Source organism: Podarcis liolepis (assembly GCF_965112155.1).
Source record: "Podarcis liolepis genome assembly, chromosome: 6".
Classification (NCBI taxonomy): domain Eukaryota; kingdom Metazoa; phylum Chordata; class Lepidosauria; order Squamata; family Lacertidae; genus Podarcis; species Podarcis liolepis.
The window spans coordinates 58,039,443-58,183,621 of record NC_139559.1 but is presented as its reverse complement, the minus strand read 5'-3'; the positions used below and the strand labels follow the sequence as shown (position 1 = coordinate 58,183,621).

The 144,179-nt window shown below is 42.7% G+C and overlaps 2 protein-coding genes across 3 annotated transcripts; one reads left to right on the top strand and one right to left on the bottom strand.

Annotated features, from left to right (window-relative positions):
- The first annotated feature begins 37,346 nt into the window (after window positions 1-37,346).
- Window positions 37,347-109,391, top strand: USP24 (ubiquitin specific peptidase 24). 2 transcript variants are annotated; one of them, XM_083510199.1, is made up of 67 exons: window positions 37,347-37,899; window positions 48,797-48,962; window positions 54,546-54,613; window positions 55,268-55,411; window positions 56,513-56,635; window positions 57,435-57,470; window positions 58,470-58,535; window positions 58,910-58,975; window positions 60,158-60,232; window positions 61,157-61,315; window positions 62,011-62,125; window positions 62,893-62,996; window positions 65,551-65,658; window positions 65,806-65,901; window positions 65,995-66,156; window positions 66,608-66,715; window positions 68,107-68,256; window positions 68,431-68,562; window positions 68,908-69,019; window positions 69,233-69,309; window positions 69,967-70,107; window positions 71,044-71,097; window positions 71,709-71,824; window positions 73,757-73,823; window positions 74,033-74,143; window positions 74,573-74,671; window positions 74,747-74,917; window positions 75,681-75,766; window positions 75,902-75,995; window positions 77,041-77,196; window positions 78,454-78,551; window positions 79,706-79,801; window positions 79,921-80,149; window positions 80,368-80,527; window positions 80,685-80,840; window positions 81,106-81,176; window positions 81,694-81,854; window positions 82,636-82,697; window positions 83,518-83,709; window positions 84,494-84,611; window positions 85,573-85,717; window positions 85,959-86,078; window positions 87,128-87,253; window positions 87,712-87,810; window positions 87,914-87,996; window positions 89,242-89,383; window positions 89,855-89,974; window positions 90,408-90,628; window positions 91,482-91,606; window positions 92,282-92,423; window positions 93,364-93,514; window positions 94,301-94,396; window positions 95,638-95,741; window positions 95,840-95,953; window positions 96,554-96,650; window positions 97,679-97,795; window positions 98,301-98,393; window positions 99,186-99,288; window positions 100,705-100,826; window positions 100,987-101,100; window positions 102,035-102,100; window positions 102,460-102,526; window positions 103,603-103,684; window positions 104,305-104,380; window positions 104,473-104,559; window positions 105,474-105,584; window positions 106,989-109,391. In XM_083510199.1, the coding sequence occupies exons 1-67, from the start codon at window positions 37,549-37,551 to the stop codon at window positions 107,049-107,051; spliced, it is 7,842 nt and encodes a 2,613-aa protein (XP_083366325.1). In that variant the 5' UTR covers window positions 37,347-37,548; the 3' UTR covers window positions 107,052-109,391. The 2 variants fall into 2 exon arrangements, with proteins under 2 accessions (XP_083366325.1, XP_083366326.1); XM_083510200.1 differs by lacking the exon at window positions 37,347-37,899 and adding an exon at window positions 45,129-45,346.
- Window positions 109,392-109,708: 317 nt separating this feature from the next.
- PCSK9 (proprotein convertase subtilisin/kexin type 9) lies at window positions 109,709-136,132 on the bottom strand. The gene is made up of 12 exons (XM_083510294.1): window positions 134,537-136,132; window positions 130,692-130,883; window positions 125,120-125,243; window positions 123,641-123,774; window positions 120,918-121,059; window positions 120,001-120,197; window positions 118,384-118,567; window positions 114,800-114,970; window positions 114,388-114,536; window positions 114,077-114,257; window positions 112,713-112,894; window positions 109,709-112,250 (listed from the first exon to the last, which is right to left on the bottom strand). Exons 1-12 carry the CDS (start codon window positions 134,717-134,719, stop codon window positions 112,053-112,055), a joined length of 2,037 nt encoding a protein of 678 aa, XP_083366420.1. The 5' UTR covers window positions 134,720-136,132; the 3' UTR covers window positions 109,709-112,052.
- Between the last annotated feature and the right edge of the window lie 8,047 nt (window positions 136,133-144,179).

The following is a 144,179-nucleotide window of genomic DNA, read 5'->3' as shown; positions in this document are numbered from 1 at the left end:
TTTCCTGGGCAACTAAAGTATTCCATCTGAGTGCGTTGTGTTTATGTCCTAGCAATGTTTATATGGGGAACGAACAAAGAAGGGGTATTGTCCTCCTCTCTGCTAGGAGCTTGGAAAGGTGAGAGTTGAAGCTGAGAGAAAATAGCCACTATTTGTGAGGCAAAATAACCTGGCTAAGTTCATGTGAAAAGAGGCATAATGGCTGCTAGCCACAATGGTTGTGTCCTATTTTCCTGCCTCCGAATGCCCGTTGCTGGGAACCTCAGATGGCGAGAATGCTGTTGCACTCAGATCCTGCTTGGGGGCTGCCCTGGGTCATCTGGCTGGTCCCTGAGAGATCAGGATTCTGGACTGGATGGGCCATTGGCATGATCCAGCAGGAAGAAGGGGGAAATGAACAAACAGCACACTTCAGTACACCTCAGCACTTTGTGGGGGTGGGTACGCATTCCAACAGCACTGTGTCAATGTGGAATACAGTGGTACCTCAGGTTACAGACGCTTCAGGTTACAGACTCCGCTAACCCAGAAATAGTACCTCGGGTTAAGAATTTTGCTTCAGGATGAGAACAGAAATCGCACAGCGGCAGCGGGAGGCCCCATTAGCTAAAGTGGTACCTCAGGTTAAGAACAGTTTCAGGTTAAGAACGGACCTCCAGAAAGAATTAAGTTCTTAACCTGAAGTACCACTGTATACTTTTACGGGAAAACAGTCAGTGTAGCTTTAAGATAAAGCTAAATGCTAAATGCTGCTTTTGCTCTTGGAAAACTGCTCTGTGTTCTCCGCCTCCATCCTTCTGTGAAGAAACTGCTTTACCGGGCAGCTCCTGTGCTCTATTTTTCTTCTTCTCAGGCGTCATTCCACTTTCTCTGGCTGGCCCCTTTCCGCCCATTTGACCAACCTACACCTGGGACCACAATGATGCATTGCAATAAGCTTCAAAGAGCACTGTGGTTAACTGCTACTGTAACACGATCACCTTCCTATTAAATACAAAGGTCAGCCACATACAAGTTCGTTCTGGTTTGAGGCTCATAGTGATTCTGAAAGATGATTAGCTGGACCAGGCAGCTGTGGCAGCAGAGACTCATAGAGTCGCCAACAATACTGTATGATGAGTATCCCCGGAAGAAAGCCTTGCCATCTATCCAAACTTATTAGCTGCATTCTTCTTTGTTAACTATACAGTACTGATTTGAATGTGGAGGTTGTATTTTCACACTTGGTTGTACGCTGCCTTGAGACTCATGCAGTAGGTGGTATAGTTTTGATAAATAAATAAATATAAATGTGTCCCTCCATCAGAATTAGGAGACCGATACAGGTGATTTAAAAATGTTTATATGTTAGACTGGAATGTTTTTAGTTAAAGAGAGACAGAGAGATACTAAATCAGGAGTGGAGAACGTTGTTGGCCTAGTGGGCCAGATTGCTATTGGTCCCCATCCAACTTTGACAAACTGGCATTTTGCTGAGGGTGCCACTGCTACTTGCTAGCCAGAATCAGATGCCTCCTTTGCCCTATTCTGGGGATTATTAAAAAATAATAATAACTGGGGAAGGAAAGAAGACACATCAGGTTTATCCTTGCGAACTCAGGCTGCTGCATACCTGCCTGCCAGCAGTGGGCACCCCTTTTGCCCCATGCTGGACCTAGTGGAGGGAGGAAATGTGTGGGGAGAAGTACCGTATTTTTCGCTCTATAACACACACATTTTCCCCTCCAAAAATTAAGGGGAAATGTGTGTGCGTCCTATGGAGCGAATGCAGGCTCCTTGGCTTCAGCGATAGCAACGCAAAGCCTCAGAAGCGCAGTGGGAACGCTCCCGCCGTGCTCTGGAGGCTTTGGGTTGCCTTCACTGAAGCCTGGAGAGCGAGAGGGGTCAGTGCGCACTGACCACCTGAAGCCTCCGGAGCATGGTGGGAGCTCCCGCTGCGCTCCAGAGGCTCCAGAGGGTCAGTGCGCACTGACCACCTGAAGCCTCCGGAGCATGGTGGGAGCTCCCGCTGCGCTCCAGAGGCTTTGGGTTGCCATCTCTTAAGGCGAAGGCAATGTGGGAGAGGGAGAGCTGCGCAACACCCCTTCAGCGAAGCGGGAGGAGAAATGGAAGGGGCTCCATTTCTCCTACCGCTTCGCTGAAGGGGTGCTGCGCAGAGAGGGGGAGATTTTTTTTTTCTTGTTCTCCCCCTCTAAAACAAGGTGCGTCCTATGGCCGGGTGCGTCCTATAGAGCAGAAAATACGGTGACAGGAATATCCCCAGAAGCTCAAGCTGCTGTTACCCTCCAGTCTGCAGCAGGCAGCTCTTTTGTTGCATACTGGAGCTGGTTTTTTTAAGGTTGGAGGGAGGAAAAAGTAGTGGGGGTATCCCTGTAAACTCAGTCTTGATGGCGCCTCATTTGCCCCATACTGGGGCTTGCTTTTTTAAAAAATAAAATGGTTGGGGAGGGAAGGGAGGAGTGGCAAGGATCAAATTCAAATTGTAATACAATAAATAGAATATAAGAAATAAAAATACAATTAATGATCCATGTGCATGTTTAATGTGAAGGATGTGCAATGCCTCATCTTCAACCACAAATCCACAGATGTGCCACAGATTAGCTGAACGACTGCAGTTTGGGAACTGTGCCATTGCAACTCACCCCTCCCTTTGGACTTATTAGAGCAAAGGTGATGTGGCCACACCCACTTTGTCTTGGCCACACCCACCACTGGCATGCACCCTTGGGGGATTGGCCCAAAAAAGATAAGCTACCACCATCCAAATAGGTTGAGTGCCAAAACAGGATGTATCTTAAATGCAGGGAGAGATGTTCTTGCTATGTGATACCCAGCTTTATAGCCTGCTATCAATATGTGTGGACATCGCTTTTCATTACTTCCTCCATTTCACTTTATGGTTACTCAGAAGCCCATTTCCAAATATATGATTTTATGCTGCACGAGAACACCATGGCAGAAAAGCTGGATTCAGGGAGAGCGGAAGCACATAGGAACATTATAGCTTGGTTGTCCACAGATGGGAAGTTGAAGCAAAACGGATTCTGAAGTGGCGACAGCGGTGCCTCTGCAGGTCCACAGCTTGGCTGAACACCTAGAAACCTGAGCTTCTGCAATTATATGAGAGGTCTCATGGCGATAGCTTTACTCTGGAGGATTCCACTGCTTCCTGCTTTCTGATTCTTGTTGGAATTGCTTTGGAAACAGATGTCCTTACAGCACTTGGAATTCAGGCTTATAACCTTGGCTAAAAGCAGGAAGTGTAAAAGGTGCGTTCACCAAAAAAAAAGGGGGGGTTTAAAAATAAATAAATAAATAAATGCATCTGCACCTGAGCTTTTCTAAATCTCAAAGACTAGGGACTGAGTTTTGGGCAATTGTTCAAATTGGCACTTCATCCTTAAAATCACTTCACACATCCTTGCACACAATATGCTGAGTTTAAGAAGGCTAGTATTTCAGTTTCAGCTCTCAATTCCCTGTTCTGAGTTTGCAAGCCAAACGCTTAACTGTTTTATAGCTGGGACAATTTATATGAAAGAGCTGCAGACTGAAGTGCCATCTGTTTAGCATCTCCTTTCTACTAAGCCATTTGAAATGCCCAGAAAGACCCAGAAGGAACTGGTTCCCAATTAATTTCGAGCGCTGAAAAACAACAGCCAGCGGTCATTCTCAGTGGATGTGGAATTAAAGTGAAGCCAAACAGGCCAAATGAGTGCCCCGCTGGAACTGAGTGTGCTGTAGAATATGACCCAGGATGTTCTGCAATGAGCAAGAGTTTTGCCATATAAATGCAGGGGTTCCTCAACAGATAACTCGACATCCAAATGGAACTTTGGGATCTGCCTCACATGGAACCTGACCATTGATCCAAGTATCATTGTTTGGTTGGGTGGGCTGTAAAATCATGAATAAACCAATACAGGCCTTCATATTTTCTCCCGAAGAAAAGGCAGCGGAAGTTTATTACATATTGCAAAATGAAATATAAACATTTTTTTAAAAATAAATAAATCCACTTCTGATTTTGCACAAGATTCAACAGGGTATGATTCTTCATCAAAATTACCTTAATTCAGAACACTCTATAAAACGTCTGTTTCAATGATCATTATAACCCAACTGATAATATCCTCTTCCAACTCCTTTTTACTAACAAACAAATGGTTATGCACAGATCAGACCCTGAGCAAGCCACCTCTTTTCAACTGTAGCTGAGATCTAATAAAAGTGTTATTAATAATCTTATTACACAAAGTTAGAGATTTTGCCTAGAATGAAGAACATGAGCTCACTACAGGACAGTCAGTTTAATGCCGTTTTACATATTTTGAAGCAATTGATAGTAGAAGTACTGGGAGAATCCCCCAAGGCAGCTGAAGGTCATTCGTAGGCTTTGGCAAGGAAAGGAAATTATCTCTGAAAGCTAATCTAATGAAAATCCTTGGAAATTAATCTCCAGAAACAGCTTTCTTCCTTTCAGAGGGGGGAAGAAAAGGTTCTTAATCTCCAGCCATTCCATGTGAAAGGTTTCAAGTCTCATCTGTCCTGAGTTAATTAAACTGTGGAAAGCCAGGGTTCCTTCGAATGCAGCTGGTTTAGAGTTAAACTGCTAGCATCAGATCAGAATAAGAAAAACAAGAGGACATGCAGTTTTTGATGACTCAGCAAGGAAGGTTTCTCAGCCTATTGTGGTTTTTGTAAATATATTAGCCCCCCTATATTGCAGATCTCTCCAAACAGGTAGATTAAAGGGCTAAAAGAGACTTGACATTTCAATACATTATCATCTCTTTTTTGTGTTTTCTTTCTTTTAAAATAGCAGCCACTGTGGAAGCAGATGCTATGAATTAGGACACGGGGGAAAGAGGTTATCCTTATTATTATTTCTTTAATTTGTAGTGCACGCTTCATTGGTTAATAATTGCAGTGCAGATTATCTATAATTTTAGAAAACAATGTACTATTACGGTCAAAATTCATAAGAATAAAAAGATGAGTATTAAAACGAAATAGCACTTTAAAGTAAAAACCATCACAGTAAGACTAAAAATGCCTTACCCTGTACATCTGAAGTCAATCACTGAGCTCATCTGGGGGAGCACTATAATTGGCCCCCTATGGATCAGAAGCATGATCCATGTCAATGAGAAATCACGCCTTCCAGTTGTGGGCCCGACTCTGTGGAACTCCCACTAGAAGTCAGAGTCTACAGAGTTCCAGACACCTGATTAAAATGATTTTATTTCAGGAGACTTTTGCATCATGAATGGATTTCTGATTTATTTTTTTAATGGATTGTTTACATTTTCCAGATTTTCCATTTCTGAGGTTTAATTTATGTTTTAGATTCTGCATATTGTCTTTTTTATTGTTGTAAACCACTTTGAGACCTAGATGTTAAAAAGCAGACTGCACACAAACATATACATATAAATAGTACAGGCAGTTTCATCATTTACGAATTAAGTCAATTCCATTAAACTTCCACAAAAGCCTGGAGAAAGTGCTGAAGCCCCTCCAACTACTATTTGATTCCCAAAGGTGCCATTGCAGTCAATAACAAATTGGGTGGTGGAAGTTTTCAGCAGGAAAGTGATGGGAGGAGAGTCCCAATCCAAATGGTACGTGAAGTGTAGGTGGCTTCCCACAAGGGAAGACACAGTGATAACAGCAAGAACCTTTATTGAACAAACAGAACTGGACAACAGGCGCAAAGTAACTGCTTATATACATTCTGGAAGCCTGGGCCACTCCCACCCCCAAAGTGACTGGCTGTCTAAACTTCCAAGCTGTGAATCATAAGTCAGAGTTTAAGGGCCAAAGGCAGAGGCCCAAATCCTGAAATGTTCTGTGATTGGATATCGTGTATCGAATCAGAACACAGGGGCTCAGAATCCGCAGTTTGGTCAGGCTCATGTTTGTAGCTTCGAGAACACTGTCCAACCATCTCGTCCTCTGTCGTCCCCTTGTCCTTGTGCCCTCCATCTTTCCCAACATCAGGGTCTTTTCCAGGGAGTCTTCTCTTCTCATGAGGTGGCCAAAGTATTGGAGCCTCAGCTTCACGATCTGTCCTTCCAGTGAGCACTCAGGGCTGATTTCCCTAAGAATGCATACGTTTGATCTTATTGCAGTCCATGGGACTCTCAAGAGTCTCCTCCAGCACCATAATTCAAAAGCATCAATTCTTCGGCGATCAGCCTTCTTTATGGTCCATCTCTCACTTCCATACATCACTACTGGAAAAACCATGGCTTTAACTATACGGACCTTTGTTGGCAAGGTGATGTCTCTGCTTTTTAAGATGCTGAATACCAACCTACTTTCCCCCAAAAGTCTGATAGATACAAGTCTTATACACTGCTGTATACCTACTTGAACTATAAATCCTTGGCTATTCAAACGGAAAGCTTCAGCAATAAAGTTCCACTTCCACAAGGGGGAATTACGTGGTCAGAAGTTCAGCAGTCTACTGTGGTTTCCTGCCGGAAAGAGCAGGTCACGTGTCAGTTTTGGCAAACATTCATAGTACAAATGTAAGCTTGGTTTCCCCTTTTCTAAAATACCGTGTGCGTGCCCTGCTATGATTCTGTGAATTCCAAAAATACAGTTGCAATGTGAGAACTAAACCACTGGCAGTGTCAAACTAAGGGCCAAGCAGGGTTTCGGTAAAGAAAAAACGGAGGCAGGCTTGCTGTGGTTGAATAATTGCTCAACTAAGTTCAAGGCCCCAGTCAAGCTGCATAATAGCCATGGCTGGCCAATTTGTTTTGGCATCAAAGGTAGAAAACCCCACAAGCATATCTCCCTCAGAATAAGAATGCAACCATAATAAATTAAATAACTAAGCATTTGCTGCCTATGACACCCAAACTCAGCTGCCTGGGACACCCGCTTCACTCTGCCTCATGGTAGGACTAGCCCTGCTGTTATTATTATTATTACATTATTAAAGCCTGGAGCATCCAGTCATTTAACATTCTGCATGGTGATCTTCCAAGTTAACTGATGACACTTGTTATGTCATAAATGCTGAAATCCGATCTTTAAACAGTTGGCCGTATTTTGCTTTTAGCACATGCCTGGAAATGAATTTTCTGAATAGCAGTCTTCAAAATATCTGTGAAGCATTTTTATTTTTTTAAATAAAAAAGGCAAAGGAGACGTTGTGTGTCTTCTGTTTCCAGTTAGACTAAGCCAGCTTTCTTAATGAGGTAATGTTCTTCTGCTCTAAGTTTATCTGCTGGCAGATGGGTCAGCAGGTGATCTAAAGGGGATAGAGGCGTGAAAAACATCACCTACAAAGCTGTTTAAAGTTAACACTATCATTCATCTTACAGAACCTTTGGGTAAATTGACAGGCACAGTAGTGCTTTCTCCTTCTGGGGGCCTCACCAAACCCTTGACCCTACTGTCTATCACACGCTCTCTCTCTCTCTCTCTACAAAGGAAGTTTATAGCAGTCTGTTTAAAGCCATAGGAAATGTCCAGTGAAATACTTTCCATGCCCCCCAACATTTCTCCCATGAAAATAAGGACATCCCATTCCATAATGATCATTTTACTATTTATACCCCACACATCTTACTGGGTTGCCCCAGCCACTCTGGACAACTTGCAACATATATAAAAACATACTAAAACATTTAATATTTTTAAAAACTTTGCTAAACAGGATTGCGTTCAGACGGCTCGGGGGTCGGATAATGTCATACCCTCCCAACATTTATCCAATGAAAATAGGGGCATCCTAAGGAAAAGTGGGACATTCTAGGATCAAATCAGAAACCGGGACATCTTCTCTAAATCAGGGATGCCCCTGGAAAATAGGGACACTTGGAGGGTCTGACTTTCATGCATCTGACTATGAAAGCCAGAGGCTTGTGGCTTTCAGAATCACAGAACCGTCAGACTCCAAGGCATCTTAAGAGCCCATCTAGTCCATAGCCACACAAAGGCAGAGGTTAATTAGTCTAACAGATGTTTATCTGTTATGTTTCCAAGCAAAATTCAAAGTGTTGGGGCTGACCTTTAAAGCCCCAAACAAGCTCCACCCTGTATACCTGAAAGAGTGTCTCCATCCTCATCGTTCAGCCCAGACACTGAGGTCCAGCTCCAAGGGCCTTCAGGAGGTTCCCTCACTGCAAGAAGTGGGGTTACAGGGAACCAGGCAGAGGGCCTTCTCAGTAGTGGTGCCTGCCCTGTGGAACGCCCTCCCATCAGATGTCAAGGAAATAAACAATTTTTTTGACTTTTAGAAGACATCTGAAGGCAGCTCTATATAGGGAATTTTGTTAATGTTTGATGTTTTATTATGTTTTTATATTTGTTGGAAGCCACCCAGAGTGGCTGGGGCACCCCAGTCACATGACTGCACATGATTGCAAAGCCTTTGCACAGGTACATCCAGTTTGCATCCAGTTATCAATTTCTTGCTCAGCGTACATCAGCCTGAACAACCTGGTACCCTTCAGGTGCGGTGGACACCAGCTCCCATAAGCCCCAGCTGGCATGGACAATGGGCAAGCAAGGTGTGGCTTGAAACCCAAAACATCTGGAGGGCCTTCCTAATCTGGGGAAATAGTAATCCATTCCTAGTAGTGTGTTTGGTTGTGCTTCAGCCCAGTGTACCTGAAGGAGTGTCTCCGCCCTTGTTGTTTAGCCCAGACACTGAGGTTCAGCTCCAAGGACCCCTCATTGAGAAAAGTGAGGTTATAGGGAACCAGGCAGAGGGCCTTCTCAATAGTGGCACCTGCAAAACGTCCCTGTAGAACGCCAGCCCGTCAGGTATCATGGAAATAAAAAACTATCTAACTTTTAGAAGACATCTGAAGGCAGCCATGTTTAGGGAAGTTTTAAAGGTTTGATGTTTTACTGTGTTTGATGTTTTAATTGGTTGGAAGCCACCCAGAGTGGCTGAGGCAACCCAGTGAGATGGACAGCAATATATATTATTATTATTATTCCTTTTCCTGTTGCCCACTGTGAGACCTTACCTGTACCTGTGGGTTTGTTGGTCCTTTCTGTAAAGGGCATATTTATCACGTGCAAGAGGCACTCCTAGCCGTGTTGAGTAATGGAAAGTTGCTCAGGCATTAGACAGCTTCCACATATTTTGACGAGAGAGAGACACTATCCAGACATAGATGTTAACATTGCTGTGCATGCTCAGCTCTTTTCTTGGGAAGGCAGAGATGAAAGATGTGTAGGAATGCTGTTTTGAGGTATGGCATCTCACTCCTTGCTGAGGTCCACTCCCCTCCCTGCTTTACTTATGGGGAGTTTTTCCAGCTCCAACTGCAGCAGTGGAATTCAGATCCCTGTTACAAGTTTGCTTCTGGAGACAGTGTACCTGTTAGAGTTTTGCCAACACTTACGCCCCTTGCTGGTTGTTGGGTATTTGTAGCTAGTGCACAGTGCCTGTTCCACAACTCCACATCTGTGTACATAACTCTAAAGACCTGGCAACAGTGTGATGTGACTCCACTTTTATGGCTTGAAAGCTGAGGTGTGTGTTCTCTGGCCAAGGATATATAGTAGTGTGCCATGATAGATTGCCTTTTTTAGACATACCAACACAGAAGCAGAAAAAAACAGGGGCGAACAGAGTGAGATTTGCGCTCCATCCCTGTCACCTCCAAACTGGAGACTGAATATCTGAAGCAGGGAGCCTCCTCCTGGCCTCTTGAAGGCTTGCCATTCTATTGGTTCTAGATCACGTGGGGAGCATCCACAAGTAAAGGAGACTCCCTGCATCAGAAGTTTATCCTCCTATTCATAGAGGGTGATAGGAACAGTGATGGGGTGGAGCTCAGAATGCCCATTCCCACTTGCATGAATTTGCGCATGAATAAAATGCCTGCAGGTGTCTTTAGGGATGCATATGTCCATTTTGGTTCTCTCTATTTCTCCCTTTTCCAATCCTAAATTCCATTTCCCAATTTGCATTTTTTTAAAAAAATAGAATTTCATCAGCATTTATTCTAATAATCACATTTTTTTCTATCTAGATTTGACTAACATACATGTTTTTGCTAGCAATTACCCCTAACATAATGCATTTCTGTATGTCATTTTCACCAATATATTAATTTTTATAAGTGTCCATTTTTTGTGTAAACATTGTTTGGAGAACTGCAGTGCAAAATTCAGATCAGTGTGAATTTCAAGGTGTGGCTGTTTTTCGGTTGTCATGCTGTTTCCAAAAGTGTGACTTGGATAGATTCACCTTTACAAGCGAGCAGGATTTATTTTCTCCCCCACCCCTTGGCAAAATCCCACCCTCCCTTTGCAAAAGAGTGGGGCAAGTGGGAGGACCTCTTCATTTACTCCCGAGATTATGTTTCAGCACGACACTGCCTGTTTTGTCATCATAACATTATGCCATCAAAGGGCACAGGAACAAGCCTGGGGGAAGCATAGGATTCCTCCTAAGCTCCGGTCCTCCCTCTGCCACACTTCCGTTCCACCCCTTGTCCCTTGTACTAATAATGTCCTTCTGGCAGTAGTGCTGCTGCACTGGCCTAGGGTCACATCAGCTTCCACTTCCACAAGGGAGGCGGACTCCCCAAGCACAGAAGGCTCTAGGAGTGCTGTCAGCACCACTGGTTGTAATTCAGGATCAACGTTGTGGATTTCTTTTGAATTTCTTTTGAAAATGTTCTCAGAGTAACACCAGTTCCAGAGTAGCTGAGTACTATATCTGCAAGCAGTTGCTGATTAGCTTGGCTTATACTGTCTTGTGAGCGGGAAGATTTAAATTATCTATGGGTTTAAGCTCATAATGCATATATACATACCCCACAATTCTTTTCCAAAGTTCCCAGTCTTCTGGGGGAGCGCTAAGAACTTCCTAGCCTGATTTCCATATGGATGAGCACTTTGAAGGGTGTCTCTTCCAAAGATTACTGGATGAGGTCCTAATTGTATGCAGCTCTGGTTGTGTGGAAGCAGCCAGTCGGTTCATGTTTCAAAAACAAGCACAGCACAATACACCAGTGCGGACATCGATGGGAAGACGATATTCAGGCCAGAACACTAAGCACCACCTGCTTGTGAAAGAGCTGTTGGGAAGTTGCCATGGGAAACTCGCAAGGCGGCTGCTCAGTCAGGCCTGAGAAGGGACCAGAAGCTTGTTCCTTTCCATGTTTTCCCCCATCTGAACATGGGGACTTAATTACTCAGAGCTTCTCACAGCCTACCAGTTGGACGCTGTGCAGAAAAACTGCAGCTCAATTCTACCGAGAGCACAATTTCCACCTGAGCAAATTGATTCTGTCCAGACAGCTGTATTTTCAGTGTCATGACAAAAAAAAGAAATTATAGAAGTATCTGAGGCTTTGCAGTGTGTTAAAGAAAGGAAGAAATCAGTCCGGCATCTGTAATCTAATGGAGGCTCTCTGTAAAACTACATTTCATGTTTTAAAATGGCAGAGCAGCTACAGTGGCTACAGAAGTTCTAGTTTTGGTTCTTGGGGTCTCCAGGTAAGCATCAGGTGAAAATGGCCACTCAGCCCTTTCTCAGGTGGGTGGTGGTTGCAGCTCCTCACCCTCAGCTGCGGTTCCCAACAGCCAGATTACACGTGGTGGGCCAGCCACTTGGGAATTCCAGCAGGGTCACGGGGTGGGATTTCCTGCCCAAAACTTAAGTTCAAATTGGACCAAACAGAGCCCCGCTACTGGGCAGTGCCTCGCTGGCCATGCCCAGTCAGGCAGCAAAGCATAAAAGCCGGCTGTGTGTTTCTTCCGCAGTGCAGTCAGCAGAATATGGGAACAGGAAAAGGGCTCCTGAGAGGGTCATCATATTCCCCAGGCAGGTTCATATGGGAGAAGAAGGTCCTTGATCCCAAGGCCTTTGAGGAACCTGTGGCCCTCCAGATGTTATCCAACTCCCATCAGCTGTAGCCATTATGGTGAATGGATAGCGATGATGGGAGCTGAGAGTCCAACAACATCTGGAGGGCCACAGTTTCCCTATCCCCTGATTTAGGGTTTAAAATGTTTATAAAGTTTCCTTACATTTTATATAGTTGCATGTGCATTTAAAATATTTTCTATGCTTCTACACTCTTATGTACTTTATATAATTGTGTCTCTGATGTACTATTCTGGCCATTTTGGCCGATATATACTTGAAGATCCCTGCAGCAGAAAATGTAAAAGTTCAGGGCTTGAACGTATGCATTAAGTCATGGCCTGTTGTCTCTTAAAACAGGAGATTTCAAAATGGTTTGTCGTATAATCTTAGTATGACTGAAGTCTCCTGCTACCCATACCAGTAAAGTGTATCTTGCAGTAATGCTTCAAATTGAGCTCTTTTGCAAGTGAAAAATTCCAAACAGAATACATAGAAAATTCCAGTCCTTCGCCCCACCCCATCTCACCCCTTGCTGGTGTGGATTACTGCAGACCCATTGGAACCAATTGATTTTATGTCAGCTGATGATTTATTCTTAGGAGTGGTACACGAAAGAGGGAAATTAGCTCCATACTTTCCTTTTGGTACCCAAGGAAAATACACCGCCCCAGAGCCATGAATTGACTCAGAATGGAGAAGGACATTGTGATTGAGCTAATTACCCCTCTTCTAAATTATGCAGCATAGTTTCAGAGGGGAGGGGAGGATCATGTGTTGCATTGACAATGTGTTTCAACTAAACAAATGTTTTCCCTTTTAACGGTGCCTGTGGGCAAGGGAGGGAAGGGGAGGGAGGGAGGGAGGGAGGGAGGGAGGGAGGGAGGAAGGAAGGAAGGAAGGAAGGAAGGAAGGAAGGAAGGAAGGAAGATTTTATTGTGTTTGTGAAGAGCACAATGTTTTGATGGGGATACAATATAGTTAGTATATGTAACTGAATCCTCTTGTCTAGGGGCTTGCCTATACTACTGGTTTAACACGGGTCAGTGCTGAGCTGAAAATGATTTAGTTAGCAGCTGACCAGCATATTTGTTATTGAAAACATCTGGGAACCAGTATAATTGCCACTGGAAGTTGTATTTGTGCAGGTCATATAGTATACTTTGATGTAGCAGAGGCAGAACAGTAGGATTCTGTGATTGGTTAACCATGTCTAAGGTCTGGCGTATGTTTTGATATCTTAGAAGGGTAATTTGGCCAAGATTGAGCCTAACCAGAATTTGTGGGAAATGTGCTGGGTGAAAAATCCAAGGTGGTCAGCACCAAACAATAATTTTACATATTTCCCTTAGAGAAGTAACAGCAAAGGTGTATTTGGTGTCTAAACAGAGATATTTTGGGTCAAGGAATTCATTTCTGCCAATGTAAAGCAGCTATTGAAACATGTTTGCCTCCCAAATGGTTTATGTTGATGGAAAATCTTTCATCTTAAATCTTTTTAAAGTGTGGGGGCAGAAACCACCATTGACCTTATACAACCAGGCATCATAGTTGTAATATGAAATGTCCGGAAAATTAGCCCTCGCCAGCTTCAGCCACTGGCGTCCAAATATTCTGTCTATGGTAATGAGGAACTCTAGTCTGACCATTTGTAACCTTCCCTAAAGGTTAAAGGATAAAGGTAAAGGGACCCCTGACCATTAGGTCCAGTCGTGGCCGACTCTGGGGTTGCGGCGCTCATCTGGCTTTATTGGCCGAGGGAGCCGGCGTACAGCTTCCGGGTCATGTGGCCAGCATGACTAAGCCACTTCTGGCAAACCAGAGCAGCACACAGAAATGCCGTTTACCTTCCCGCTGGAGCGGTACCTATTTATCTACTTGCACTTTTGACGTGCTTTCGAACTGCTAGGTTGGCAGGAGCAGGGACCAAGCAACGGGAGCTCAACCCGTCACGGGGATTCAAACTGCCGACCTTCTGATCCGCAAATCCTAGGCTCTGTGGTTTAACCCACAGCACCATCTGTGTCCCTCTTCCTTAAAGGTTACTGCCCATCTAACATGGAATCACTGATTACCATGCCCAAGCTGACGGTTTAAAAAATAGCTATTTCACCATATGTTTTCATCAGTAGTAGAAGTCAATATTATATGCAATTTAATGTGGGTCTCCTGCTGCATCACTTCCCTTGAGCCTTTCACTGCACATTCCAAAAGAAGAGGCTGGAGAATGCTTGCAATCACTTTTTATGCCAAGAGATTCTGTTTTTTATTTGGTGGTAATCTCGATCAATAACAGTCAGATCATTTGCGTGAGGAAAAATGAATGTGAGCAGCACTGCAAGTTTATATTCCAGCTGTGCAGTGGAATCTTGGTTGACTTTCCATGTCCTTGCCCACAACCCCCCCCCCCCATTCCCAGTTTGTCAGCAGGAGAAATTTAGGCTAATAAATGCCACATTGGGTTCCAGTGCAGGTGTGATAGTCATTTCTCTCTGATTACCTCCATCTGCAATACATCTTATAATTACAAGTCAGGTAATTGTCCTAAATAGACACTGGGGGGAGGGAGAGACTGGGGGAGAGGGGGAGGGGTAATTCACAAGAGTGAGTACATTTTTAAAAAATTCTGCATTTGCAGTTTTGTGATAATATTCAGGCAGGCCTCCTTAGAAGACCTGACACTTCACAGATTAAAACAGGAGACTCTTGTCACCCACTAAAGAACACTTGCTCGTTCAACACAACTACAAACCCCTGACGTGTTTTTTTGCCTGCTCTGCATAGTGATGCCAGCTTTCTAACCAGCCCTTGAAGTTGTGCTTGTAAATGTGGCCAGTTCGTGGCATGAAGCTAAATGCTATTGCTTGCTGATTGCTGCAGATCACTGTTAAAAGCACAGCTATGGGACCTTCTTGAAAGGTTGGCAACCATACCTGTAGGCATTCATTTCTTGTGCAATAGCCTCCTGTCATACATTGGGTCATGAAACTCGGTGTGCTCATAAGAGTGTGCATGCACATGAAAGCTCATACCAATAACAAACTTAGCTGGTCTCTAAGGTGCTAATGGAAGGATTTTTTAAAATGTTGTCCTTATGGTCAGTTTGCATACACAATGGAAGGAAAACTAGGGCATCCAGAACTTTTTAAGGTGGTGGGGGGAGTATTTCCTATAAGCAAAATAGGGGCAATGATTTAGCAAAGAATGGTACCAGAACATGAGGGGAAAATAGGGTACAATTGGAAGTATGAAGACAGCTTTGGAGATATTGTGTTTGTCAGTAAGATCTCATAAAGCTTGACAGGGAGAAAGAATGTGGATGCAATTACAGAGTGTTGAAATGCTGTTTGCAATGTCTAGATTGCATGACTGAATTATCATTTAGACCTTAGTCAAAGACTTACCATGGGACAGGCTTCCCTTTGATTCAGTCAGTCATCTGCCTCATTAACCAAATTTCTAAAGAAATGTAAAAAAATATGCAATCATGTAAAAAATATTCTTTATTTCCCTTAAAGACAGCATAAAGTATTTTTAAATCATCATCATCATCACCACTTATTAGTGTTCTTATTGCATAAAACCCATGCATTCTGTATTGCTGGTCTTTTAGGGGAAAGGAAGTACAGAGCTGGAAGGTGGGAAGGTGACATCCAGACCACAGAGCTGAGGGCTCCTCCAGATGATCTATCCACTGTGCATTCATCCTGATTTGCTTGCACTAGGTTTACATGGTGTATAGATCATATTTGGTCTTTATTGAGCATTCAGTCGATTTGTTTGCAGGGAGATTGAACTACAATGAGTATTAGACCTGCATTCATCCTGATTTGTATTCCCCTGAGTTATTTCTTCATTCTACACATTTCAGCCCATTTTCCCATCACTTTCTGAACCTGTGTGTGTTTTAAATGGATCTGTTTCACTAGGATAACAGTGTGTTATGATTCACTTTAATTGTGCAATCTTAAATTCCCTGTTAAGCACTTGAATCCCTCCCAGTACATTCTGGAGATGCACTGTCAACATTCAATAGCACAAAGATAAGAATATGGACAGTATAGTTGTAGTAGTAGTAGTAGTATTTATATGCCACCCATCTGAACTGATAAAGGTCAGCGAAAAGAGGCATGTATTTAGTATACGGCAAAAAGCAATATGGCGAAGATGGTGGTCACACTGCTGTGGCAGGGGAGTTCCATAATTTAAAAGAGTCCTTCCCCCAGGCCACCATTCCCTGCTCTTCTGGGGGTTAATCTCTTTGGGCATGTGCATGGCCTTACAACATAGTGTTTGTAATATTGTTGTTGTAAAACTCTCATTGTGGGTTCTGTCAAAGGAAAGGTAGGCTAGAAACCCACTGAATATATGAAATAATCTGTTTCATGTGGACTTGCGATAGGAGAAAGGGAAGCTCACTGGCTTGTCATCTGAAATTCTGATGTCAGGAAGGAAATGGCAATGTGGAGCCAAAGAGTGTTAGATAATACCAGGCGAACCCATTTTGATGATGTCAGCTAGGTTTGTACAAGCAAGACTTGCCAACAGAGCATCCTAAGCTAAGCAAACATTATTACTTACTACAGTGAGCCTGCAAAGGTTACGTTCCGGGGGCAGTGCATAAAGCCTAAATCACGTCTTGTCAAAACACGTTGGGTGCAATGGCTGGTGGGTTTGCCATAGTCCCCCCCCCCCCCGATGCCAGCCCTCTTTTTATTCAATTTTTTAAGTTGCCAAACATGTAAAGCTGAATATGCACAAGTCAGATGTGCGTAAGTTGTGAGTGTACACTTTTGAGGCATTGTCTAGCCCTGGAAGATGGTGAAGGAGGAGGACAGGGAGAAATCTGCACCTTGATTGCTGAAGGTACTAGAGTATCTTATTGACAGCAGAATCCTCAGGCCTGGATTGTAGCCTGAATTTTTGATCCAAGAAGACCCTCCATTGTTTGAAATTGTATAGTGAGCAGACTAAAACTAAACCAGGTGTTGTTCCAGTTTTGCCAAGAACAGGCTTGACACACGCTAGCATGTAAATTGATGGCTTTGCAAGATCAAACAATGCTATATTATGTTGGCCGTTCCAGCCGTCCTAGAGAAAAGCAATTTTCCTGTAGTAGTTTTTTTAAAAAATGGTTTTTATTTCTCTATGGGTATAATTGGATATCATCAGGCTGGCTGGTACTGTTGTGAACCAATGTAAAACAGAAATGCTTGAGAAGAAAAGCTGATGAGATTTAAAAAAATCTGTGATAGCTCTATAAGACTAAACTTTCTTTCAATTGTCCATTTGAGGGCATCATTAAAAAGTCAATTAAATACAGTAAATGTCAATTGCCTTCACCATTTGAAACCAAATTATGGTCCACGATCAAGACTGGGTCATCTTACATCCCCAAATATCCAAATTCCATGCCAAAGAAGTCCAAATGAGCAACTCAAAATTTGGGATGCTTGGAGAATTTGATTTTTTGCAAATTCTGGTACAAACTCACCAGATCTGTACCTCCCACTCTTTAGCGCTCCATCAGAGCAAACAGCAAACAGGTTTTCGTGGTTTGTCGTTTGTTCCTATTGAAAGCTAAGGAGCAGGTTTTCCCTGGGGAAAGAAGCAGGGCAAGAGGAAAACTGCTTGGACCTGTGTTTTCTAGGCACAGGACAAGCAGAAGGATCTATGAACCCTAAAAGCAAAATCCCTTGGGGAAAACAGGATTTTCTCTTTTTTGTGAAAAGCGGGGGTGGGGGGGAGAGAAGATCAGCTGGATATTCAATGGCAAACCAGAGTCTGGGTGACCTAACTGAGAAAGCGCTCCCACCATTACCCACAAAGCTCACTTCAGCTTGGGGTGGGTACAGAGGAGGCCCTCTATCCATTTCAGCAGCATAAAAGAAGTTCATATGGAAGGCTGTGTTCCTAAACCACGTAAGGCTTTCAAGACTAGTACCTGCGCTTTGAACCGGGCCCATAAACTCCCAGAAGCCAATGAATGTGATGCAGCCCACTAGCAGCCTAGCTGTCATATTCTGCGCAAACTGGTGTCCAGACACTATTCAAAAGTAGTGCTGTGTGAAGCATGCTATGGTAGTCCAATCTACATGTAAACAAGGAACATGTATGGATAGTGTCAATATATAGTTAGGTGCCCACAGGATTTATCAATACTTCCATGAAGCTTGACACAAAATAAAAGCTTCAGATCAGGCTGACAATTCAAAACAATCTGAATTTCTCTGGCTTTTGAGATAAACAGGAAACAAAAGTGCTTTTCAACCCCTGTGCTTCATTGAAGTTTTCTCTCTTTCTCTCTCTCTTTTTTTTACAGCGGCAAGTGCGCTTGCCCATAACCCCCTTAAAACTGCAAATGGTTCTTTCTGGAATTCCTCTTTCGCTTATTAAACAAGGATCTGGCATCATCTTCCCCCTTAAAATAGCTGGCTATTCTTCCTCTCCCCTATTTTTAAATGTCTTCCAGCCATAAAAATGTCAACTGCTCGACTGAAAAATGTTGTGTAACATTATGGCTCGCATGTTGCCTGTCTCCGCTTGCCACGTTTTGGTGTGTTGGGGGTGGGTGGGGAGCACAGCAGTGAAAACCAGAAAGAGAGAGACATGGAAATGAAGCCTCACTTTGCTGCACAATGTGTGTGGGCTTCTAGCCAAACAATTCTGTATAACAAGCTAGTCACAAAGCCACCTCTCAGGTCGGAACATATGGGGAAAGTGGATTAAAACATATATTTTAAATAAAATAATAATTCTTGGCCATTTCATTTTTATTTCATTTATTTTTTGCTCTTTTTAATTTTAATTAAAAACACTCCCCACCCCATCCCAAGCTCGCCTGGACTGAGTTAGCTGGATCAAAGAGAAGCTATTCTGTACAAGAATAATTCATGTTAAGTTGCTAGATCTTTCATGAACCATCCTCCTTCATTCAGAAAGCCACACTATACATGCATGTGTTTAACAAACACTTGCTTGCCTGTTTGGCTATGGAGCAGGAATTGGGAGGGAGGTCATTTTCATATAAAATAGAGCATATTGGGGTGGGGTGGGGGAGAGATCTGTTGTTGTTTTTTTTGTTTGGGGGTTGTTTTTTTGCATTTTAATAAGGAACTTCCCAGTGCACACTTTTGGAACCAATGTGCAAATCCAAATCCTTTTTTTTTGGGGGGGGGGGAATTTACACTTCTTCAATTTTTGTGGGAGAGCTCTCCAACCAAACAATCTATAGGAGGAAAAAGGCATATATTGTGGGGAAATTCACACTTCCCCCAATTTTGTGGTGCAGTTTAATAATAATAATAATAATAATAATAATAATAATAATAATAATAATAATAATAATATGGTTGGGTTTCCCCAGCCACTCTGGGTGGCTGCCACAATAAAGCATCAAACATTAAAAACTTCCCTAAACAGGGCTGCCTTCAGATGTCTTCTAAAAGTCAGATAGTTGTTTATTTCCTTGACATTTGATGGGAGGGCATTCCATGGGGCAGTCACCACTACTGAGAAGACCTTCTGCCAGTACAGAAATGAATACACTAAGGTAAAGTGTGTGTTAAAATGCATATATTCATGAAAACAGCATACAAAAATGTGTTATGTTCGCTCTACATCAGAACTGACTTCCAATGCAGCCCACCATTTCCATATACAACCAATGAGGGGACGTAGGTGAGACTAGCTAACCACCATGACACTCCACATTTAACCTCTCTCTTGTCTCTTACCCCATCTTCCCACTTTGGTAATAGGCTTTCCATCAATGTTCTCTAGCTTCCGCCAAAGAGAAGCAGCAGCTTATGAAGGAAACAAGACTCTTTATTTTTGGATGTATCTTAACTGTAACACAAGTAGCCTCTAACCCAACTGTCATCTGAGCAGCCAACGCCAGTTCAATTCCTGTAAATATTAACACTCAGCTCACCAACATTGCTGTTTGCATATTCTCTACCACGTTCCCATGATCCCTCACTTTGGTTACTTGTTGTGCTAGATACCATTTTTCTCCCAGTAGGTTTCTTCCACGCCTAGCATTTGACAGTTCAGCTTCTCCACTTCATACTAGCTCGGTGCCTTGGTCAAACATGTACCCTCTTGACGGCTGGGGAGGCAGACCAATGGTTTATTTCTTACCATAGGCCGTAACATAGTACCAAAATATAGTGACATTTGCAATTAAACAATAATCAATTATTAAAGCCCATGGCTCAAAAACAACCTTTCAGCATACAGATTCATTTGTCAAAGCAGTAATCTGTCACGTGGCTCTCAAAATGCACCATGCGCCCTTTTTCTTTTTCGCTACTGCCTTTACAAAAGCAAGTATTTGTTGCACCACTATCAGCTTGTAAAGGACCACAGTCAGAAATCTAGTAGTGTGCTAAAAATTTGTAGAGACTTTTCTAAGTGCCCCAGGGAGGAAATATGATGAAGACCATTAACGCAATTTCTCTTTTTACCTAAGGCAGCTCGTGAACTCTGACTTTCAAAGGTTGGAAATCTCCCTTTCCCTTTTAACCGTGCAACGAAGTCCAAGCAACATTCAGAGTTTCCACTCCAAAGTTGAAACGTGACTGTGATTAATGTGTAGCTTTGAGTTTCATGTATTTCTGAACTGTGTACATTGCTCAGGGCTTGAAAGGTTTCCCTTTTTAATGTGCAGTACAAATGTAGGTTTAAACGGGAGGGGCTTGAGAAGGGAATGCAAAGTCAAAAGTATTTCCATATGTATTTTGAGAATGTTGAGCCTGAAGTAGAAGAGTACCTGGGGATTTATACTGTGTTCCACCAAACTCTGAGAAGTGTGCTAATGAAGACGCTCTGAATTCAATTGCTGCAGTGCTTTGGGTTACTCCACAGCAGCCAAGAATGCCAAGAATCCAGCATTCTGAAAGTTGCCAACGTTCATTCAAACAACATCTGCAATGTGCTTTTTGCTGCTGTGCTTCAAAACAAGGCAACTCATCCTTATGCTGATTAGGTCGAAACCTTCTGAGTTTAGGAGTCCCTGAATCTTGGATGGGATTTCATCACCAAAGCTTCACCAGTGCTGGTGCAAAAGCTGTTTTTGATACCTGAATGGAACACTAATTGTTTCTTCTATTAGTTTAACACCGTATAAGGCTCTATCTGCACTATACGTTTAAAGAAGAATCATACCAAATCGTGGCTTTCCACATAGAATCTTGGGAACTGTTTTAAGGCTTTTGGTACCATATCTAATACCGTATGCTGATACTAATAGTTGTGAGGAGACCTCTATTCTCCTCACAGAGCTACCATTTCCAGAGTGGTTTAACAATCCCACTTCCCAGGGAACTCTGGGAATTGTAGCTCCATGAAGGGAATAAAGGCCTCCTCACAACCGGAGGACTATGTTTCGCGCAACACACCAGCGATTCCTTCAGCCCTGGGTTGGAGATTCAAAGGATAAAGCCCGTTTTGTTCAACAAACATGACTTGCTGGCTCTCACATTTTCTCTGTTCAAAAGCTCAGAAAAGGGCAAACAAAATGATGAAGGGGATAGAGCAGCTCCCCTATGGGGAAAGGTTGAAGCATTTGGGCCTTTTGAGTTTATAGAAAAAGCAAATAGGAGGTGACATGATAGAAATGTGTAAAATTACACATGGCATGGGAAAAGTGGATAAAGAAATGTTTTTCTCCCTCTCTAGAGCTTCGAAAGAGGATTATACATATTGCAGGTCTGAATGTACAGCAGCAGAATGCAGACTTGACTTGTCTGGTAAGATGGCTGGTTGAAAGAATAAAAAAAAAAATTAAGGTTTATTACCCTTGAGAAACAAATCTATTCTGAGTACCGACATACATGTAGCCTAACTGAACAAGAAGGAGGAAGGAAGGAAAACCTGGGATAAACATTCTACATACCAACATATAGTTAACTTAGGAAAGTACAGTGGTACCTCGGGTTACAGACGCTTCGGGTTACAGACGCTTCAGGTTACAGACTCCGATAACCCAGAAATAGTACCTCTGGTTAAGAACTTTGCTTCAGGATGAGAACAGAAATCGTGCAGCGGCACAGCGGGAGCCCCCATTAGCTAAAGTGGTACCTCAGGTTAAGAACAGTTTCAGGTTAAGAATGGACCTCCAGAACAAATCAAGTTCTTAACCTGAGGTACCACTGTATTGGGAAAGGAAAAATAGATTGTCTTTCTGTATATCACCCCTCCCCCTCCAAGTGATTGAGGGAACTTGTAACAAGCAGTGATGCTTTACTCTCAACAGCAAAATTCGTGGAGGAGAAGACTATCAGTGGCTTCTAATCCCAGCGGATATCTTCCATCTCCACTGTTGGGGTCAGTATGCTTTTGAAGACAAGTTGCTGGAAACCACAGGAGGGAAGAGTGTGTTTGTGCACTTCCCAAAGGCATCTGACTGGCCACTGTGAGGAGAGGATTATGGACTAGATGGGCCACTGGCGTGATCCAGCACAGCTCTTTTTATATTCTTAGGTTCTCTTTGCTGAGATGTAAAGCAACTTTGCAGAATATGAATGCCAACTTTCCTTGTTTAGTTCTCTTGCATCATTAGAAAATCTCACCACTACCCCCGCTACCCTTGCTTTCTTTTGTGATATTTCAGATTCCCATACTTTGCACCTAGAGATAGGAAGCAGAAGGGCACTCCTCAGTCTAGTGACAATTCTACTCTCCCAACTTCTATGACACTTTAATTAAAAGAAGTGCCAAAGTCCAAAAGGAGTGCTGACTAATCCTAAACTAACCTGTTCTTTATAACACACCAACGTCCTGAATTATTGGGGTGGCATTCTGTCTAAGCTGGGTCTAAAAGACCATCCTATAAAGATGTGATTTGACATCTCCCATATTCTTCCGTTTAGCTTGACTAAATTAAAACAGAAAGCACACATGCACTAGAAATGCTGTTCATTTCTGAAATGTATAGTATTTGGATGGGTTACTGATGCATGAGCTCATCACATTTGGCGTGTTAATCAGTTCTGAGCACCCAGCAAATCCAGAAGCCCGCTTTTACAATGCCAACCTTGTCCTGTTTGAAGTGACCTCCTCCCCCAAATTTTAATTTCACATGGCAGACCTCCTCTCGTTTCTTAATTAAGCCTAAGGGAAAGGAGAGGGAGTCTTGCAAGCCCCGCAGAGTGGCCCCCCTCCACTAATTGACATGTCTGTAGGCTCACTCATGTGGTTACATTTTCATAGCCTGACCCTGAGCAGCCATTCCTCTCTACCTAGGCTCCCCCCCCTTTCCTCTCTTTCTCTCTCTTGAAGCAATTTTGCATACGTTGATTTGGGTCGAAAAATTCAAATTATCAAAACTGTCATGGGTGATTTGCTGGATATAGAGATACCCAGGGTCGGATCAGCTTGGGTGTCAGAAACAATTATGTATCCCAAAGTGATTCCAGTTAGCAAGCCCTCCACTAATGGGCCACCGCCCTAAGGATGCTGATTGCTTCTGACGTTGTTTTTCATACTGTTTGCTAGGAATCGACAACCCAGGCATTTGTGGCTTAGCATTTTAGAAAATGCTCTCAAAAATGAAATCTGCACATATACAAAAACATACTGTAAATTCTTCAGCTTCGCCACTCCTTCGGTTCCCTCCTCCCTCTACCTCCACCTTAAAACTTGTTTCTTGAAAAAGCTGTACTGAGAGGACTGAGCCTTTCTGTCTTCACATACCCTAATGAGAAGTGTGCACTTGGTATCTGCTGTTTGCGCCCTCTTTTGAATAAGTCATGGTTTGTCGCAGAAAGTGGGATTTGATACACCAAATCATTCTGCTTAACCCTGCCTTAACCTGCATAAATATTTTCTCTGTTGTTCACTGTGTGGCCCTACAAGGATTCTGGCTGCAGTGCAATTGGTTGCAAAGCATCATGATACGTCCAGATACAGGTGCATATCTGGAAATGCCTCAGCTGGTAGACAACTCAATCCTTGGCACTGATGTGGCCACATAAAGGTACAATGTGCTGTGGCATTCTAGATCTGGGAAATTATAAAGGTTTCCAGGAAGAACTTGCTTTCTCAGACTACCGGCAACCTCAAATGTTTTACTACTGTGACCATATAGATACACACACACACACACACACACGAGATACAACTGGCTGGAATGATGTCATTTCCTGGCTCAAAGCCAACAAGAGCTTCCTGACTTGGACATGTTTTGGGACTCATGTACAGTGAGAAGCATGTGAGAAGCAACCAGTTCATTTATCTATTCACACACTTGAGCTTTTTCCTTACCGCACAAAGTACAATAAATACAGAAATGCTACCAAGCACTTCTTAAATCAGATTTCAGAAGCTGTAAGCTAAATCCACAAGCACCCCTGGGGCATTCCAACAGAGCCTGTCTTATCCAGTGCACTGACATGGGATTTGCCCTAGGTACTCTAAAACAAAAGACCAAGATTACGAGGCTCTCTTGAAGCTAGGCTTCTAAAGGATTTGTGCTTATCTGCTCCCCCATCGACAAAAATCACTAAACTTTTAACACAATTGATAGTTCTGTGTTTTCTTGGTAATTTAATGGTGAAATTCTGCATATTTCCCAAGACATTGCTCAGAGATTCTTTGCAACTGAAAACACAGTTATATTTTTTTAATCTGGAGGAAGGTATATGGCATTTGATGAACTTCATAGGAATTTCTGTGAACCGTGAAAAATAAAATAAAGCCTAAAAAAACCCCCAAAGACTGGTGCCAGAGTTTCAGGATTTAAAGGGGGGGAATACTAGCCTGTGATTTGCAAATTCAGGGATATTTTTTCTAAAGTTCTCTACATCTTAACACCTCAATCCTCAATACTTTGTCCTGTCAAAATTGGCCACCCCCTCACCTCTCAAACTGCATTCTAAATAATAGTTGCCACTTCCCCTGTGGCACCCTCAAGGCTCTGCACCCAGTGTGACTGAATGTGCTCCCCTAAATCCCCCTCTGCCTAACCTGTTGGGTTCCAAAAGTTTGAGACTTTTGATGCCTGAAACACCAGTCATCTACAGCCACCTCCTTGTTTCTTAAATACATTGAAGTCAATTCAGGAAAGGAAGAAGAAGAGGAGGAGGAGGAGGAGTTTGGATTTGATATCCCGCTTTATCGCTACCCTAAGGAGTCTCAAAGTGGCTAACATTCTCCGTTCCCTTCCTCCCCCACAACAAACACTCTGTGAGGTGAGTGAGGCTGAGAGACTTCAGAGAAGTGTGACTGGCCCAAGGTCACCCAGCAGCTGCATGTGGAGGAGAAGAAGAAGAAGAGTTTGGATTTGATATCCCGCCTTTCACTCCCTTTAAGGAGTCTCAAAGCAGCTAACATTCTCCTTTCCCTTCCTCCCCCACAACAAACACTCTGTGAGGTGAGTGGGGCTGAGAGACTTCAGAGAAGTGTGACTGGCCCAAGGTCACCCAGCAGCTGCATATGGAGGAGTGGAGACGCGAACCCGGTTCCCCAGATTACGAGACTACCGCTCTTAACCACTACACCACACTGGTGTAGTAACCTAAACACATGCTCACAAGATGTAAGATTTGCTGCTACAAATATTGTAAAATGTTACCACAGAGACTATGTGTGTGTGAAGCTTTACTATGAAATTCTCGCTACAGCTGATTTCAAAAATGATGCTGCATTGGGTTCATTTTCTGCTGGTGCTCTCCACAACCTCTCCCCTCCGAGTAACTTTTCACAGAATGTTTTGGTTCCTTTTATCAGTTCACAAGAGTTAAGGAGAATGGACAAATGCTCAAGTCCTGCTTGATCCATTCCAAGTCAAAATGAAATGCCTGCTGGTAGAGAATATGCCAAATAGGATTATACAATATTCTACCCCAGCTGTGGCACTTTTCAGAATATAGGTCATGGTGGCTTCTTGTTATCAAAAGCATGGCCTAGGGTTCAGCTGTTTACTATGCCATCAAACCCTTTATACGGAAAAGAGACACCAGCAGGCTCAAATGTGATTTCCATGTGATAGGCAGTCAGCTTCATTGACTGATTTACTCTTGCCCACATAAGAAGGATGCTTTAGAATTATCTAGGTTACATATGAAGTGTGGAAGATAGGGCTGGAATTGCTGTAGTCAGTTGCTTTGAGGACCAAAAACTTATAGCAATAACAACTCTCACATGCCTGTAATAGAATAGAATAGAATAGAATAGAATAGAATAGAATAGAATAGAATAGAATAGAATAGAATTAACTTAATGTATATATCTATTATGACAGGCCCAAATTCTCAATACCTCTAAATGTGCAGTAAATGGACACCTGGCTCATGGGGCACAATGCTATGTATATTCATTCAGAAGTTCCACTGTGCTCAAAAGGTAATCTTCAATGGTGCATGTAGTATTGCATCCTTAGTCATAGAATCAGGAACCTTAGCTAAAGCATCCATGACAGGTGGCCATCCAACTTCTGCTTTAAAACCTGCAAGGAAGGAGAGTCCACCATCTCTCCTGGGAGTCTGTTCCGCTGCCGAACAGCTCTTATTGTCAGAAAGCTCTTCCTGCCTGCTGTTTACTTAGAATCTCCCTTCCTTTAACCATTGGTTCGAGTCTTGCCCTCCAGAGCAGGAGAAAACAAGTTTGCTCCCTCTTCCACGTGACAGCCCTTAAGATATTTGAAGATGGTTTTCATATCTCCTCTCAGTCTCTACTTTCCCAGGCTAAACATACCCATCCCCTTCAAGCGCTCCTCATAAGGCTTAGTTTCCAGCCATTAAGTCTCAGCCATTGCAGTGGTACCTCGGGTTACATACGCTTCAGGTTACAGACTCTGCTAACCCAGAAATATTACCTCGGGTTAAGAACTTTGCTTCGGGATGAGAACAGAAATCGTGCTCCGGCGGTGCGGCAGCAGCGGGAGGCCCCATTAGCTCAAGTGGTGCTTCAGGTTCAGAACAGTTTCAGGACCTACGGAACGAATTAAGTACTTAACCCGAGGTACCACTGTTATTTAGATGCAAACCCACTTCTATCGCATGTTGAAATATAACACAGAGATCTTTCATGTGCCCAAGGTGGATGTGCTACATATAGAGTATGTTCCCTCCTGCAAAAGAGGAGAACAGAGTAAGCTTTAAGCATGTTGCCTTCGGTGATACATGACCTACAAAATAGAATGGTCAGCAATTCAGGGGATAGCTTCAGATTTGAAAAAAATGGTATCACAATAAAAAGTATCAAGGACATCAAATCTGTTTAAGCCAAGAAGGTAAAGGATAAATAGTATGTGGCAGAACAAAAGAAAGATTTGACTTGTTCTAATTTGGGGTTAAATCTGTTTGTATGTTATCCATTAGTGCCATCTGGTGGAACTCAGCAAGAATTAAGAAGGCAAAGCATTTGTTCCTTGAAGGCCAGCAAATGACCTCGCATTTTAGAATTAATAAATAACCTTGATTCAGATTAAGTGGATGATCATAGCTAGGCATCCGAGTTAATGACATCTTTAAATTTGTTTCCAAAGTTGAAAGTTGGACGCCGGCAATTGCATCAGTTTAACAGTGTAAAGTTAAGTACATGCACTTTGGACAGAGCAATCTTATACTCACTTTATGCCAGAACTGGAGATATGCCAGCACTAGGCAACTGTATCCAACATGTGCTCAGGCCAGGAGGGGAGGGGGAGATAATGCACAAACAGAAAATACAAAAATAGAGTGAAAACGATCGACAGCATGCCTGAACTTTCACTTACACCAGCCAATCAAGGATTGTGCTGGCAATTACGCCCACATGTGGATGGAGCCAATGAACTCATTCCAAGAGGGACACCCCTCCAGCACTGAGCAGGCTGCCTACAGAGAGCACACAGAGCTGCCTTGGGACATGGATTCAAGACATGCCCAGTGAAGGGAGTATGCTTTTGCCAAGCTGGTAAGAGGAAGGGTCAAGATATAATACTTATTTATGTATGTATTTATCTAAGTTGCATACCGTCCTTCATCCGTAGATCTCAGGGCAGTTAACAGCATGAAATAAGGGGAGCCACACAGACACACACACACACACACACACACACACACTGACAATAACAGTCCTCAGTGGCCCGCTGCATAGGGCAGAGGGTTGGGAAGACTGAAGGAGTTCACTTTGCCCTGCATGCATGAGGAGATGAGAATAATCTACCTTTAGACCACCCAAATTTTGCAGCTGTACCTTGCTTTGGTGTTTGTTTGTTTTTAAAGCATAAAAAGACCTGGCACAAGAAATTACACCGCCTGAGGTGGGCAGAGGACACCGTCTCCTGCTGCCTTCTCCTCCCCACTCACATTCTCCTCCTCCCCTCCTCCCTCACTGGCCTGACTGCTAACAGAATGGGGTGGGAAGATGGGCCTGATCCGCTGGCTTCCCAGTTTGAGAGTCATGGGAATTGTCTTCAAGTCATTTTCAGATTGGTAGCCATGTTAATTTCAGCAAAAAGGACAGAGAGACTTGCAGCACCTTGAAGACTAAACAGACATATTATGGCAAAAGCTTTTGTGAACAAGAGCCTATTTCATCCAATGCATAGTGTTGTCCTAATTTGGCAGAGAAATAAAATGGGAGGCGATGGAGAAGGGTGAGGTCATAATAGTGTGACCTGGTGAAAAAGAGGGCAGGCCTTGTGTACCTTTACCCCACCTTGGACAGAGAGAAAGAATAGTGTGGGGATTTTATTTTTATTTTTTGTGAACTATTTTTTCATGTGGTCCCAACCTTCCCTAGCAGAGATCCCGCCACCCTGCTTAAAGTATGTATTTTCACTCTACTGGAGTTCTTCCTGCCAGCTGAACCAAGCAGTTCAGACAGATCAGACAGATTCAAATGATTTTAAAGTTTTACGGCCTCGGTCCAGTATATCTGAAGGAGCATCTCCACCCTCATCGTTCTACCTGGACACTGAGGTCCAGTGCCAAGGGCCTTCTGGCGGTTCCCTCACTGCAAGTAGCCAAGTTACAGGGAACCAGGCAGAGGGCCTTCTCAGTAGTGGCACCCGCCCTGTGGAATGCCCTCCCACCAGATGTCAAAGAGAACAGCAACTACCAGACTTTTAGAAGACATCTGAAGGCAGCCCTGTTTAGGGAAGCTTTTAATGTTTGATGCATTACTGTATTTTAATATTTTCTTGGAAGCCACCCAGAGTGGCTGGGGAAGCCCAGCCAGATGGGTGGAGTATAAATAATAAATTCTTCTTCTTCTTCTTACTGGATTCAGTCGTACCTTGGTTCTCCAATGGAATCCCTTTCAGAAGTCTGTTCGACTTCCAAAAAGATTCAAAAACCAAAGCACGGCTTCCGATTGGCTGCAGGGGCTTCCTGCACTCAATCAGAAGCCACAGAAGCCGCGTTGGATGTTCAGGTTCCAAAGAACATTTGCAAACCAGAACACTCACTCCTGAGTTTGTGGCATTTGGGAGCCAAAACGTTTGAGTCACAAGGCATTCGACAACCAAGGTATGACTGTACTCCTTTAACATACAAAAGAATAAGAAATGACACACAAAAGAATAAACAGCACAACATCTGCTCAGGGGTAGGGGATGCTGGAGGTGACAGGGGAGAGAGGGGGGGGGACTCTGTTGCATTTGCAGAAGTCAATTGCACCCATAGACCTGAAACATTGGCTATGACCCTTTGATTGTCATGTATCTACCAGCACCTTTGTTCTTGATGGCCTTCTCATCATTTGCCTAGATAGTTGGATTTTCATCCCTGTTATGTACTGAAGTTCTCACCCTGGGCCAGAAGCGGGATACTGTAGATAGTTTTCACTCAGGTCCACATATGCAAATAAGGGATTGAAAGTGACGTTCAGTGATTGGATAGTTACAGAAATTTGTTACAGTTGCGTTGTAGTGGAGCTCTATATAAGCAGGCTGGCTGAACCCTTTGGTTCAGTTCTGTTCTGGCCTGTGAATAAACAAGAGCTGTTTGAAGAATTGCTGTGTCGTCTGATATGCTCACCCACAACTTAACAATCCCCTTTTTGCAATCCCCAGAAACAGCTGGCTGGGTTGGGCAGAGCCGCTATGCTATTTTCCCTCTTTCAAAATAAGATTCATAACAACAGCAACTACTACTACTACTTTTTATTTATCCGCAGCCACTCTGGGTGCCTCCCAACAGAATAATAATAATAATAATAATAATAATAATGCGATAAAACATCAAACATTAAAAACTTCCCTCATCAGGTGGGTGAGTGTGGGAGAGGGGGGGCATGCATGTTTTATTCTAGTGCTATCACAGTCACAACTGCATAAAAGCAAACTAGTTACAGTGACCTTTGAAGAGGCCATGTTAGTGACAAGGAGCACAAACACACTGGCCTTGGTAAATGTATCTTAACTTTGGATCAGACATGTTAGACTGCATTGGAAAATGCCTTACTAATTGTCCTTTGGGGAGAAAAATGCAAGTATAGATGATTTTCTTGAATACACACACACACACGGCTAATTGTAGCTTGGGAGAGCAAGGGGATTCAGAATGGAAAATAGATCCATGACAAGGGTTAATATGTCTACTTCCAGTGCTCCAATCAACTTCAGAGACCCCTGCATCTGTTTTAAGGTAAAAGAAGGAAAGGAAACAAAAAAGTTCAGAGAGCCAATCATGAATTTCCCGCATCGTGTGTGGTTTGTCCCTCATCTAGCTTGCTAGTCAAGGTTGTGTATTTATTTTGTTATCTAAAGGCATACACCAGTTTCAGCAAGAAATCTCAAGGAGGTTGCAATTATGTTCAATCCAATGGCTCATCTGAAAGATCTGCCAACATCCAGAAGAGGGCAGTAATGTACCTGCAGGAAAATACATCTATCCAGTGCTTTTTTTCTAAAAAAAAAATCATAATAATGTTTAGGGGTATTCTCTTTTTGACTCAAGAAAATCACCATTTTATAGTTCAAATCAGGGGGAAATAAATACAGTAAATGGACAAAAGTACAAAGAATCACAAAATGTTTAGGGATATGCATACCCCTGCGTACCCCCAGGGGAAAAAAGCACTGCATCTATCCATTTTCACTCTCCTTAGCTCTATGGGAAATGATTGATTTCTCCCTTTTTGTTGGAGAAACAGCATCTCTGTTTCAAAACGTTGCTGCTTTGCACCTAGTTGATGGGGGTATGGATAGATGAAACAAAACTATTGGTTGCCATTAGCATCAAAGAGGGGTGTGTGTCTTTAGCACATCATCTCAGTGTTCTGTCAATGGATCTATAACAGGGTTGGAGAATTGGATCCGGACAGAGGACTGGAACCAGAAACGATCAACCCTCAATGGACCACTGTGATTACAAAATGGCATTTGAGAATCATGTTGAGTATTACAGTGTTATGTACTGAGTTGAATAGGATCCAAAATGCAGCAGTCTGATTGGTCCTAGACCAGAACGCAGCAGCCTGATTGGTCCTAGAACAATATGCTCCAGAATGCAGCAGTCTGATTGGTCCACAGGAGCCACCCAATCCAGCTCCAGGTGGAAGTGAATCCACGAACTGATTGGCCTTCAGGAGAATCCCGGAATTAGCCAGTCACGTGGGGCCCATTGTGTAAATAATGTACATAAGTCAGACATTCTGGGGGAACTTCCATTCCTCCTCACCACTATGAGCTAAATAAAGAGCATGAAATCCACTCTCGACTCCCGAGTATATTTCATACAGTAAAGGGAGGAGGGCTTGCTAGGAGTTGGGGAAGTGGGGCTGGCAGTGTTGGAGAGCAGCGGCAGCTCCTAGTGTATAATATAAATGATCCTATCCTGATTTCTTTAAAACATACTAATAAAAAAAATGCTAGTGCAAAACCACCTAATTATCTTCTATGTTACTGATCCCAGAGGAATATGTTGATGGCATTTTACCAATGTATTCTTGAGAGTGTATTAACTTATGGTCTGTGTGTGTGGTTTGGGAGCTGTACGATCAGGGAAAAAACAATGTTGTCCAGGGTGGTAAAGACTGTGGAGAGAAGCACTCTCCTTACCTTGGATCAAATCTATGCTTCCAGGTGCCATAAGAAAGCTGCAGAGGTACTGCAGGATAGTGCGCACCCCGGAAATGATCTCTTTCAGCTTTTGCCTTCTGGAAGAAGGTACAGGGTTATAAAGCCTAGGACTAGCCGCCTGAGAAACAGTTTCTACTCAAATGCGATTTTGGTTTTAAACGCAGTGTAAGGTAGTCTCTATGGGAGTATATTGTATTTAATTATGGGGTATCAGAGTTTTTAGAGGGCTAACCAGGCTGGGATAGCTGGGATAGCAGGCTTGTTGGTTTCTGAATGTCTGATGTAGATTTTCAATTTCGTTGTTCTGTGTGGGACAATGACAATAAAGATTATCGCATCGTATCGTATCGTATCAGTATGTTACTAATATAATATGCTCATCCTGGATAGCTCAGTTGGTTAGAGCATGGTGCTGATAACGCGAAGGTTGCGGGTTCAATCCCCGTATGAGACAGCTGAATATTCCTGCACTGCAGGAGTCCTTCAATCTCTATGATTCTATGAATATGAATAGATAATGCTGAAAGGACCCTTAGCCATTTGATAGGTGTGGCCTTTAGTTGATGTTGCATAGTAAGATAGATAGACAGACAGACAGATATACATATCTCTCTGTGTGTGTAGACGCATGTTTTTACAGGTTTTTCAAAAGGAACATGACCCTACTTATCAAATATTTTCCCTTACCCAGACAAAACACAGATTCTTATGGGGGAATGATGCATAGTGTTGAAGGTTTGAAGGCAAATGTGTTTTAGTGGTAATACTCTGGATAGTGTTTGATATTAACCGCCTTTTCTCTCACCTTATGCATTTCCATAGTTTTTGAACGCTGAAATAAATGTGGAAAATAAAAAGCAGTACTGTATGATAGGTTTTTATTTCATTCCCCCATCCCTCTTTTTTTCTTTTCTTTTTTTACTAATAGGTGGAAATTTTCCATTAAACAGATACAGTGGTACCTCGGGTTAAGTACTTAATTCGTTCCGGAGGTCCGTTCTTAACCTGAAACTGTTCTTAACCTGAATCACCACTTTAGCTAATGGGGCCTCCCGCTGCCGCCGTGCCACCACCACACAATTTCTGTTCTTATCCTGAAGCAAAGTTCCTAACCCGAGGTACTATTTAGCAGAGTCTGTAACCTAAAGCGTATGTAACCCTAGGTACCACTGTAATATAATCTTACTGCATCATCTGCCCTTAATAACATTACCATGCTGGTACTAATTTAAATATCTGGAAGTTGGCCACTTGCTCTGAACACTCTCATTTGAACTACAACAACAATCCAGTCCTATATACATATCTATTCAGAAGCAAGTTTCATTGAGTTCAATGGGACTTACTCCCAGGTAAGTGAATACAGAATTGCAGCCTATGGTGCCTTAATAACATTGAACCTCTAGCAACAGTTGGTTAAAATATGTTAGTTATTTCAAATGAAAGAAGCAGAAATGTATCGATGAGTAAGAAAAATTCTGGAAAGGGCAGGATTTATTAAAGCTTTTCATACTGTACCCTGTTCAAATGGGTATCTGAGGGTGGGTTTGGGTTTTACAATTAAGTGATTTATACTTTTTCCTAAATAAATGAATAAAATATGCCAGAATGTTGTTGCTTTTGTTGTTTTTGTTGTTGTTTTTTTGCAGCTTCAAAATCCTACCTTCAGGTATATAGATCATGTTTGGCTAAAACATGTAGTGCAAATATAACCATTCACATAGCATTCAAAAATACCTAGTCTAGCAAAAGCCAGTATATTTGATTCAGTCACAGCTTATTTTTAGGCTGGCTAGCTATCAAACTCCCACAAGTTCTTGCAGTCTTTCCAAAGAGAGACTGAAAGGTCACAGGTCTCTGGAAGATCCAAAAACATTCATATCCGTTGCAGCTTGGGTCAGCCTTTATTTCATTACAGGGGTCCTGCTCTTTTAATAGTTCCATGGCAGGCAGAAGTTTAATAGATGCAGCACTCTCAGCACAGAAAGGAAGAAGACCCTGTTGAATTTCTATATGCCTTGTATTATGAAACAAGTGGTGTTTTCCAGCATCCCTGCAATGTAAAAATGTGCAAAACAATAACTGTTATGTACTGATGTTCTCACCCTGGGCCAGCAGGGGGATACTGTAGATAGTTTTCACTCAGGTCCACATATGCAAATAAGGGATTGAAAGTGACGTTCAGTGATTGGATAGTTACAGAAAATGGTTACTATTGCGTTCTAGTGGAGCTCTATAGAGTGGTACCTCGGGTTAAGTACTTAATTCGTTCTGGAGGTCCGTACTTAACCTGAAACTGTTCTTAACCTGAAGCACCACTTTAGCTAATGGGGCCTCCTGGTGCCGCCGCGCCGCCAGAGCACAATTTCTGTTCTCATTCTGAAGCAAAGTTCTTAACCTGAAGCACTATTTCTGGGTTAGCGGAGTCTGTAACCTGAAGCGTATGTAACCCGAGGTACCACTGTATAAGCAGGCTGGCTGAACCCTTCAGTTCAGTTCTGTTCTGGCCTGTGAATAAACAAGAGCTGTTTGAAGAATCGCTGTGTCGTCTGATATGTTCACCCACAACTTAACAACAACAATGCAACAAATGATGTAGTTAGCATCTTACCAGATGAGCCATAGGCTTTCTTCATTGTTGCACACACAACCCAAAAAGCATGCTTTGCCTTTCAAGTTAAGGCAACTCTCCAATATTATTCTAAGGAGTTCAAATTTAGGGCCTGCCCCAGAATTAGAGGTTCAGTGCTTTGCACCCATACAGTTTCCCTGCCTCTTATATCTTCCATAACCCATCTAATCTCTATTATTGCTGCTCCAGCTCCTATTATATATTAGGTTCAAAGAAAGAAAGAATAAAAGGCTTCCACCCCCTCCTTTTAGACATCCAAGATCAGGAGTTTACAAGAGGAAGCAGGGAGACTTGCAAAGCTGTGTATTTGACAGTCATATGACATAATAATCTAGATCATGTATGATTGTGCTTCCAAAAGTTATGGGTCCACTGCAAGACTGGCTAGAGATGGAGGCAGGCAATAGGCCATTTTCTGACAATGCATGCAGCATGGCTCAGGTTACTGCAAGCTGTCATCTGTACTGCAAGTGGCTAATTTGAGGTTTCACTACTGCAACAATGTCATGAAGAGCTTTGGGAAAATAGAAATACGTATGCATAAGCTTTAGTAATTTGCATTCCCGCCATTCCTTTTTTGCACCTCACTTTGCTCATATCTCAATGTTTCATTGCTGTGTCTGTTTGTATGCAGAAGTGTGAGTTTCCCCCATATGGTTTGCGGTTATGCTTTGGCCTGTGTCAAACAGGAATTATGTTGACACCAGGGAAACATATTTCATGTTCAGCTTTCATTTTATTTTAAGATCCTTGCGTTACTTGCACATTCCAGAATGTCATTGTTCACGTGAAATGCTATTCTTGTGCAAAAACACCCAGAACGTTTAAGAAAAAAAATTGAGGGGATCCCTGCAGCATGCAGATAAAGTGATGCTGACTTGAACAATGACCTATGGGGAGGAACCGTAGAGACCCAGAAGAGGAAACAAGAAGTGGAGGGAATGTAGGAGGGGGAGAAACAGAGATAATGATAGGGCACTGTGTGTGTGTGTGTGTGTGTGTGTGTGTGTGTGTGTGTGTGTGTTCAAATAGGGTGGACAAGACCACGGAGAACTTAAATCCAGAGCCTACATAAATATGGCAGATAGCATAGATAGGCAACTATGAGCAGGCTATAACTGATTACACACAAATTCCATGCTTCAGAGTCACAGCAGGATATATAAACCCCTGGTGACAGTGTATATAAGCACCGCTATAGATAATATGATTAACTAATCCATCAAACACGTTAAACAGATCCAGATCCACACTTCAGTGTTGGAATTTGGCTTAAGGTCTGGTTTTTGAGGTTCAATAAATTATGGTATCTCTTGGCTTTTGAGGTCTACAGGAATTTTAAAAGCTGCAGCAGCTTCTGAAAGCAGAAATCAAAGACTGCCCGCTAGTTACATACACAATTAAGCAGCAGGATCTCAATTTAGAGATCTGATTCTGCATGATTGTTGTGTGTATGCCTCCAAGAGCAGCACTTTAAGCAGAATTTGAGCAGGTGCAGGTTTTTCCATGGAGTGGTGAAGAAGTGATGGGGAATCTGCACTAGTAGCAGAGGATGAAATACCTGATAGAAACCAGTATTTGATTATAAATTTAAAAAATTGTCCAGTAGCACATTGGAGACCAAGGATATGAAGAAGTGTGCATGCACACAAAAGCTCATACTCAGAACAAACTTAGTCGGTCTCCAAGGTGCTACTGGACAATATTTTTTATTATTTTGACTGTGTCAGACCAACATGGCTAACTACCTGAATCCAATATTTCATTTTCTGCCTTTAGAAATGTCACATGGACCAAAGAAATATGGAAAAGCAAAATATGTCCAAAAGCTTCTGATGACCAGGGAGGTAATTTATGCCTCTTTAGGAGGGGAGACTGGTCCTTACATGCCTTAAAGGCATCTCCAAACAAGTTCAGGACCTGCATTGTCTTTCCAGGTACTGATGGAACAAAAAGACAAAGCTTGGCGTTGTTTTTTGAGACTTTGGCTCATGGGGATTTATTTATTTAAATATATTTAGTACCTGCCCTTCACCAAAAGGTCCCAGGGCAAGTTACAAAACAGAAAAGAACAATGCCACAATATATAAAAATATATATATGACATACATATAAATGAAACAACCCAGCCACAAAGTCACCGAACCCGAAGGCAATATTTTTTTATTTATTCGGGGAGCTTTTCTCCAAAAACGGTGAGGTCGAGGTCTGGAAAATAACAACACCAGCAAGAAGTAAATAAGCACGTGGTGGTAGATCCACCCATGGGCGTAGCCAGGATTTTTGTTCGGGGGTGCGGTGGGCGAACAGCCAAAGTTGTTGAGCTTCTTTTAGGAAATCAAAGTTGAGCTTTTCTTGGTAAAAATACCCCGTAAATAGGACATTGCGCTCGGGGAGGGAGCAGCAGGCTTCTGGGGGGGGGGTGAAGAACCCCAGATAAATGAATACTGCAGTGGCGTAGCGTGGGGGGTGCAGGGGGAGCCCGGCCGCACCGGGCGCAACATCTGGGGACTGGGGGTTAGGGTTAGGGGGCGCAAATCCACGGGTTAGGGGGCGCAAATTACTTGCCTTGCCCCGGGTGCTGACAACCCACGCTACGCCACTGGAATACTTTCAATGCTTTTCAAGCTTGGCGGGGTGACCGGGGCTCAGTATAGTAGCTGCTGCTTCGCCCGAAGCGGCATTTGCGGGATTCCACCGCCTGTTGCCTCTGACGTTTCCATGACAACCACACCCCTCCTCCCCTCCATTCACGTTCGGGCATTGGCCTCGCCTCGCCTCCCTCCGCACGTGATCGCGGCGGCGCTCTCCCCCCCCCCTCTTCCCCCACGCTCATCCGGGCTTCAGCAGGCCGCTTCCGGGTGGGTGTGGGGCTCGGCGTTGTCCTGCCCTGAGGCGGCGGCGGCGGGAGGCGGGCCAAAGGAGGAGGAGGAGGAGGTTCCCGTCAACATGGCGGCGCGCAGAGCGGGCGGCGGCGGTGGCAGCGGCCGCCGGAGCGGGAGCAGCAGCAGCGGCAGCGCCTGAGGCGTCGCGGAGCGAGGCGCCATGGAGAGCGAGGAGGAGCAGCACATGACCACGCTGCTCTGCATGGGCTTCTCGGACGCGGCCGCCATCCGCAGGGCCCTCCGCCTGGCCAAGAACGACATCAACGAGGCCGTGGCGCTGCTCACCAACGAGCGGCCCGGCCTGCACTATGAGCCCATGGACAGCGGAGGGGGAGGCGGCGGTGGCGGACAGGGAGGCCCCCAGCAAAGCGGCGGTGGTGGAGTCTCCCGCGGCGGAGGGGACGGCGAAGGCACCGGTGGAGGAGGAGGAGGAGGCCAAGGTGGAGGCGGCGGGGGAAGCACTACCGGCTTCGACCCGCCCCCTGCCTACCATGAGGTGGTGGAGAACGAGGTAACGGTCTCGGGGCTGAGGATGGGAGCGGGCGAGGCTCGCCTGTGCTTTGCGCCGCCGTTAAGCGGGATCCCAGCCTGACCTTTGGCCCCATCGGCCCGTTGGAAACGCATCGAAAGGGGGACGGGATCGCCTTAAAATACCGCTTTGGTTTTGAGAGAGAGAGAGATTGCAAGGATAGGAACCGCGCAGCCCTGAATCCTCACCTCGATTTCTTCTCAAGGGGCTCCCTCCCCCAATTTCCACGAGTTAATAGGGACCCCGCCAAGCGCGCCTTGGGGGTCTTGGTGGAGTTGACCCTCCCCCCCAAAAAGCAGGCGGGTTTTCCTGGGCGTCTTGTGCATGAGCTGTCAGGTGCATAACTCGAGCTTCAAATGCGATCTGCGTTTGGGTTCCCTGGTTTGTCACCAGAACAGGAATGTAGCCTGGAGCCTAGGAAAAGGGATTGCTGTGTTATGCCTAGGCTGTAGTGGTGGAGGGTTTGGAAGCTGGTCACTTGTGTGTGTGCAGACTCATTCTTTCATTATGAGGGGCCCATACGAATACTTTACATGTCTACTCTGATGTAGGCCATATTGCTTTCAGTTGAGTTTGCTCCCATGTGTGTATAGTTTTGCAGCTTTTGTTAACCAAGGAGTTCTTTGAGCACCCATTCAATTCTTTATAGCGATTCTGCCCTGATTGTCTTACTAGAAAGAGTCTGGGTGGCTTACAAGCAACGAAATCGGTAAAATGATCCAAAACCATGAATTAGGTAGGAGGTTTTAAAACTATCGCATCATTAGTAGTTGAGGTAGAACTGGATTTGATGCTTATCTAAAAGTGATATTGATAGGCCCAGGTGCACTTCTTTGGGAAGCTGTTCCAAATCTTAGGCACCACATCTGAAAATACTATATCTCTGGCACTATCCTGCTATACTTCCGATGGTAGAGAGACCCAGCAAAGAGTCTCATTAAGAAAACAAAGTTCTCAGTTATGTTCATCTGGGAGAAGGAGATTTTTGAAATATTCTTGTCCCAGATTGCTTAGAGCTATAAAGCTCAATAATTTTGTGCACTATATCACATAGGTAGCTATGTTGTATGAGCAGCAAGTCATAACATATTCAAACATGGGCAAAAAATAAATAGAGGTATAAAATACGCATTCTGACAAAACCTCATAAAAGCATACTGTGTCAGGAACTTAAGAGTTATAGTCAGTTAACTTTTACTCAGAGTGGACCCATTGAAATGAATGGCCGTTTAGGTCTGTTAATTCCAGTGGATCTTCACTGAATGCAATAATTAATGTTTGGATCGTGTAAGCTGATCCAGACATTCAGTAGCAACTTGCCTGGTGAGCAGTGTGGAGGTTGGGGCTGTCTGGGCACACCCAGTTCTGCCACCTTGTCCCTCTTCCTCTTGGTAGTGATGCGACTCCCCACTGGGTGCGCTGCTTCTGACTATGTTGCAATTGGTAAGAAAATGAATAGCCTTCCTACAATTGAATGGGTTTGGGGGATAGGAATGAAAGGTAGGCAGCTTCCTCAGCTGCTTCTTGGTGGAGTCACTCTGAGCACTTCTACCAAGTGCATATTCTCTGCTGCCTACAGGAAAGGTGATGGGGGCTTCCTAGGGAGATACTGTACACTACTAAATATTGGCCAAGGACAGCATGGACTCCTTTGACTTCTGTACAAGATAGGAATTCAGAATGCATCTGGGACATCATCCAAGCTGTCAGTGGAGAAGCAGCATGGCAACATTGTAGACCTCTGATACAATCTTATTCTGATCCATCATACACTGAAAGAACTAACTTATACTCTACTTTTTCTTCCATACTTTCTGCTCATTCCAACCTGCAATGCTTATTAGATAACATTCAGGTTTGAATTTGTGGTTTGTCTCCAGTAACGTACCAGCACGGTTCACCTGGCACAATGGGATTGTTTCTTCTACCCCCCCCCCCCAAACCTCTGAAGCTGAATTTGGCAGCAGGCAATGGCCTGAAGGGGACAGAAGAGGAAGCTCCATTGCTTGCACAGAAGCCCATTGCACTGGTGAAGCTGCAGTGTTGGGTACAGCCCTACGTTTCTAGTTGTATTTTGCAACAAGAACAAGTGCCTGAGTTTGTTTTTGGTTCCTCCCTCCAAGGCCACTTTCCTTTTGAGTCAAGTAAGATTGTAAGCTTTAGGTCAAGGACTGTCTTATTACTTGCTTTTCTAAGTAGCAGCCCCCCCTTTTTTGGCTGAGGAGTGAGATAAAAATCCTTCAAACAAACAAATACTACTTACATTCCTTATAATATTCCCACCCCAAGACTCCAGAAGTGATGTTATTGTATGAAGCATTTTAACAGATAAATAAAAAGTTTTCAAATTTGAAAAGCTGGTTTTTGTTGTCAAGAAAGAAACAGATGCCTAGGGTATAGAACTTGGACCTGTCTGCTATAGAGCTGAGAACTTTGGCTGGGAGGTCTTTTGGCAGGCTTGGCTATGTACGAACTCCTTCCTTTCCTTGCTCCCAGTTCTCCTAAATTACATGCTGACAACTGAATCATGACTGAAAAGGTAAATAAACATAGGAATCCATGAGCATATTCTTGTAGTAAGTTGGGAATTTGAATTATGTTGGGAACCAGCACAGAAGTCTTGTTTTGATTCTTAAGCATTTACTATTCTTCGCAGTTGTCATTACTGTAGTGCCACATCAGTGATTAGTGCCGCATAACCACCAAATATTTACCTACTCAGTTTTTGGTGTGCCATGTAAGTGCCAAACTATCTATCTATTTATTTATTTCACAATGTTTATATACTGCTTGAGTGTAATGAAACCTCAAAGCAGTTTACAAAAAAACACACAAAAAAACCACCTACGTAGGACATTTGTGACTGGATTAGCCAACATTTTGATTCTTTCTTTAAAAGCTGTCACAGGAATCACACAATTAGATCTGATCAGTAGTGCTGAGGAAAAGAAGAGACTTTCTCTCCTGTGTCCATTTCTGTTCTGTTTGACTCTCTTGGGAAAATACAGATATCTAAATATTTGGTCCTAACAGAGATAAGCTCCCTTTACAGTTTCCTGTACCTGGTTTTGTTCAGCAGCTATGCAGTGCCAGTACTAATAATCTAAAATAACACATTGGCCAAAAAATAACGGGACTATTCTTTTTCGCAAAGAGTCCACTACTTGTACTTCTGCACTGTACACCTGTTCATCACAGATGAGTTGCTATAACAGGTATATTCAGAGTACCCTTCCCATCCATCCCATCTTGGGTGATGGAAGACTTGAGAGTAGCAGAACACTTCACCGTAACGTGTGTTCCACTATAATCATGTTCTTTATTTTTGTGTGTGTTCACACATGTACAGTTGCTGTGGCAAACTATGCTTATGCATAGCTTCATATATTTAAGAGCATTGCATCATTCACTAAACATTCTGAATCATTTTATGAATGCTTAATCCTTGTCAATAAACTAATAATTTAAGATATCGTGTGTTTAGAGTGCAGAAGTGATATTTTTTATCCGTGAGACAGAAAGTTGCTATCTTAATTTTAAGATGAAGGGACTTGAGTATTTTAACCAGAGTTGGACGAGCTTCTCTTCCCCCACTCCTGTGGCTTACATTGGCCTAAAGGTTAGAGCTAGGGGGCTGCTTCAGAGGACTACTCTTAGGGTAACTGGGATGGGCAGGTGACAGAAGCTTACCATACAGGTGGCTCTGGGAGCAAGAGGGTCTCTTTATGGGAGTAACTGTTGTAGGGCAGTCTTTCAGGGCAAGTTGTAAAATGGAAAGTCCTTTCTGGCTTGATTTTTAATCTGGGCTGGGGAAGAGTTTGGGAGCTTCTAATGGTCACCTCTCCTTCCAGTTATAGTGCGATGTACTGCTAGAATTTAGTTGTCTGTGTTCATGTTGCATAGCTTATTACTACATCCTGAAGTGCAACAAGTTAACTTAGAAAGTTTGAACAGCTATTGTATAGAATAAATATATACCCCACAGATTCAGGTGTTATATTTTCAAAAACAGGTATATTCAGTTATGTGGTACCTTCTCTGAAGGTAAAGGTCTGACCACAGCGTATCAAATTTCAGAGCTCTAACTCATTGGGAAACACCAAAACAATTTTCATATTCCTATCAGGCCAAGCACCTGATACATAGTGGTCTGACACATGTTTGCCAAGTGCAAATTTTTACTTGTGCACAGCTCTTAAGAGTGTTTGTTTTTTATGGTTTGGCTTTTACCTAGTTGCTCCTCTGTTTTCCTGTATTTTATTACCCAGATTTCTTAACTTGCCCTTCAAGTTGCAACAGTTTAAAAATATAGTATTAAAAACAGTTGAAGCAGATTACAATCAAGAATAGGATGAGTTCTAGTTGTATATATATTAATGGTTTTGTCTTTTGGTTATAAATCAAGTGGGGGAGCTGAAGCCTGAAAAATAGTGTAAAAGCTTAAGAATACAGTACTTTCTTCACATTCTCCATAGATATGTTCATTATCACTTTTGTGCCAACTTCATAGCTTTCTGAAATTATGGGTTGCAGTTAAGTCAAGTGATAGCATTGATTTCATTGTTTAACTTTGTCATGCCTGTGTTCTGTTTATTTTTAAAGGAGGAGTTCTTAAAATCTTAGATATGGAAGGACTGTGCCACCAGCATGTTAACCCTTTTGTGTAAATTATAAAATACGGCCATATGCATTTTGTGTATAACACGTTTCAGGATTAAAGCATTTTTCTATGTGGTATTCTTGGGTTCCTGGTTCTGCAAAACTGGAATCTCAATATGCTTTCAGCACTTTTATTTCTTGAATAAAAAATATTTATGGACATTGTCTTTTTAACCTTCTCCGCAGCTGTTATAGTCTTTAGTATATTTCTTACTGTTAACTTCCACCTTTAAAGGGTTCCCAAATCCCATGTGAAATATTTTTCTGTTTACTGAAGCAACCTCCAGGCGAAGATTAACACTTGATGTGATCTAAATGTTTATCATTGGTGGAAGTGGGAGGCCATTTATGCATGGAACAAACAGCAGCTCAGCTGGGCAGGAAGTGTCTTTCAGATAATGTTCAGTAAAGACATTTTCTGGTCATCTTCCCAGTCAGAAGTTCTATTCAATGACAGCTGCTTAATAAGGAAGTGAAATGCTGAAGGAAAATGAGGCCAGTGTTAGAAGTTAATTCTACCAAACACATTTTGAATGTTTCTGGATAAGAACAGGAGTCTCTTATAAGAAAAGGCCTTTTATTTGAAAACAACTTACTTATACAAAAAAGTTTGTCTGGGATAGCGGAGGCAGAGGTTTGACAGTTTATAACAGATCCTCATTTGGTGTCAACTCTTTTTCACCTGTTTTTTGCATGTATTGTTTGCTTTCCTTTGCTTAATATCAAAAACTGTCTAGATGAACTTTTCAAATTCAGTGTTAACTGACAAATATAAAAGGGAGCTATAAAATTGTAACTAAGTAGATCTGTACGCTCTGAGTTATTGTGTGAATCATTCGATGCGCCTATGTTTCAAATCATTTTTCCTATGGCTGTCAAGTATGGAATAAAATGTCCTGTCTATGGCAGCATCCTGATCTGGATGCTAGCACCTGACAGGGGGAGGCATTCCTATTACCATGCCATGGAAAATTATCCTTGTTTCACTATGAATGTATTTAGCTGGTATTATGAGATTTAAATTCTGAATGTGTTATCTTTGTGAATGTACAATCCTGGGCACCCCAAAGGAAAAGACAGTGGTGATTAGCACTTTTCTCTTGGGAATGGGAAAAAGAAGTAATGCTAGAGAGAGCTGCTAAAGTACCCATAACTTATATAATCCTGCAGCAATATAGATGAACTAAAAGGAATAGGCAACTTGTGGTTTAATGTTTGATGAAAACTGTGCTGTAGAAAATGAATCGCACTGTTGTGTTTTCCTAGGCTTCCATTAAAGAGCTATACCTGCATTTGCATTAAGAAATGCAGGCAACAATAATTCATTCTATAGAGGAAAGCATAACTTGCAGGGCTGACTTGCAGGGATACATCCAAATATCCCTCAAATTTCACACTTCGTTTGTGCAGAATCAGAATACAGTGGTACCTCTGGTTACGAACCTAATTAATTCCGGAGGTCCTTTCTGAAACCGTTCTCAACATGAGGCACCACTTTAGCTAATGGGGCCTCCCACTGCTGCCACACCGCCAGCGCGCGATTTCTGTTCTCATCCTGGGGCAAAGTTCTTAACCCGAGGTACTACTTCCGGGTTAGCCAAGTCTGTAACCCAAAGTGTTTGTAACCCGAGGTACCACTGTATCACTTGCATGTACATGCTTGCCACTTTGCTGACTAGATTACTTACTTACATGATTTTCTTCTAGGATAGTGAGATGTTATTTTGCAGTTGCTGTAGTCGTCCACACACTGGCTACTTCCAGGCTAGGCTGCTGTAATGCTTTTTATGTAGGGCTACATTTGAAGGCAGCTCAGAAGTTTCAATTGGTAGAGAATCCAGCCACCAGGTTGCTTGGAGAGCAAAGAAGTCTGTGTGTATATAACACCCATTCTGCTTCAGTTACCTTCGTTGCCAGTTTCTTCTAAGCTCAATTCAAACTGCTGCTGAGTTTAACATTTAAGGCCTTTAATGGTTTTGGAATAGGTTGTTTGAAGGACTGCCCATGCTCTTATGAGTGAACTCTAGGTGCAAGATAATCCTTGGGGGACTCTGTTGTCTGGCCTACTATAAAGAACAATCAAGTTTGCAGATACCGGGGACGGGGCTTTTGGGGATGAGACGGGACACCACATCTCTGAAAATCTTTCCCCCAAGAAATGTGTTTGAACCCTCCACTTGAGTATTTTATGTGGGCCCTGAAAAGTTTATTTTGTTCTATCAGGCTTTCTGTGATCCTGTTGCTGGGTTTTTGTGCTATTTTTTCAGTAATTATGATGTAGTTTTATTGTGCTAAAAAACCCGCACCTTGGGAGGGCACACCTTGAAGGTGACTTATAAATGATTCAGATAAATAAATGATGTGTCGTTTAGTGCTCTGTGATTTTGTTGTCATGTGTAGCATTGTTTGGTATGCTAATTTTGCAAATAATGTGGTGATGCCGTGCACAGCCTCACAGTAGCTCAGTGTTGACTGAATAACATATCTGATGTTGTTTCTGGCTCTCATTGCCATGATGGATAGTGTGGAGACTGCTGCTCTGCTCTTAGCAGCAACCTCTGACCCTGTACTTCTCCTACTTGCTCTACAGTCTAACCTCAGGAGGCTCTTCTGCAAAACCTCAGAGGGTTATGCACTGTGCCGGAGGTCGTGGGTAGTGGCTCTGTCAAAGATTGGCTGTATCTTGTTTTAGCCTAGTTAAGTAGATGGCGCTCGGGACATAAATGGGGATATATGAAGGGATTGGAATCTGTGTTGAAACTGCGTTAGGGTAAGTCCAAGATTGAGCACTTCTGAGCTTGTGCAGTCTTTTTTCCTCTTGAAGGGAATATCCCTTTGCAAATATTAAGTGTTCTCTTTGTTATCATCAGGATGCCACTATCACCACACTAAAAAAAGCATTCCTCCCTACATGTATTCCATAACCCACAGTATATGTATTGCATCACTTAGCCCAATAATAGCATTTCATGAAATGAAATTTCTAGCCTTTACTCAATTGAAATGATTGTCTTTATTTTGCCTCTTCTCCTGTGCACGTCATTGAGCTTGGCCAAGGGGCAGACAACTGCTAGGGGATTTCCTAAAGGGTCTACAAAAACATCAGAATATATGAACCTATGGATGGCATTATGGTTCAAGAACATCACTCCCCCTCTCTCTATATAGTGTAGGACCTCTATAGTCTAGGAGGGGTTCAGGGGGTGTCATTTTTATAGAATTTCCTTTCATAGTCAAAGATCCCCCTGTGTTTTAGGTTAATTGATAGAGGCATTGCCATGCCACGAGCCCAGATGCTCTCACGGAAACCCAGATGAAAGCTTGATCAATATGAGCAAGCATCACTTGATCTCTATGGGAATCAGTTGAACCACCATACTTAGGATGCATAATTGTGTATTTGCAAGTGCATGTTCTGAGAGTATAAATGTTGAGAGATTATGTAGCATGTGGTATCACAAGATAAAGATATCTAAGAGTTTTCCTTGCTTTTCTAGCTGTTATCTTGAATAAAAGGGCTATTTTCATGTGATGCACTTTGGGGCGGGGAATCCTAAATGGTGACTGGTCAGAAACACAATTTTGAGGTTTTGACGGATAGCACAATGAAAATTTGACCCTGTGTGTGGATATTGTAATGCTGAAAAGGGTTCAATAAGAGGAGGGGTGTGAGGGAAGATTCCAACATTTGCTTAGAAAAAAATGTGAAGAAGGGGAACATGATAGAGATGCATTCATGCTGCAGGGTTTTTCTCAGAATATCAGAGCCCATGGCTGTCCAGTGAAGCTGGGTAACAGAAACTTCAAGACAGACAAAGGGGGAAGTACCATATTTCTTTACGTAACACACTGTTAAACTAGCGATGGCCACTTATGAACTGCTCCTGAATTTCCCATAGACCTCTAGCTGACCACTGTGAGAAAATGCAGCAGGACTCTTCTTACATTCTTACTGCAATGCTCACCATTCTCAAATGCTGTTCTATAACCACAATGTTGTTTTCTATATTTCAATCCATTGAAAAGATAGTATTTAATGTCCGTGCTTTCAGTTTGTTGTTGCTTTCCTAGATAATAGTTTCCTGTTCCACAGCACTTAATGTTCATTCTCAGATAGGAAGCATTATTTTATGAATGTGCAGTTGTTTTAAATACAGAGAGTGTGCTTGTTAGACCAGGAAATGAAAGCAATAAATGAGACAGTGGAGTGGTACTGGAAAAACAACCTGTGACTACTAGTTCACAAGTTTTGAACCTTGTCCAAGTACATACAATGATCGAAAATAGCCTGCTCACTGACTAGCCAGTGTGCAGTGAGTCATGGTTTTGGTCTTTTTGTGGTAGCTATGTGTGTCCATGAGAGTTTTATTGTTAGATCCATGCTTGGCATCAATTTGCATCCTGTTGGCACTTTTAAAAAAGGTTAAATCTCAAGCTGAACAATGGTCAGCACTTACTACCCAATCTTGTACATGGTGAAGGATTTCATAGGCTCCACTGCTCTGAGCAGCATTGAATGCCTTTAGACCTAGGGTGTTCAAACTATTTGTTCGCAATAATAATAAAAAAGTTAAAGCCTCTCTTCATTAATTGTAACAAATGATTTGAATTGTTAGGCCTGCTAGATGGAAGTAGGTAAATTTAAGTGGTGTCTGGGGAATGGGGAGAGAGCAGGGATTTATAAAATGAAATGTGGGTTATGTGCTTTCTGTTTGTAGAAATGGCTCCATAGGAAATGAAACTGATGAGAAAGTGGCATAAATGACCTTATTTGCTTTACTATAAATAAGTTGAATAAATGTGCTGTCCACATGGGCTACATTAGTTGGGGTGGGTCAGATACCATCTTGCTCTTTGTTTGCTTTTGTTTCCCCTTATGGGAATCCACCTTAGCCTTGTAGATCTGTACCTATGGATTTCAGAATCTTTTGTTGAAAATGTGAAAAATAATTAGAGAGTAACTATAGTAGAATGGTTTATAAACTAGATAAGGCACTCCTACGGTAACCTAAAGAAAAAATAGATGCCTGTAAAGATTCTAAACCAAACTTTGTTTTGAGATTATGGTGTACTCTGTTTCCTTATTCACTGCAGTAGTGATGATTTGGTTATTTAGATATAAAGGAGAAGATAAGTTCAAGGCCAAATAGATCAATATTGATTTGTTTGATATGATTGTCATATCCCTATGTAGATGCAGATGAGATAGCTGTAAGCCTTTCAGCGTGGAAAAAGCTCTTCACAAAGTTGTAGGTCTAGCTGCTCTTCAGCATGGTCATGCTTTTCTTTCTTACCTCAGAAGTGGTGCACTCACTTCTTGTATGCATTATGATCTTGGACAGGTGAGTAGTCCAGTAAAGGCAGAAAAGAGAGGCACAGTCAGTGTACACATCCACTGTAAGGCAGAACTATGGTAGCTGTATATTCCGCATCACCTCCTGCCATAAAGCAGAGGTTGGTACCAAGGTAAAACTATTAGTGATTGCTCATTATAATGGCTGTATAGTTATCGTCTCCTGTATGATTGGCAGTATGCCTCTGAATACCAGTTGCTTTGGGTCATAAACCGGAAAATGCTATTGTGCTCATGTTCTGCTTGGGGGTTTCCATAGGTATCTGATGGGTCACTGTGGGGACAGATTAGAAGAAGCTGCATTTTTGTTGCATAGTGGGGAAGCAGAACCTGACTAGAGTGGCTGGCTTGTGGGTCTGGTATGATGAGATCTGTGGATGGGCAATTAATACTTCATTGTTAGCATGTTGGATCAATTATGTGATTATCAGAAGTTGTATTCTATATCTTTTAAATAATTAGGTGATTTCTTTTTGGTTTGAAAATGATTGGAAGAATGTCCTTCAATCCTTTCCAGACTTTTGATTCAGTAATCTAGGAAAACTTTTAAGTCAATGATGGTAGTACATCTGTCTCACCACTGTGCATATATATGTCACAGTGCTAGATTCTGCATTAATCCTCCCTACTTTTTCTGGCACTTCCTTATTTTTCTGCTGGGTGCAGAAATGGTGGGAAAAGAGGACAGCAAATAGGCTTTGTTTTCTGAGTTAAGAAGTAGAATTTCTGTTGCACAGGAGTTGCTTTGTAGTTGGAATGTCAGGTTTTCTGGTATGGGTCTGCTACAATCCCTTTTTATAACAGCCAGTAACTAGAACAACTAACTGTGGCTTCTTCATACAGCTAACTGTGGCTTCTTTTCAACAGAAAAATGACGAAAATGGGAACTGCTCTGGAGAAGGTATCGAGTTTCCTACAACAAATCTTTATGAACTGGAGAGCAGAGTATTAACAGATCATTGGTCCATTCCATATAAGCGGGAAGAATCTCTTGGCAAGTGTTTAATTGCATCCACTTATCTTGCAAGGCTGGGTAAGTTGCAACCTTTTTTTTTTTTAAAGTAGCATCATAGAAATGTTGACTTTTATGTTAATAATGATGACTTGACAGTAAAAACTTGTCTACTCAAATAGTTTTTGACTTCACCTTTTTCCACGTTGCATGTTGGTAACAGGTGTTTAATTAACAAAATCTTTTCTTGTTGGAAGTAGTATGACTCTCTTGGCTTCAGTAGAGTGCTGTGCATTTTTAAGTTGATGCTTTCACCTTTTAATCAAATGTTTCAGAATCACTTTTGAATTATAGGTGATCTTTGGAACATGTGAAGACAGGCACAGATATATCCCTTCTTAAATATTATTTTGTTTGGTGGTTAACAAACTGTTGAATAGGCTGGTATGCTCAAATATTGGGGTGAAAATGAAATTTTATTTTCTAAACCCGCTTAAAGATATTGCCAAGAGCAGGGCTCTTCAGGCAATTATAGAAAATTAACTGTTGTTTTGTTGCAGCAAGAACAAATGAGCTGCTAATTTAAAAAGGCTAGTAGTAATGCTTTTTTATATGGAAATGCTTGTAGTATAATTGCAGTATAATTACATGGAAACACTAGTCTGCAACATTTCAGTGGAACTTTTGCACACTTGGAAGAATGTATACATGTAATGCTAAAGGTGATTATTTGGTGTTAGTTAAGTTGCGGTGGGGGTGTGGAAAGAGATTGGTCTTTTCTCATTATGAAAAAATCACAAAGTCTTCCGAAAACCAATTTCTCAAACTGTGGAATACCCAGCAATTAAAAAAAGTAAAGGACCCCTGACAGTTAAGTCCAGTCATGAACGACTCTGGGGTTGTGGCGCTCATCTCGCTTTACTGGCCGAGGGAGCCGACGTTTGTCCACAGACAAACAGTCACAGTCCACAGTCAACTGGCCAGCATGATTAAACCACTTCTGGTGAAACCAGAGCAGCGCACGGAAACGCCGTTTACCTTCCCGCCCAAGCAGTACCAGTTTATCTACTTGCACTTTGACATGCTTTCAAACTGCTAGGTTGGCAGGAGCAGGAACTGAGCAATGGGAGCTCACCCCGTCGCAGGGATTTGAACTGCCGACCTTCTGATCGGCAACCCCTAGGCTCAGTGGTTTAGACCACAATGCCACTTGTGTCCCTTAACCACTTCTTGAAGGGAACCGTGCCCAGCAATTATTTCCTAGTTATTTCTGCTTGGCACATAGAAAGGGAACTTGGAAAGGTATTTGCAAAGGGAGGCACAAAAATGGTTCCAGTGGCATCACTGATAACTGTGGCTTAGATCTGTATATGCGCGCACACCTTCTTTTTCCTCATTTCAGGAATCTAAATCCTTACTGGGGTCTTTATTTTATTGGAGCTTCCAAACTCGTAGAGCCCCTGCCTCGTAACTTAGGTCTCCAATGAAGTCTTGGGAATCACTTTGCTTAGCTGGTGTGGAGGGTCTAATTGACTACACTTCTGGGGTGGTATGCAACAAATTAGATTGTGCAACAGAGCTTCTCTGCCTGTGTGCCCCTTAAATGTGTTCTGGGGATAGCCTGAACCCTCTGGAGCAGATTTGGGGAGATAGCATGGGGAGACAAGTTCCCTTGAAAAGAGGAAATCTTTTGTGTCAGCAGAACTGCTTATTTGGATTTCACCCCTGAGCTTTTGATGATGCTGAAAGTTAAAGGGGGGGGTGAGGAAGTAGCATGGCATCTTTACATAAGGAAAGGACCAAAAGTTATTGGTAGAGTATGTGCTTTGCATGCAAAAGACCCCAAAATCAATATCTGGCACCTTTCAGGTAGGCTGAGGAAAGACTCCTGTAACCCTGTAGAACCACTGCCAGACAATGTAGACGTTACTGAGCTTAGAGTGTTGGTGCATATGGTCAGAAACAGGCAATGAAAGCTGAGAAAACTTGTTTTATTGTTGACAGAGGATAACGTGGCTTTTTGGCTTTTTGTGTGTGTGGTGCACAGTTGGGGGTGATACAGCGGTATAGAATGAGCCAATGACTGTATAAGCTATCTCCCCACACTAAACTGAACATGTTTGGAGACTGCCTGCAAGCACTTAAGGGTGATTGGAAGGCTCACTCAGATTCCTTTTATTGCATCACAGGAGTGTAAATGTGTTGAGCCTTCTTTGTAGAAGTGGAAGTGAAGAGGGAGAGAATAAAGTGAACCTTGTATGACGAGGAATGCATGTTATCCAGCCTTACAGAGTGTGCCAAGAGCAGTGGGGCCCTGCTGAGGTTCAGACCTATATAGGACTGGAGTTGTGTGCCCTAGATTTCCCCCCTCCCACTGATCACATACATTCTTAATGAAATGTGCCTTAGTTAAGGGATAAGGGAAATTAACTGTTCATGTACTCAGAGGCACTTTCCTTTATTATTAAATCAGAGCAAATGCAAATTGTTGGGATAAAAAAAATATTTCATCTGAAATGGGGTCTCAGAAAGAGGAATACATTGAGGAGGGTGCAAGTGGACAGATTAAGAATTACTGTCTTACAGATATGGGAGCAATCAGCTGTCTGCATTGAATTACAGCAGGGCCCCTAGCTTTCCTGGGCCCATGGGCATATTTGGCATTTTCAAAAGGTGTTGTGAATAACACCACAAAATTGCTGCTGTGGAGCGGGCAGGGAAGAGAAGGCTGCAGGTCACATGACTGCTGTGAGTGTCATGCCTAGTCACAAATTTTGGAAAGTACGTCTCTCCCCCCCCCCCCAACCCCACCCTGCGACTTACTTACATTGTATGTCTCCTGGGAAGGAGGTAGGCAGGCCTGGAGGAAGAAAAAACAAGTAAAGGCTCACAAACCCTGGAGAACAGGGGGAAACAAACAGTCAAATGCAGACACCAGTGGCCAGGAAAGTATGGGAAACAAAAAAATGTAGATGACCAGAGAGGAAAAGGTTGGGAAGGGGAGAATGACAAATACAGTGGTGCCTCGCAAGACGAAATTAATTCGTTCCGCAAGTCTCTTCGTCTTGCGGTTTTTTCGTCTTGCGATGCACGGTTTCCAATAGGAATGCATTGAAATTCAATTAATGCGTTCCTAGGGAAACCGCCTTCAGACCAGGTCCGGGGACAGTCTGTCCCCGGACCTCTTCTGAAGGCTGGGGGGGGGGGACAAGGGCTTTTCTTCCCACCCCCAGCATTTTAAAAAACCCTGGGACAGCGGAGGACTTCTCCGCTGTCCGGGGCGATTTAAAAGCCCCTGGGAAGGCAGGCAGGGGGCACAAAGACTTTCGCCCCCTGCCCGCCTTCAGAAGGTGTCCCCGCCCCCCCTCCCCACTTCGGAACAGCTTTCCGAAGTGGGGCGGCTGGGGCGGGTGTCCCCGCCCCCCCCCCCCCGCCCCACTTCGGAACAGCTTTCCGAAGTGGGGCGGCTGGGGCGGGTGTCCCCGCCCCCCCCCGCCCCACTTCGGAACAGCTTTCCGAAGTGGGGCGGCTGGGGCAGGTGTCCCCGCCCCCCCTTCGGAACAGCGTTTTAAAATGCTGGGGGTCGGCAGCGCTTCGCTCCCGACCCCCAGCATTTTAAAACCTCCCCGGGACACGGGGAGATTTTAAAATGCTGGGGGTCGGCAGCGCTTCGCTCCCGACCCCCAGCATTTTAAAATCTCCCCGGGACAGAGACTTCTCTGCTGTCCCTTGGAGATTTTAAAATGCTGGGGGTCGGCAGCGAACGCTTCGCTCCCACCCGCCAGCATTTTAAGATCGCCCGGGGCAGGCGGGGGGAAGGCAGGCGGGGGGAGCAAAGACTTTTGCCCCCCGCCGGCCTTCAGAAGAGGTCCTCTTCTGAAGGCCGGCTGTGGGCGAAAGTCTTTGCTCCCGACCGCCAGCATTTCCCTATGGGCTTTCGTCTTGCGATGCAAGCCCATAGGGAAATTCGTCTTGCGAAGCGCCTCCAAAACAGAAAACCCTTTCGTCTTGCGGGTTTTCCGTCTTGCGAGGCATTCGTCTTGTGGGGCACCACTGTACAGAAAGCTTCAGAGAGGAAAGAAGTTGAAACAAGAATTTAAAAATAAAAATGCAGAACCGCCACCCCCCGAGAGAAGGACAAAACCTACACACAGTGTTCTGTTCCTTCCCTTCTCTCCCTCACTAGGTCCCTCTTTTCTTAGCCCCATCTTACTTCTTTTTTACAAAATACTTTTTCTCCTGGTCACTCTGTGTTCTCCTTGGATAGTGATTTCAGGCTAGAAAACAAAAGAGTTTGAAGAGGAAGTGGGAATGGCACTCCTCCCACTTCCTCTCTCAGCTTTCTTTTCCAAGCAGAAATCACTCTCTTCTTACTTCTGAAGGGGCAGGGAGTGAAGTCATAGCATGGTATGGGGTATGGGGAGTACAGAGGCTTTCACTGACATTGAGAGAGCCTTTCACAGGTGCTAATGCACACAAAAACCACATTGAGGACGCTGGCATTACAGCCGAAGCCTTATAAATAAATACATTCTATGCATGCCTGCACATATTGGCTCTTCTGATTTTACATGCTGTGGAAAATCACCAAGTCACAGGATATGCATTGGGCCTCCATTTGAAAGGAAGTTCTTATAGATGCTGGTTGAATGTGTAATCTTTTGTTTACAGTACAGATGTGTACCTCGGTCTAGTGCAGCCCTGTAAATATAAGCACTCTGCATTTGCACCCTTCAGGTTTACAGCATGTGCTTTGTGCAGTGATGCTTACTCAGGATGATAAGTGATGCTGCAAGACCTATGCTTCAGGGAACTATTTAAGTTGTCTGTGCATAATCAGTATCATCATGAAATTATAGCTAAATTGCAGCTGTTCAGCGCGAAGCATTGCCTGCTTACTTCTGCCGCAGATGGTGTGTGGCACATCTGATGTGCTCAGAAATGTCTGTATCCTTTCCCAAGGGTTTGACAGTAAACACCATTAAAGAAACAAAATAGTTCCTAGGTTGGGGATTCAGTCTTCTGCTCTTGCGTATGATCTCTCCCCCTTCCCCGTTTTTCATCTTGGTGCTTCAGATGAAGTGAAGAGCATTTATGTCACTGATAACTGCATACACTCCAGCTGGAAGCATCTGCATCCACAGAGAAAACAGAGCGATGCTTACCTTTTATTACCTTTGCTGTAATGTTCTACTGTGCCAGCCAGCAAACTCTGCCTGGGATCCATAGAGCTGTTCTGTCTCATGTGAATTTCTCATTCCCTCATAGAATTTCTGACTCCAGTGCCATATCATAAACTGCTTTTGAAAGTCCCACAGTTGAATAAGAAAATATCTAAAGTCTCCTTTGTTCATAGTATTCTGGATCCTGGCCTTTGTGAGCAATACCTTGCCCCTTCCTTTTAAGCACAAGAATATGGAGCTTTAGAAAGCATTGTTGCTTCTGTGTTGACTTTTAGAAATCTGCACTGTTTTATTTCATTCATTTCTCCTTATTAAAACTATAACTTCTTTGAGTTTCTTCATTATTAAAATAATTGGTATGCAGTAGTGGTGTTTGTGTGAACCAACAAAAATCTTGTTTGGGTAGCCCTGTGAGCTTCAGTCCGTAGCTTGCAAAACTTTGCAGGATCCTAACTCCTCCTTTTTTCCTCTGTTAAATAAGGGCTTTCGGATTCTGATGAAAACTGCAGGAGGTTTATGGACAGATGTATGCCTGAAGCATTTAAAAAGGTAGGTGTAAGAGAAAATTACAGTGGATTCTATCTAGTGCTGTAGATAGGAGAGTAGGCAGTATATAACTCATAAAGTGGCAGCTTGCTACATTCTGATACTGTAGCAAGTAAGGGGGAAGAGGGCAAGTTACAATAATGAATATGGTTGACAAATACTGTACTATTGTGCTATTCCACTTCAAATTTGCAGAGTTAAGAGCTGCATTTGATTTTTCTTTTGCATGTTGCAGCAATTTTGTGGTGTTCTACAAAATAGGTCACTTTTTATTGGGACAGCAAATGGGGACAGGAGAATGGGGCTATTGAGAAAAGTTTGTAGGAATAAGGACAGGAGTTTGTTTGGGGTTTTTTTAAAGTGAATTAGTGATGTTATGCCAAGTGAAGATGTTCTCCTAGCCACCTCTGGTCTTGGAATGTATTGAAGATACTGTTTTCTCTAAATATTCTATGCCTAAAAATGGAATCTTCTTAAAACTGGGATGGGGAGCTAAGGTAGATGCCGGCTGTTCTTTCCAGGTTTAAAATCTGCCTTCAGAAGTTGTTTGTTGCTAAATAGATAGCTCCAAAAGCATTTCAAGGCTAGCAAAAAGGTACTCTTTTTCCCCTTGTAGATCCATGTCAGCATTTTAACACATACTGTGCTCCTTTGCAGCTGTTGACATCGAGCGCTGTTCATAAATGGGGTACCGAAATCCATGAGGGAATCTACAACATGTTGATGCTACTAGTAGATCTGGCTGCAGAGAGGATAAAGCAAGATCCTATCCCTGTTGGTCTTCTCGCTGTATTCACAATGGTATTTCAGTTACTTGATCTCAAGGCTATTCAGCATGAAAATCTTACAACTGAATATCTGTTCATCCTAAACGCATGGCTTATTAAAATGTAAAATCTAGAAAAGACATTTCTTGGTTATATTAGCATACTGAATACATTCCGCCAAATCATGATTAAGGAAGCTTTTAACTATGACTTAATGTGATGTTTGAATTGACAAGACATATTGAATTAACAAGACATACTGAATTGACCCATTGAATCAGAATAAGAAACCTGGTTTGCAGTGGTTTTTTGAACCATGGCTTGTACTATTCTGGTTTGCCATGTCTGAACTGACAAACCACAGTTATGGCTGTTGTGTCATTTTCCAAGAAATGCTCCAAACCTTGGCTTTCCTGTATATTTGGAAATTCAAACCACTTAGGTTCTAAACTATAGAGAATGTAATTAATTACTTAGCAAGATGTATGTTCGTACTTTGCTTTGACACTTGGTATTCTACTGTCTGCAATGACTTTAAACTTGTCAATTTTCTGTTTTTAAGAAATGTGAAGAGGGAGTGACCATATCTCAGTGGTAGAGCACATAGTCTGCAATCTCAAGATCCGAGGTTCAATTTCTGGCATCTTCAGTTAGACGGATCAGGTGGTAGGCAATGGGAAAGATCTCCCTCTGTCTGGGACCCTGAAGAGCTAGTCCTTGTCAGAATAGACCATACTAGAGCAGATGAGCAAACAGTCTAACCTGGTATAGGGCTGGTTTTTGAGGTTTCACTCACAATATTTCACTTTTCATTTTAAAAGCCAAAGTTAAGCATCCATGTTAATATCTACATAAACATAATCCGAAGCAATGCATTTCGCCAGTCTAGGCTCCAATAGCCACCCAGTGTTTTGTCAAAGAAAATTGGTTTTGAGATACTAAAACCATGTCTTCTATTTCTTCACTCTGAAGTTCTGGTCCTGCTTCTGCAAAAGTGTATGTACTTCTTGATGTTCAAACACTTCTCTTTCCTCGGAAGGAAAACCTGATGAAAAGCCACTTGATCCAAATGTGTTTTACATTGGAAAATTGCTAATCCTATATGTCTGCTTTCTTGTCACACCTTTCACTGTAGGCTCTTAATCCTGATAATGAGTACCATTTCAAGAACCGAATGAAAGTATGCCAAAGAAACTGGGCAGAAGTATTTGGAGAGGGCAATATGTATGCTGTCTCACCCATATCTACTTTCCAGAAGGTAAATGTGTACACTTCAGGTCTCTTACTAGAAGTCAGACAGAATTTAAGTTGTGTTTTAGTGCAGTATGTGTGTCACTTGAAATAAACATTGCCATTTCCTCCCCACCCCCTTTCCCATATCTAACAATTTATCAATCTGTCTCATTGACAGTAGCCTTTCATGTGCTATTATTTCTGCTACTTTGACTATAATAAGGGTTTAATTACCACTCCAACCACAGTGCTCTCTTCTAGGTCTTAGTGGTGACCACACTGTAGCTGTGGTTTAGACTGTCGTATGGGTGTGATAATTTCCAGTCCTTTTAGATCTGAATAGTGGCTAAGGAAGTGATATAAGGAAGTGATAAATGGATAAATAAAAATTCAGTCATGAGACTTTTTAGACACTTTTGCAGCATTGAGCTTATTGTTGCCAAAATCTTGCTTCTAATTTCATTCCTTTTTTTAAAAAAACCCAACCCCTTCTACTCCATTATGGGTTATAAATATAACTGATTCTGTGTCACCAACTCCATATCCTAATCTTGCCATAGAATCATAGACTCATAGACCATAATACATTATAATAGGTTAGGCAATGTTTGGGAAGTGGATAGTGCTAACAATCTCATCCAGAAATGTTATGTGCCTTATCTGAACAGTTGTTGGCAGGCAGTGCCTGTGTTGTATTTGCAGTGACCAGTCATGCATGAAGTAATCTAGAGCTCTAAATGAAACACACAATTAAAACACCATTATTTTAGAAAGTATCCTTGAGGGGGAAATGCTACTAATTTGTTAACATCTCTGTTGGCTAGGAACCACATGGATGGCTAGTGGACTTAGTGAACAGGGTAAGTAAATGATAAAGCATTATTTATTCTGAACCATCTGCACATGTAAGGCACTATAAAGACTTTCACTAAACAAAAATAAAACCAGTTCCTGGAGTGGGGGATAACAACAATGACTGTGAAGAAATACAGTTACAAATATTTAAGCTGGGATTAAGTTGGAAATAAGTGCTGGTCAAAAGACATATGGGAAAATAAGATACATTTGAGGAAGGATCTGAAGTGGAAGAGTTAGCACCATGTCTATATTCAGATAGATCACAAAAGAGAATGAATGGGTTGTAATTTAAAGCAAGAGGACTTCTGTCAATGAAGGATGTTAGCACTGGAAGAATGAGGATCATATATAGGCATATATTTTTAAATGAGATACAGTGGATGAATTTATAGTGGTACTGAAGGGAATGGGAAGTATTTGAAGGGAAATGAAGAGCGGTCATCACTTGTACAATGGGAGAGGTGAATGTTTTTGTCAGCAGGATGAGTATTTTTAGCACCAAATATGAGGCTAGAGTTCTGTGGAGAGGCTTCCAAGGCTCATTTTGTATGTGTGTGCACACATGTTCATGTATGCAGCATTATTCTTGCAAAATGTTCATGTGTGAGTTTTCATCATTTATCTGGAGCTGTAATAGAGTAAGAAGAAATGGATGATGCATATGGAAAAATAGTTTTACCTCTTAAAGGGATTTGTCATCAATTTCCCTGTGAAATGCCATTGAACTGAGTTTTCTAGGTGAACTTCAGAAAAATATGAGTCTTTGACAGAGAGAACTGCAATAGTAGTTTTCCTATTCTCCTGTGAGAATTGTTGTACCTTTACCTCCATCACTGAAGTAGTAAAATCCTTAGAATCACATACCTTACTGATACACTTTCCTGTGGTGGACAACTGAAAGAAATGCTCATCTATTCATGCCAGTTTCTGAGATCTATCACACTACTTTTATTTATATAGTGCATGTCTTTGACGGTGTTGTTTGTATATATTTTTTTCAGTTTGCAGAATTAGGTGGATTTTCTGCAATTCAGTCTAAGCTTCATTCAGAAGATATTGAACTTGGGGTAAGTTAAAATCCCGATCATTTCCCTTTGTTTTATGAATCTTTTACAGTAGATGGCTCTTGTTCAGTACTTACGAATTTTCTGTTGTATTGGAACGGAAGTAATATTTTAGTCTTGAGATGTGCTGGGTGAAGCAAACACAACTTCTAAAACTGTAGTGTGAATTGGCGTGCTTCATTGCATTACCTTTAGGCTGTATTTGCTGCTGCTGTCATCAAGCAAAACTATACTAGCCATGTTCATCTGTCTGTTTTATCAAATACCATTCTCTTGCCTTAGCCTCGTATGCTAGGGACCAGTTTGGGCATCCTTCTTGTGGCATTTGCCTCGGGTCTGTTCTGTGTATGTTCTTAAATGCTTTCTCTTTCTTCTAGGCAGTATCTTCTTTAGTTCAGCCTTTGGGGGTTTGTGCAGAGTATCTCAATTCTTCGGTAGTACAGGTAACGCACAGCACTTTCTCTTTAAAATTATGTACAATTAGTAACTTGCTCTGAGATTTTTTTAAATAAGTGAAACAAGTGTGGTTCATTGCCCTATGCCTTATGTTTGTTTTTCAGGTAATGCATTTGCAAAATACTTGTTTTGAAACTCATAATAATATAATAACACCAAATGATGCTCACATTAACATTGATGCTATTATTGTTAAAAACAACAGTCAGTTTGGGATAACTCTAGATAATCTGCGAGATACCTTTATAGGACAGATTGGAGGTGGGCGGTCTGTGAGATCCAATTTGTAAACTTAGAATTAAATAATTCTGAACCCTGGAATTTGTGTTTAGTGACAGAACCAAACTGAGTTTGCAGTCCTTCGACATAAAAGCCTACTCCTCCAGCAGTTGAATGGGGGGGGGGGAGTCATTTTGCTGCCATTGTTAAACAATTGGGAGTTGGAAATCCTTGTTCTACTTTAACCCACCCAGAGCTCAGTCAGTAGGTCCTAATCTAACATTTGCCACCCCAATATAGACTTGTATTTATTTTTACATTGGGAAGTATCTAACAGTCACATGTGAAAGTTGTTTGTGCAACTGATCTTTCTCCTCCTCCCTACAGACACTTAAAAAGCCTTTCTGGAGGACTTCATTGAACAGTGTGGGCTGTTTACCTGGAAGGGGGGTGTTGTCTGAAACTGGACACAAGAACCTTGCTTCCTTTGCCCATTTTAGGGAGAGTTGCCTATGCCACAGCCCATAGGAAAGCTCTCCAGAGATGTTCAGGGGTCTACGGGGGGGCGGGGGTGAAAAGATTGCTTGAGTGAGCAGTTTACCACTCAGGCAAGCAGTGGATACAACACTTTATAATTAATTTGTTTGTTTCCTTACTTCACATATACTCACATCAAATTGGCTTACATCTATTTTAATTGTACCTAGTTTGTGTCAAATAATGGAACACTAGCATAAGTCTTAAATTCTGAGCATAAGTGGAATATACTTTTACTCAGGGGAGAGTGGTTGCAATTTTTGTTTCCTGCACCACATTAAATCTCACTTGGGGAAACTTCCCTGATCTTCAGAAGGGTGCGGGAATAAAAGTTTTCCATTTCAAGAAAGCCCTTGGAGCAGGGAGATACATTTTCTCTTTAACATACAGAATGCCTGTTTCTTGTTTTATAGCCCATGCTGGATCCAGTAATTCATAATATGATTAAATATGTACAGAATGTTGAAGAGAAGGACCTGAAAGACAAGGTAAAATCTGATTTTTTGGATATGACCTACAACTTGAACTGCAATTCGAAAGTGTAAAACTGACATTCCGTTAGCTAATGCTGCTGCTCCCATGCTTAAAAGCATGTGTGTACTTAACTAATGCTTGGTGAAACACTTGTAATGACACTTGACAGTGTGCTTAGTACACACTTTCCTTTATAAAGTAATTTGTTCTATATTTATGATTTATTTAGAACATGTTTACCCAGCTCTTCAGCTGGGTTACTTACATGCAGTCAGTTAATACAGGAAAGTGCCTTCGTACAGACTTACAGTCTAAAACACATGCACAACAAAGAAGGGTTTGGAAAGGAAGAAGAAACTCAGGATACCCATTTAAAAAATAAATAATTTCTATAATGACAGCATGGAATAGAATTGTTCAGGGACAGGAAGAGCTCGATAAAGCAAGTATTTTAGTGGAGCTGGTAGAGTGGCCCTGCTAGAATGGTTGCTTCCGTGTAGCAGTCTACATCAGGCATAGGCAATCTCGGCCCTCCAGATGTTTTGGGCTACAACTCCCATCATCCCTGACTACTGGTCCTGTTAGCTAGGGATGATGGGAGTTGTAGTCCGAAAACATCTGGAGGGCGAAGTTTGCCTGTGCCTGGTCTACATCCACAATAGTTGCAAATCTGCACTCTTTGTTTTAGGAGGCTGGAATCTTGTATAGCTATTGCTTTTTCAAAGCTTGTTTGATAGACAATGCAAAACTAAAAAAAGCTTAATAACTTTTACCCAAAAAATGCTCAACAACTTTTGTGTCCGGATTTTCACTTTTTGAAATTTGGGAGCCCTACCTGTACAGTTTCAAAGGCTGCCTGAACTTAGGTGGTATCTTCCTTGCTGCTTGATTCTTCTCTGAGATCTCTAAAAAGCGCTCATAATTCTTATGTTTTGCAGAGGCTGGTCAGTATCCCTGAACTCTTGTCTGCCATCAAGCTCCTTTGCATGCGATTCCAACCTGACTTGGTTACAGTCGTAGATGACCTGCGCTTAGATATCCTGTTGCGTATGCTGAAATCGCCACACTTCAGTGCAAAAATGAACTCTCTCAAAGAAGTAAGTTTGCTATGCTAAAATCTTCAACTGATTAGATTGACATTCACAATCGGGTATTTTCAACTTTCACAGATCTAGGACACACTTTTATCCCAAACACTCATTTGGCGATCGTTTTATGGATATTTTACCATATACGTGCATGGTGGTAGTGCTCCTCTTGCGAGCCACCTTAAATCAGGCTGCAGCCCACGAATGGGCTAGTTCTCTAGCTCATATTAACCGTAACAACTTAATGATAACCATTGCTGATTTGGATCATAAAGCTTTCAAAGAGAAAATTCAGAGGCATAGGAGGAATCAAAACATTCTTAGATTCTATCCATGGCTATAAATCTGTTTGAAGTTCACTTATGGAATAAGTGGCAAATATATGGTGTTAGTGTGCATTTAAAAGGCCTAATAAACTTTTCATGAGGCCATTGAAATATTAATGATTTTACAGAGCTGGGCACTGCTCAGTGCAGTAATGAAAAATAGAATATAGTTTTGCTTATTCCCTGGATCTTCAAGTATTTAGTGTTTCAGGCCTTGCAAACCTTCACAGTGAAGACACATATTTACAGCCCTCCCAAGAACCACCCATACATACAGCAACTGACTTTCAAGTTTATATATTTTATTTCCTACACACCTTGGCTATTGATATATCTAGTTGTTATAAATCCTCTGAATGACACTGTGTTAATTTTTAGGTAACAAAACTTATTGAAGACAGCACTGTATCCAAATCAGTAAAGAACGCAATAGATACAGATCGGTTATTAAACTGGCTAGTAGAAAACTCTGTTCTTTCAATTGCATTAGAAGGTAAGTTTTGAACATCCTGCTGAAATTCTTAAACAGAAAGAAAGTTGATATTGTGGTTGCAGTCAGAAGGAGTGCTAAACTGCTATGTTTGGTATTAATGAAAGTGAGCCTTGTACTTGCATGCTGCCTCACTCCTGCCTCACTCCAGGTTGGCTGCAAGGAAATGATGTGAAGCTTTCACTTATAAGATTAAAATAAATTCAGAATGTTGTCCAAACCCAGGCAAACTGTGGTTTATCTTAACAGTGGTCGATTGACACAAACCATAGTTTAGAAAGTTGGCTTGTTTCACTTAACCATTGTTAAGATGAAGTGTTGTTTGGCTTTGGATGATTAAAAAAAACGTGGTTAATACAAGATGGAAGCTAAAATTGTGTACTTTTTGCAGTACGAGAACAAAGTATATGAGCTAAGACTTGTAATGCTAAACCTCAGCACTTTGTCTGAACCATTCATGTATCTGAATATTTTGGTGTAGATATTCAAAAGTTCATATTTATTGAGTCTTTCAAATTCTCTGGTATTTTTAGAAGTATCTTGGGTGCTACCAGCACCAATCCATTGGGTAAGAAAGGGCATTTTAAAAAATACTAAGGGCCTTAGTTGTGTAGTGAATGAGATGGAGAGGGTTGTTAGAAAACAGATCTTCATGTTACTGAAGCTCTTCTTAGTTGTTTTGAAGGAGTATGTATTTTGTTATTAGCATTTCAAAGACTTGATTAAGGCATTCCTTCTGGTTAGGCTCACTGTCCTGTTTCTTTCGCTAGGTAACATAGACCAAGCACAATATTGTGATCGTATAAAAGGAATTATTGAACTCCTGGGCAGCAAGTTATCATTAGATGAGCTGACAAAAATATGGAGAATACAGGTGAGGATGTGCAGCAGTATGTCTCAGAGTTTGAAATTCTTTTGACAGCATTTGTGGAATGTCTTTCAGGTGCATGTATAAAGATCCCAAACCTATCCAAACTTAGCAGTTAATAATAGTGTGACTGATCATACGGTAGATATCCATGGAGATGGAGTATGTATTATTCTACAGAATTAGGACTCATGGAAGGAAGTTGTGTTCGTGGATGCTAAATAGATGCATCAGTCCTAGGATTGGAAGGAGGCCAGTAGGTCATATTGTTAAACAACTTGCCCAAGGGAAGTTTGTTGCTTGTAATACAAACAACACCTCAATGAATTTTATTTTATTTTATTTTATTTTATTTGAAATCACATAAATATGCCACAAGCAGAGAGAAGGGTTTGTTTCAATGCATGCTTCTCAGTACTTTCCTATCACCATATTAAGTCCTGACATCTTTATCTTGTGTTGTGACTTTCTCAAACCTCATAAGACATACCTTGTTCATGTCCGGCTGACCAGTAATCTGATTTAGGCAAGTTTCCAAGAAGATGCGTGACAACCACACTCTGATGCTATATGAGCAAGAAAGCAAACAGTATGCTGATCCCATTTGCTGAGGCCCTGGAAAAAATTACGCTTCTAGGTTCATCTCTTTTGTTTCTAGTTGTATCTCTCTTCAAATTCTGTGTGAAAGAGAAAACATTGAGAGATGTATGAATTTTCTTTTTATCTTATTTTAGAACTGCTAGTTTTTTTAATTGCTTTGCTAAATTTGTTTGACACCCACATACCTTTGCATTATCTGTACATTTTATTCAGTCCATCCATCCTCCCACACACCATTTCATTATTTGGTTACTTAGTTATTGCACTTTGATAAACAGAGCTCTAGTAATTCATTTATCTTCAAGGGCACTTCTGTCACTTTTCTTTTTTGCAGAAATGATGTTCATTCAAATTTCACATAAGTGTTGAAGGCTGCATGTTCTCTCCCTACCCTGCCTCCTCACTGCTTAATTTTAGTACTCTTATATGAAGCAACTATGTCAAATCTCCCTGTGCGCTGAATATGTTAAGAAACTATGGCCTGCTCTATACCTCAGTTTATGGTTATTCATAAATTTAATGGAAATTTTCTGCATGAAAATTTGTGCTGGAAAATTTCTGGAGTGCAGAAATGTAATGAGCACAAGGACCACAACTCCAATTTACTTTATAACTAGATATGGGCGTCTTTAGAATATCCACACAGTGTTAAGCTTATAAATATGCAGTAGTCTGTAAAATGGTGACAGAGCTCTTTATTTCTGGCATTGTTGCAACAATGTGACGTACTTCTTCATTTATTTTGAGCACAGTCATTCTGCTGACAAACCTGTGACATGTTCTAAAAAAAGAGATCTTAAGGCTCTGTGTGTCTCTGAATATCACACATTATAGCATGTCTTTGTAGTCTATCCCTTTCCAGTACTGTAGGACATGGGTGGGTTGTGACTGACTAAGGTGAGTTGCAAATCATTGCCACAGTGTAGCAGGGATGCAGGTAGAGTTGATGTACAAAGTTGTGATGTCCACTGCTTTTAAGCACACAATTTCCAGTATTCCAAATGGATGACTTCTGTGGTTCAATGTGTTTTCAGTCTCTCAGCATTACATAGGATACTTATAACTAAGAATACTGCTACAATATTTTAAGGTGACTTCATTTCTTTAGATTTTGGCCATACGTTAACTTCAGTTGTATATGAGAACAAATAACATTTGCACACTGCCCATTCACAAGTATATTTCTTGTTGCAATGTGTAGCACCAAGAGTTTGGTTGATAAATTAGCAGCTCAGTATTCCATACAGTCTTCATATTTGCATTACCTTTAGAATGTTTATTTCAAATACTGTACTAATCTGCATTCATATAAGGGCTGTTAGCACCTATGTTAGCAACTTCTTTTGATTTCGAACAAATCAGTTCAGCCTTCCTGAAGGATTGTGAGTCCTTTCTGACATGGCTTGAGCATTTATTTCTGAAATTTTACCTTCCAAGGTTCTCAAAAGCACCATCTTTTCTTAGAGATGAACGAATGATTCATCTTTATTTAATTATGTAGTAGTAGTTACACAATGCCTGCATTTCTACTGGTTCCATTAGCCTCCAGAGTACCCAGAGCCTGAAACAGAAAGCGCTTCTGAATTAGTAATCAGTTTACTCAATGACACACCTAGCAAATGGTATCTGCCCTTTACACTTAGTATAAAACCTTTCACAGAATACTAATACCTCCTTTGTTGTGTCCAAAACCTGAACGTAAAACCACAAAGTTGTCAGTGTGGTATTTCTTGCAGTCTCTAAGATGGGGCTACAGACTTCCTCATTCTTGCTTGATAATACACAGTGTGAACCTAAGCATGTTTAATCAGAAACATCTATGTTTTCAGTGGGGTTTACTCCAGGGTGAGAATGCCTAAGATTCCAGATTTTCTGTTTAATATACATCTATGATCATTTTTTCAAGTTCACCTTTTTTCATAGCTGTCTCCTTACTGTTGTTTTTCTCTCCTCTTTAAAGTCAGGACAGCCGTCAACTGTAATAGAGAACATCCACACCATTATTGCAGCAGCTGCTGTCAAGTTCAGCTCAGACCAGCTCAATCATCTCTTTGTCCTTATTCAGAAGGTGAGGCAACTACAGCAAGAAACTGAAATATATATATTGAAGTCTGTTTGGATCTAAAGATCATAATATGGATAACCAAAGCTTGGCCCAGTTGAAACTCAATTTGTTTTTTGTTATTCCCCCCTCCCCTCCCCTTCCCTTTTGTAGAGTTGGGAATCTGAGAGTGATAGAGTGAGACAGAAGCTGCTAAGCTTGATAGGACGTATTGGTCGGGAAGCACGTGTAGAGACAACCACTGGAAAGGCATGAGTAATAAATTCCACTTTTAAGAGTTAACATGGAAGTTAACTTCTGTAATGAATGTTGATATTTATCTCTGTGTGTATATCCTTGTAGGTTCTTGAGGTTCTCTGGGAGTTGGCTCATCTTCCAACATTGCCCAGCAGTTTGATTCAACAAGCCTTGGAGGAGCATTTGACAATCCTTAGTGATGCATATGCAGTGAAGGAGGCAATAAAAAGAAGCTACATCATCAAATGCATAGAAGACATCAAGAGGGTTAGTTTGCCCTATCTCTCAGAATGTATATTCCGCACGCCCCGCCCCCAAATCTTCTAGATGTAACTTTATTTGATTAGAAATGTTGCAGAACTTGAAGCTTGGCATATTCATTAGTTCTCACGTTTCACAGGACGCCTTGAAAAGGGAGAGTGTGTGTATCAGTTTGCTTCTTGTGAGAGTCATAGCCAGTATCTTGCCTTTGTTTCTGCCAAAAGCAGTGACTGTTTGCTGCGGGGAAGGTGCAAGAATGAAATTTGCAAATAGATCCACGTGTCCTTCACAATGTAATCTATATATATTACATAGAGAACTAAACAATCGATTTTGTGGAATTGAGGAATAGCTATAGTACAGACTACAAAAGTAATCTGGAATGGGGAATAAAACTTTGAATGTTTATGCAGTCATTGTTACTAAGCATATCTATTACTGTACCTTCTCCTAATAGTCATCCCAACATAATAATCCTCAGTTTGTGTGGGTGGTACCAGCTTTACGTCAGCTCCATGAAATCACACGCTCCTTTATTAAGCAGACCTACCAAAAGCAAGATAAGGTAAGATAATTTTTGAGACAAAATTGTGTCTTGTGTGGAGGGATATGATATGATCAGGAGGGAGAAATGATCAGGAGGGAATGAATCTGAAAAATGGGATGCGTTCAGGGACAACATTAAATACTGAGGGTTTGGGTACTTGGGACCTAAAAATGTTTGTTTGTTCTTTCAGTGTATAGATCAGTGGTTCCCAGGCTTTACAAATTTGAGGACCACTTTTTAACCTCAATTTTTTTTGCAGGCCCTAGCATACAAATTGTTGTAATTTTAGGCTCTGTTAATTGAGCAAACACTATTATGTACTCAATACAGCATGCAACTCACTCTCTCAAGCTAGATTTTTAAAGAAGGGGGGAATGTGTTTCTTTGGGTGGTCTTAAGAGCTGTCAGCAGTAGGATCTCCCAGAAATAGCTATTTCCCACTATTCAGATTGTGTCCGAATATTTGGTCTGGTGTAACTCACAAGTTCACATACCATGTTGTAAACTCTGGCATGGTCAGATATATTAGTTCTGATTAAAGATGTTCTTCTGACTCTCCTTTTTTTTCGCAATAAAGGCTGTCTTGTATTGAGCTGCTTTTCCTCAGACCCTGCCCTCCATCAGCAGGATCTTCCATTATTTCCCATTTTATCTTTGTATCCTCCTCTCCTCCTAACATTTTTTAAAAGAGGCATCCTTTAGAAAGCTTGTATCAGACTCTAGCCTTACTTATTTTGTTGATCCAGATAATTATGATTTAATTAGGGTTTTTCAGCTCTGCATCAATACTTTATATTTGTAAGGTTACCCTGTATTTTATCCTTCTAACCTTATTAAACTTTACTTGTGTAATTCTTGATTAAGTTCTACTAAGTAGAGGAAACGTATCGGCTGACACTGTGGGCCTAAAGTCTCATCCTTGAATCCAAAATTTTCTTTGTATTTAGCCCCCCTCTTCCTAACTTTCTCCCTTTAACATGGCACCTGTGGCGTAGGGAACTGATGTGAAAAACAGCTATCAAACCCTAGGTCTGCTACATAGAAATCAGACTTAGACTTCCTATTTGAACAAAGCAATCGCTGTCACAATGCCATGCCGTATTAGTGTCATTCTTAATGCTAAGTATTCATAGTAAGTTCAGATTTGGCTTTGGAAACGAAAGCACACGATTTTGTGCTGTGCTAACTGAAGTATGTATTTGAAGTGCTTAGTACTTCCTTCTGCATGACGAGTGTCATGACTGGAAACTGTGGTGAATGAGGATAGAAATTATGAGACTTTTGAGGCCCTGATTGAATAGATGGCCAGGGTGGTGCAGCGAGGGAAACTTGTATTCGAGCCTTGAAAGTCTTAATTGCGCGTGTTGTAATGCTCTGCTTAACACATCTTTTCCAATACTTCTGCCAAGAGCATTATTCAGGATCTGAAGAAAAACTTTGAAATAGTGAAGCTGGTGACAAGCAGCTTAATAGCATGCCACCGATTGGCCGCATCTGTGGCAGGTCCTGGGGGCCTGTCAGGAGCAACCTTAGTGGATTGCCGATACACGTACCGGGAGGTAAGCAAACTTGTGGCGTTCAAACCAGATCACTTGGGGATAGCCCTGTATAGAAGCAACTTGTCTCTTTACTGAGGCAGCGAGCTTGAATCTCTCAAACCTCAAATTTGCAAAATGTTTCATAAAGGTCTGTTCGGAAATGTTAATTGCAGTTTGTGTTTGCTTCCTTTTCAGTACTTGGAGGCACATCTCAAATTTCTGGCATTTTTTCTCCAAGAGGCTACGCTTTACTTAGGATGGAGTCGTGCTCGGGAAATCTGGGAATGCCTTGTGACAGGCCAAGATGTTTGTGAACTAGATCGAGAGGTGAGATGCTGTCCTTGGAATAAATGTAGCACTAATTTACTTGGAAACAATGTATCCTAAAGATGATCTGGGGCTAAAATCAAAACACACTAGGAAAACAAAATCGTTTCACAAATCTGTAAAAAAATAAGGTGCTGTTATGAATGTTTGAGGGGCTATCAGGAGTAGACAAAAATTACTTTTAATTCTCAGTCATACGGATACTAGAGTTTTCTTAAATTGTTAGCAATCCTCAAACAAATTTTGGTGTGTGGAGCAAACCATAGTATGTCGGATATTTTAGAGCAGTGTAAAATATATCATTTAAAAACAGAATGTGAACCATAGTGTAAACTCTTTTCACAGATGTGCTTTGAATGGTTTACAAAGGGGCAGCACGATCTCGAGAGTGATGTGCAGCAGCAGCTTTTTAAAGAAAAAATTCTTAAATTGGAGTCTTATGAAATCACTATGAATGGTATGTAAGTATTTTTGTTTTATCAGCCTTCTGTATAATAGTCAGATATCTTAGAATAAAATTTGGGGGGCTTGATAATGGCTGAAGATTGCAAACAGCTTCAGAGACTAATGAAGTCAGACTTTAAAGCTTTTATTTTGCATGAGTAATGTTTCTGTGTTTGTTTAAATGAAAATAGCAGAATTCCTTTAAAATGTTAATTTTTAAAAACAGGTTTTGGTTTGTTTAAGACCTTTTTTGAAAATGTGAACCTCTGTGATCATCGATTGAAACGTCAAGGAACTCAGCTGGTAAGCAGCTTTCTATAAACTTGTTCCAGTGCAGTTCATAGGTCACAGCTGGCAAGTTTATTTGGAAAATAGTGACCATTGGGAAGTGGCAGTTAGAATGTGGCTCTTCAAAGCTATAGTTACGGATTTCCCCTGACATTACTGGGATTTCAAAGGCGGAATTGACATCCAGGGGAATTTCGGAAAGGTAGCACTTTGTCCTGGATCTTAGGCAAGTCAATTTTAAAAAATCGTGTTTTTTCCCCTAACAAAAGCTCAACAATTTTGGGGGTTCCTTTAAATAATCTCAACAATTTTGGGGTGCCCTGGTTTTTACTTTTTGAAATATGACAACCCTACTATAGTACATTAATTTGTCCTAAGTCAAGATTAGCATTAGGGCTCAGATCACTTTTCTTTAACTTACTCATATGAAACAATCCATGAGCACAGTTAAATTCTTTGCTTTTACGTACTTGGGAGGGAGGGGATTTTTCTAGGATTAACCAACATAATTAGAGGAGTCCTTATTTGTACTCATATTACTATTACTTGTTATTAATAAAAGTATCTTCAGTTTGTGATAGGATAAAGCTCTGCAACATGTGAAATATTTCAATAGTGTACTCTGATCTGGGTGTTAACAATCTTAGTCTCTCTCTCTTTTATTTTGTCTAGCATGTAGAAAAACTGGAATTAATAGGAATGGATTTTATTTGGAAGATCGCAATGGAGTCACCTGATGAAGAAATAGCAAATGAAGCTATTCAGCTAATAATAAACTATAGTTACATCAATCTAAATCCAAGACTAAAGAAGGTAACAACTCTGAATTGTTTTGGTGGCTGTACTTGTCCCAGAAGATGAGATGTAGGCTGCCTTCAGACGATCCTAACCCAGCGTTCGGTATCTGTGTTAAAAGAACACATGAGAGTAGGCAGCGAACACTAACCTTGTAGCTCCATGTGGGCACCCCATCCTCATTGCTGTCTCCATGACTTGGAGGGATAGCTGCTTCTGCAGTGGAGAGCCTGCTCTATTTATGTGGGTTCCTCATGTGATTTTCAAGGGTTCTAAATCTCACAGGTTGCCAAAATGAGTTGAGCAGGCTCTCTACTGCAGAAGAAGTTATTCCTCCAGCTCAAGGAGGGTGACAAGGCTGGGGAGTCAGAGGTTGTGTCCCTGTCCTCACTCTTCCACCTTGCATGTTGTTGTAAACAAATGTAGAATGCCTCAGTATTGCCCCTGAAATGTGCAATCCCACCTCTTCCTTTGCGTGCACGGGGAAAAGAGATTAGTAGCTTCCACTTGTTGACAATTGATAGTTTGCTGCATTTGTATGGAACTACAAACTATTAGCTTGCCACTGATTTTAAGTTAACTTGTCACTGATTGAAGTTAAATTGTCACTGATTTGAAGTTGAACTTCTTTCTCTGCATCTGTATGCTTCTTTGCACAGGAAGGAAGAGGGAAGGGGAAGAGATTGTGCGTGTGTGTGTGTGTGTGTGTGTGTGTGCGCGCACACACACACTTACTGCTGTTCATTCATAATGGCAAGCCATGGTTTTGCTTGTCTGAATAGAGACATGGACTGTGTACGTTTTTGTATTACCAACACTCTTTCTCCCACCCGTGCTCATGCTTAAATTCAGTAATACGTGTATAGTAGCAGTTCTCTGTATGTACTCTTGCTCTCTCTGCATGTGTGTGAACTAATGTTTTTAATATAGTTTAACACTTTTCATTCTTTTCAGGATTCAGTGTCACTCCATAAGAAATTCATTGCAGATTGTTATACAAGATTAGAAGTAAGTGTCAATCTTTTTTTAAAAAAATGTCCCATTCTATTTTTTCTTTCTTATATAATTGTAAAATAATTTCCAGCATTCCACCTTGTACTGTACAGAAAGCCCTTTCTCAACTGGAGCAATGGAGCAGCCACCATGTTGGGTTATATCCACTAATTAACTGGGGCAGCAGGGAACTGCATGGTAGACTTATGACCCTAGACAACTCCAGTTCTTTTCCTGTCTTTGTCTGGGACGCTGAACCTTCTCCCACCTTTGACCCAAGTAGAGTTATTCTTTTTTTGGAATTGTATTTTCCATCTCTCTCTTGCCATGGTTGGAACTGGAGCCAGGAGCCTAGAGTCAGAGATCTTTTACCTGTTTACTTGCCTTGGGTGTAACCCTCAAACATCTTAACTAGATAGAGTATTCACAGGGAGTAGCCACTGTTCGTTTCTTGAATATCATTAAAATGAAGGTTTGTAGAGATGTCTGCCTGTTATGCCTTGGCACTAGCAAATTACTTTGCAGATAAAAGGCAAAGTTTAGGTTCTCAGTGCTGAAGAAGTTGCCGCACCATTACGTGGCCTTCCTTGTAATCCAGAAATAGCATGATGTTTATTTCATTTTAGGCAGCCAGTTCAGCCCTTGGTGGTCCAACGCTGACACATGCTGTCACAAGAGCTACCAAAATGCTAACAGCAACTGCAATGCCTACTGTGGCAACATCAGTACAGTCTCCATACAGGTAAGGTTTTGGTTTAGGAATAGATAAATATGATCTATGTTGGTTTGTTCTAGATAACCGTGATTTAGAGGACTGGGAATGTGCTGAAGGCTCACAGCTTCCTTCAGTTTCAAGTTTTCTGTAACCATGCCTTGCTAAGGTGTGCAAAACCATGGTATGAAATCCTCTTTAAATCATGCTATTGTGGTTAGCTGTAACCACAGTTTGCCCAACTTGCTTGTATTAAAAGAAAGCTCAGTAATGAGGAGTGTCATATCTCACATTCCTGATCCACTAAACTTTAGAATGTTACATCTGAACCAGGTATTCTTGTCTGTGTGTGAAATGGGTATGGGCCAAAGAAACTACCGAAATTAGAACTGGCACCCACAGCTTCATCATACATAAACACTTTACAAAGGATAGGTTTATTCAATGTATTTGTCCCCACAAATGAATGTTTCTGGGATTTGTTTGTTTGTTTTTATTTGTTGTTTTTTTAAATACCTTGCAAAGGATTCACTGCAGAAGGTAGTTGCCAGAAGGGTGGTGCAAGTCTCTGGTTACAAAAAGAAGTGTTGAGTAAACACTTTTGTTAGGTTTGCTCAACTTATTCTGGCCTGTGATGAGAAGGAAAATAATACAACACAGCACAATATAATATACCCTAAGTTCACCTTTTGGAAAATCAAGTGGTGCTCTGTTTCAGTTCCAAAAAAGAAGTGTTGTTCCTGTATTAAGCAAGTGTAGTAATCGTGGAACAAATAATGTGCACTTCCATTAAATTGATTTGGACAGCTGCTTAAAGAAGATCATAGTTGGTACTAGTAGTATTTCTCAGGGAATGTACAACAGCATAGTAGTCATTTATGCAAGTGGGAGAAGTCTACAGTGAGGCTGCAGTTTACCAGCAACAGCACTGTAAAAATCTTAAATCTAAATGTTTTCTGTTGCTGATATGGCTTCTGTGATCCTTTTTCTACTGCTGTTTGGTCTCATCTGTATTTTTATTTGTAAGCTTCCTTGAGTTTACTGTTACCATGGAAAGGTGTGAGATATTGATACCTTAATTAAATAAATGGAAAGATGAATTGGCCCAGGAATACAGCCAAGTGCAGAAGCTGGTGCTATTTCCCTAAAGCACTGACCACGTTCCCCCTGGCCCTGAGGGGAAGGAGGGCAAATTGGAGGTATAAAATAGCATCAAAAACTGCAATAATCTGCAGCGCTGTCTTGCTATTGGCTCTTCTCTCACACCTTCTTCCCCGCTAACATTTCTTTATGAAATGTTATGAGGTATGTTGTACCTCACTTTTTAAGCCTTTTTCAGGTGAAATAATAAAGTGTGTTGCCAGGTTTATCTTTGAATTATGTGAGCCCCAAATAACAAAAGTTTAGGAAAAACTGGACTGAGTTTACTACTTATACTCCTCCATTGTTTTATTTCGCTAGGCAAAACTAGGGTTGGAAGTGTGCGTTAAGGATGATTTTTTTTCTCCTTGCTGCCACCGCCACCGGTACTTCACCACTAACCTGTGGTTACTTGGAATGCATAATATGATATGACCCAGTTCAGGAATTTCTCTGGCTCTGCCTCACTTCAATGTGTAATGTGGAGCAGGTACAGCAAAACAGTGTGAAGACATCACATCACACTTCCTCTTTTTTAAATCAAATGTTACAGAGGTGATGTGGGGAGGAGTGGCAGCCACACATTTCTCCCCAACATTCTATGTTAAGTGAATAAATCTAACTCCTTGACTGTTGCCACCTTGAAACTTAGTTCCAGCTTCTGCATACCCCTTGATAGTGAGAAATTTGTTTGGGGCACCTATCAGATAGCGGCCACAGGGCATAGTGTTGGTGGCTTTTGTCAGGCTGGTAGGTATTTTCAAGGAGCTCAACAGAGGTCTTACCCAACTGTCTCCCATTTATTTTGATTGCAATCTCCAGGTCAACGAAGCTTGTAATAATTGAGAGACTGCTGCTGTTGGCAGAACGCTACGTCATCACTATAGAGGTAAAAAAAAGAAATTTTGGTACCCGTGTCCCTTTAGTTTGAGTAGCCCAGTAAGTGCAATGCTTTTAGGCTTCAAGTTCTCATATTGTTGTTGTTGTTGTTGAAGTTCTCATATTGTTGTTGTTGTTGTTGTTGTTGTTGTTATTATTATTATTATTATTATTATTATTTTATTTATTGAATTTATATACCGTCCTTTCTTTCCGTAGGACCTTTACTCCGTTCCACGAACTATTCTACCTCACGGTGCCTCCTTTCATGGACATCTTTTAACACTTAATGTTATGTATGAATCTACCAAAGATACCTTTACAGTAGAGGTATGCTCTTTCAATTTTATTGCATTTTAAAATACTCAAATTTAAGGTGTGAAAATTCTCAGCAAAAAGGGAGTTGGGTGCTGATGCAAAGCAGGGGTTAGCAAACTTTTTCAGCAGGGGGCCGGGCCACTGTCCCTCAGACCTTGTGAGGGGCCGGACTTCATTTTTTGTAGAAAAAAATGAACAAATTCCTATGCCCCACAAATAACCCAGAGATGCATTTTAAATAAAAGCACACATTCTACTCATGTAAAAACACCAGGCAGGCCCCACAAATAACCCAGAGATGCATTTGTCAAGGGTATGCTGAGTAAATGGGGCTTGCAGGATAACGTGGAAAAGTTTCCCTTATGGGTCACTGGTTTCTATCTAATAATACTTCCTAGAACTGAGAACATGAATGAACTAACTTCTACTTCATTTTTGCAGGCTCATAGCAATGAGATCATAGGGAGTGTCAGATGGAAGATAGCAAAGCTGTTGAATGCTCCTGTGGAAAACATACAGATATTTGCAAATGACAGCTTGGTATGTTAGGATGATTTTATCAATATTCTAGATGTGTACAGTTTGCAGAAGCTAAGAAAAGATATTGTATTTCAGCTAACAGTGAATAAAGATCAAAAGCTACTTCACCAGTTGGGCTTTTCTGAAGAACAAGCACTTACAGTAAAGACATCAGGAAGTGGAACCCCATCAGCAAGCTCTGCTGATTCCTCCACTAGCTCCAGCAACAGTAGTAATGTCTTCAGTTCATCATATGCAATGGAACAGGTACAACATGGGGGGGGGGGGATAAATATAGATTTCACACACACAATTTACTTTTTCATTAATTAAGTTGGTTTCATTTCACTTTTAAAAAATGCTTTCCAGTATCTTCCATTTCTCTGTACTCTGCATTGGTCATTCATGATTTAAATCTTTATAAAATTAGTTTGTCAGAATTTGAAAATCAGTTGGAAAGACTGAAGTAAGCTAGTGCTACATGCAGTTACTTATACTGATCCTGCACTTTTTCCCAGTTGAACTGAGATGTTTGATAAATCCAGCAGGAACTGCTAGCACACCTTTCTCATCTGATTTTGATGAACGCAGGATTTCAGTGATCATTTCAGAAATGAATGCATCTGAATTGTTTAAAGTAGTTCTAACTGTAAGCAGAAATGGAAAAAGTAGAAAGCATCCTCCCTGCTGCTGTTCATTATATTTGATGACACAGTTTAGAATTCCAAGGTCTAATGTTTTGGTTCACTCTGTACATAAAAGTTAAAAGTATTGGAAATGTGAAGCTGTGGTTTCTTTGGCAGAATTTCAGATCAACACTGCAGTGTTGTGTGTGTGTGTGTGTGTGTGTGTGTGTGTGTGTGTGTGAAGGGGGGGAGAAGAAGGATACAGGATTCAGTGCCTTGTGTTGGCAAGTAGCTGACATCCCTAGGCCAGGTTTTAAATTTATATCACTCAATTTTTAAAAATTGAGAACCCTAACAAATTGCTTAAGAAATAGGGAAGTTAATTGTGTGTTCTTAATCCTCAGGAAAAATCCCTCCCTGGAGTGGTAATGGCTCTTGTGTGCAATGTGTTTGACATGCTGTACCAGCTTGCGAACCTAGAAGAGCCAAGGTAAGTAGTGTTATTGAAGACACTGTAGAAATACTGTGGCTGCAAAAATAAATAAATTTTGGAAGCATTTACAAGCAAGCATAGTGTCCAGCCCAGCAGAAATTGAGTATGTTATATGTCTCTTGTATTCTTTAGGATTACTTTGAGAGTACGGAGGCTTCTTTTGCTGATTCCTACTGACCCAGCTATTCAGGAAGCTCTTGATCAGCTAGATTCTCTTGGACGAAAGGTATTTTTTTTTTGTTAACTACACAATCATAGTCTAGTTTTACTGATTGAGCTTGGGATTGAAAGGAATGGAGAAAGAAATAGGGCGTTAAATTGTAGGCATTATAAAATGCTGGGGAAATGCTAGCCATTGTGGAGCAAGAATTGAACCATCACTGGCTAAATTAATTTTATTTCTCTTATTATTAATGATGTGTTGCTTTGGCGGGGGGGGGTGGGATTCCTTTGCTTAGCACACATTACTTTCCTTCTAGGGATTCAGATAGCATGGCTAATGTGCTTATCGCCACTGGGGCAGGAAAAATGCCATGTTAGCACAGCCGTGTATTAGCTTGCTAGCTTCATCTGTAAAGTTGGCACAGAATCTATTACTCGAAAAGTTCCTAAGCCGCAGGCCCATTTAACATTCACCCTTAAGGATGGCTGGCCTAGCTACCTATATAGGATAGTAGCAAATAGTCATTGGGTCCTAAACATGTTTCATAGAAGTTAGCAAACTACGTTAAAATTAATCTGGCATTCACAAAACATGTCTCTCCCATATCTCTCGCGCTGCAACCTTCCAACAGTTTTACTTCACCCCCAAAGGCACACTCCTCCATTGTCTCCCAAGACAGATGGATGCCAACTATTAAAAAATAATAATGCACATTACAAAAAATACTAATTAAAGAGAAATGGTATTTACACTGGAGTGCATTGAAAAGGAAGGGTGTGGCATAAACTTTGTAAAAATCTACAGATTGTATTTTATAGTTCTTTATGGTATTGGATAGGGATGGGGAATCTGTGGCACTCCAAACGTCAAATTTCCATCAGCCTGAGTCGGCTGCACCAGTAGTCAGGGATGGACTTTTAATCCAACGATATTAAGAGGGCCATGAGTCCTCTGTCCCTGGTATAGAGTATAGCAAAAGGTGCTTGCAAGAGATTTTATTACTTTTAGGAAGTTCAGGACTCCAAAGACTAGCTGTCATGGCTATATAACCATGTTATATCAGAACTGCCTTCTTATTTGTATTATTCTATGCTTATTCTTTTCTCAGAAAACATTACTCTCTGAATCAAACTCCCAGTCTTCAAAGTCACCTTCTTTGTCTACAAAGCATCAACACCAGCCTAGTGCTACTTCAATACTTGAAAGTCTTTTCAGATCTTTTGCCCCAGGAATGTCTACTTTTAGAGTACTTTACAATCTTGAGGTAGGAGTAAATTGGCATGGAAGTGTGGGGTAGGGTCAAATATCAATTCTTTTGTTTTGCATGTAGAAGACCCCGTGTTCAGTTCCTGGCATCTCCAGGTAGAGTTGGGAAAGTTTTCTGTATGAAACTTAGCCGCCAGTCTATGGTTTACACCATAATACTAAAATGTGACTTAGGCAAGTATCAACAAACTCGGAGGAGGAGAGAGAAAAGGCAGTCTGTGAACCCAATGGTTTGTTGAGGCTCATCCATTTAATGCCAAACTATAGTTTAGTGCTTGGGTCCTCAAATATTTTGAGTCCTGAGGCACATCTGGAAAACTAAAAAAATATAAAGGATGCCACAATATATCAATTCACAGAAGAAAAATGGGGTGATGCCAACACACACAAAACAAAGCTGGCAAAAGAAACATGCAAAACCCTCCATCCCCCAAAAGGGGAAAAGGCAAGTACCGTATTTTTCGCTCTATAGGACACACCTTGTTTTAGAGGTCTGCGCTTCGGAGGCTTCGTGTTGCTGTCGCTAAAGCCAAGGAGCCTGCATTCGCTCCATAGGGCACACACACATTTCCCCTTAATTTTTGGAGGGGAAAAAGTGCGTCCTATAGAGCAAAAAATGTGGTAATAAAAAGCAGCCCAGACTAACAAAAAAACACAAAACACCTGCAGCCGCATGCCAACATGCAGAATACACACAGTGCTAGCAAACAAAAAGGAGTCATTGAATTCTCTTAAGATGAAACTCTGCTGTAGTGACACTGTGTTTCCAGTTGTCCACAGTTGGGATATTTTTGCATGGTTTCCATAGTAGTGATCCTGCTCTCTTGCAACTACCTAAACATCTGTTTACCAGGTCGCATGGCACTCCCTCACTACCTTGTAGTTCCTTATCTTCCATTCTTTTTACATACTATGTAAATATACCATACCTTCTCTCTTGAAATGATAGGGATTGTCATGGGCCTTGAAACACACTTCGTGAAAGCTTTGTTAGTATTCAAGGACCTCTGACTGTGTTGATGTTCTTAATTATATGACAGGTGTTGATAAAAGAATTAATTAACATTATTGAAAGGTCTCATTGAATTCAGATGACCAAGTGCCGTAGGATGGTGAGTTAATTCTGAGTAGCAGTGTTAGAGTGTAATATGAACTCTTGCCCAGCTGAGCATACTTTGCCTGTGGGTGAGAGAGGGGCTTAGTGTATTGCTCCATTGAAACTCTGCCACTTACCTAAAGTCTGAATATTTTTCAGGTCCTGAGTTCCAAGCTAATGCCTACAGCAGATGATGAAATGGCAAGAAATTGTGCCAAATCTTTCTGTGAAAATTTTCTCAGAGCAGGTGGCTTGAGGTTAGTTGAAAGAAATACTCTGAAGTGGAACCTTCCAGCTGTGCGAGAACTAGCCTTTAAGCATTCTCAACTCAGTATACATTTAATACTCGTATCTGTAAATGGTGCTCTCAATAGTAGTATTCGAGCAGCTATTCCAAATACCATGGGCACAGCATAAATTACACTAGGTAGTTTGCCTTCTTTGTGTGTATGATGTTGAATAAATTGCAGCAAGGGTTTTTTCCTGTTACCTTTCCACTTCCATAAGCCTTTCTTCGCACTTCCTACACAAATAGGTGCCAAAACTGCAGCGGAACCTGGATATCCTTGCTTTTTCAATACTGCTTTCAGTGGTTGGTGCTGTCCTCCCAAAATCTGTTAAGGTGTTTGCAGAAAATGCTTTGTCAAAGAGTTCTGGATAATAGATAGTACTATGCCATTGACCATTGAATCTGCACTTAACTTTGAATGGGAGTAGATAGTTTGAGGCACTGAGATGGCATTGACTATGCCCTACTGATAAAGTCATAATAAATTTAAATAGTTGATTAGAATTTAAAAAGAATAACCTGGAGGTTGTAAGTATTAAATGTCATCTCTTAGCATATTTGTCCTTCAGTACTTGACCGGCAAATGAGAGTTGCTTATATCTCTAGTCTCCAGTAGTTGTGTGCTTAGAATCATAGAATGGTAGAGGTGGAAGGGACCCTGAGGATCATCTAGTCCAAACCCCTGCAATGCAGCTGTTCCATACAGGGATTGAACCTGCAGCCTTGGCATTATCAGCACCATGCTCTAACCAACTGAGCCATAACACGCCAACAGAAGAGTATGCCTTTGGACCACAGAAAGCAAGGAAGTGACAGGTGCTGCCATTATTGTGATGGCACAGTCATTGGATCAGTGTCCAGAACATTGTGGAGTGCAGAAAGAAGTTGATTTACATCAGAGCCCTTGCTTTCCCCCGTTTCACCTGTTGATAGTCAGAATTTGGTGGAGCCTGTCAACTGGCCCCCTGATTTAGTGATAGTGTTAGTGAGGCTGCTTTGTTTTAAGTGATTAACACATTATATTAATCCTCATCAATACAGGGAAATATTTTCAACCAACAGACTTCTACATGCGTTACATGTTTCTTGTCTTAATTAAAAATCTCTAAATTTATTTTCCAGTTTGGTGGTGAATGTTATGCAGAGAGACTCCATCCCATCAGAAGTGGATTATGAAACAAGACAGGGAGTTTATTCAATCTGTCTGCAGCTGGCAAGGTATGTGATTAAGTTTTCAAAGGTAGATATGCATGACCCTAATCTGCTCAGTGTTTCATCTTCCTAAGGTACATAGTGCCTTCACTGTTCAAAACAGCACAATTTTTTTTAATATTTAGGTTTTTGCTTGTTGGGCAAACCATGCCTACCTTTCTTGATGACGATATTGTTAAACATGGAGTGGAAACACTATCGTCACGCCCATTCCGTAATGTGAGCCGGCAGACTACCAGGCAGATGTCAATGTGTGGAACCCCAGAGAAGTCCTCTTATCGCCAGCTATCTGTGTCAGACAGGTCCTCTATCAGAGTGGAGGAGATCATTCCTGCTGCACGGGTTGCAATCCAAGTAAGTAGGTCTAATGTGGCAGCAGTAGCCCTGCTAAAGGCAGAGCTCAAACATCCGCTCTGCAGAATTTTAGTACCTTTTTTAAAAAATGCCACTTCCAGAAACCAGAGTTTTTCTCCTGTTTCCAACTATGTTCCTTGGATTTTGTGTCACGTGTAAGTGCTTTTCTGGCCTAACACATTGGTATCTTGAACAAGAATTCTTTTTTTTCTCCCCAGACAATGGAAGCAAATGACTTCACTTCCACAGTTGCTTGTTTTATGCGACTCTCATGGGCGGCGGCTGCAGGGCGGCTTGACCTGGTGGGAAGCAGTCAGCCGATCAAAGAAAGCAACACGCTGTTCCCTGTTGGCATTCGTAACCGTCTTAGCAGCTCAGGTACACCGCTGACTTAACAGAATTGAAACAGCTGAGATTTGGCAATGACCTCAGCTCTGTGTTGCTCATAAGACTTTATCACAACTGTAGCTGTTCATTCCTAACTTGAGAGATCTACACTTCTTTTAATCTTTTGTCACTTGTTAACATATTGCAGGAAGCAATTGCAGTTCAGGGAGTGAAGGAGAACCAACAGCTCTGCATGCTGGGATCTGTGTGAGGCAGCATTCTGTATCCACCAAAGATGCACTGATTGCAGGAGAGGCCTTGTCTCTCTTAGTTACATGCCTACAGCTCCGCAGTCAGCAGCTAGGTAGGTTTGAGAGAAGTGGATGAAGCTTTTCTGTTGTTTCCTGACCCTACATACAAAGACCCAGTCCCAATTTGTTACCATCCAACTCTGTTTTCACTTTCTCTCAACCTCTGCTTATATCTGGCACCCACATTTTACTGTAACGCCATATAACGCTGATGATTCTATTAGATTTTCCCAATGATATTTTAATACTAGGAGTATTAAGTACTATAGTGCTTTCTCACGAAACAAATTGTGACAATCCACATTGTGTTTTTCTTAGGATCTTTTTACAACCTCCCTTGTGTTGCTGACTTTATCATAGACATACTACTTGGCTCGCCAAGTGCAGAGGTAAGGTGCTTGCATTTATATTCAGAGCTGTTCTCTTGCATGCTCTGCCCTGTAGCATGGACCAAGTGCTCATGCCAGTGGCAGCTGAAAAAACATTTGCTACAGGTGAAGTTACTTAGGCTATGCCACTGACTTTCAAGCAAGCAAGTTCCTAGGATGAGAAAGCTGTGTTCTTTAGAGGACTGGACTTCTGGGAATTAAATTAACTGCAAGCATTTTTTATCATACTTTATACAGATGTGCCAGTTTCAAACTGAAACTAAGATTTGCCTCAAAAGCAGCAATGGATTGATGACATTTTTTCCTGCCTCAAGTGAGCAGTTGGAGGATGACAACCACTTGGTGCTGTCCTAGTGCCCACTCGAGAAAGAGCCTGCATGGTCACTTCTGTTCCTTACATGCTTGTCTGTCTCAGCTAGCTTGGACAAATTACGATAGTAACTTGAATGTTTTAATAGTTTTCTAAGACACTGGTATTAGGTTTTGTGATCTGACATGTGCTTCTGCCCTGTTCCAGATTCGTCGCGTGGCCTGTGACCAATTGTATACCCTCAGTCAGACAGACACATCAGCTCACCCTGATATACAAAAACCAAACCAATTTCTTTTGAGTGTCGTCCTTACCGCTCAGCTGCCGCTCTGGTCACCTACCAGCATCATGAGAGGCGTCAACCAGAGGCAAGTTGGAGGCATGTTTGTTCAATAGAGAATGTAAGAATTAAAAATAAGCATTTGTCTTAAATGCTTATTTAAGACAAGTGCAGTAAAAACTTGTGAAACGGGGGGGGGGGGGAGAGTGCTAGAAGTGAACTGAGAAGTTAGGATTTTCCTTGTGGTTGCTTGAATAGGAATTGGATAGCCAGGAAGTTACTGAATCATAATGCAACACTGAACCACAATCTACCCAGTACAAAGAGAGGATAAGCTTTCGGAGGCAGTAGCATCAGCCAGCATACTATGCTAACTTACTTTTAGATTTGTTGATCATAGTAAATGCACAAAATAGTGCTGTGGGGGTTTTTTGTTCTGTTTAAAAATTACATACATGCCAATAACAAAATTTCAGTCTTCTTCCTGTTACCATTTGATTTTCAATAAGAACATAAGCATCCATGATGTTGAATGTGCAACAATGTTTGCTTTAAAAGTTAAACATTAAATATGAACACCAAATCCCAGATCTGCTTTCAGAGAAGGGGATTTTAAGCTGATAGCATTTCAACATATTATTCTGGGATGAATGATGATCATCATTACAAACAATTCACTACTGTGAACTTAAAATAAAAGCAAACCTTTGTTTTATAGCATAGAATGTAAGTCAACATGTTGGCTAGGTCTGAATAAACATCTTGCATGTGTACATGGTACCTGGGAAAGTAAAGGTTTCTGTAAATATTTTGCATGCTTCTGAGATTCCCCCCCCCTCCCAGTATTAATTGCCTGAATTTGCTTTTAGGCTTTTGTCCCAGTGTACAGAGTACTTTGACCTTAGATGCCAGTTATTGGACGATCTCACATGTAAGTAATAGGAATCAAAACTGCTTGAAACTTAATGTACCATAAGAAAATGTCCCTTATCCACATGGTAACCAGTGCCATCGAAGTTGAGTCAAGAATTAATATTGATTGCGCTTATGGAGAGAGGGAAATGTGTTTGTCTTGGATTCTTATCCTTCCTTCATTATTTGTATCCTTGTAGTTCTGTGCAGGACTGTATTTGCATGGGCCAAAAACTCTGTTTCAGAGGTCAAGTGAAAGATCATCTGCCTCTCTCATGAACTTTTTGCCTGGGTCTTCTCTTTAGTTTTAGTGTGCAGTCTAATTGTCTCAAATGATTAGTAGTTGACTCTGAGCACACAGGTGGGTAGCAGTACTACCCCAGCCAGATGGGCGGGGTATAAATAATAAATGTATTACTATTACCATTTCCTACCTTTTCAAGACCATAAGAAACTACACACTACAACTACCATAGCATTCGACTTTCTTGCGGATGGAAATAACATACAAGAGCCACTTTGGCTTTTTTCACATTGTTTTATAGAACTAGGAAAAGTGGCCAGGATAATGCTTGCATGTTCTTTGCCACTAGGGGATGTATGTAGGAATATGAGCAAGTGATAGAAAGGCAAAAGAGCCAAAAAATGCTATTTGCCTTTATAATAACTTTTTTTTTAAAAAAAAAGAGGAACGTTTACCTGTGTCTTGACATTTCATTTCCAAAAAGTAATTCTGTGTTCATTTTAAGCTAAATGATATCTTTTATATGAAACAAAATGTTAACCTAAGTTTGTCCATCTGTTCTGTAAGCTTAACCCATGTGGTTTTTCTTACCTAGCTTCAGAAATGGAACAACTAAAGATTAGCCCAGCTGCTATGTTGGAGGATGAGATCACGTGGTTGGATAACTTTGAACCTACCCGTGCAGCTGAATGTGAAACCAGTGAAGCTGACAATGTGTTGTTGGCGGGACATTTGAGGCTCATTAAGACCCTCCTGTCACTTTGCGGAACAGAGAAGGAAATGCTAGGTAACTTGCTTTCAGTGCTTAGTTGTGTCATTACAATGTTAAACCTAGTGATTTCTTCCTCACTGCTGAGATCGCTCAGGCTTCAGGTCACCAGAATTCCTAATTTGTCAGGTCAGGCTGCTTGCATCTGGTTGCCATGGGCAACAAGAGTTCTAATTTTCACAGTGGAAAGAGAATGGTTCTTCACCTCCTTTGTGGAGCAAGGTTTAAGCTTTCAGGCAAATAAGCAAATGCAGCAAATTTGGCAGTATGAACAACTATATCTTAGGATAAGACCTGAGTGAGCAGAGGTTGTCTCACTTTCCTGCCTGCTTAGAACATACTTCAAATAGCAGTGGTCTTAAATGAAAATTATTTGCTGTTTTCCACATTTGATTCGTAGTGCTTTGGTCATAAACTAGACAATTAGAACAAAAATAACAGTTATCTGGGGTGCTGATAGCTATATGTGTAGCTTACAATAAAACAGGAACAGCATGTGATGCCATTTGATAATCATTGCTTAGTTGTTTTAGTAAAGGGAGGGGAAACTCTGATGGTGGTGCTCTTTAAATACAGTGAAAGCTGCTATAGTCCGGCTTGTGTTCCGTCAAGGTGAAGCTATCTGTTCTGACACTGGCAGCAGTTATCCAGTAAGACCTTTCTCAGCTCTGCTTCCTATGACCTGTTTAAGTGGAGATGATAGGAAAAGCATGGTCCCTCACTGGACACCTTTTTCTTGCATGATCATTTATTATAAATCATGTAACGGTCAACATTGAACATAGTGTTATTCCCTTTATAGGTTCGTCTTTGATCAAACCATTATTAGATGACTTCCTCTTCCGAGCATCTAGGATTATTCTGAACAGCCATTCTCCAGCTGGCAGTGTGGCTGCCACTCAGCAAGACTTTCATCCAAAGTAAAGAGTGCATGAGGACTTTTGTTGTATTAAACAAAGAAGCACAGAGGGCTCGGATCTACCATCCTTGAATAGTCAATCAGCTTTGTGCAGAATGGAACAATTTCCTTTTTTAAAAAAAGACATTAAAGTAAACTTCATAAGCAGTGCTTGAGTGTGCCGAGAAATTAAATAACTGAGAATAAATGTGGTTCCTGAGAGAGGCTATTAAGAAACATATTGAAATACTACTCAATTATAAATCATCTATATTGCTCTCATGTCCTTTATTACATTTTTAGAACATGATGTTCCATATCTGTGGAGAATCACATTTCAGATTCTTGAAGATTATTAAGCAATGTTTTAAATGCTCTTCCAGAACTATTTATTTTTACTGTGCATAATTTGAATGGGTATAGTCGGTCCATTACAAAATCCAAAGGGCTCAGTTGTTTTAAAAAGCAAAGCTCAATTCCTCTTTCAGAAGCAGAAAGGCATCTGAACAATTTATTGGACCATAGGGCTGGTGTAACTAACCCGTGCATTATCACAGTCCATAACTCCCTCAAAATGTTGAATGCCATACCCAGAAACAAAGAAATTGGGTTAACTGTTTTCGTAAATGTCTCTTATGGGTGTAACTTAACTTAGCCACTGAGCTTGGGATTTTATGCAGAAATCTAAGTACTTTTCTGCTTAAGTGTCATTTTATTTACATCCCGGAACCACCCTTTCTTTAGGAGGGAATGATAAGCACACAGACTTGTTTTATTCCTTGCCTTCCTCTGCAAAATAAATAACATCCACTGGTCCAGGAAATAAAAATGCCCTGAACGGTTTTAAAATTGGACTGCACAGATGGGCATTAAACGTTACTTGGATTCCCTTTGGCAACTATTGGAAGTAGGTCATTTGATATATCTTGCTAGTATGAAAACTGAATATGCAGCATGAACAAATTCTTTTTGCTCCCTTCTAGGTGCAGTACAGTGAATAGCCGATTAGCAGCATATGAAGTGCTGGTGATGCTGGCAGATAGCTCGCCTTCAAATCTACAGCTTATTACAAAAGAGCTGCTCTCTATGCATCACCAGCTTGATCCAGCTCTTTCCAAGGAATTTGATGTAAGTGTGTTGCTTCAATGGAAGTAATTTTTTTCACTCCAGCTATGTATATGTGAAGCTAAGTGTCAGATCTTCAGAATGGATTAAACAATGAGAGTCATAGAATTGTAGCGTTGGAAGGAACCATAATGAATACTTTTGGAAAGTCTCTTGGATATTCAGTTTTTCTAATAATTATATCCATTAATGCTTTAAATCTTCTTTGCTACAAATTTCTGCTCTCTGCCTCCCTATCTTCCAGTATCTCCCACCTGTAGACGGTCGATCCATTTCAGGATTTGTGGGGCTAAAAAATGGAGGTGCAACATGTTACATGAATGCAGTCTTCCAACAGCTCTATATGCAGCCAGGACTTCCTGAGGTAATCTTTATTTACTGTTCTTAAAGCAAATTCTTTTGGAATGCCTGTTAACTTCACACATATAGTATGGACTCTGGGAAGGAAGGAGTGCTGAATCATGAAAATGGGCCACAACTCTGAGGTAAATCCAAAACTACCTAGTTCAGAAATTACACGGCTGAGATTCATATGCAGTAAATGAGGGGATCTCTAACCTTGGTGGTGGGGTTTTGGCTCAGGCACATTTAGAAATCCAAAACTTTCTGGGACACCATAAAATGCCCATGTCACAGAATAAAAACTGTTGACGCTCACACAGGCAAAACACTTGTGTAGATGACAAAACAAACATGCAACACCCCCAGAAAAACACATACACCACAAAATAAACACAGTAAAAACCAGGCAAAACACGCATACCCCAGCAGTGACAAATAGCATATCTTTGGAAATAATTAAAAGCAAGGAGAACACCCAGCCCCAAACAACAAAAGCAAATTGCACACAAACACAAGCACCAAAAACAAAACAACAGGAGAAGCACACACACAATTGGTCCATCATCCCCAAGCCTCCCAGACAGCAGCAGGATGATTCCTTTTCTTCTCTGAAAAGGTTTGGAGGCTAAACACAGAGCTGGAGCTTGCCTGCCCTCTTTCCCCTTCCTTTGAAGAATACCTCTGGGCCCACCTGGGCCGTAGTTGGAGCACATGGGCATTTGAAGCCCAGGCTCTTGCTTTGCTTTGCTTGGAGGACAGATACGGTAGCCTTGTGATCTCTCCTCCATCCAGTTCCTATAAGGGGACAGAATGAATTCCAGTCCTTTGAGGTAGTGCAGTTTGGTGAGAAGCCTCTCAATGAGGCCAGCCATGTTGCCCTACTCTTCGTCCCTTCCATCTTCCTAACCAGTATGTTTGTTGAAGATGGGAATAGCTAATAAGGAAGCTTTGGGTATGTTGAATATGAATATTAAATACCTTGGTTACTGCTCTTACCAACTCCTGACAAAATTGAACTGTTCCTCAGTGTGATGCATTTTCAATAACTTTCCTTGTCAATTGTTTCCAAAGGCATTGCTTTCGATTGACGATGACATGGACAATCCCGATGACAATGTGTTCTACCAAGTTCAGTCACTCTTTGGTCACTTAATGGAGAGCAAGCTGCAGTATTACATACCTGAAAATTTCTGGAAGGTAATTCTCCCCACCCCCAATTTTAACATGTAGATTTAGGTCTAAACATACTGAAACGCAGCAATACTAAAAGGGCTCTTACCTGTTTGAATATCTACCTTGGTTTTCGAACAGCTTAGTTCTCAAATGTTTTGGCTCCCGAATGCCGCAAACCTGGAAATGACTGTTCCAGTTTGTGAACTATTTTCCTGCAGCCAATCAGAAGCTGTACTTTGCTTTCCGAACATTTTGGAAGTTGAATGGACTTCCAGAACTGATTCCGTTCAACTTCCAAGTGCAACTGTAATATATAGTTCTCCCTATTGGTCACAATCCAGTGGTGCAGATCACTGGCATGTTCTCCTCTCCTTCCACTAGGAGGCAAGCTTTTTCCAGGGAACTAAGATGCATCTGCTGCTATCCTTAAGAGTCTCAGTATATTAAAGCAGTGACTCTGTGGAATACGTTTTATATTTTAGATCTTCAAGATGTGGAACAAGGAGCTCTATGTACGTGAACAACAAGATGCTTATGAGTTCTTCACAAGTCTTATAGATCAGATGGATGAATACCTCAAGGTTATTTTTATGTTGGTTATGGTGTTTACACAGTAATTCTTTTCATTAACAGCCACTTCATGTATAAGCTAGTTGCTATTAGCATTTTTTTTATCTCTTACAGAAAATAGGGCGAGACCAAATATTTAAGAACACTTTCCAGGGAATCTACTCTGATCAGAAAATCTGCAAGGACTGTCCTCATAGGTGGGTGAATTTTAACTAGGTTATTCCTAGTTACGGGTAGCCTACTTGGAAAAAAGAACTCTTAATGTTAACTACTGGAACATTGTAGGAGAAGTACTTGATTTTCATCTTTGTTTAGTGCCATTCAGTGACTTCATTTTAAAGGAGAAAAAACTCTTGATAAGTACATGGCCGATTTCCCCCCTCAACTTTTTCTTTCAGATTAGCATGATTCAGGCATGGAATTCTCCTTTCCACAGGCAGGGCTATGTCAGTCATTCGGCAGCTTTCAACATTCCATGGGATATGGCCTACCCAGTCCTAACCCTGCCTGCTCTGCAACAGCACAGAGCTCTTTCAAGGCTCAACCATTTCTATCCTCCCTTCTCTGGATTATGTCTCTTGTCCAGCCCTTTCCCAAGCTAGTGCCTTCCAGGTGTTTTGGGCTACAACTCCCATCATCCCTGATCATTGGCCATGTTGAGTGGGCCTGATGGGATTTGGAATCCAAAACCTCTGGAGGCTGCCAGGTGAAGGAAGGCTGCCATAGGTCTGTTTCTATGGCACGTGTCTCCCCTATCCTGTATTACACCCCCAACCCCATTTTCTTGTCAATATGGTTAGTATTGCATCTGTAATTATACTACTTCTTAATTCTTCATAAATAGTAACCATGGTTAGTTTTTAAGCAGCAAACCCTCACCAGGATTGAAATTGCAGGGAGGATGGGATGGAGCCATGAGTCTATAGCCTGCCGTCTTACAGCACAATCCAAACTCAAGATCCTCTGGGATGAATGGGTTTGGTTCTGGCAGATTTTGGGCTTCCTCAGCTGGGGATATGCTGGCAGAAGTCTTTCACCCTGTCTGAGGTAGAGGGTTGCCAACAGAAGTCTCAAAAAAGGGAGGCATTCTGAGGGCCTGGCAGAGGTGGAACAGAGCAAGGAGAGACTTAGACCTTTTCCAAACCCCTTGCAATTAAGTCATGTGGCCTTACAACCCAGCAGAACTTAGCCAGCAAAATGGGTGGTGTGAATCATATTCTTCCTTCACAGAGCTGGAAATAGGCTAAACTTAAGCCAGTGTAAATTAAGATTTTCTACACTTAAGATTGCTCTGTAAACCATCAAAGGAGATGATAAGCCTCATGTCTGCAGTGGGTTTGACTGTTAAAGATATTGCCAAAAAGAGACATCTCTTAAACCATGAAACAATAGAGTTGGTAGTATTGCAGTCTAACCCTTTTTCATTATCCAATTTGGTGTAGGTATGAACGAGAGGAAGCCTTTATGGCTCTCAATCTAGGAGTCACTTCATGTCAAAGCCTGGAAATTTCATTGGATCAGTTTGTTAGAGGAGAAATTCTGGAAGGAAGTAATGCATATTACTGTGAGAAATGTAAAGAAAAGGTAATGCTTCTCCCCCACTTCCCTGGTGACAGTTAAAATACCTGTGAAATTCTAAGGGAGAGACAACCCAGGGTGTGTTAGTACACTTAGAGATCTGGAGAATGAGTCTAGTCCAAGCCCTCAAGTTTAATGTGTTCTTGTCTTTATCACATTGATATTCTGTGCTTCCTTCGATGAGTACTAGGGTAGTATATATATAGATGGAGGGGGTGCCACTTCAGAATATTGGTGTCCTAGGCAAAGCAGAGACAAAATATTTGTATGTTTGAAAGTTTTTGCCTTTGAGAAAAGGCGTGTTGTAAATGATTTGATAAGGAATTAGTAGTTAGTCTTTAGAAAACAGTTTTCCTGCTCTTTGATTCTATCAACCTAAATCCATAATTGTAAGAAAACGTCTCTACAGTGAGCAGGAAGTATGCATTCCCTGATGCTAAAATGAGTAGCTGGAGGTGACTCTCTTCTATTTTTAAGAGAACTACAGTAAAGCGGACGTGCATTAAAGCGCTGCCTAGCTTGTTGGTGATCCACCTCATGAGATTTGGATTTGATTGGGAAAGTGGACGTTCCATTAAGTACGATGAACAGATAAAGGTAAGCACAGCTGCTCTTTTATTTCTCTAAAGGCATTTTCTGGAATGGAATCTTTACTTCTCACCATTATTTATTCTGTTCCAAGTATGCATGTTGCCCACGGTGTATCTCTGTCCCTCTGATGGGCCTTTGACATTACCTGCCCTAACTACTAATGGTGCTTGCAGAGTTTCAAAAGAAGTGATTGTGACTTGCTTTCTGAGCTGAAGTCCATAATCTTCCTCACTGGAAAAAATCGGAAGTTCCATTCTGAGTCCTGGAAAAACAGACAAACCTTCTGGTTTGCTCTATGACTCTCTGCATCCCATAAACTATTTCCTGTGTTCAGCCTTTAAAGGTTAGCCACCCTGTGTTTTAGGTAATTACAGGAGGTTTATAAGCAAGTAATAGGGCTCAGGTTTAAATTTAATCGGAAGTGTTTCCTTTCAAACAGTTCCCCTGGATGCTGAACATGGAACCCTATACAGTTTCAGGAATGGCCCGGCAAGATTCTTCCTCGGAAGTTGGCGACAATGGGCGACACGTCGATCAGGGAGGTGCAGGATCCCCACGGAAGAAAGTGGCCCCTACAGAAAACTATGAGCTGGTTGGGGTGATAGTGCACAGCGGCCAGGCCCATGCAGGCCACTACTATTCCTTTATCAAAGATAGACGGTAAAGAGAAAGTCTGCTCTGGGTGGGCTCTACTAGTTCTTTGCTTGAATACTTTAAAGCAGTTAAGACCATGCAGTGTTAAACTTGCAAACTCCTATTGGCAAATGCATCATTTTTGTATAGCACTTTTTAAACCTCTGTATGGCACTGTGGGTTAAACCACAGAGCCTAGGACTTGCCAATCAGAAGGTCGGTGGTTCGAATCCCCGCAATGGGGTGAGCTCCCGTTGCTCGGTCCCTGCTCCTGCCAACCTAGCAGTTCGAAAGCACGTCAAAGTGCAAGTAGATAAATAGCTACCGCTCCAGCAAGAAGGTAAAAGGCGTTTCCGTGCGCTGCTCTGGTTTGGCAGAAGCGGCTTAGTCATGCTGGCCACATGACCCGGAAGCTGTACGCCGGCTCCCTCGGCCAATAAAGCGACATGAGCGCCGCAACCCTCGAGTCAGTCACGACTGGACCTAATGGTCAGGGGTCCCTTTACCTCTACCTTTATGAAAGTATACCAGAATGCTTGAAAGTTTTTGCAAATGTAATGGGGTAGCTCTGGCTTAAAACAAAACCAGAATCTTCCTTTCAAAGGATGTGTGTGACAGGAGGGATGATCTTTATAAAGTTTGAATCATTGTATGAAACAGGCTGGTGGTGAATGTGTCTGCCATCTTGCAATGATTTCTGATCCCTTTATATTCAGATCTGTTTTGTTCCATATTTGATTTTAACATGAAATCATTCTCAATGCAGATTATCTCTTTGGTAGCCATGAGAATTGGAAAGCTATTAGGAAACTTTATTGAGATTTTTAAGCCATCATCTTTGACAGTGAACATGGCTTGTGTTTCTGTGTGTTTCCAACAGGGGATGTGGAAAAGGAAAATGGTTCAAATTCAATGACACAGTTGTTGAAGAATTTGAGTTGAATGATGAAACTTTGGAGTATGAATGCTTTGGCGGAGAGTATAGACCCAAAGTTTATGACCAGTGTAAGTATAAATTTTGTGTTCCATTATCACTTTTCCCCTCATTTAAATCTTACTCACTTCAGGGCTGAGTTACAGGATCACAGATGCTGATGTGGAAGTTTGTCATCTGTCTTCAGAAAAATTTAATAATATTACTCAGATACTGTATGGTTGCTGTCCTGTTGTTTTTTATTCTTTTCATATGGCTCCTTAACAAATTGAGAACTGATGAGTGTAACTGGTGTGATCAGAGTTGCTACACAAACACATGCTTTTTCTACACAGAAGGCATTACCATGTAGGAAGCAACGTGAAACGTGCGTGTGATGTGTAGTGTATTGCTTCTGTGCGTGTGTACACACACACACACACACACACACACACACACACACACACACACACTGTGAAGCATGCATGCATATCAGTGCTATGCTGTTTCCTGCACAGACCTGCTTTTCTTGGCCCGGGGGTCGGGGGGAGAAAAATGTTTGACATGAAACGGAAGTGAGCCACCTGCCTTCGGAAAATAAAATGCCATGGAAAATGTTGCTTGTTGACCCCCTTAATCAGCAATTTATTCTTTCCCCATTGGAATGTGTAGATTTCCATTAACAACTGCCTGAAAGTTGTAGTTAGGCCAGTATTCCTGCTGCAAGAATCAGGTCAGTCAACTATAAGGATATCTCTTCTTCGCAGCAAATCCATATCCTGATGTTCGCCGCCGCTACTGGAATGCCTACATGCTCTTCTACCAGAGAGTCTCTGACCAGAACTCGCCAGTTTTGCCAAAGAAAAGCAGAGTTAGCGTCGTGCGTCAGGAAGCTGAGGACCTGTCTTTGTAAGTTTACCTGATCCCTGCACGAGCAGAACATCTTGCTTCCCCTCCAGTCTCTCTCTCTCTCTCTCTCTCTCTCTCTCTCTCTCTCTCTCTCTCTCTGTGTGTGTGTGTGTGTGTTTAAGCTACTTAACCAGAAGCTTATTCCTTCCATGAGGGACCTCTGCAGAATTTATAATCTTCTGTTCAGAGGAGTACTCTTGAGGCTATAATTTGGTTACGCATAAGCTCAGGACAGCTTCTGTGAGTATGTTTATGACTAGGGGCATCCAAGACACTTAGGAGGTGGGTACTATATGAAGGAATAGGACTGTACAAGCTACAGTATTGAAACTTTTTAAAGATATAACCTTGAAAAAGATATAACCATTTGGGGGCGAATACTTGCACCATTAAATCCTGCTAAAATGGCCAAAAAACATTTAGTCAGAGAAACCTTTGGTTTTCTCTTTACCTTGTTTCATTTTTTCCCATTAGCAGGGGGCTGGCCAGCTGACTCTATGAAGCCTATTTTCATTATGAAAAAGAAATGGTTCAGTTATGAACATCATTGGGTATTACAGATACAGTGTATTAGTAGTAGCAGAAGCAGAGCTGTGAGAGAGAGGGCTTGGCAGGTTGTTGAATGCATGGGAGCATCTATTTAGAGCAGTGTACTCAGCACCAAACAGTAAACAGCCCTGGAGACCTGATGAAGGAGGAGAAGCTACACTGGCTTCTTAGAAAACACTGTTCCACAGCCTGCTGCCCTAGCAAAGGATGCAGGATTGTAGCCACAATCAGCCATATAATGAGTTCAGGCCTTCCACGCGCAGAACATAAAGTTATGATCAAATGTGCATTGCTAGATGCACAACATACTTAGAACTTTGGCTTTGCACTTTGTCAAGCAAATGGAAGAATATATTTTCAGCATTGAGCTTACATGCGTTTTATTTCCCAGGTCTGCTCCATCTTCACCAGATGTTTCACCGCAATCATCACCACGGCCCCATAGACCCAGTAGTGACCGCTTGTCCATCTTGACCAAACTGGTCAAGAAAGGGGAGAAAAAAGGCTTATTTGTAGAGAAAATGCCAGTTCGGATATATCAGGTAAACAGTGTTAATGGCAGCTAGATAACATTATAAAAATGTCAGGTATTCACAAGCTCAATAGATAAAATTCTAGGTGTAATGGATATAGGTATATCTTTTACTCTCTGAATTGTTCTGGAGCAAAACAAAAATCAAAATTTAATCTCGTAGATTTAGAGGTGACGCTTCATTTTAAAGCTATTCAATTGAAGACCATTTCCTCATGTTGTAAGAATCGATAATCGATAAATTAATCACATTTTGTGAAGAAATAGTTCTCTCTTGTGAGCCTATATGTCTGTCATTTTCAGTGGACAACTCAATTGTAGCTGCCCCTTTGTGTATCTTTGCTAGCACTATAACATAGAATAATAGAATTGTAGGGTTGGAAAGGGACCCCAAGGGTCATCTAGTCCACCCCCTGCAATGCAGGAATCTCAGCTGAAGCCATGATAAAAAATCATGTGAAAGTTTAGTTACTGTTTTATGGCACTGTAATAAATGTGAGTTCTGGTAATTCTTCACATAGAATTTGCTATTAATCTCACTGCTGCAGCACACTGAGCCTGATGTTTTCAGTGAGCCTTTCCAGTATGACTTGATTAGCTTGGTGATAATTACAGCTAATTCAGCCCAAATCATGCCATTTCAAACATACAGTATGAGATATACATTGCTTCTAACATCCTGCTTTTAATGATGCTTTTGTTTACAAAATGTCATATTTTCTGTAAGAAAGATTTAGAAATTCTAAACATATCCTTGACTTTTATTTCTAAAACCAGACATGTGTTGTCATTTCAGATGGTGAGAGATGAAAACCTGAAGTTTATGAAGAACAGAGATGTCTACAGCAGTGACTATTTTAGCTTTGTTTTATCGTTAGCTTCATTAAATGCTGTGAGTGATGAATTTTATCTTTCAGATACTAAGTGAAGTGAATTGCTGAGGCTCAGTGGAGCCAGAACAAGATAAACTGTCTTCATTGGGAAGAGGGGGAGAAATTAAGACTATCCAGCAGCAAACTTCTTTTTAAAAAATGAATGCATTGTTGATATAGCATACTATGGCCTCTTCGATTACTTAACTGCAGTAAAACATATGTTCAGTCTCTGATTATATCTTTTAGGGTGTTCACTGCCTGTGTGTGGGCCAAAATACAGGGTGATTTGTGGGGCTGTCCTCCACCAAGTTGGATGAAGGATCCCACAAATCTTTATGTTGTTCTGTCCTATTGTTTCTGTACTTTTCCCCTCATATATATATTTTTTCCTACATCTCTTTGCAAGAAGGTTGTCCAAAATGTGGTTGAAGGGCTCTAGATTGTGTTTTTTGTCAAAGCACAGCGGTGTAGGACTTTTTAAGAAGTTAGAAGCTACTCACACACATATATATTAGCTCCTGTGTTGCTCTGCTTTAACAAAGAAAACTGAAACACCAAAACTCTGCGGCCAACATTTTAGACACTCTAAGGCTGTATGGCTTATCGTAGGCCTGTAAAACCCATCAGAGGACACAACCACTCGAATGAAAAGGCTGGTATGAAGCATTTAATACACACACCTTTAATTATTGTATGAAGAGAAAAGACAAGAGACAAATACCTGCTTCCCTCGTCCTTGTAAATTTCATCCACTTTGGTCAAAGGGAGGGGGCAGTTACACCATTTTTCAATTCTCCATTATAGTGAATGGGAACCTCAGAATTTTGTTTACACAAAACCAAATCAAATAGCAGGAAGCAATTTGAAAATGGATCAGAATTTTAAAACACATACAGTTACAAGGCAAATATTGAGCCCACTGCACACACTCATAGTTTGGTTTGAGCTAAAGAGGAAGGTCCAAAAAATGAGAAAAAGTTTGTGCTGGATTGCAGCTCCCATAGTATAATCGAAGGGACAGAAGCTGTTTTCCCCCTTTCTTTAAACACCAAGGAGCTTAGCAGAAGAGTGGAAGTCACCAGTCACCACACATTTGACAAAGTGTTTTTCTGAAACCTCAGATAATTCTCTTTACCTTCTTGTGCCATCCTAAAACTATTTTGGCACCGTCTCAGTTCCAGTCTGAAAACTGTGTTTAAGAATCTTATCAGAAAGGCCAGTACTTGTGGTGTTATGTGATGCACTTTCTTTTTCTTAGACAAAGTTAAAGCACCCCCATTATCCATCTATGGCAAGAGTAAGTTTACAACTAGCAGTCCAGTTCCTCTTCCAGACGTGTCTGCGAACCAAGAAAAAACTCAGGTAACACTTTTAAAAGCTTTTTAAAAGAGAGAAAACTTATATTTCACATATTGAAGTCTTGCTGACCTTACTGTGATTGTTTTTTGGTGTTTTTTAAGGGTTGACATAGAAGAATGGATTGCAACCATTGATGCTTTGGTTTCTAAAAGTTTTGAAGCTTGTCAATGGTTGGTTGAATATTTAGTTGAGGCAGAAGGGCGAGAGCTCATAAAGTAAGTATCAATATAAGTACACAAGTCTAACTATTATATACTACTCACTTATCTTCATTAGAGGCATGTACCCAAAAATTTGTATGCTTGGATGAATAAGCCATATGAGAGAATGATCTACTTGTGGAGAGGCAGATAGCCTTTTAGATATATTTTCTGGCAGGAAATATAATTTATGACATGAATATAAAAATTGCTTGATCCATTAAGTGCACAGTGAGTCAGTGTGTGTGTGTAGGCATGTGTCTGCTCCAAACGACAAGCTCTGTCACACTGAACGACTTTCAGTGGAAAGCCTATCTACATTGCTTTAGGCAGTCAATTACTGCTTCCTTTTAATCTGTCTATTTTGTTATGGTATTAAGTCCTGCTGATTTGAAGAATTCCTGTCAGATGCACATAGATATCATTTACATTCTATGAGGCACCTTCAGTTTGGCTATTAAGTGACCGTATCCAGTCTTTCTACTCTCAAAGAAGTGTAAATATTGGATTTCACACTTGAGTAAAAGGCAGGGATTGCAGATTTCTCCTAGCACATGAGAGAGATGGATTCTATCGCGCGCATCTTCATTTTTATTGCATGTGTGCATTTTTCAGGACTTTTCTACTGGAATGCAGTGTGAGAGAGGTGCGAGTTGCTGTAGCCACCATTCTTGAAAAAACCTTAGACAGTGCCTTGTTTTATCAGGAAAAGGTCAGTAATATGTAACTGCTGGTATGCGAAACATTTCATTGCACTTCAGAAAATTGTATGCTGCCGCTTCATTAATGATATATGTTAATTGTTCCCCACCCCTCTGCCGCCCTTGCTATTCTATCTTATTTCTTTAGTCTGTTCACTGCCAGAATCTTGTAACTAGTTTCAGACCTTTGCAAATCCTATGGTTCTGTGATGGTTTTGTCTAAGTGTGGTATTAAGTGTTGTGAGAAACTCCTACTTGAAAAAATAAGTTTCTGTTCTTACAACTGCAGCGATTCATTTGAGAATGTATGGTCGACGTTTGGTAAAATCTCAGGAGGTGGTTGGTGGTCAGAGGAAGAGGCTTAAATGTCCTGCCTAGCTCCTTGCATACACACGGACCAAAGTCGTCGTTGCTGTGCTCCATACCGAGCTTTTTAAGCTTGAGTGTTTTTACTTAAATTTGCTGGCTCAGTGGTCAGACTTGAAAGTGCTATAGTCCTTCTATTCTAAGAGTGTATACGCTGATGCCCTTCTTAAATGAAGTTATTTTGTTCTAAGGATATGTGTGAGTCTTGAAATGTATAATAATAATAATAATAATTAATAATTTTTATTTATACCCCGCCCTCCCAAGCCAAGGCTGGGCTCAGAGCGGCTTACAAGCAATAATAAAAACAAATTGAATGATTACAACTTAAAAACAACATTAAAATACAACATTAAAATATGGAAACATTAAAATATTAAAATGTAGCCTCATCGCAGGAGGAGAAGGAAAGGAAAAAAGAAAGAAAGGGAGGGAGGGAGGGAATCAAATTGGCTCCAAGGCAAAGGCCAGGCGGATATGTAATAGAATTGTTCAGGGGGGTGTTAAGGAAGCAGTGCCCAATGGCCAGCTGAACCAAGCTGCCTGGCATTTGTCTTAAGCAAGCCTAATAAATCCATAGGCAGTAGGTCCTTTTGTGCTTATTATTAAATGTGCCTTAATTAAATCCGCCTTCCTGATAATACAAGATCTTCCCATCTTTATTTTACAACAGTTGAAAAGTCTGCATCAGTTAGTGGATGTGCTGCTTGGTCTGCTGGACAAGGACGTCCCTGAGAACTGCAAAAACTGTGCCCAGTACTTCTTCTTGTTCAACAATTTTGTACAAAAGGTAAACCAAATACTCACTCTTCCACTTCTCTCTTTATTTGCCCTATGTCCTAGGACAAATTTATGTTATGGGTAAACATTACCATTATCACATAAAGGTAGATTGTTTTTCAAGATTTCTTATATAGCCATTTAGAGTTTAAACTTGTTACATGTGCTCAAATCAAGCCCTATTGACTGGAGAGCATGCCTTTCCCCAGGTGCTTTCCAATGGTCTGCTGCAGTCTTTAGGGCATGTGTTTCCAGCTGTCAGGACTTCCTTTGTGTTCAGGGCATCCTATTGTTAAACTGGTAAGCAAGCAAACCTGAAAGAAAAAATATCTGCAAATCACAGGGAATCTGGTGCTGTGGAGCCATTCAAAACCCTGCCAGTCAGTAGTATATAATTTAATCATATGTGCTTTTGGAAAGTACGAAGCATAATAAGGAACCATAATCTAAAATGTGCAGGCATGCTCTGCATATGGAAACAGATGTGACCCTATGTTCTGTTTGTCCTTTCACAGCAGGGTATAAGAGCTTGTGATCTCCTTCTCAGGCATTCTGCCTTGAGGCATATGATCAACTTTCTCCTTGGTCCTAGCCGTCAGAATAACCAGGTAATGAGGTGCTTAATATCATCCAGTAGTCTAGGTAGAATATTTGTGTTGCCTTCAAGTTCATATACTCAGTTACAGAAACTACCCATTGGGATTAAAACCATTGTGAACTCTGTCTTCCGACTGCCACCGCTGCTCCTCTACCTGAGAGCCCAACAGAAGCAGCCAAGGAAATTTAAGCTGTGTGCTCCTCTTCCCCCTGCAATCGTATGTGCAAGAAAACAGCCAGACTCCCTGCAGCTGCTTCCCTTGGGCCCAGCTCTGCGCTGCCAGCAGCATTTGAGGCAGGAGGGAGGCAGAGCCATGTGTCTGGCCTGCCTTGGCAGCTGCTGGTACTGACTGCCTCAAGCCTGTAGGTGATTCAGCACAACTCAGCCCCGTTCTGAACTTGCCGCATGCATTGCTTCTCCCTCTTGGAACACCCTGCCCATTGTTGGGACAAGTTGCTGATAGAAGGCTTTTTGCATTAATCAAACAGAAACGGGTGCCTACTTGCAACATAACCCGATTCATGGTGCGATATGCCTAGGTTCTGCTGTACCATAAAACTGAGTCTACCTTGGAAACTCAAAATGAGCTTTCCATATAGCACTCTACACTTTGCTACTAGTAGATGAACACAGTTGCTGCTTACTTAAAGCAAGCATATGATTGGTTTTAGAAATGCTCTTCCCTTAAAGAAAAGAAAAGAAAAGACACAAAACTGAAAAGTATGTGCAGGCAATGATGTTTAAGCAGGGCTTGCAAAATAATCTTCTACTCTCTTTTTTTAATATTGCCTAACAAAAACAGAATCGCAGATGGAGTTCAGCACAAGCTCGAGAGTTTGGGTTCCTCCATAATACCGTGGCGCTGCTTGTTTTGCACTCTGATGTCTCATCACAAAGGAATGTGGGTAAGTATTTTATTTGACAAAACTAAATGGCCGCTGTTAATAATGCAGCTTGGCAGATCTTCAGTAAAGAGATTAAACTTCCTCAGTTTACCCACCAAGAGCAACTCCTGGTTTTCAGTGACTATTTGGAAGGAGTGTACACCAGCCACCATATTCAACTTTTAATCTGAAGCTTTGGGAAGCAGCCTGATCTGTTTGGAGCCAGTCTTTCCAATTCAACCCATTATTATTCAGAGCAGAGCCAATTTAGATCTGTTAAAAATTAAGCTCTGTTTTCTCAACCCCTTCATGATAATGGAGAATCCAAAAACAGCTGTAACTTTCTTCCCTTTTCACAGAAGTGGGTTAAATATGCCAGTGGGTCCTTGCTTGGAGGACCCTCCAGAATGGATTAAGGCTGCAAACTAGGCATTTATATCCAGGGGACACCTAAAGGTTAGATTCTTTTCCCATCAAAGGACGAGTTATACTTTTTTTCATTTTCTTCCAGAATTGGGTGAAATTTGTATGCACAGTCACCCTTTCTGTGAGGGAATGAAGCTTCACAGCGCTTCTCCCACAAGGACAGACTTGACCATTTTAGGGTGGGCACACTAGGAATTGCGGGCGAAGAAAAAAGTGCTAGATTCTCAGGAAATATCGAGTGTGGGGAATGTCGCCCCTAGCAAAGACCCTTGTGCCCAAATGGTTGTAGTTAGGGGGTTGAGCTTCTGCCTCCCACAGACATTTGGAGGCAAATTCTCTTCTCCCAAGGAGAAAGGGGTTTTCTCCCAGCAAGGACCTGTTACCATAAGGGTCAAAGGGCTGGTCTTCAGCCCCTTTCCCACTTACTTTGAGGCATACAATGGAAATCTTTCCATTCACTGTAAAGAATGGAACATGTAAAGAAATAGCTTTCAACCCCTCCTCTAAATATCTGATTGGAGTGCTCTGGGAAAAGAAATCAGTGTTTCAAAGCTAGACCTGTTTCTCAGATTCCACCACCTTTCCACCCTTCCGAGTTTTGGGAGTTTCCCCCAGTCAGCTTGACTTAGTTTCTGGGAGGCTAGGGGTGGGACTCAAGGGCACAGAGCCACCTGGAGGCTTAGGGAGTCCCCAGTCCATCTGGAGGCACCATGCTAGTATCACAGTCTGATGTGGGAATCTTCCCCAAATCACCCTGATTCACCTTGTAATTTGCAGTACACAGAACCAGTGCAAACCCCTGCTATTTACTCTCTGCATATAAAGTTGCTACTCAAAAGGAGTAGTGGTTCAACTATTTTCTCAGGATGCAGGCAGGTGGGGGATGTCTCCTCGTATTTGTTCAGGAAGGCCCAAAATCACGTGGATCAAAGTTTTTGCTATCCTCTCCACCACTCGTCCCTCTGCATGTTTCCTGCCTCCATATTTCATTTCATTTCGTTTATTTTTCAGCTCCTGGTCTGTGTGTTCTGCATTCACCCCTTAGCATTACCACCTCTGGACCGCTCCTGGCCCTCCATGAAGAAGTAGAAGCTTTACTGTTCCTGCCTGAGGGGAAGCCTTATTTAATGGAGGTAAGCTACTGTTTTAGGCCTCTAAATTATGAGGCTTGGGTTGGGTCTTAAATGTGAAGAACATTTAAAAAGAGCAAATCTACGAGCTTCCCAAAGCTGGATTTTTATTTTTATTTTAAGAAAGAACGGCTGCCTAATCTGACTTTTTGTGTTTCATTAGGTGATGTACGCATTAAGGGAGCTAACTGGGTCGCTGCTGGTCCTCATTGAGATGGTGGTGTACTGCTGCTTTTGTAATGAGCACTTTTCCTTTACCATTCTCCATTTCATCAAGGTAAGGAGAAACCAGTCAGGGTACACTTTCAAAACATGGCCTGTTCTACGTTGGTGCCTGAGGCGTGTGTGTGTGTGCGCGCACACACATGTCTGTGTACGTAGCAGCTCTGTGCAGTACAGAATCGAATTGCCTGTTGCATAATCTCCATATTGGCAGATGCCAATTCTTCAGAATGAAAGAGCTTATTTGCACTTCACCGTACACATTAGCTATTGTAGCACATGAAAAGGCTCTGCAAAAAGGTACAAATAGCCAGAGCTTCTGGCATATTCCTCCATTCATCCATGCACTCCATGCATGCATAGTAATTGCATTTCTATCCCACCCTTTTTGCGAAGGAGCTGAAGGTGGCATGCATGCTTCTTCCCTTCCTCAATCCCCACAACAACCCTGTGAAGTAGGTTAAGCTAAGAGACTGCGACTGGCCCAAGTGAGCTTCATTGCCAAGTGGGGATTTGAACCCTGGTCTCCTAGATCATAGTGCAGCATATTTCATATTTATAAACGTAACTTGCTTGCTTTTACGAGAGCAAAACATTTATATTTGAAATAGCAAAACAAACAAAAATTGCTTAGTTTCCAGGAAGCAGGAGATCTGTATATGTTTTAGCCCAAAGTTTGTACACCTCTCACTTCTCTAATTTTCCTATTTTATGTTTGGTTCCTGCTGCCTGTCCTCCAGCACCCTAGCCTTTGAACCAATGCTCTTCAGAAAAAAAATCACAAATAAAGAATTCTTCCCCAGAACAAATTGGGGGAAAAAATGTTTAAATGTATTTCTCTGATGACACAGGCTTCTGATAAAAGTGCAGATATCTAGCCCCCACCTTGTTATAATTTAGGGGTTTTTAAAAATGCAAAATCATATATGAATGATTATCCTAAATCTGATATTCATGTGCGTGCTTAAATCTGCGTCTTCAACTTACAGAATCAGCTGGAGACTGCTCCACCCCATGAACTGAAGAACACCTTCCAGCTTCTTCATGAGATATTGGTAACTGAACACACTTTAATAACAAACAGGGGTTTTTTTTTGCTTGTTTGTGTTACGCTGTTCACTCAGTCGATAAGCACTGGAGTATAGATGCCAAAAACGAAACTAATTTATACAACCAATTTATACAACCAGGGATTTTCCCTTATCTGGTTTTTGCAGTGTCATAATATTAGTTATCTTGCTAACATAACAATGGATATAATCTAGCCAAGGTAGAATCAAGAGAAAGCGCTATTGTGCAGGCAGAAGTCCTTTGTACTAGTGGAAAGACTTCATTGGGTACAACCAAGAAATGTATAACTATACGATAGATTCCAAGTGTCTGTATAAACTAATTGTTCTGTTCCTTTTCGCAGATTATTGAAGATCCTTTGCAAATAGAGCGGGTCAAGTTTGCATTTGAGACTGAAAATGGATTGCTAGGTGAGTAAACCTGCTGTGAGGTGTTAATGAATCCAAAGAACCTTGTAGGTTCTTCCATGCATGCAAAGAGGATTTGTTTTTTCTCATCTTCCTGGCAAATCACTTTGAAATTGTGGGAAACTTCCAAAACAAAAAATTGGCAGTAAGAAAATCAATGGCTTAAATCCAGTGGTCGCACAAGTGAAAGGCAGGTTGCACAAGCAACCTTCCTCTTCTTTCCACCTGAAAACTCTCTAGGGGGTGATGGGGCTGTGTGATACAGAGTGGCAATGCAGGAGAGGTGAATTTCCCCCTTCCAGTGACAACAGTTCAGCCCCACCAAAAAAACAACAACGTCTGGACAGGGTTTTCATTTTGTACAGAAGCCCGGGGGGGGGGCGGGTGGAGGAGGTAATTTGCGTAAGCAGCCTTACACTTCCACAGCTAACGGATACTGCCCACAATCTCTGTCCTTGAATATATTCAAGTGAAGAATTAGAAACAAATTTATGATGTGTGAATTCAAAAGGAGCTATTTTTTTATTGTGAAGACTTGGTTCATATAGAAACTGAAGCGCTTTTTATCATTTTGACTACTACGTCAGAGGCCGGTGGCATCAAAAGAACAGAAATCCTGTAGGTAACGGGGGGGGGGTATGTTGATAACCAAATTTCATCATCTTTAAGTGCTCTATTATAACCTAGGTTGTAATCATTCAGCTCATTGCATGTTTGAACTAGAAAGGGGGTCTTAACATTTTGTTGTTGTTGTTAAGTAAGTCATGAATCATAGGCTAAATTCATACGTTGCACCAAACTATGTTTTTGTCTAAGTTAGCGAACCGTAGTTACAGCTACTGTCTGCAGAAGCTGGTGCTGCTCAATGAAAGTGAGAAATATTTATGAAAAACTTCTTGAAATGATGGTTTGTCTGTGGAACGTTTTGAAACTACAACCATGGTTTAGATTCTACACTCTGGTTAGTGGTCTGACATGAAGCCCAAACTAGGATGTAGAACCAAATCTCCCTGCTTTATGGCAGGGCCCACTCCTGAAGTCTTTAATACTGATTAATCTCCTTTCTTTTCCTTCAACAGCACTGATGCACCACAGTAATAACCATGTGGACAGCAGTCGCTGTTATCAGTGTGTCAAATTCTTGGTCACTCTTGCTCAGAAGTAAGTATAACACTCAGTGAAACGGAAGTCGGTGTGTTCTGTTTGTATTAAGTCACATGATTATAAGAAGCAGCTGTGTCTTCAGCAAGCCTTTGCCAGTTCTCTTTTATCCTTTTTCAGGCCCAAATAAAATGTGTAGGATCCATTTATAACCTAGATAAGGGGTCTGCTTCTTGTGAACCGGTAATCCAGGAAAGACTAGTTGTATGGATACCTAAAGAACGTTCAGTGCTGTGCATTCAGTTGCATTGTAATGGTAGCAGGCTCAAAGAAAACACTGTACAGAACAGCAAATATGAGGCCTGTGCTGTTTGAAAAATAGTGATGTTCTGTCATTTGTAAAATCGTCCCATCACTGCAATGTATCATAGCCGCTCAGCTGACTGACTGTGACAAGAAAGAATTGCCCCGTGTGACAAGGAAGGAAAGGTTTTGTAAACTGGAAGAATTTGTACTTTGGAGACGTTCTGAAACACTGGACTCCAGCCTGCTCTGTATTGCAGCACACAAGCAAAGGCAGTGAATTGCACAGCCAGACAGTTCATAAAGTATGAAAAGGGAGTGTGATCCTAAATTACCTTCAGATAAATAGTTTTAATAATTTGCTTTGGATTTCAAAGGTGCTCTGCTGCTAAAGATTATTTCAAGGAGAATTCCCATCATTGGAGTTGGGCTGTACAGTGGCTTCAAATAAAGGTAATTTAAACCCTTTCGTTACAAAAGTTTATTCATGTGGCTATAGTACTGTTCCACAGTTTCCATTAATGGATGCTTTCATATTTCTCTAGATGTCTGAACACTACTGGGCTCCACAGAGTAATGTATCCAATGAAACCTCAACCGCCAAAACCTTTCAGCGCACTATTTCTGCACAGGTCAGCCTAAATTTGACACTCTTTACACAGAATCTCTGTGGGCTATAGTTACCGTGTGTGTGTGTGTGTGTGTGTGTGTGTGTGTGTGTGTTTATACAAATATAATGAAAATGGTAATGCTGTCTAGCATTTTTGCTGTCGTGTGCAGTACTCTCCTGTCTAATTACTATGTAATACTGGCCGATGATTGCCAAGTTTTATTTATGAAAGGCACAGCAAACTTGGTGCACAAATGCTGCAAGCTACATGCGTGTATGCATACATTACCAGTCTTCATAGGCTTGAAATTCATTAGCATGACTGATTTTTAAATAATTTCAAGTTGCCCATTGCTTTAAACATTGAAACAGGACTGAAGTGCCATAACTTTCCAGTTTGCTCTTTTAAAAAATAAACCTCATACAGCTGGGCTGGGGGGCCAGGAGCCAAATCCAGCTCTCCTGCTCTCTCTGCATCTCGCCCTCGGCGCTCTCCCCAGGCCACACTCCTCATTTGTTCTGCCTTTGCATTTGGAGTGCTTTTGGTCCGTTAGCGTCCCTGAACAGAAGGTGAAGACTGTGTGTGAACTAGCCTACTATGCAAAGGTGAAAGCTGTTTGTTGCTCCTCCCCCTTTTGCTTCTGGCTCCGCCCTCCACTACCATGTGATCTTCCAAGGTTGCACAGAAGGGAATATGGCCCATGGGCTAAGAAAAAGGAGCCCCTGCCCTGCAGTATAGCAAGGGATTTTTGTTAAGTCTCTGATATGGTATCACTACCATGCTCTTTTTTAAAAAAAAACAAAAACCAGTTTGCCATATTTGAACCAGTGCCAATTTATGCCTGTTTGCAAGCACAGCATTTCTTTTTCCTAGTAAGCAGCAACATTGTGTAAAAAGTATTTACTTGGCTCTGAAGTCCTATGGTTTTCCTTTAGGACACGCTGGCATATGCCACAGCGTTGCTGAATGAGAAGGATCAATCAGGAAGCAGTAACGGATCCGAGAGCAGCCCAGCCAATGAGAATGGTGGCAGACATCTACCACAGGTAAAGGGCAAGGTTGTTCTGAGTCCGTTACCTGCATGCTTGCTGCTGTCGGCTTCCTAATTGGCATTGCCTCTTCAAAGCTGAGTGACTAATACTTAGGAAATGGTTTGATTTCCGTTCACCGTTCTTGCTTTGCATAACCTGATGCTGAAAACTTTCGAATTCCACCCCAGAAGCTCACCTGTTTTATAATAGTGGTTGTTTTCTATAGACAACCATAATTCCCATTCATGTGTTCAAGAAGCTGTGAGAGTGGTTGCTTGACTTGAGAGTTTTGCAGAGACGGCTTCATATAGAAAGTAATTCGTGCAAGTAGCTCCCCACATGGTTCCACCTAGTTTTGAACCCCACCCAGTACAAATGAATTGAGCTTGTGCATTCTTCTGTCAAAAGCTGAAATGTAAATTTTTGTAAGCCAGGTAGGACCCTACCACCTGTCTTCCTCAAGGACCATTTGCAGTGTTCTTTGTTTCAAAGGCCTTGTTGCCCAGCTTGATTTGACTTCAGGCCAGTCTAGCACCAAAGAGTGATAAGCACAAAGCATCAGAATACTGACATACTTAGGGTAACAGGCACAGAACAGTTTCACAATATAGCCAAGATAAGTTTGATACTAGCCTGGTTTAAGATGCATCTGTTTCTAAGCAATATAGTGGAGTTCTTAAGCAAAATTACTTTCTTTCTTAGATGAAATTCACTCTCTCAGACTTTAAAGAACTCAGGCAAGAATTAGCTCTACCAGCAGCATCTTGGAGGCTTAATTTGGTTCGGCATACATTTACCATAGTGCGCCTTCCTGGTGACGCTTGTGCCATTCAGATCAGCAAAATAATTGCTGAGTAGTTCTAAATTGCCAGCTATGCGGTGCTAATTCACAGTGCCTGGGGTCTACGATGTACTGCCCATGATCTCCATAGCATCTTGAGACACTTCACTTGGCACCTGCTAAGACCCACTGCCCCTCCCAATACTCTTTAAAGAGCATTTGGCTCCCCCCCCCCCCCCACTTTCCACGGGTAGAAATAAAAGGGCATGCATCCAGCCACACCTTCATCTTGTCTCCTTTTTACCAGAATGCTTCTTGCCCACCCACTTTTTTGCTTGTTTTGGTTTCGTGAAGGTTGCCTGCTTGCTTGTTTTGAGGGAGGTAGTTTGCGTGTTTTTTGTTGGTTGGAGGGCATTTTGCTTGTTTTGGTGAGGAGGTTGCCTGCTTTTATCTGTATCTGTTTTATTTAGGAGAGGGTGGTCTCGGCACTGCCTATTCCTTCTGTGAAATGGGTGCATTGTGTTGCCTGCTTCAGATTTCCAAATGTGCTTTCAAACCCCAGAAGGCTAGGGACCCCTGCATTATGTGATACTTGGAAGAGTAGATATGCTTTCCTAACTCTTTTGTGTTTTTGAAAGGGCACAGTGTCCCCAATGATGATTGGTGAACCTAAAAGTGACCTTGATGATGTGGATCCTTAGTGGTTAGCTGCAAGCTGAAGAACAAGCGTTCAACGGAAGCATTGAACCCCTGGCATCTTTCTGATATTGTTAAAATCCCATCGCTTTCATCTTTTAGAAGTGAAGCTTTCTAAGAAAAAGTGGCCATGCTACTTCCTAAAGAGAGATTCTCCAACTGAGAAGTTTAAGCATCAGGCTGTGGGGGAAGTCCCAGCATCCTTTGTGGTTCTTGTGGGATGCTGGTCCAAGCATGAGTTTAAAAATCTGTCACAAGATTTTACCAATTTAAGGAAAAATATCAAGTGGTTGAAATTTTTATTATGTGAACCTTTAATGAGTGAATGTAAAAAAACTTGCTTTTCTGTGATGCTGCAAAAAAAAAAAACTTTCAGTTTTTATACAGAAGAAGAAAAAAATCTGACTGCCTTTAGGTATGGAGGGCAAATTTTTAATCTTTCTGAAAATATTGAATAGTGATATTCAAAATTATGTAAAAATGTGTGACTTACACTTGGCATTGTAAATTATTAGTTAAGAATCAGTTTACACAAGGACCTTTGTATTTAATATGTCTCCTAGGTCATTTGTATAGCGCTTTGCAGAAAGGGTTTGCAGCCCTTTTGTGTAAGGATGGTTATTCCTTATGGAATGGTTTTGGTACAAGGAAGTCTGAAATTGGTAACTTTTTTTCCTGATGCTAAAAGTAAATGGATAAGAGCAATAAAGTAGCTTTGTTTATTCCAAGAATACATTTATGTATTGTGGCATCAGTGGATCTTTTTAAAAAAAATGTTGATGAGTAAGTTTAACAAAAAACAAAAAAAGCACTTTAAGACAGAATTTTATTGCTGTTTTGCCTCCTTAAATCATCATTCTAACACTTGGAGACATATTGAATAAATTGTAGTCTTAATGATGTGATCTGCAATCATTTGCTTATGCTTTTGAATTTGAGAGTTGGAATTGGCTGTATATGATTCCTTGAGTGACATGGGGACATATGAATCTTTTTTTAAAAAAAACAAACAATAACACAGGCAAAGATTGTAGGCTTTGTTTTGCTTGGCCAGGCAGCATTGAAAATACAACAGGTTCATTTGTTCCTTAATAACTGGAAACCAATTGAGCTACATGGGTACAATTTAGTTTTCCCATGTGAAATGCAGTTAAGTGATGTCTTTAGCAGCTCTGGGTACTAGCTTCTTCTTCTGTGCCAATTTTTAGTTTTTAGTTTTTTCACATTTTTTTTCTGCACTGCTTTTGCCTTTGTTCGAGGATTTTGCCTTAATTTAAATGAAATGCACCATGCACATGAATTGAGGGGAACTTGTAGAGTGCCTGGGTTACCTCCACTGTAGAAAGGTTTGCCAAGTCAAAGGCACAAACAGCCAAAAAGTGCCTCTTTTTTCTTTTCACTTTTATGTACTATTGCAAAACCTGATCTGACACAATAGCTTTCTTCACAGTTGTGCACTGGTTGTGAATATTACAGGTCACTTCACTGCTGAAGGAAACAGCTATACATCTTCCAGCTGGAATTCTCTGCCATGTGTTTTGAGTCAAAGGAATCGTGTTGGTAACACTGCATGTGCAAAACAATGACATTTCAGTTGAATTTGCTTCTCTCAAGACACGTGTCTTCTTTGAAATGTGGCAGAATTCAGATATTTTATCAAAAGCCTCCAAAATTTTAAATGTGGTGTTTTAAAATTTTGAATAAATTTTGATGTCCCACCCCATTTTTATTGCAGCACCTATCTTCACTTTTAAGTTGAACCAGAAGCGAGTGTTAACAGAGGTGATATTAAAAAGTATCACTCCTGTTTGTCCAAAGGCATTGGCGCTTCCATCATTTCCTATGGAAAAAGATGGTCTCTTTTCAGACTGAAACAGAACGTTCAACCCCAGGAATGTTCTGTTTTACCACCATACATTATAACATTATTGCAGGCTGTTTTCTGGTCCTCTTTCCGCTTGTACAGAGTTGATGGTTACCGTTTTCAACTACAACAATTGGTTGATTATTTGATTTCTGGCTGCTATCACTTGAATCTGCTGAAGAATATTTTTTTAAAAAAACCAAATGCAACAAATCTAGTTTGCTGTGTAAATTGTGACATGTTTCTATGTTGTGATCACTTTTACTGCCAGTCTTTTTGGATGAAAAATGGATATGATATATGTTTAATGGAATGTTCTATGGGGTGGGGTGGCAGCTGCAATTCAACTGTGCACTCTTAGCTGTGTGTGGATTTGTCCAACTAATTCCTAAGGCACTTGGTACTGGAAAAGAAAAGGCAGTTCTCATGGGGGGAAATCCTGGTCAATGGAATAAAGTTTATTCCTCTCACACACAAAAAAGGACCAGTCTGATCATTAGGTTGTGAAAAGAGGTCAGGTGTCATTTTGCTGGTGTTTTACTCAGGAAATTGCCCTATACTTCAGATTTCCACTGAAGACTAGCAGAAATCTGTACCTTTGTCATGTCAGGTAGCTGTCTAACTAACAAAAATAATGCATCTAGTCAAAACACATTGGGTGCAAGTGGTTGGCAGGACTGCCAGGTTTTTGTTTTTGTTTTTTTAAAAAAGCCAAGCTGAATGCACACAAGTTAAATGTGCGTAAGTTGTGTTACCTGTAGTTAATATTCTGCTTAAGCGGAGGCTACACAGTTATGCGTTCCCAAGAAAATTCATATGAAACTTTATTCCAAAAAAAGATGACATTATAAAATGTTTTATATAAAACAGAATAAATAGTTTCCAGATAAAAATGTAAAACCCACAGCACGAGGAAAGCTTTTCTTTACATTAAGCACCTATCAATTACAGTAGTTAATATGTGTGTTAGTTCAAAAACACTTACAAAGTATAACATGCTGTCTACATTACTTATGAAAAAGCTGTTTAGACTGCAGCCCTATGCAGACTTACCTGGAAAGTAAACCTCACTTCTGAGAAAACAGGGAAGGATTGGTCTGTCAGAGTATTTTTAACATACTATTTCAATATACATCAACAGATAAAGTTTTGATTATGTAAGCAGTTGGGAAACTTGACTAAAAACCCAAAGGAGGGAAGGACTTGTGCCTGCTTAAAACAAAAAATTAAATTGTAGCTACCAAGTGCTTTATCAGTAAACCAAACTATTTGGCCTAAATTGCTGACAGTGTGCTTGACTTCACAGTATCTCATGTGTGGTTTATGGCCAATAATAGTTCATGGTCTCCTGAATCTTAAGTGCTTTGGGTACTTTTATCTATTCTTCAACAACTCAGTGGTATTCTTGTAGGCCAACAATGAAATCTGAACTGTTCCCTCTACCTCGGCTGATGACTTTTGCAGTGCCTTCCGCAATTACAGGTAGGGGCAACAGTGGCCAATTAAATATGGCCGCCTTAACATGGGATCACAGTAAACAGTCCTTGTAGATGGGGTATTTCTAGGTTAGAAGGCAGCATCAGAAGTCATCCTGACCACTCCCTGTTTTCAGGGAGGAGGGTTTTAAATTTGCAAGGCTCTCTGTTAATTATTGCAAATGGGGTCCGTAAGGCACTTTAGAACTTGAAATATTGACGGAATGCAGGGGTGTGTTTGTATGAGCTGAATGCTGCCCCTCCATGGGCATGACGACTCCCCCCATCTTTGCTAAACCACAGCAAGATACTGAGATCTCTCAGCCTTAACACAGGAGAGAATTTTTAGGCACTGGAACTTTTTCTCTGTGCTTAGGCAGGGGTGGGGGACCTGTGGACCTCCCAAGACTCCCCAGTTGCATGGCCAGTGGTCAGGAAAGATGGGGGTTGTAGGTCCAGCAACAACTGGAGGACCACAGGCTCCCCTTCCCTCCTGTAAAAGGTTATGGCTTAAGAATCCCAGGAGAGGGTCTTCTGGACTAACCTTATTTTCCTACTCTGTCTTGGACAAGTAACCTTGTTAACCATGTTTGCTGGGGAGAGAAGGTGAAAACAAAACGTTTACAAAACAAGACTGGTCTGATAGGTACAATGCTACTTAACATAGTAAATGGTTTTTTAAAACAAGGAATGACCCCTTTGAGGGGGAGACGCTGAGCATACAATGCACGACATGGAGTCGTAGGAAACTTATTGCGCGAGTGGAACAGCTTCCGTTTGCATAATGGGGCCTTCTTCCCCCCTGCCCCGCACCCTATATCTCTCCTGAGAGTTCCCTCAGCCCTCTGCAGTAGATTTGGGGGCACCACAGGGCACATATGGAGGAGGGGCAGCCCCACTGCATAAGCTCTCATCAGTTACTGAGTTGATTATATCCATCCAAAATCCTGCTTCAGCTACCAGATTAAATGTCTTAAGGGGGATACTCAACATTTAGTTCAAAAGCTTCTAATTACTGCAAAAGGGGAGTTGCTGGTTACACCTCAGACATCATGAAGGGGTTGAGGTCCCACAAAAACCTGTTGTCCTCTCCAAAGCTCCCATTCTTCTTCTTTATCCCCAGCTTTTGAAGAAATACTGAACAGTTCTTCAAAAATCATAGAAGTCAAACCCATTAAGTGAATGCATGTATGTGCATTAATGTCACTTTGAGCCCAGAGCACTGCCCAATCCATGCTGTTTTCATGAAACCACTCTGGGGGTTCACATCAATAAGGAGTATGGTTGGCTACCCTGCAGTTTTGGGACAAGAAGAAACTTGGAAGGAGCCGATGCTGTCACACATCCTAAAGGGCTGGAAGTGGCTGGCCATACATATAAAAGGCAGATAGGGGAAGTATTGACTAACCTACTGTCAACATCATTCTGTGGATGCATCTCAATTGGTATTACTGAGAGGGCATCACTAGAACCATCTCCCCATAGTGAAGATGGTGGTACTATTGGCAAACTGGTAAACTCGGAGCATTCTACTAAGGTCACCCCAAATGCTTTCTAGAGTCCCACCTGGAAGAATATCTTCTTCACTAGGGTGATGTTATGGGGGTGTGGTCTTAACACAGTAGTTCCAGGGATAGATAGTAAAGGGTGGGGTGGGAACAGGTCTGTCACTTATAATTGGAACCATGCTTATCTTCCAAGAGTCTCTTTCTGCAACAGATGGCCAGAGTTGCTGCTCCTTTGCCCCTTGGGCTGCTCAGGACGACGCACGTGTTGTCCACAGAATATGCCCCAAGTGTGTTGGGGCCATGGGACTGGGCACTGCATCCTGTCAAAGTCCAGCCATCATCGCAAGTCACCATCACCTGTGATGGAGAAGGCAAGGTTAGTCAACACCAACAAAGATGAAAACCTCTAGATAAGGCAGCCCCAAAGGTGGCATCCCCAAATAAGTCTATTCATTCTCCCTTGCAGCCTCTTATACAAAGAATCCCACAACCCTGCTGCCACTGCGCCTGGTTCAAGTATCCCTGCCCAAAGAAATGGACTTGCAGCTAAAAGACCACAAGATCATTGTGCAGAAGGGTCTCGTGGTCTCTTAGTCAGCTTGGGCATGGAGCAAATTCCAGTAATCATATGGCAAGTGGCCTCCACTTGAGGCCCAAAAGTGATTAAACTCTGCCAGAGGTTGAAGTTAGGCTTGAAAGAAGCTGTCTGTCATAGCCAGCAGAGTAAGTTGTGGGGTGCATGCTTCTCCAGGTTTCAAATGAGCCCATGGACCCACAATGGTTGGTGACTCATGCCCTAAAGGAATAACACCCACATACCTTTGCTGTGTACTCCAGAGAAGAGTATTCCTGCACCTTGCACTCTAGGCTGGGCGCATGGCAGCAGGAAGCATGCACGGTTGCACCTGCCTGGCCAACACACTGGTCACGGTGGCTTTCTGTCCCCAGTTCAGGTCTGATGCTGTCACTGAAATCTCCAGCCAGAGAATGAGAGCTGCAACCTGCCAGTTTAGATCATATTAGGGTATATGCTCAGTGACACGGGTGTGTGTAGATGAACGCAATCATGGGTACAAGTTGATTTGGAATGTTCACATTGGGAATCTCCATTTTTGTTTGTTCTGTTTGCTTTGGTTTATACTGCATGTCAGAAATTAGCTGGGGTATGGAAGAGGTTTCTGCATCAGCATCACATTCTGCTTGTCTGTCCCCACCCACTCCAATTCACATCATCATCCTACCACATGTTGTCGTTTGCAAGAACCCAAATCACCCAATTTGCTGTCCTTGAAAAGACCAAGCAGTAGTGTGGGATACAGCCTTGTCTGTTCAGACCTACTGCAAGGCCTGTTTCCACAAGCTGTTTTGCCCACTTGGGTGTGCATGCACTGTACTGCTCATGGGCATTGTGCATGCATAAGCAATGTGTGCGGATGTTGCCATGACAATGCAATAGGTTTACATGCTGTTTTAAGGATCCTTGACCAGTACTTGACTTTCCTGCTGCTTTAAAATAAATAAACTCTGCTTGTGTGAGTTTAGAGAAAGGTGTTAGTCAATTTCCAAATAAATTCTATCCAGCTTTGAAGAATTCCCCAAGTGCAAATACAGTTGTACCTTGGAAGTCGAATGGAATCCATTCCAGAAGTTCAACTTCCAAAACGTTCGGAAACCTCAGTGGTGCTTTTGATTAGCTGAAGGAAGCTCCTGCAGCCAGTCAGAAGCCCCGTCGGACGTTCCGGTTCCGAAGAAGGTTCGCAAACTGGAACACTCACTTCCAGGTTTGCAGCATTCGGGAGCCAAAATGTCCAAGTACCAAGGCGTTTAGGATCCAAGGTACGACTGTACTTATAAACTGTTCCATTTTCATTACTGGTAGTTATTAATTGTGCAAACTATGCAAGCTCAGAAAGAGTTGCTTGCAAATGTCGCACAGTGGTCCCAAGATGGCAGGTGGGAAAGCCCATCGCAACCCACACAGTGTAATGCTGATGGGGCTGTGGCTGCATCAAACTATAAGATCTGCAAGTGTGCCACAACACATTATTGGCCACATTAGTCTGGGTCCAGTAAGGGAGTGCTCTTCCCTGCACAGAACCCTCCTTGGCAACACAGAGCCCCCGTGGGAAAGATGCTTTGGCACGACAATATGGATTGCATCCATCACAGCTGTCGTCACATACCTGTCAATACATGGCCGTCCTTGGTGCAGCTGACACTCTGCAGTGCCGTGCCCTCTGCAGTCTGTGAGGGGGCATGAACCTGGCAGTCGGCTTTGGGCCAAATGCAGCACCTGGCAATGGCATAGACGCCTTGGCCCCCAAATCGATTATGAGCCACACACTCCTCCTTGCCTCCGTAATCCTGGAATTTGGAAAGCACAGCAGTGAGACACAGGGAAGTGCCAGCAAGCCTCCATAACCCACGGAAAAGCTTGTGTCTGCATGTAAAACAGCAACTCCAAAACGTAGCCTTGCCCCCCACAGAACATCACCTCCATGCGCTCGCCTCGCCGCTTGCCATTCTTCGATAAGCTTGAGCAGCTGAACATTTCTTCGTTGCTGTTGCAGCGGGCGGCAGCTATCGACTTGCTGGTTGACCCCGAGAGGGAAGACCACACGGAACGACAGTACAGCTGCTCATCTGAAAGGAAGTGGCTCGTGGCCATTAGAGGTGCCTAGCAGTGCCCCACAGAGTGCAGCTCTTTCCCTGGTCCAGCCAACTGGAGAACACACACGCATTCATGAGACCCATCTCAGGGAGGTGCTTGGGAACCAGTCAAAAGTTGAGCTGGAAAAGTGGCATTTTGGAAGGTGGGGGGAGGGGGACGTCAAATGGACCCTTGTCATGGCCTATCAAAGCTTTTCTACTAAAGCATGAAGCCAACGGGAATAAGGATCACTCACCTGCTACCAGTTTGGAGGGAAGCCCAGCTACCCTGTTTGGAGTTAGTAGCCTCTGGTCTTCTGGAAACCAAGCCTCATTGATGAGGTTTTTTCTGGAGAAGTGGATCAGCTTCTGCCTCAACTCGGAGATGGACAGGTCAGGGTTGGAGTTCAGAAGCATGGCTGCAATTCCTATGGAAACGTGCATATTACTCTGCATTATTTGACAGCGGCTGCGTGTGTGTGTGTATAACTAGATTGGGCGATTATCTTTTTCTGTTTTCTGTTATCACAGAATTATGTTTGTGTGCTGTGAAATTAACAGCTCAGTGTTTGGGCTCTCTGTGTGCGCAGCTGTTTAGATGGAATTCACGTTGCTCTTCCATTCATCTGGGCACGTGCTTGAATCTCTCCCATTGACCTCAATGAGACATAAAAGTGCTTAACTTTGGCTGGATTGTACCCCGTAGTCTGTTATACATCCAGGCTACTTAACTGAGTCTGATGCTCTTGCCAAAGAGAGAGAACAAGAGGCAAACACAGGCAAATGTCTGCTTTTTTAGAAAGGCCCCACAGAAGATACTTGGCCCAACACATACATTCACTGTGGGCAGAGGGGTTCTCTGATGGGTGCACTGCTTTACTCTAAAGAGCTTTCCCATTCATTTCAATGGATGGAACAGCCAGTTTCTCCATGGAACGGAATGGTGCACACACCCAGGTGGTCTTGGTCAGGATAAAGCAAACAGCAAGAACCACCTTTTAATCTGCAAATTGCTTTGTTGTTCTTGGGTGTTTACTTCTGCCGATAATTCAGAATACAAATTATTCAGCCATCTGGAACTCCTTTCCTCCAGTATAGCCTAATCGGAGGGGTTATTTCTGTGTTAAGTAAATGCCTTTTCCTTTCCTCCCCTTCAAGCTGCATATTTCATTTCTTAAAAATATCTGTTTTTACACTCGCCACAGGCACCCTCCAGGATGCACAGAACCATTTAGTAAGGAAATGTGTTGGCAGCAGTTAACTCTTCGATGCATTCAGCCTTCGGCCCAACAGCCCACGAGGCATGTCACTATCAGACCATGACACACACGCTGGCATTCCCAGCTGCAGCCGCACAAAGCTGCCAAATGAGCCTGAGGAGCGGGGGAGGGCGAGAGCATGCGCATGTGCTCACGCCGGGAAAATATTCTGTGGCGTAAAGGTCAGGCTGTCATTTCACATAGATGTGCCCTGCCAAGGCCACAGCTTTCAGACACTGAGGATCTGATGGACCACAGGGCAGCTTCCCAGCTACTTACTTGTTATTTATCAAAGTATTTATATTCTGCCACCCATCTCGTAAAATATCAGGCCGATGTACAACAAAATGTCCACCATGCAATATGAAACACCATTAAAAACCCTTTTAAAAATAATCATGAAAATGACTGGCTGATAACCCCAAAAATTAAGCAGATGCACAGGTCTTCAAAATTTGAAAGCCTAACCAGCTCGAGGAGTGTTCCACAGGATGGGACCAGCAACACGGTATGCTCAGCTTCCAGCTGAGTCCAGTCAGGGTTCTCTGTAACATGCCTGGAAGCATGTGGGTAGCCAATGCAGATGTTTTAGCAGAGGTGTCACATGCAGTCGGCCATTTGCCTCCATTCTGCACCAGCAGGAATTTCTGGACTAGGCCCAAGGGCAGTCCTACATGCAGCATATTGCAGAAATACAGTCTCAAGATTACCAATTCGTGAACTACAGTGGCTAGGCTGACCCAATCCAGATACAGCTGTTAGCTTGTGTACTGGATGAAGCCGGTAAAAGGCACACCTATAACCACAGAGGTCACTTGCTTATTTATTATTTAGGAAATTTATATCCCGGTTTTCCTCTCTCGTTACAGAGGCTGTAATAACACAAAGATGTATCCTCTAATGCAGGGTTTCTGAAACTTGGGTCTCCGGCTGTTTTTGGACTACAACTCCCATCAACCCTAGCTAGTAGGAGCAGCGGCCAGGGATGATGGCAGCTGTAGTCCAAAACCAGCCAGAGACCTAAGTTTCAGAACCCGTGCTCTAACGGGTTTGAAATGACAAATACATACTTGGGAGAACCCTCAAGCTGTGTACCTGCTCCTTTAGAGTGCAATCCCAACCATAACAGGCAACGGCCCTATCTTCCAGACATGGAACCACCTATCCACCCTGTCTTCCCAGGATTCAAATTCAGTGCATCGGCCCTCATCAAGTCCACCATTGCATTGAGGCGCCAGTCCAGGTCTTGCACAGCCCCTCCTATTTTTAGATGTTATGAAGAAACAGAGCTGTGGGTCGTCAACATACTGGCGGCAGTGTGCTCCAAAACCCCTAATGAGCACTCCCAGCAGCCTCATATTGATGTTAAATAGCATTGGGGACAAAATGGCGCCCTACTGAGCTCCATAGCATTAGGACCAGGCCAAAAAGCACTTCCCCTGATGTTACTTTCCAGGCTTGAACACACAGGTAAGAACAGAACCACTGCAATATAGAGCCTCCAACACACACACACACCCCAATCGGTCCATCTAGGAGGAGACCATGGCCAACCTTTCCAAAGGCAGCTGAGAGACTGAGTATGAGAAACAAGGTTTCCCTCCCACTATCTCATGATAAAGGTAATCCATCAGGTCAACCAAGGCTGATTTAGTCTTGAAACTAGGCTTAGACCCATGGAGAAACCCTATGTACATAGGGTCCCTTTCACACTACTGCCAAATGTGGGATGAATCCAGCGGGCGCATTTACATCCAGGGCACTGGCAGAGGGCCTTCTTGGGAGTGGCACCCGCCCTGTGGAACGCCCTCCCACCAGATGTCAAAGAGAAAAACAACTACCAGACTTTTAGAAGACATCTGAAGGCAGCCCTGTTTAGGGAAGCTTTTAATGTTTGATGCACTATTGTATTTTAATATTTTGTTGAAAGCCGCCCAGAGTGGCTGGGGAAACCCAGCCAGAAGGGTGGGGTATAAAAAATAAATTATTATTATTGTTATTGTTATTGTTATTAGCTAGTGCAATCCTCCTCCTGCCATCATGAATGTGCTTAATATGTGGGACGGCGGGGGGGGGATATCTATATGGAAAACAGCCATCGATGAATCATGAAGCTGCAGAAGTGGAGGCATATCTGTAATTGCATGCAGTCCTGAGTGATGGGGGCCACTATGAGGAAAACCTTCATTAATTCACTCTTCTGTGTTCGGGTTTTGACTGCTTGATGAGATATAGAAAATGAGGCGGGAGAAAATATTTGCCTTTCACCATTGAGAATGGGAGGCTCAAAACGACAAATTCAAAGGTCACATCTGCACCGGGCCATTTGAAGCACGTTTAACACACATTTAAAGCACACAGCTCCCCCCGCCCACAAAAAAAAATTATAGGAACCACGGTTCACTTCTCACACAGAGCTACAATTCCCAGCATCCTTGACAAACTACAGAGGACTCCTTGGGAGAAGCCATGTGCTTTGAATGTTTGGAGTGGGTGTGACCAGAGACACAGAGAGATTCCGTGAGTTCGACCCTGCTGGGAGCCGTGCAGCAGTCACACAAATTCTGCCGTAAGGTCTTTACCTGCCACGTGCGCAGCTGCTTGGGATGTCCCGCTCTGCGAGGTGAAGCAAGTCGTGCAGTCGCTGGAGGCACCAATGATATCGTCTCCGGGGGCGAAAAGGTCCACACAACGGCCAAAGTTGGTCCCCAAGGAGCCCATGGAAGCAGGCTGGTCCTGAACATTGGTGGCCCCCACCGTGATAACCTATGACAACACGAGACCTAATCATGGCTGGCGTGGAGCAAAGAAGAAAGGCAAACTCCTAGAGGCACAGAGGGTCTTAGATGGCAGAAGCCATCAAATGCAGGAAACCTCCAGCAGGTGGACTGTCTGGCCTCTGCAAGAGACATCCCACTGCTAATTGGCCTGAGTAATTAGTTCCACTGTCAAACCTACCTTTAAACTCTAGTGTATATTTAAACAGCACAAGCACAGGGTGCAACGTTGATGGGAAAACACCCAGAAACACCAGGAAGAGGTCCTGTAGACCCCAGGTGTTTAGAGCAGGGGTGGCCAGGCTTACTGGGCATAGGCCGGATCACTCCCGCGAGATCCTCCGTGGGCTGGGCTGGTGCAGCGCAACGCCGGAAATCACGTCTGTGCATGTCCGCGGTGCCGGAAATCGCTTCTGCGCATGCCCAGACGCCGAAAACCGTGCCTGTGCAGAAGCAATTTTCAGCGTCTGGGCATGCCCAGAAGTGATTTCCAGCGCCGTGGAAGAGTCCCCACGCTGCGCTGCTCTGGTTTAGCACAGCGCATGGGGACTTGGCGAGTGGGTGGCTTGGTTCGGTGGCAGCTCATGGGCCTTAGATTGCCGACCTCTGGTTTAGAGCATTCCTACGCTGCTTCAACAGTTGTGGCTTCCCCCAAAGAATCCTGAGAACTGTGGCTTGTGAAGGGGGCTGACCTCACAGAGCTACAACTCCCAGCACCTGAACAAGTTTTCAGGATTCTCCACGACTGTTATCATCAAGTGGTATAATAGTGCTATAGGGAGAGAGCATGGTGTGGATGTGACCAGAGACTCCAGAAAATATTAGCGTGTGTGTTTTTAATGGCTACTTTCCTCCCCAAACCATCTTTCCCCCAAAATGTCACTAGAGATCCCAGTTAATTTGAACATTCCTCTTCAGCCAACTCTATAAGTGGGCTGTGGTATAGACCCTGCTCTGAGAATCACAACCCACAAGGCTAAGTGCCAGCCTCCCCCACTTTATATCTGGAGTCAATGTAGTCGCAGAAAGGAACCTGTGGCTTGGCCAAGATATCCGCAGCATGTTCTAGGGCAGCAACTGAATCTTTCTCCATCCGTAAGCTGCCCAGTCCTTGGTTTGGAGGATGCAGGTGGCAGCAGTCACCCATCTTTCCATGCCTTGCCCTGGAGTGCTAATATTCCATCAAATGGCAGGTAGGCTAGCCCAGGTGTGTGCACCAGTCAGTACTTGGCAACCGCACAGTGGATGAGTGGCAGGTCCGTGCGGCAAACTGTCTCAATGGAAGAGCGCTGTGTTTACAACCATGTGAAAGATGTGCCCGTGATGAGATAATCTGGAAGCTTCCTTGGGCCACCACAAATAATTACTGGGCTACTTTACTACTGGCCTAGAACAAGGGAGCAAGCTAACCCTCTCACGTACCTCTGGTTCTGATGCCGGTGAATACAAGCAAGCATCTTCCTTGTAGTTGCCCGCTGCAGCGATTATCACCACCCCCATCCGGACCATCAGGCGGCAGGCCATGTTCAGGATGTGGCTGTAGCCACCAGCCAAGGGAAGCAAGACAACCAGAGGGCTGTAGGGCTGGATATCCAGGGTCTTCTTAATGAACTCCAATCCTGTCATGTGAAAAAAGGGAAATGGGCAGCTGAGCTGTCTTGCTCAAAAGAGAGAGCACAAGGCACGACTCTTCACAGTGTGTGCGTTGCCCTGTTTCTGAGCTGGGGAGACAAACCAGTAGAGCACATGTGAAAGAGGGAAAGGAGATTTTTGTACACACATCTGTCCTACTATGCAGAAAAGGAAGGAGAAGAAAACATCTTGTTTGTTTTAAAGTTAGGAACCATGCAAGTGCAATGGACAAAAGGGTCAGCCCTTGATAGCACAAAACAAAAAAACCCCAGAAGACTTTTGTGGGACTTGAAAGACAAACATTTGTTATGGCAAAAACTTTCTTGGGCTAGAGTCCAGCTGACAGGTCCATGCAACCATTAAAGTGGGCTGTGGAGGTCAACATACTTCCACTAAATTCGTAAGTATTTCACCTTTGGGGTCCTCAAATATGAAACCACAAAATAAGCTCCGTCTCTCAATATAAATTAGATTTTGACCGCATTCTCTCTCTCTCCCCCTTTTGTTTTTAAACCTGACCGGGGGGGGGGGCAAACAAAGCGAGAGCTGAGTTCATAAGAACTGGACTGAATATCTAAGTCCATTCAACCTAACAGGCTCCTCCCCCAGGCAGTGGTGGATCAGCAACATCCAAAGTCTGGCTGAGATTTGACAGATTGGACTCCAGAGTTCCGCTCCCCCTTGACAAACAGCTGCTGCTTACTCACCCATCAGAGTGCCACTCACAGTGCCCTTCCCCTGGCAGTTGAGCACTCGGAGGCTGCTCACGCTGGCTCCTTTGGCGATGCCGGCATCCCTCCCACTCACAACGCCAGCCATGTGGGTCCCGTGGCTGTCACACTTGCTGGCCTGCCACAAAGCATAAAGTTCGCCATTTATCACCTGCTTCTGCCCCCTCGCGCACACCATGAATGGCAATCCTTCACGTCCTCGGGTCTAAAACCACCCTTTGGCCTCTGCGTGGCTAAAGAACCAAGTGGTTCCGTTGCCTTCAACAGACATGAGGAAAAAGAGGAACCCAAAGAATGTGAAGTACTGAATTATATTACAGAATTCTAAATTAATTTTTACTGAAAACTACAGTGGTACCTCGGGTTAAGAACTTAATTCGTTCTGGAGGTCTGTTCTTAACCTGAAACTGTTCTTAACCTGAGGTACCACCTTAGTTAATGGGGCCTCCCACCGCCACCGCGCAATTTCTGTTCTCATCCTGAAGCAAACTTCTTAACCCGAGGTACTATTTCTGGGTTAGCGGAGTCTGTAACTTGAAGCGCCTGTAACCTGAAGCGTATGTAACCCAAGGTACCACTGTATTTGGAAAAAGAGCAATGGTAGAATGTCGGGGTGACGTGAAGACATAATTCAGGACAGTAATTGATTAAATGCTACCATTATTGGAAGGCGCAGGGAGAGAAGAATAGATGCTCCCAATGTAAAAGGGTAGGCATGACTGGAGCCATAATTTCATCCTTTCAAAGCTATCTTGAAATTCTATGCTGTCCAACGGCCCCATTATTCACCCCTTCGCTAGACAAAAACAACTGAACCCTTTCCCCTCATCTTGTGAAGAACTGACTGCTCTCCCTCCCCATTACTAACATGCTAAATCGAGGGGGGGGGCTGCAGAGGTCAAGAAAAAGATTAGGGGCTTTAAGCAGATCCAGGTTGTGCCGCAAATATGAGAGGCTGGAAGCCCCTTGATCCTTCACATAAGGAGTGATTGTCATTACAGATAAAAAGCAGCTGAACTGCCTCTGGCCTACTTGCTCAACTGACACTTCCCGCTTCAAGAAAACACCACCCCAGTGGTGCCGCCAAACACAGTAACACGTTTTTATGAGGAATTCAGCAACAAAATAAGGGAACATGTTGTCGGCATGACAGCTCGCGTTAAAAAGCAAGTCATGAATGTTACAGGGCCTCCCCTGCCATACACAAACGGTTAAAGCATGACAAGAGCACATGGGGCCTTTCAGATGCGACAATAACTCAGCAAAGCACAAAAACGTTGATTGATAATGCCTGAACAAAAGCCTCACTGTGACTGAATAATCCATGGGGTTGGCTCAAGGGGGAAGCCTGAAGAAGGGGGCTGGCTGAAGCTGGCTTTCACACTCTGCCCACCTTTTGACAGCCCCTCCCCCTCCCCCAAAACCTCTCCCTAGAGAAAGGGGACCCTGCTGAATGGAGCAGCCTCTGGTGTAAAGGGCTAAGGGAGGATCCTCAGAGGTCAGGTGGAGGTAGCTCCTGTAAGGTGCTTCTGCTCAATTTGCGAGGACTGGCTCCTTCCTCCTGAGCCCACTGCACCTGAAGGAGCGTCTCCACCCCCACCGTTCTGCCCGGACACTGAGGTCCAGCGCCGAGGGCCTTCTGGCTGTTCCCTCACTGCGAGAAGCCAAGTTACAGGGAACCAGGCAGAGGGCCTTCTCGGTAGTGGCACCCGCCCTGTGGAACGCCCTCCCACCAGATGTCAAAGAGAAGAATAACTACCAGACTTTTAGAAAACATCTGGAGGCAGCCCTGTTTAGGAAAGCTTTTAATGTTTAACAGACCACTGTATTTTAATACTTTGTTGGAAGCCGTCCAGAGTGGCTGGGGAAACCTAGCCAGATGGGCGGGGTATAAATAATATATTATCATCATCATCATCACATTCCACCCCATTCAACAAGGTACCCCAACCCAAAGGAGTGGCTTTTCTGGGGTGGAGGCCATCAGGGTTGAAAAGTCAGCTTCCACCAGACTCCTTCTGTGGGCTTTCCCTTCAATTCAACCCACAGAGGCAGGATGAAAGCCCAGCCTCAGGTGTCAAACTGCAGCGCAAAAATTAGTTGGTATGAAAATTTTGGTTCAATTTTATTTGAAAAATGCTGCCCTGGACCTTATCTCACTGGCTTTAGGCCTCTTAAGATGGCACTGAGCATGTGCACAGATTTCCACCGCAATTGTGCCATTCAGTCTGGAAATCTCCATGCAATGTACATATCTGAAACCACCTTAAGAGGCCATCCCGCCCTGGAGGAGAGGAAGTGACCCAATGGGAAGACTAGGATCCAACATCTTGGTCAGAGGGAATCTGGCTGCAGTCAGGTCTGTCCACAAATGGCATCTCACTGGGATGCACAGAAGCACATTCAGCATCCACCATGGTGAGTGTCTGTTAAGAACTCACCCACTTCCCAGCGGTACAGTTGCGAGCATCCCTTTTCAACATAATGAAAAAGCGAGCCTGAAGAAACTGACAGATTGAATTACACATGCTGCTCCCACAGAAACACCGTAACTGGTGCTTAATCCCACAAATCTCCTCCAAGGACTAAAGGTTTCAGGGTTGAGCCATCATAATAAACATAGGGTTCTAGCAACGTCACTGGTAAAAGGGGAAGGTGGCAAGAAAGTCGTCATCGCTCATGAAGCAGAGCTGGCGTACCTGTCGGTGGAAGCGAGTGCCATCTTCTTCTGGGACGTTCTCAAATTCAGTCATGAACACTCTGCCCTCGATCTCTCGGTGGTTGCTCTGGACCCCAGTGTCCAGCAGATAAACTTCAACCAGGTCGCCCCTGTCTAAAAAGAGGAGAGAGTCAGTCAGTGACGCCAAGAGGCAGTGAAGGCATTGCTCTCAACGCAGCATCCCAGCATGCCAATATACAATGAGGTTTATCTTGTGCAAGCAATTTATAAAGGGAGCTGCTCCAATTTTGTCTTGTACGGAGCAGGCAGGCAAGGAAATGGAAGATTGGACTTAACACGATTATCCCTTCTATTCTGGTGATCAAAGGCAATACAAGTGAGTTGGCTGCTCTGTTTCTGTGTCGTTAAGGCCAGATTTGCAATCTTCGGAAAGCGGAAATTGGGGTGGGGGTGAGTCAGTCTACTTCGCTATTTAAAAAGTGAAGTAGCCTATCCAGTAATTATTTGAGGTCTCAGCATTTAACCATCTAGTGGTTTTAGCAGAAAACAAAAAGTGATATTCAGAAAATCCACTCTGCTTATTGTTAAATTTATGTTTTAATCAGAAACATGTGTATAATGAAGTACATGTTTTAATTTCTCCCCCTTCCCCGCTTCCTCCTCCCTTCCTATAAATTCTAATTGTTACTGATACAAAATACCTTTTACCCATCAAAGCAATCAATGCAATTTACTATATATAAAATTTCATATCTGCAACAATTGTAATCATTTTGGCACAAACACTTATTTCATTCATTTATTAAACTTACTAGTTGCTTGTCACCTGAAGGTCTCCATTTTGACACAACTTTGTTAATAGATTCAGAAACGTTTACCTGAGTACTTATGGTTGTTTTATTTCCATTTTAAATTTCATGTAATTGTTGCATGTCATATGCTCTAAAGTAAACAAAGATGTATCCCAATGCAATCATGTTTAGAGAAGGAAATGAATAAAAACTATGTTGCAAAAAGAATACATGCAGAGCAATTCAAAGCAACCCTCACACCAAGCCGGGTTGGGTGGGTGGATTCAGCAAGGCTGTTCCTCTGCTTATCTCCACTGGCTCAGCCCAGCCCTGCATCAGCTGCCAAGCATGGGGATGAGAGGCAAGCTGGCAAGTCTTCGCCAGCAGAAAGCCCCCAGATGGAGTTCTCCTGGGGAAAAGAGGGGCAGGACTAAGCCAGCCTGAGATCCACTGGATCCGGAGCTGGTCTCGCTATTGTCATGTGACGGTCTCAGGCCCAAATAGGGCTGTAAGGGCAGCAAGCATGTGAAACAGGGCCTTATTGGTGGTGGCCCCACGCCCATGGAATGCAGTCCGATGTGAACCACATAGTGGCAGACCAAGCAATCAGTGATAGGTAGTGCCATCCCTCTGCATAGGATTTTGTTGTTGACTCCATAGATATTTGGCATCTCATGCACACATGGTTGAATGGGAATATCACCTACTGGGAGGATTATATTCAGTAGATCCGTCTTGCACAGGGACAATCCGGCCCAGGTTCCAGGGAATGCTCTGAGCAAACACATAGGAGTCTTCTTCTATATAATCCACATGCGGCAGTCTCAAAGCCTGCACAAAAGACGACACGGGAAGAACGGTGCAAGTCATGCAAGAAATATCATCGACATCATCCTACTCTTCTCCTAAAAGTATACAGAGCATATAACAGGAATGGGGGATCTGTGGGCCTTCAGATGTTGCTGGACTACAACTCCCATCACCCTGAGCAGTGGCCATGTTGGCTGGGGCTAGGGGGAGGTGGAGTCCAAAATCATCTAATGGAATGTGGAGAGAGGCCATTTGTGTAATTTCCTCTTCTCCCTGCAGCTCCTCCCCATCAATGAGAGAGCATCTGGAAATTCAGATTTATACAATTAGTGCCCTGGAGCAACAAATCCACTTTTAAAAAGAAACTGGTTTCAAAAGTGACCGGGAAATGCACCGAAAAGTAGGTCAACAGAGGATTAACATGCAGATGGTGGCTCAAACAGATCAGGACGAACGCTCAATAAAGACTGGATACAATCTAAACTCTGTGTAAACCTTGTGCAAGCAAATCAGGATGAATGCTTAACAGGTGAACTGGAGGAGCCGTGAGTGCGGCTCAAATTGATCTCAACAGAACTGGGGTGTCACCACTGAGAAGGCCCTGCCTTGTGTGGTGACCTGCCCATCCAACCTTGTTCCATATTCATTCGGAAGCACAAACAGAGCCTTCCTTCCCTGTAGGAATCAGAAGCCAGTCTGGCTGGTACTGAGGAAGATGAAGAGACATGCTGGAATGAGGAAACCTAGCAGGGTGGGAAGGTGCTGGAGATTTAGGGCAAGGGTAGGGATGAGAGAGGAAAATGAAAAGGTTGGTGGTGGTAAGGATAGGAGTGCAGCAGGAAAGGTGGAGGGGCTGAGAGAAGGACTGGGGAACCTCTGGTCCTCCAGATGTTGCTGGACTGCAATCCCATCAGGCCCAGAAAGATGGCAGGACAGAGACCAAATACTTCTCTTCTTCTCTATGCACAACATGTCCTCCTTACAAAATTGTGCAGGCTTCTGTTTCATATATGTATTCAACTACGCCTGACATCCAGCAACATCACTTGCTCCTGTAACTCTTTCTGTGAGTCCATTCCCTTCATTGGGCAAAAAGATTCCTGCATTGCAGGGGGTGGAACTAGATGACCTTGGGGGGTCCCAGCTCTGCAATTCTCATAATTTTATCATCTCTGATAGCTTTGTTTTTAATTTTCTTGTCATTACCATTACAAGTTATGCAGCTATTATGGAACTCAGCATTACGGCGAGTACTTAACAAATGGAAAAAGACATACTCCTAATTCTAATAGCAATTCCAATGTCTGACAAAATTCCTTCCAACGTCTGATATCTAGCTCATATTTGCTAATTTCCCCTTTGCCACCATTTAGGGAGCCTTTCCAGCCTCTTTTTCTCAAAGCAGCTCAAACTGTTGTAGCGGCAAGTCATAAATTCTCCTGTGTGCAATCAGCGCTTGAGACCTTTGTTGGTAAATATCTACTGCATGCAGGAAGCACACCGTTGACGGACTGTGGGAGAATCTCCTTGCTGCAGGCTAACTCTGTGGTCGCTGCCCCCCACAAACATACACCAAACACGCATACACAATCTCGATCTCTCTCATGCTCCCACACAAATTCTAATCCTCTCGCCCATTCTCTCTTTGGGTATGTGCATGCATGCGCACACATCCGTCTGTGAGCGCTCCTGAATATTTTCCCTTCCACTTCCCTTATGCGTGTGCAGACAAGCCTTTGTGACCGCAAGCACAGCCAAACAGAGGGCATGAGATGCTCTTCCCTGCACCTGTCGCAACTTGCACATGGATGTCTAAAACCCTGCAGAGAGAGCCGTGTCAACGAGTTGTTTTAGAAAACCCAAACCAGGAGTGTTTGCATTCTGCATCGGATGATTTCCCCTAAGCAGCGGCACACCTGGCATCATCTTTAGCGTTGCAACGCTCTTAAGTTCTCTGATTCGCCGACTTTCACAGAGCTACCAGCCTGAAGCGTATCTGGCATAGTAAGCAGCTAGGAAGTGATTAAGCAAACCTATTTGCCTCTGCTGAGTCTTGCATCACTTTGGATTTCTCAAATGGCACCTGCCTTATCGTAAGATTATGAAATGTTTGGAAAGGACCACTGGGTTATCAGTTGTCCTGTAAAAAGCCATAGGAGTCCATGCAAATATGCCCTTCTCAGAACGCAAGGGGGAAAACCATCACAAAACACCTCCCAAACACTTCCCATGGGGACAAACAGGAAAGCTGCTTCTTATTTGTATCTTGCCAAGGAGGTCAGAACATTAGCCGTGCCGTAATCTCATAAAGTCAACACAGCATGCACTCCTGCCCAACGAGAGAACGTTGTGGCTGAGCAGGGACCTGAACCTGGTTGTCAGGGAACTGGCATCGGAGCTAGAGGCGGAGGGAAGGCTCTCAAATGATGCTGGAGAAGGGCCCAGCAGGGAGAGAGGCAGCTCCGCAGATGGGGAAGCAAATCAGCGCAACACCAGGTATATAGAGGGGCTGATGGGGGAATCGGCGAGAGGGCTCCAGGACTCTTCACCGGACACCAGCGGGGAGAGCACGGGTCCTCCACTACCCACGCCCACCCTGCGCAGAAGACTTCCGTGCAGAGAGAGTAGGAGGAGACTGGGTGTCAAACAACTTTTATGTTGGAAAAGATTTAAGAAACGCCCACTGACGGATTCTGCTAGCGACTGAGGCAGCCACGAAGTGAAGGGCTGCCCAGACTGAAAGGTTTAGCAAGGCAACAAAGCCTGGAGAGGCGGCAACTTATGCACGAGCAACCCATACACATTACACTGGTATTCACATCACCATAACAAACCCAGCACTCTGAGCCAAAACACCACACTACAGTCATTGGGGAAATTGGGAAGCATCGTTTGATGGCAAAATCATTCCCAGCAACGCTGTGATCACTGGATGGAAGAACGCTTTTAACTGTAAAGCAATTACTTTAAGAATGTTCTAACTGTAACTGCTTTTTAACCAAACGTTTTTAACCAAAACTTTTAGATGTTTTTTGTTACTGTTTTTTAGAATATTTAAACTGCTTTAGAATGTTTTTGCTTTGCTTTCAAATTGTATGTCTATCTGCAGCCCTGGGGCTCCTTGGGGAGGAAATAAATTCAGTGAACAAGTTAAGTATTTTTCTGCAGAAAAAAAAGATCCATTTTAAAAAATGCATTGTTTCATAAAATCAATTAGTAACATAAGGAATGAGTACAATGCCAGTAAAATTGTTCAGTTTCAAAGGGGGAATCAGTGTGTATGCGCGCGCGTGTGTGTGTGCGCGCGTGCACAGGTCTTTGGCCACACAGTAAGCCCACAACTTATGTTGTGTTATGTTCCAGGGAGACAGCCGAAAGCCAAAGTCACATATAGTGAAAACAGAATCACAGACTTGTAGAGTTGGAAGGGAATCTTTCACTCACTGTGAGGCTCAAACCTATGAGCCTGAAATTAAGAGTCATGCCCTCCCATTCAATGGGGGGGGGGAATTGCCAAGGTCATATATTCCCCAGAACCACCTCCCTTTAAATTTTTCTTTATTTTTTTACCACACACATAAAGCTGAATGCCCACAAGTTTAAGTTGGATGTTTACTGTACTAATATTGGAATGTTAACTGGTCCAGCTCCAGTATCTTTCATTTTTCTTCTCTTTAAGATTTAAACAATATAAAGGAAGAGCATGCTGCCAAATTGTGATGTCTTAACTTACTTTCAAGCATTCCAACTAAAGCACATTTTTCAAGCAAAGCTCTTAAAAGTGCACTTCCCTGATTTATTTATTCTTACCCCAATCATATATTTTAGTTCAACTACAGTTGGCCTACCGGCTAAGGCTACACAGGGATGGCGGCCTACATTGACCCCCACTTTTCACAACTCTGTGCCTCGCTGCCACTGACTGAGAGAAGGAGGCGTTCAGTATGGTGTGGGAGCAGAGCAAAGCCAAGCTGCTCCTTCTGCCCCTGCGCCATGTTGAGCTCCTGCGGCCTTGTTCCCCCTTCCTGCCTATGAGCGGCGGCCATATGCAGCCCCAGGAAGACAAGAGAGCAACACAACCACACAGCCTTCCCACTACTGGTTATGGGAAAAACAATTTGAGATATTTATACAACAAGTAGAATTCACATGGTGTACTTGCTCAGTTTTGTGTACTAAAAACAACTCAAACACCACTCAGTAGATCCTGGTCGATTTCGGCCAGTCGCACATTGCCAGAAGACCCACATCATTGCCCCACACAATGGGGAATAGGGACTTAGTGAAAGTTCATACAACAGAGATGATTAAAAAATAATAATAACTGTAGGGACGACAGAAACCAGAAACAAAAAGCAGACAGATGTACAAGTATTAGCCCCCCAAAGTGTTTTGGGAATTTTTCTTTCTGCTCACTTAAGCATTCTGCTTAGTGCACCAAAAGAAGAGTCTGAAACTGAAAGAAATCTCACTTGAAAAAGAAACATCTGTATACATGCAGCTGGTTTTAACTAAGCAAAAGATCCCAGCAGATTCTGTTCCTCAAAAGCCAAATTCTTAACCTTTTTTTTCCCTTTACAGATATTAACAGCTGTTGAGATGATGGTGCCTTGCTTTTACTAGCCAGATTTCTTTAAAATATCTATATTTGTTGTTGATATGGCATTGCACAAAATATATTCAAAGACAGCCATCTTTTACAAGATAGTCTTGCTCCAACCTTAGCAGGGAGGTTTCAACTAGATGGCCTACAAGACCCTCCCTTCCCAGGGTTTGGGTGGCATTTGGCATGGCGCGGGCGGAGACTTTTACTTGCAGCATGGGTCCTCCCCTTTTCCCCTTCCTCTTCCCCCAGTATGGCTCCCCTAAAGGTAAAGGTAAAGGGACCCCTGACCATTAGGTCCAGTCGTGACCAACTCTGGGGATTCGGCACTCATCTCGCTTTATTGCCTGAGGGAGCCGGCGTACAGCTTCCGGGTCATGTGCCCAGCACTAAGCTGCTTCTGGCGAACCAGACCTCTCCAAATCTCTCCAACCCTCTGGAGCAGATACTGGAGCTGTGGGCAGCCAAGAGCACCCATTCCACTGGTGGAACCCCACAAGGTATATTTTATGCTGCATTTGATAAAACTGTAGAGCCAGGGGAGCCTTGGATGAGAGACATGCCAAGATCTGAACGTAAATAAGTACCTATTGTGCTTGTAAATACTGCTGGGCTCTGTCAGGGACTGGGAGGAGAAGATAGGAGACTGACTTGGAAATGAGAGGAGGCAACAGGACTGGTGGGCCTGCCTTTTCCCAACTTGTAAGCATACTTTTGACAATAGTTTCTTCCACACTCTGGACATTTCTGATTGCACCGTGATGGACTATAACTCTCCTCGTCCCCGCCCATAGACCATGCTGACTGGGGCTGACATCTGGAGCGACCCTGAGTTCCCCAGCCCCGATGCAGAAAGAGGGACTTACCATGTGCAGCACGTCGCTGCTCATCTTCACGAGAAAGCCCTGGAACAGGTCCTCAAAGATATGCAGGATTTTCGTCAAGTAGCCATGCCTGGCTGCTCTGGCCTGCAGGCGCTTGGCGGTCCTTGACGTCTGAGATTTGTGGGTTTCCTCCTTAAGCACCACAATGTATTGCCCTGGCAGGCGCCACAAGTCCTGCGTTTAGACAAAACAGAAGTAGAGAGTCGGTAGGTGATTTGCAGAAGCGTGTGCCCCACTAGGGGGGTGGCGCAAGCACAGGGTGGGGCTCTGGTGCCCTTAAGAAAGTGCGAGATTATGCTCCCAGTCCCACATACTGGGCACTGCCTCTTCTGCATGCTCACTTCTTCTGACATGCATATGAAATGAGCCAGTGGTGTGGCAGAGAAGGAGCTAAGCGCCACTGATTTCATAGCAGGAATGACAGCGACATCCCCCTGAGGGTGGCCTCCTCTGCGTGCCAACCAAATAAAGCTTTTCTAAAAGACAAAATGACCAGATAACCAACCACCGATAACCAACCACCCTCTATTATGGCTAATCAAAATAGCGAGCAAGCTTTAGAGGTCCACCAGAATTCTCCATCAGGCTGCAAATTAAGCAAAACTTGGAAAGGGGTCCCTGCATTTATCCAAAAATCATTTTGGCTTTACAGCCTCAGAAGAGATGTGGGTGTGCTGTCACGAAGAGGGCCTGCATTTCAAAATTACCGTATTTTTCGCTCTATAACATGCACCCGACCATAACACGGACGTAGTTTCTAGAGGAGGAAAATCCATAGGCATGCCACCCGTAGGCATTCCCTCCATAACACGCTCAGACATTTCCCCTTACTTTTTAGGAGGAAAAAAGTGAGTGTTATGGTGCAAAAAATACGGTAACTACTGCACCACTGTATTTAACACCTCACTGGAAAGGAAACAGATTCCACTCAACCACTCCTCTGACTTAACATTTTTTGGCTCAACACAGCCACTTTAAGAAGCAAACAACACCTTGTTAAGCGCACACACATAAAGCAGCACAATCTTTATTTGCGTAGTGAACGACAACTGAGAATTGATGTGGTTTTGAAAGTGAAGGAAAGATGTGCTGGTCGTTTTTCCAGTTCAAAATCTCTCTCTCCTAGCAATTCCACCCACAGATATGGATATAAACGTATACAACTTTGTGTAAGAAATAGCAGGAGCAGGGAGAGATTTTGAGTGAGGAAACTGATCAGCAAAGAAAGGATTGCGCAAACACAAGCTCACACACCTCTACTAAAAATCTGCTTTTTATTTTTTTAAAAAATTGGAATTTGTTGCACACATCACCATGTCATGTATAATCTGCCCCTTTGAAGGAAGCTGTTATCAGAGGCAACTATGAGAAAGGGGGAAGGACCAGGAATTTTGTGAAGCAAATCTTGCTGAATCCAGCAAATTATTCTCCCATCTTCTAGTCAATCGCACAGGGCTGAGATGAATGGGACATGGGAGATCCAGAATCAGACCTCCCAACATCTTTGCTCAAAAGCAGTCACATCCTCCGATTTGGATCAGGGTTGGATGCTGAGTGAATTGGGGCCGGGGAGCTTCTTCTCTGCACTGTTTCCATGATTTAAAATCCCCACCTCCCAGAAGCTGCTATTAGCTGTGGAGCGTGGAAGACATAAACCATTACTGGATGTGCTTTCTCTCGTCTCTGTAGCAGCGTTGGGCAGAGGAAATTTAAACTGGGGAAAATGTTTAAAAACCGGTCTTTCAGCACTAAATCCTGATCCAAATCATTTCCCCACCCCACCTATAAGTGCTTCTTAAGATGCCGAGAGATCCAATTATAGATCTCCTGCGTTGATCACATATAGATGCCCCCCATCTTTTAGCAATCTCCATTTGTGTTCCTTTTTCTTTTCATTTTTCACACACCCCTACACTGTTCTGATTTTTTTTTAAAGAAGCCAAAACCAAAATCCAGTGACCCTTTTTTTGGGGGGGGGGGGCTGCATACACATCTAAGAAATCCAGGTGCTGACTGCTCACTGCTTCCAGTATTGACCATACCACCTGGTTCATCGCTGGGCAGACTCCACCTCTAAAAGCCAGGGAAGTGAATTTGCAAGAGCACCTTGACTCTTCCTGACACTCCCTTGAGAGGAGGTAGGTCAGCCGTGCACCCTGCACAGCACAAGCCAAGGCAGCAGATATTCTCTATCATGGCTGGAGCTTGCAAGGCAGGTGGACTGCACAAAGGCATCCAATCAAAAGAGGCAAGGCTCAGAAGTGCCCCAAAGACAAAAGAAAGACAATACAACGCAGAGTGCCAGGAGAACAACCCCCTGCATTCCCCAACCGCTCCCTGGATGCCAGATCTTTCAACTCACATGCAAGACAAAGCAGGCATTTTTAAAAATGAATAGTTCCAATAGAAGCCATGTCACCAGAGATCACAAGACCTTAATAGGCAGATCTACCTTTCAGCAGACGAGGAGGTTCTGAGTGAAGGCAAAATGCAACAGGTGTGCATTCGTTGCAAAATATCCTGGAAGCCTTTAAGGCATGCCCAACGTTACAATAGTATATGACTGGTGCCTGGCCAAATTTCCTAAAATGGATGCTTCACAAAGCCTCTTCCTCCCGCTGCCTGAACCTAACATTTCAAATGTCCCTTCTTCAAGAGACAACACCCCCCTCCCCAAAAAAGAGAGGACAGGGGAATGATTTCATAAGGAAACAGAATAGATCCAAAATAACAGGGGAGGGGGGTATTGGGTCCCTGTTCCCACAACAGCCTTTGCTTCATGAACGATGATGCTAATAATAAGCCCATCCCAGGTCCTGACCTACCGCGGGTGTCTGAATTTGGCAGCAGAAATCCCAAAGCATGCATTAGTATCCTTCCAAATGGGGAAAACAAGTTTCCAGACAGGGGAAGGGGTTGGGGAAGCAGTGCCACAGAAACAGGGCTTCAAGTAAACCTAGGTTCCTCCCATGGAAATGTTTCTGAATGCCAGAGCCCTGCCCAGAAACAAGTGAAGCTGACTATAAGGAGGAGAGCAGCCTGGGGCATATGCAAAGACAATGTGCAGAGAGATTATTTTCCTTCTCGCCCAAGAAAGCACAGCCCATTTAAGAAGCCGCCTCAAACTGAGTCAGACCCTTCTAACTCAGCGTTGCCGGCACGGACTGGCAGCGGCCCTCCAGGGTTTTCACGCAGGGAACCATTCCGGGTCCTGCCTGGAGATGCTGGGGTTGGAAGCAGGCACGCAAAGCTTCCCAATAATGCACACTCGGCTTCAGGTGGGGCGCGGGGGGGGGGTGGTCCAGAGGGAGGGAGCAAGGCAGAGCCAGGCAAGATCCTCTCTGGTTTAGGGGCTGACCGCTCGCAAGCAAAGGAACGAGCATCTGTGCAATGCGAACCCGGGGCCTCTATGGGGTCCTTTGGGCAATCCTTACATTGCCAAACCCTTCAGAAGTCCCACGGAATTCGCTGTAGCTTATACTCCCGGGCAACTGCAGCCTAAGGTCCCAAGCCTTTTTTTGGGGGGGGGGGAATCTCTTCGATGTGTTTTTTCGGCAGTCAAGAGGCATATATACATTTTATGAAATAATCAATAAGCTCCATTGCAGCGTGTAAAGCTACTTTTGCACGGGAGCCAGGGGCTCTCGCTGCCCCCCAAACCCCGCCTGTCTGGAACGACCAGAGTCCTCAAACTAGAACCCGAGCCTCGGAGGACGGAGGTGCCCCCCTCCAGGCCACCCCAAGGCGAGTGGGAGAGAAGAAGCAAGGGCACCAGCCGGAGCCGGAGCCTTCCGAGTCCCTCTGGTCCTCCTCTCCATCATGGTCACCTTGTTGCTCCGATGGAAAGCGGCGGACGCGCTCCGGTATTTCCCCAAGTCGGCCTGGCTCTCCTCCTCGAAGGCGAAGGACGCCACCAGGTCGTCGTCCTCGTCCGGATCGTCGAGGTTGGCAGCAGCCGGAGAGAGCGCGCCCAGCAGGAACAGCAGCAGCAGCAGCAGCGGAGCGCCCATCGTGTCCCCGGCTTGCGAAGAACGCGGGAGTCGGCAGAGACCGAGAAGAACCCGCCGCGCGCGGAAAGGCTCGGCTCTGGAGCGCAGCGCGACGCCTAGAACCCGGCGCGGGCGGAGCCTAGAACCTGGCGGGCCCTGCAATCAGCGGGCTGCTGGCGCGAGCTGCCCTTGGCGCGGCGGCAGTTGCACCGGGCGAAGGATCAGCAAATGGGAATCGCATCCCACAGCTCGCTTGCACACACAGCGCGCACGCACACCCCCCTCGCCCGCTTCTTTCTCGCCGCTTCGACTTTCCCTCCTCCCCTTTGCCTTTCCATGTGCTCCTCTAAATCTTTTTGGGGCGTGGATGTGCCGGATCACGCCACTATTATCCCATCGGACCATCCTATCTCGTTAAACATTAATTGGAGTTTCTCTCATCCCTGGAGATCAAGTTGCTGCCCCGTTTTGCTTTTCCTGGCGTCAAATTACAGGATTACTTTCGCGTGGGGGTTTTTTTTTTCTTTCTTTTTCTCAAACGCATTCCATTGCATAGCTTGCAGAAGGAAAAATGTCCTGTATATATTCTATGCATGAACACGATTGGAGGACTGCGTCTCAAGGGGATAAGGGGGAGCAGTTGTGTATGTAAGGAATTCGAGAAGCAATAGGCATGTTGTGGCATTGCACAGATGCTCTTTGGAAAGCTTTTTTGAAGGAAACCTGGAAAAAAATGTCTACAGCACTCCCCAGACTCTTGTTTCTTCGGGGTACGATAGTACTTCCATCCCAAGGAAGTACAGCTTTAAGTTCCCAAGAGAACGAGAATGAACATAGCACACAAAGAAAGGCTGAGAGACCTCTCTATCCCCCACCTCAGGGCCCTCACTAGGGCACAGCCCCTCTCGCTGAAAGAGTGTCTTTGCCTGGCTGGAATGTGACCTTGAACTGCCAGAATGTTTCTTGCTTGCCTCAGTTGCCTGGATGCAGAGGCGGGCTGTAGGGTTCCCTGACTTTTGCATGCCTGAATGCAGCCTGCTATACAAGGGTCAGAGTGGCATCCACTGAGCCACCTACCTTTGCCTCTGGCTCCGCCCACTTCTGACTGGCTCCACCCACCACTGGCCTGCAGTGACACAAAACAAAGCACATATGTAGCCCACTCCTGCTAGCTGATTTTCTCTTTGCTGAAAGACCCGTGGATTGAACCTAGTAATCTTAGAATCATAGACTCCTAGAGCTGGAAGGGATCCCAAAGGTCATCCAGTCCAACCCCCTGCAATGGGGTTCGAACCCAAGACTGAGATTAAGAGTCTTGTGCAAGCCAAGCATGTGGTCTAACCACAGAGCTATGGATCCTGCCTTTGACACTGTCAAATACAGGTGAGCCTATAGAGACAGAATGAATACTTTATGAAGCCCAGGTCAAATATTATGAATTATTATTATTATTATCATCATCATTTAACCCCCATCTTCCCATCTGCATATGTTCGAGGCAGATTGCAATATAATGTTAAAATAAAAATATCTCTGCAAATATCTCTGTTCTTTCCTTTTTTCACATTCTTATTCTGCTTTTCGTATTAGTTGCCGCTTTCCGTATTGACATAACTCACATGGCAGACATTTATAAAAGCAGATTAGATAACAATTAAAAAAATAAGAAAGGAAGAAACATGGGGACGGAGCAGCAGAGCGCCACGGGGAGCAGCCTTCCCGATACAGACATTTCTACACCTTGCTTGGATGGGGCAGGTCAGGATGAGGGCAAAGGCACTGGACAGATGCACCGGCGGAACCAATCTGGTACACAGCCCAGCTTTGTCCCAGCCCCAGCCCCAGCCCCATTTCTGTAAACTGCTGGGCCACCAGTACTGGGAGGGTGACTCTGCCCCACACCACCAGCTGCTACTGCCACAGACAGAGCTTCCATATCACCTTATGTCACCTTTCACACTCCGTGGCATCACTTTGAGACACCAAGCATGTAGCGCATACACTAATTAAGGCTGCAGCCTTTGATTATATCCAACTATGTTCTAGACCCATTGAAATGAACAGACCTAAGTTAGTTCTGCCCATTAATGTCATTGGGTCTGCTGCTGAGTAGGTCTAACACTGAACACAATTCCTAGCCTTCCTTTCTGGAAGGGCATTGTGCCAAAAGCATAATCAGAGAAGCATAGTATTGTCCACCCCCCTGCAATGCAAGAATCTCAACTAAAGCATCCATGACAGATGGCCACCCAACCTCTGCTTTAAAATCCCCAAGGAAGGAGAGCCCACCACCTTCCCAAGGGGCCTCCTTCACTGTCGAACAGCTCTTACCATCAGAGAGTTCACCCTGATGTTCACACACCCTATGCCAGGACCCTTTCAGTGCTTCTGGATCTCTTGTGCAGAGGCAGTGCTGCATCCAGGGCTTTTGGCAGCAAAGAACAGCTTCAGCTTTTCTCTGCTACAAATGGGACAGGAATCCATGGTCAGCCTTAGAAGGTCATTCCGGCTTAGAGTTACTGTGCAGTCGTCACCTGAACACAGAAGTAGAGAGAGCAAAGGAATTAGAAGCAGCTTCTGATCAAATGAACCAGCCTCACAATCAAATTACTTTATCAATGCAAAGAATGTAGATTTGGGTCAACTGTTAGGAGAAATGTCTTTGTGGTAAGAGCAATTTGACAATGAAACCTAATCTGGGTGGGGTGGCTCTCTCTCAGTGGAGGCCTTTGGTCAGAGGCCAGACAGCCACCTGTTAGGGATACTTGAGATCTCTGACTTTCTTGAACTGATTGGGATTAGACTAGATGACTTATAAGACCCCTTTCTACTAAGGATGAGTGAATGTGTCAATTTCATTTTGTCTCAGTTTCTCATTTATCCTTAAATTTAATTCTCCACATTGCTGCAGCAGTTTGTGGCTTTGTTTTTTTAAAAGGTCCTCAGGAAAATTAATCACCCTTTTAGTGTCTATTTCTCCTAATATGCACAAGTTTGTATGCAATGTCTCCTTATATAATGCACTTTGTGTACCATTTTCATTTACGTATATATATTCATTTCTATGCACCTCGGTGTACGGATTTTCATCCACTTTAAGTGGAAGGAGAACTGCCTTGCAAAAGTAGGAGAAACGCATCTTTCGAAAGACGTGTTTCAGTTTTCCTGTTGCTCTGGAAAATACAAATTAGGTAGATTCACCTTTAAATGCAAACTGAATCAAGTTTCTCCCCCCAAGCCTACCTCTGACTCCGTGGTTCTGCTGTTCTGCAGCAAATTGCTCTGTCACATAAATTGCGAGGCCGAAACAGACCATGCCCGAAGGAGCTACACAATGTGCTCTCAAGCAAATAAGAGTGCTGTGGAATGATCAAAACTCAACTAAGTCATATTTCTGGAAGAATAACTGAAAAGAAAACAGCAGTGTTTTCCTCTCTTTTTTATGTTCTGGCCAGGACATTTTCAAAACAGTGTTATCGTGAAACGCTGGGCAATAATTTCCGTGCGCTGGAGGAGGGGGAGGTGGAACTGGCAAGAGAAACCACCAGGAAGAGCTCAGCGGATGGCCTTGGTTGGAAAGCCTGTGATGTGGCTCCTCCTTCAGATGTTTGGGGCTTAATCCAGTTCAGCCCATTTCCAACAAAAACCACAACATGCCTTTGATTTTACAGTCTGTATGTTTTGTGGGTTGCTGCTGTGACTCTGGTTGTTGGCCGCCTCTTCAGATTTAACCCATGCGAATTGCTCCCAATGGGACTACTCCAGAGAGAAGGGAAGGCCTAAAATTTTGACAAACCTTTCTCAGTCCTAGGACCCCATCACCTCAGGGACAACCTTCTTGAGGAGAAGGCAGAGCTAGAGCAACAGATGTAATTCTTGCCTTCGTACTGCAGGCTTCGTACCACAGGCCTTGCACAAGTCAGAGGTTTCTACACAACCCTCTCTCTCCATCCAGGCAAACAAGAGGGATTATCATAGTTCAATGGCACATTTCCTGTCAGACAAAAGCACTCAAGGACAGCACAGAGATGGGGTAGAAGCAGTGCCGGATTTACGTATAAGCTAAACAAGCTATAGCTTAGGGCCCCACTCTCTTGGGGGCCCCCCAAAAAAATTAAAAAGAACTGGATGTACATTTCCAAAATATAAGATAAAAAACAAATAAAATAAAACCTACATACAGCAACAGTGTTTTGTGTTGTGTAGGCTCCTGTGATGTAAGTCAGGGGCCCCGCCTGCTTTGATAAAATACATATTTTGTTATGTGCAAATGGCTTTCGATACCCATTAGGTCCATAAATTACCAAACTGTAGAGCATATATTGAACACGAAAAACAGCGGCAATTTGTTGTTGACAAAGGACAGCTGGACATATAAAGGGCCCCATTACCTTCAGTAGCTTAGGGCCTCATCAGACCTAAATCCGGCCCTGGGTAGAAAAGAGGGGCAGTGTTGTCACTGGGGGGTGGCATTTTTGCCTTGGGAAAGGCCTGAGGGTCACATTCAGATCACAGTCCTGAGGTTCTCCATGCCTGGGAGAGATGAATAATTTTATTAAGTTGTTTAATCTTTGATTTTTTTTAGAAGTACAATAAAGTGTTTGTGAATTGTGTGAACTGGCATGGGCTCAGAGGCGCACAAATGCGCCTCTTGTCGCAAGTCATGCCACATGGTACTATCCAATCAGAATCTTACAGTTCTGTGAACCCACAATCCTCTAGACTGAATGAACTAGGGCTCAATCCTTGGCATCTTCTTAGGCACCTCAGCTTCCAGGGACTCAGGCAAGTGCCTCTCCTGGACTGCCTACAATCAAAGTCCATCTGGCTCTCACACCTGTGGAATGGAAGGGGGCAGAAATAAGACACCTTAATTTGTTTCTGGGGAAGGAATATTCCTCCAGGAAAAGTGTGTGTCTCCCCTGCAATGGCTGTACCTGACTTATGACCACCTGGGAAGGTCTTTCACCTTTGTCCTCGAGCTTCTAAGTAATGTCTGGGCTCTTTACAAGAATGTTTTGGATAGCTAGTGAAGATGCTTATGTTGCATCTTTCGGACAGCAACAACAAAGGGCTCCTTTTCAGTGAATGAATACCAGCAAATAACATGCATTCCTGCTCTACAGAATTCTGAACAGGGCGATTTAAATTTATCCGATTAGCTTAAAATGCACACACACACAAAATGGAAATTTGAACCCATCCCATGTTACATTTGAAATCGTGTTACATAATGAAAGGAGGAGGAAGGGAGAATCTCTGTGCCTCTCGCGGTCAATTTCACACAGTCGCTGCTCTTGGCTTGATGCCTCCCTGAAAGATTGGCTCCTTCTCTATGAGGCAAACTGGCAAGCCAAGAAAGCCGGCAGTTGGCTGGATCCTGAAACACATATGAGTTGTTCCAGTTTTTCACTGTGGAGAGCTGGCCATAAGGCCTCCCAGACAGCAGAAAATGGGATCTTGGGACCACAAGGAGCTGGGAGCCCCTGCACAAAGGGGGCCTGCTTAGCCTGTGTGTGAGGCTTCACATCAGGAACTTCTTGGTGGAGCAAGAAGAGTTAATAGGCTAGATCTTTTCATCTTTGTTCATGAGCAGGAAGAAATCTTCTGCTGGGCACCAAACAGCAAAGGCTCCTTGTGCCAAAATAAGAGGAAAGCCAACAGATCTGGAAAGAGATGAATTCAGTGACCTGCTTTCATTTATCCAAAAGACGAATTCCAATTGCTCCTGTCATATTAGAATATTCCTGGATTCTAATATAAATTGATTTAATTTACTTCACAGGATACATGGAGTAAAAGCGATCAGCATGTTTGTAACCTGGTGGGCTGAGATCCAGGGCAGAACAGGCAAAGTGGGCCTGTTCCAAAAGGGTAGCCAATGTTAAGACTATATTGGGAAAAAGCAAATTAGGAGCCCTGTGGAATAATCCAATTAATACATCTTGCAGCAGCAAGAGTCTCCTTTTTCAGATGCATGAGTATTCTATATCAGAAGGCTAAATTAATATCTTCCAGAGGGACAAATTCCACTTGGGATGGTCAAAAGCAACTGGGGCTGGACACATCAAAAAAAGCCTTTCAGGAAAATGCGTTGTAAGCTTTATTATGGGAAATCACGTTGGAGAATGATGGGACTCCACAGTGCCATCTGGTGTCACAGAGTTATAACACATATAGAACGCCTTTTTCTTTACTAATGAAGCTGAGCCCAAAGAACCTTGCAGCACCAAACCATTTCTTGTGGTAGGACTTTTCTTGGTTCAAAGCTTGCTTGCTTATGGGAATGTAAGGAAAGATCCAGAGACCTGATGCGCAAAGCAGGTATTTAGGACATAAGCCAACCATTCGTTTGGGAATCAAAGCATGAAAGGGTAGTGAAGGATAGGGAAAGAAACAGGGCTCAATAGTTGTATAGGAGAGACTTTAGTAGTAGAGTTGGGATGCACAGACACAGAAAGAGTCATCGCTGTGTTCTGGAAGCACACTCATCACATCATTGTCATGTGTACCTAATCCTCTCCAGTATTGATTGGCAGCTGTCTCATGACATCACAAATGCTCTCTCCTCAAGAGTGATTTTGCAGTGTTTAAAAACTTGGCTGTGCTTGCTTTCAAAAAGAAGCTCCTGATTGCTTTGGCACCCAAGCAAAGCTTTGATAGAAAGACGAAAAGGCAGGCAGACAGCTCACCAAAAATATAGAAAGCAGGGCAAGACTCTTATCAGTGAGAGAGGGAGTTCCCAGGCGGGCTGATTACTGAGCATTCCTGCCGCTAACATCCGCAACTTGCATGGAGTTTATTTGATGTCTTCTGCTTCTCAAGCATTCCTCATGTGGAACCTAGTGGTTGCTATCTCACACTTTGCAATGTAGTTTTCCATAACTTTTCTTATCAGGTTTTTTTGCAGTTAAAAAAGGGATGGAAAATTGCACTAGAAAGTGCAGGGTAACAATCACATTTTGTGCAAATAAACAGCCAATCTGGAAGCACTGTAATAGTTACCCAAAAATGAGCATCAGTTGTAGCTAACCAGCTATATAACTGTATGTATGTATGTATGTATGTATGTATGTATGTATGTATGTATACAAACAGACATCTATAAACATGCACAAACTGATAGAATCGGAAAATCAGAAAAGCAAGTGCCATAATACCAATATACCAATCTCTGTCTCAGCCTGTCATCCAGATACACCTATACAGAACACTGATATTTGGGACCAGGTCCATATTGCTCCCACAGGGTCATCTACAAATTCTGAACTTTTGGGGGGCAACTGGGGGGCATTTGCCCCTTGTGCCCTCTTACAATGCCTTCTGACAGCCTCTGGAAGAGAATTGTTGCATCCTGCTCTCAATCCCAGATCCAGGATTTTTCCCACCAGGGTCTTTATAAAATGGGCACACAGAAAAGACGAATTGAACAGGAAAAGCCCCTTCCTCACTGGCGGGAAATGACAACAAACAATGAGATAATGAATATGTGTGACAAGCTTCCAGAAAAACAACAACAAAGGGGGGGGGTTCTGTAAAAGCTGCAACTGAGGTAATGGAGAAGTGTGTTCTCCCAAAAGTGACTTCAGGCTCCAATAAATATTGTTATTTTTTGAAGGACCAGAAATTAGAGTTTCTCCTTCATCTGAGGACCACTGCAGACTGGTGTGTTTGTGGTTGTCTTCTGCCATGTGCTATTGACAAGGTGCATGCATTTATATGGGACTATCACCATTTACACACCATTCTGCTTTTTTAGTTCTGCAATGCTTCCACAATGTTACCGCACTATTGCCATCTGGAGGGGCAATTGCCCCACAGCACAAGAAAAACCAGAGAGAGAGAGAAGAAATTTCAGCAGGAAGAACAGGACATGCACTGATCAGAAACAAAGCAGTACATCCACCCCAAAACCTGCAAGCACAAAGCAGTTAGACAATATTGATAGCAGGGCTGAATATGGCATCCTGAGTGCAAATTATCCTGAATGCACAATCCTAAGGACTTCTGGCAGGGCCCGATATGAGCGTCCAGATCCCCCCAGCTCATTGTCTTTTCCACTTCTGCCATCAAGCTCTCCATTCTACTACCTAAGAACAATTCTAGTCCTACTTATCTACTGCCTATGCGGGGCTTCAGGATCTGTCCTTTCAGTGAGCACTCAGGGCTGATTTCCTTAAGAATGGATAGGTTTGATCTTCTTGCAGTCCATGGGACTCTCAAGAGTCTCTTCCAGCACCATAATTCAAAAGCATCAATTCTTCGTCGATCAGCCTTCTTTATGGTCCAGCTCTCACTTCCATACATCACTACTGGGAAAACCATAGCTTTTACTATACGGACCTTTGTGGGCAAGGTGATGTCTCTACTTTTTAAGATGCTAACACAAATTAAAAGCTAAGAGAACCTACTGTGTAGGGTTGCCATATTTCAAAATGGCAAATTTGTTGAGGTTTTTTTTCTTTTTGACCAAATTGTTGAGTTGTGTTGTGTTTTTTTAGTTTTGCCCAAAATGTTGAGTTTTTTTGTGAAATATCAGGGGGGGGGAGTTAATTCTTGAGCTATTTTTAAGGATGTTTGCCAAAATCCACACTATATGTCTGGATTTCCCCCGACATTTTAAGTGATTTCCACCCAGACATAGTTTTTGACGGCCAAAACCCAGCGATATCTGGGAAATTCCAGACGTATGGCAACCCTACAACTGTGTAGTATAGTGGTACCTTGCTTCCTGAACTCAATCCGTTCTGGAAGTCCGTTCGACTTCCAAAATGTTCGCAAACCAAGGCACAGTTTCTGATTGGCTGATTGGCAATGGAAACAATGCCGACAGCTGAAACAGACGTTTGGCTTCAAAAAAAACATTCGCAAACTGGAACACTTACTTCCGTGTTTGTGGCGTTCAGGAGCCAAGCCGTTTGGGAACCAAGGCATGATTGTACTGCATTATAAAGTATCCAGAGTGGTGTGTGTACAAATGTAGTCAGCAGAGGGCAGGCTGCTACAAGATTCCCAGTTCTGGAGTTCTGTGTGTTGGATCCCACTGAGAAAGATGGAACACAAATTATTTGTGTAAATAACCATATACTCTCAGATGTGCCTGCTTCTATCCCTGGGTACAGGCAAGAACAACCCACTATTAGGAGGAGCTTTTGTACTCTTCGTATTTATTTCTCATACTTACAGCCCGCCCTCCATAAGCCCAGGGGCTGCTCCATTTAATAGTAGGTTAGGCTGAGAGTCTGTGGCTGGGCGGCAGTTAGCCAGCCAGCTTCATGGTTCTGCGGGAATTTACAACCCCACTCTCCCTCATACAAGTCCAGCATCTTAACCTCCATTACACAGTCTCTCTGCTTAATATAAGCAGCTAAATGGAACCAAAACAAGGAGTAGAATAGCACAGCAAAGATAAAAGCTCCCTTCTGAGTAATACCCCTCCCCACCCTCTCACTATCTATATATAGGTGTGGTGACTTCTGTT

Excerpts from the sequence above, each read along its gene's own strand:
- USP24 (XM_083510199.1), top strand. The coding sequence starts at position 37,549 with ATGGAGAGCGAGGAGGAGCAGCACATGACCACGCTGCTCTGCATGGGC. Across the intron at positions 92,424-93,363 it reads GAAGCTGAGGACCTGTCTTT|GTCTGCTCCATCTTCACCAG; the intron begins GTAAGTTTACCT and ends TTTATTTCCCAG. Across the intron at positions 102,101-102,459 it reads AGCTTCTTCATGAGATATTG|ATTATTGAAGATCCTTTGCA; the intron begins GTAACTGAACAC and ends TCCTTTTCGCAG.
- PCSK9 (XM_083510294.1), bottom strand. The coding sequence starts at position 134,719 with ATGGGCGCTCCGCTGCTGCTGCTGCTGCTGTTCCTGCTGGGCGCGCTC. Across the intron at positions 118,568-120,000 it reads CACCGGCATCAGAACCAGAG|GTTATCACGGTGGGGGCCAC; the intron begins GTACGTGAGAGG and ends GTGTTGTCATAG. Across the intron at positions 112,895-114,076 it reads GGACGGCCATGTATTGACAG|GTTGCAGCTCTCATTCTCTG; the intron begins GTATGTGACGAC and ends CTAAACTGGCAG.